Below are 144,179 nucleotides of genomic sequence, written 5' to 3' on the forward strand. Positions count from 1 at the left end.
ATAGAAAAATACCGCGAATCAGTGAAAAATACCGCGAATCTGCGAATTCCCCCTGAAAAATGCTCCAAAGAAAAAATCAGCGAAGCAGCGAATCTGCGATGAACGAACCGCGAAGTAGCGAGGGATTACTGTATAGAGGATGAGACCGACGGTATTAACGCAACCATCGAAGCTCACTTCAATGGTGTATAGCATTGGTTAACAAAATACAAGACCGTGGGCATGTTGCATCACATCACCGGCGATTTATTCTCCTGTTTTAATGAACACGCTCTAGCTCACTGTGTAAGCGTGGATTTCCGCATGGGAGCAGGCATAGCAGTGTTTTTCAAAAGCTTGTTCGGAGGTGTAGCGGAGCTTAAAAATCAGAAGAAACATTCTGGACAGTGTGTTGTGTTGAAACGAGAGGGCTACTTTGTTTACTATCTGATCACTAAAGACAAAGTTGGTCACAAACCAACCTACATAAACCTGAAACTCAGTCTGGAAGATAGGAAAGCTCACTGTGTGGCAAACAATGTTACACGAGTATCGATGCCTTGAATTAGCTGCGGATTAGATCGTCTCGAGTGGTCACTGGTTTCATCTATATTGGAACGCGTGTTTGGTGATACAAACAGAGCTGTTACAGTCTACAGCCTTTCTTGACTGCATATATTGTGTTGCCATTTTTAACAAGCACTTTTGTCGCTCATTTGTACATGTGAATGGAACATGATGATGGCTGAACAAAATAAAGAAAGATACAAGAGTGTACAACACAATGGTGTCTGGGTTTTTAATTATACAAACAATACAAATGATGGTCCAAAACATATACATCCCACACATAACAAGCACATCTGTTGATGGTTTGTACATGTGAATGAAACGTGATGATGATGATGATGATGATGGTTGAATGTCATGGGCTGTGCTGAGGTAACCTCTCTCTGGTCTGAGTCTTTCTGTTTGCAGGTGGGCGTGTACCGGAGAGCAGCTACTGTGAATCTTCTCATCAGAGGTCAGGGGATTTAAGGAGCGGTGTGACAACTCACCAGTGCCGGATGATTACTCAGTATTGGGTAGTATCTCGCCTGTACTCTGCCTGTCTCTGACTTGTTGTCTCCTGTGTTTCCTGTTTGCCTCATACTTACCTGCCCTGTTCCACCGACTCCCCCTCAGGTACCTCTCATTCATGACCAGTGGCGGCTGGCCAGTAGAGGGCGATAGGGCGCCGCCCTCCCAGTTTTTCCGTGTTTTTAATTTTTATTAAAAAAATAAATAAATAAAATTAACAATAATCACATATTCTAAGTTAATTGTGTGTTTTGTAACAAAAATAAATCATATATATATATATATATAGGTCTCTGCCGGTCTCTGCCGAGCGGTGGAGGCTGTGTGTGCTGTTTTTGAATCGCCCAAACAGGACGAGACCAGCTGTCCAATTGCTGACAAGAATATCAAAGGGTAGGAATGGGAATGTATCCAATCAGCGTCGACATTGTTTCAGAACGTTTCAGTAGCATGATGGGCGATGGAGCTACCGCCAAAGGATTCGTTGGTGTTCGGTAGAACTCGGCAGAGTCGTTTTTGGTCGTGACGCAGATGTAACATGGACGCCGCCGGTGACTACAACCAGCATGAATACCGGATCTCAGCAGCCACTGAATTCAGTTCGGTCTCTTCTCCACTATCCGTTCGAGAGGAGAACTATGGTGGAAAAACTTAATGTCAAAGAGCTTGGACCAGATCAGCCCGACGTATAAGCCAGCAGGAGAAGGAGAGAGGTAAACTGTACACACTAGGCTTCTCCCGAAATTGGTACACCAAGAAGGCTTAGCTAGCTGGATGCAATCACGCTAATGCGTTATTTTGCTTTCCGTGTTTGTTATTCAAAACGGCTGGGACAGATAAGGCATGGATGAGTCAGGAGTTACAGACATGAAACATTTTTCTGAGAAGGGGAAGAAACACGAGTGACAACACGGTGTTTTTGAGGTAAAAACATCTGATTGAGAATCAGAAATGTTTTATTGTCCCAAAAACTGGGAAATATGACATTTGTAAGAGGATACTGATGACATTATTTCCTATGAAAGTGTTTCCTTTGTACTTATCTGTTGTTTTTTATTTATCATATGACAGGTTTTTCACACCATCCTGAGCCATACAAAAGAAGATTCTTGTCACCACACCCATGACCACAGCCGAATCAGAAAGGTGCTTTTCTACTTTAAAGAGGATTAAGACTTTCCTTGAGGAACACCATGACACAGGATGGGCTGAATGCTCTTGCCATGCTCTCCATGGAAAAAAAAAAGCTTGTCACAAACATTCCTGACTTCAATAAAAAGCTCATCGAGAGCTTTGCCACTCAGAAGGACAGAAGGGCAAAATTTCTGTACAAATGAGGTATCACACACACACACATGCATCCACTTGATCTTTGTATAAAGTTGACCTTGGCACAACACTCCAGAAATATTTAACAGTGTAAATTTCAGGCATTTTGTCTAAGTGGTGTTTACTACCATTACTGTAACAGTGACCTGCTCGTAATTTTTGGTGTTCACTCAAATGTTGAAATTAAACAAAATGTTTTTGTTACTTGCCTCTTGCATTGCCTATTTACCATTTATGGTCGTGTTATTTTATGTGCAATTTAATGCAGTATTTTTCAACCTTGGTCTGCAAGGCAGCGTGCCAATAGTCAGACACACCTGGATTAATCAGTTTGTCCAATGATGTAAGACAGGAAATAAAAGAGCTGTGCTTAATTCAGGAAATAGTGAAGTTGTGCACAAAGCTCAGAAAGCACAAGTTTGTTTTAAAAAAAAATAGCACAGCCCCACCAAAAATAATTTTCACCAGCCGCCACTGTTCATGACTGCACTCCTCTTCAAGAAAGACACTCCCGGAATCACCCTGCCTGCCAGCCACGCTGCTCACCCTGACCGCCTGCTCTCCAACGCTCACCTGCCCCGCTCGGATACTTTGGATTCCTGCGCTCAGCTCCCAGCCATCATCTGTGCCCCTCACAACCATCTCGCTCAGCCAGACCTGACTCGCCCTCCTCTCAAGCTCCCCAAATGCTCTGGAAACCGTAAGCCCCCTCTCACCCCGATTATTTGTATTTTCCTGCAACTACTCATCATTGTCTCTTAGGGTTGTCACGGTATGAAAATTTAACCTCACGGTTATTGTGACCAAAATTATCACGGTTTTCGGTATTATTGCGGTATTTTTAAAACGGTGTTGCATATGTTCAGAAAGCATTGATAGTCCTGTTCTACACAAACTGAAATAGTTCTGAAAAGGTTTAACAGTGTTTATGAAACCTAAAATAACACAAAGCCTTAGCAAAAGTGCAACTTTTCACAAGTAAAGGAACAAATAGCTTCTTTTTCTGGAACATGTTACAGTAGTCAGTGCAGGTTTAAATTATACAAATCCAAACATTCAAAACATAAACAATATGTAAACAAATCAAAGAAACACCACTTGTTTTCTCATATACTTGTTTTCTTCATTATCAAAATGCAAATCTAAAACTCCAGTCCACACTTGACTTGAGCACTGTACAAGTCAACCTTAAAAAATATGTATTTAAAATAAATATCCACTTTAAACAAATTACTAAAATAACTACTACACTATGTAATCAAATCCAAATGTTCAAGTATAAATGGCATTGAATAAGTAAACAAATCAATGACAAGGAACTAATTGTATATTTCTCTTCATCATCAACAAATAAGATGCTTCATCCAGCAACAGGGTGTCCGTGACACGGTTTAAATGCTGGCAGAGGGCGCTGCGGCTGCAGTATATAGTGACTCGTTGCATTCTCCCTCAACCAAAAGTCCTCACGTCATGCATTTAAGCTAAAATGCTAATGTTAACTTACCTTGCACTGGCTGTAGAGACGTGGGTGATGGTCACGCAGATGTGCCATTAGATTCGAAGTGTTGCTGCCTTTTGCAGACACTTGTTTCCTGCACGTTCTGCAAACGGGATAGCCGTCTTCTATTAACTGTCCCTCAGCATTTTTCAGAAATCCAAAATATGCCCATACTTCCGATTTAGTCTTCTTTGAGGGCTGATGGATGTCCTGGGCGCTGCCGTCTCCTCCTTCGGCCATTATTTCAGCTTCAAAGTTTTGGTGCCGTTGCAAACTAAAAAGTGCGCGCCGCGGGAACTTCAGCTGAAGCGACGGTGGCTGGTAAGGGTCACCGCGCCGAAACCGCGGCCACGGTAAACCCACCGAGATAATTTAGTTTTTTTAAAAACTGGACGGTTATTTTTATTGTCAACTTTTTTACCGGGGTTTACCGCTATACCAGTTACCGTGACAACCCTATTGTCTCTGCTACAGAACGCTATTGGACACTCCCAAACCCCAGACCTTCAACTGCACTTCTACCAAACAAAATCAATACTTTTTTTACTTACCTTTGCCTCTGTGGTGATTCTACATGTCATGGGTCAAAAAACTACAGCCCAACATGACATTGAACAAATAAACAATATGACCTGTGGTACAACATATACACATTGTGTGAGTGTCAGAGCCAGACTATAACCTATTTGGTCTTCTTACCACTAAATCACCCCAAGATAACTCTCAACCGGTTTAACGCCGACATTGGTTTGGTTTACATGTCAATATTAGTGTTCACAGATCGACACTTGCATAGTACCATGAGACCTGTATTGAAGAGACAATGAACTTTGTTATCTGCAGCAAAGCTTTCTTTACATCAAAGAGTATGCCACTTGAGTTTCTCATCAAACCTCGCACCACAGCAGCCATTTCGCTAAGACATTTTGCCGTTGGTTCTATGGTGACCGTGGCATTGCAGAGATTGTCCATAGTACATGTAAACCATAACTCTTATTGTTCATTGGGCAGCGATTCATCTACAGGATTTGACATGGGGTCGACATTCTCTCCTGGTATAACTTCCAACACATTTCAAAATGTTGAGATTGCGTTGAATGTATCATACCACACAGCCATAGACTCAAGTCCATACTTATGAGAGCACCATTTGAGCACCTGTGTGTGTACACGCGCTTGTTTATGTAAGATTTCTCTATAGGAGCATCCAATAGAGAGTGTGAGGGGTCACAGATCTGCCCCCTACAGATGTGCAGAAGACGGGGGGAGCTCCAAGCCCCAGAGATCCAGGAGTTGCCCCAGAACACAGGAACCCCAGGGAGGCTGCAACCAGAAAAGCCCCCGCTCCCCTCGAGAGGCGCAGAGGATCGCCCCGGGGGGCCACAACCAGCAGCCGGCAGGATCCCGGGAGATATCGGCGGCAAGCCCACAGGCCCACCCGCAGCCTCCCACCCCTTAGCTAGGGATGCACCGATGGATCGGCATTTGATCGTAATCGGCCGATAGCGCCCCTATCGGTTTTGATCGGAATTTTCAAAATAGATCAAAGCAAACCGATCAGGTAGGGTTGTCACGGTAACCAGTGTAGCGGTAAACCCCGGTAAAAAAAAAAAAAAAGTTGACAATAATAATAACCGTCTTGTTTTAAAAAAAAACTATATTATCTTGGTGGGTTTACCGTGGCTGCGGTGTAGGCGCGGTGACCCTTACCAGCCACCGTATCATCGGCTGAAGTTGCCGGCGGCACGTGCACGCTTTGTTTACAACAAAACTTTCTTGAAGCTAAAGCTGAAATAATGGTCAAAGGAGGAGACGGCAGCGCTCAGGAGGACATTTATTATCCCTCAAAGAAGACAAAGTCGGAAGTACGGGCATATTTTAGATATTTGAAGAATGCCGAGGGAGTTTATAGAAGACGGACGGACGGCTATCCTGTTTGCAGCGCGAGCAGAAAAAGTGTCTGTGAAAGGCAGCAACGCTTCAAATCTCATGACACATCTGCGTGACCATCACCCACAACTCTACAGTCAACGCAAGGCAAGTTAACGTTAGCGTTTTAGCTAAAATGCGTGATCCGAGGATTTGGGTTGAGGGAGAACGCAACGAGTCGCTATATAAAGCAGCCGCAGCGCCGCTACCTGCATATAAACCGTGTCGCGGACACCGCCATGTTGAAATGACGCTATGCATTACGGGGCTCCCAGGGGCAGATAAGAGTTGGTCTCTCTCCGAGAATAATTATGAATTTAACAACGATTACTGCCTGATGACATTTTCCCACATCTGCAAAGCTCACTGGAAGGACACAAACCGAGGACAATATTCTCCTGATATAGGGTTTATTACTCAAGTAAGGGTAAAAAAGTATCTGATTAGAAGGCTACTTGAGTACTAAGTATCATCTGATCTAATATTTTTAAAATGATGACATCAAACAGACATAAAATAAGAAGTTATGGACAAATATTGGTATTTTAAAGGCTAAAGGGGAAAAATGTAAACAAATGAACAACATAATTACAAAATAACACATTTTAGGCAAAATTTAGACACAAACTGAGGACAATATTTCCTGACATACAGGGTTTATTTAATTGTGTGAAAATGTAGTACGTTTAAAAAAATACCGCGATAATACCGAAAACCGTGGTAATTTTGGTCACAATAACAGTGAGGTTAAATTTTCACACCGTGACAACCCTAATACAGACCATTTTAGATTAGGTTACATTTCCTTTATTCCCAGATTATGTGGTTTGTAGCACTCATTATAATGTTGTAGAAAATTTCTGGCCAATCCACGTGATCGGTATCGGTGATCGGCATTCTTTGATATCGGTATCGGTGATCGGCAGCAAAAAACCTGATCGGTGCACCCTTAGCTGGCCGAGCCCGGGACCCAATGATCCGGGGCCTAGGGGCGACCACCCACGCCGGGGACCCAGCAGAGCCCAGGTACCCAGACCCCACCAGGCAGCCACCGGGATTGGTCAGGCAGATGCCAAAAATCTTAAACTCCCTGACCCGGGAGCCATGACCCAGGCAGACCAAGGCACCGCACTCCACACCAGGTGTGGCAGGAAGAGGGGAGACGAAGATCTATATCTCCAAAAGAAGTCCCTTGATGAACTCCAACCAGTCGAGCTGCTGATACACCTTGGATCGGAGTGTTATCCACTCGTCGGCAACTTTGTCCACCTGCACACCCGCATCTTCCAGGACAGGCTTGCAGTGCCCTACCAGGATGTCAACGGCTGCATCTCCAAAGTCTGAAAAAAATAAAAATAAATAACAAAAATGTAATTATAAAAAACCTTCCTCTTTAAAAACCAAGGGTTGTCCTAGCATTACCTCTTCATTTAAAAAAAAGTGCTGTGATGAAATCACCATATCAAAGTAAAATGAGGCAGTTCATAAATTGAAACAAAAAAACCAACCTGTTATGTTTACTTTGTCAGGCCAGAACCCAAAATCTGCCATGTTTGTGGCATGAAGTACCCCTCCTTTCACATGCCCAAATCGGTTCTCCATGTTGGCCACCAGGTCATCAATGAGATTTGGGTGTGATGACTGGAATGATCGACTGTCGCCTGAGAGTTCCCTCCCGTTAAAGGTCATGTTGTTCCCGAACAAATGTAGCATGGGACCAGGCCTACAAAGTAAAAAGTATTGGTTAGTCTAACACAATATAGACTGCTATAAATTTTAACTATTAATATGTTTAGAATACTACTTTTTAACATTGTCTATTTCAGATACTGTTGATGGAGACTCCACCAGTGCTGTAGAAGATCAAAACACAGCCTGCTGAAATTTATATTTGTTACAAAATGATTATATAAATGTTCACAAAGTTAACTAGAAAAATTGCATTTATTGCACAAATGCTGTTTGAATGCTGGATAGCTGAAGCTGCTGAACAGCTGAGCTGAAGCTGAAATTAAGCTAAACTGTCAAAATGAGCTGAATGTCTTGAAAGATGTAGAAGCAAAAAGCATCAACAAGCAAATAAAGCACAAAAAGTATGTGAAGAATAGAGAAAATTAATGCTAAATAGCAAAAACACGTAAATCTGTGAAAATTGTATAAAAATCTGGACAGCTTAAATGTCTAAACACCTGTTATTTCAGTTTGCCAAGGTTAACAGTTTAATCTTTACATTTAGCTGAAATGTGAAATTAGCAGCTTATGCTAAATTTGGTAACTGATTGCTGAAGTTGTTGAACAGCTGAACTGAAGCTGAAACTAAGCTAAAGTGTCAAATGAGCTGAATGTAGTGAATGATGTGAAAGCAAAAAGCACCAAAATGTAAATAAAGCACAAAAAGTGAAGAACGGAGAAAACAATCCTAATCAGCAGAAAACTGAAATCTGAACATGATTTAAAAATCTGGACAGCAAAAATGTCTAAACACTTGTTGTTTGAGTAGGACTAGTTTAACAGTTTAATTTTTATATTTAGTTGAACTGTGAAATGAGTAGCATAAGCCGAATTCAGAAACGGATTGCTGAAGTTGTTGAATAGATGAAGTGAAGCTGAAACTAAGCTTAACTGTCAAAACGAGCTGAATGTATTTAAAGATTTAGAAGCAAAAATCACCAACAAGTGTAATAAAGCTCAGAATATACTGTAGGTGAAGAATGGATACAAAATGCTAAACAGCAGAAAACTTTAATCTTTGAACATTTATTAAAAACTTGAAATTTGAAACGTTAAACAGCTGGCATTTGAATGAGAATAGTTTAACGGGTACATTTTTACAATTGGCTGAACTGTGAATTTAGAAATATTAGCTGATATCTGAAACTGATAGATTAACAGATGTTCAGATTTGATATGGGATGGATGAATGGTTGAATGAATGAAATAACAGATGGATTGTTGGATGGATCGTTGTTAGATGGTTTATTGGATGGATGGATGGATGGATGAATAGAAGCATGTATGGATTTATATGTAGATGGATGGATTCCTTAGGCCAAGCCGATCAGTTTGATACCTCACATGCGTGGGTGTGTAATTCCATTTAGCCAGAAGATGGTTGTCGTCTCTCAACCAATCAGGGAGCTGGGAGGGAGCGGGGCACTTTCCCACCTTGTGACGGTCAATCAAATTGAACTTATTTCTCGTTTTAAGTACAAACAGTTCAAAAAGATCAAATCAGAAGTCTGTTAATGGCTCAATATTCTGCTTTTTATATTCATTCCTATGAGACTTGGTTAAAGTGATTTGTAGTTCCTTGTGTTGCCATGGTAACAGATAACGCATTTAAAATTGAATACAAGATTCCTGAGACCAAACTGGTCGATTTGATGCGTCATTTGTGTGGGTGCTGGATCCTGATTGGACAGAAAATGGTTGAACACTCTCAACCAATCAGAGAGCAGCACTGCCTTTTCCCCCAGCTATTTTTAGGCCTGCAGCTGTACTCCTGTTAATGAGAGAAGCCTTTAAATCTGTCCTTCAGAAGTGAAATTGGACCTGTCAAACTTCTCATCACCATTCGAAAAGTACTGCACTGATTTGTCAAATTCAAAAAGCGTGAGTGGCAGAAGAGGGTTTGGTACATGAAAGCAGAGATTCGAGAGTTTTGCGAGAGGAAAGGCAAAGACATTCCAGAGCTCTCAGATGAGGATTGGATGGCAGATTTTGCATTTGCTGTAGATGTGACTGCACTGATGAACGAACTGAACACCAAACTGCAAGGCAAGGGCCTTATTGTTCATGAAATGCACAGCCTCGTGAAGGCCTTCATGAGAAAGCTGCAGTTTCTTTCAAGTCAACTGGAGAGCAACACTCTCGCTCACATGCAAACCCTGAACGAAGTAGGGTCGTCATGGTGTGAAAATTTATCCTCACGGTTATTGTGACCAAAATTACCACGGTTTTCGGTATTATCGCATTTTTTTTTAAACATGCTACATTTTCCCACAATTAAATAAACCCTGTATGTCAGGAAATATTGTCCTCAGTTTGTGTCTAAATTCTGCCTAAAATGTGTTATTTTGTAATTATGTTGTTTATTTGTTTACATGTTTCCCCTTTAGTCTTTAAAATACCAATATTTGCCCATAACTTCTTATTTTATGTCTGTTTGATGTCATCATTTTAAAAATATTAGATCAGATGATACTCAGTACTCAAGTAGCCTTCTAATCAGATACTTTTTTACCCTTACTTGAGTAATAAACCCTATATCAGGAAAATATTGTCCTCGGTTTGTGTCCTTCCAGTGAGCTTTGCAGATGTGGGAAAATGTCATCAGGCAGTAATCGTTGTTAAATTCATAATTATTCTCGGAGAGAGACCAACTCTTATCTGCCCCTGGGAGCCCCGTAATGCATAGCGTCATTTCAACATAGGGGGTGTCCGCGACACGGTTTATATGCAGGTAGCGGCGCTGCGGCTGCTTTATATAGCCACTCGTTGCATTCTCCCTCAACCCAAATCCTCGGATCACGCATTTTAGCTAAAACGCTAACGTTAACTTGTCTTGCGTTGACTGTAGAGTTGTGGGTGATGGTCACGCAGATGTGTCATGAGATTTGAAGCATTGCTGCCTTTCACAGGCACTTTTTCTGCGCGTGCTACAAACAGGATAGCCGTCTTCTATAAACTGTCCCTTGGCATTCTTCACATATCCAAAAGATGCCCGTACTTCCCACTTTGTCTTCTTTGAGGGATAAAAAAAAGTCCTCCTGAGCACTGCTGTCTCCTCCTCTGACCATTATTTCAGCTTTAGCTTCAAGAAAGTTTTGGTTGTAAACATCAAAGCGCACATGTGCTGCCGGCAACTTCAACAGATGATACGGTGGCTGGTAAGGGTCACCGCGCCTACACCGCAGCCACGGTAAACCCACCAAGATAATATAGTTTCTTAAAAACAAGCCGGTTATTATTATTGTCAACTTTTTTTACCGGGGTTTACCGCTACACCGGTTACCGTGACAACTCTAGAATGATGTCACACCATCAGCTGATCACCTCAGCAGGTACTCATCCATGTTAGGAGCATTACATGGTGAGTTTTCAAGGCGTTTTGAAGATCTCAGAACAGTCGAGGATGAAATGCACGATTTCCTCTCCCTTTACCTGCAGTGTGGATAATGCACCCAGTGATATGCAGATGGAACTCATTGACCTGCAGTCTGATGCAGTACTGGCAGAGCACTTTAAGTCAGGATCTCTGCTGGATTTCTACTCTTAAGCAGGAGAACTTTCCAAACCTGAAGAGACATGCTCAAAAGACATTGGTTCTCTTCGGCTCTATCTACATTTGTGAACAAACATTTTCAATGATGAAGTTTACAAAATCCAGGTATAGATCCTCTCACCGATGATCATTTGTCAGCTGTGCTTCGCATCACCACCTCAGACATTCAACCTGACTTTGATGCACTCGTTAAAGCCCAGCAGAGACTTGATTTCTCTCACTGAATACGAAAAAAATTGCTTAAAAACACAAAATAAGGTGTTTGGACCAAAAATGTAGGCAACTAGCAGTGAATTGGGACACTTATTTTTTAAACCTCTTTCTCAAGATCACAGTTCAGTGATTTTATTTTACAGACAATACTGTGTGTCTGTAGAATGCTAAGAACCTCTTTCCAACAATATTTGAAACTCAAAATGTGTTTTGGAGTGAATGTGACTGAAACTGTTAACTAATATAAGTCACAAATGTTTAACAAAAACCAAATGTGCACACTTTGTTTACCATTGCCTTGGGAAATTTGAATAAATCACATTTTTGTAAGCCAACCTCACTTTTTCCTTTTTGCTCATTTATAACATATAGTCTACTCTTACCAGCTTGAAAAAACGATGGTATTTACTGCTTTTTATAAAGAAATACCATTAATATTATGCATAATTGACTTCAGCCTTTTGGCCTAGCCCTCCACAATATTTTCTGTTTCTCATGTGGCCCCATGGAAAAAATAATTGCCCAACCCTGATCTACTTTATCAAGTGCATTTTTTAAGTGCATTCAAACTGACATTTAGTTTTCAGTGCAAGCATTGTTGAGAAGTCATTTTTAAAATAATGCCATTTGAACAGTGCACATAAGGATATACCTGTTCCAGATGTTGAACAACGGCAGAGTACCCTCGCAAGAAATGGTCCAAGGCCGTCAACAAGTGTGATACCCAGTGGGTGCCTGTCGCTCTGGTGGGCATCAGGGGTTTCGTTCCCAGGGATTCGAACGAGGCCTTCAAGTTCGCCCGATTGAGAGGACTGCAGTGGTAGAATGTGTAGAGTCCAGTAAGGAGAGCATCCAGCTTCTTGTGGCATGGATTCTTCGAGGCAGCATCCTTAAAGCTAAGCTCAAGTCTATGGGGCATACAATGAACGGGCAGCACATGGGGCAGGTCTGCTGTCAATCTTGTCACCACGCCACTCTTTCCTCCAAGCATGACTGCAGCCCCGTCTGTTGACACAGCGACAAGTTTCTTCTTCCAGGTGCCTTCCTCCACACCAAGACCTTTACACACACCGGCTGTTATGGCAGACGTGATGTTTTCAGCATTAGCTTTTGTGACTGCCTCAATACCCAGGAACTGGACACAGATTTGTCCTTTAACTGCTTGTCGGCCATAGATGATCTCTTCTTCAATGACAGCACTGTCAGCACAGCCATCTGACATCAGAGAAAGAAACTTTCCAGCTGCAAATTCTTCTTGCACTCTCTCCTTCTCTGCCTGGGCTATATACCCAATGAATGTTTTGGGGTGCTTTCTGGTTCGGTACGTTTCGCCTATCTCCATGCCCTTCTGCTCATCTAAACTGAAAGAAAAAGCAAATTACATTTCATACATTCAATTTTGACAGACAGTCTTTAACTGTGCTAATGCACATATCTCTCACATTGGAAAGATGGCAGTAAAAAAAATGGAATAAGAAAAGGTGGGGAAAAATAAAAAAAATTGAATAATGAAGAAAAGGTGAAAATAATTAAAAGGAACATTTTTTGAAGAAAATCTTTAATAAAAATCTTTAAAAAAAGAAGAAACAGAAGATGGCAGTTAAACAGGATTTATTTTAAAAAAATCAAAGATGACTTACAGACAGTGCATCTTTTCTGGTTCTTTTTTTCTCCATCAAACAAACAATGAAATGGACAAAAACACATTGTTAAACAGAACAAACCCAGTATTTTGATAATTTGTTAAGCAAATAATACTTGCTCGCACATCCAACTGAAGTCTGTGTATGGCCTTCCTTTCTTTGCAATGGCGTGAGCCGTACGAAACAACTTTTCCAGTTTGTCTTGCTGTGCTTTCGTCATCCCCACGAGGGCCTTTGCAGCTGGCGACTCTCCTACCGTTGCTGCATTTGCAAGACAAGTCTTTTCTGCCTTCATGTGGCTCGCTGTTTTTTCGTGGTCTTTAACATATTCAAGTTTGAATTTGTTTGTTCCCTCAACAAAACTCGATTTTGTCGTCGCATACTTCCGGCATACAACGCAGTACATCACCTCCTCCGATTTGCTGTACTCGAGCCATCCTCTGCACCTCCCGTCTTCATTAAACCGCCAAGAATCATTCCGCCTACGCACACGCTTCTGTGCTTCATACCATTTCGAACTGTCTCGCTTCTCCTCATCAGTTTAAAGCGTTTTGCTGGAGGTTTTCATCAAGAAATCCCATCCTGCGTGCTTGTGTGTTTCTAGTGTGGTTCCACTCCGTCTTTTATAGTGACCTTATAGTTCGCGTGACTAGAGGCGTGCAGTACGTGCACGATTCATGCACGTACTGCACTTGTAGGTGCGTGACTAGAGGCGTGCAGTACGTGCACGATCCATGCACGTACTGCACTTGTAGGTGCGTGACTAGAGGCGTGCAGTACGTGCACGATTCATGCACGTACTGCACTTGTAGGTGCGTGACTAGAGGCGTGCAGTACGTGCACGATCCATGCACGTACTGCACTTGTAGGTGCGTGACTAGAGGCGTGCAGTACGTGCACGATTCATGCACGTACTGCACTTGTAGGTGCGTGACTAGAGGCGTGCAGTACGTGCACGATTCATGCACGTACTGCACTTGTAGGTGCGTGACTAGAGGCGTGCAGTACGTGCACGATTCATGCACGTACTGCACTTGTAGGTGCGTGACTAGAGGCGTGCAGTACGTGCACGATCCATGCACGTACTGCACTTGTAGGTGCGTGACTAGAGGCGTGCAGGTTCACGTGCGCGAAACGAAAATGGCGGCTTCCTACAGGGCGCGGCCATGATGTAGGTGAAAGCTGGTGTGTAAATGACAAACAAGGCTTGGGCGCCACCCGAGCGGTAAGTCGTCAAGTATTTACCGCCCGACAAGAAACTTTAGCACCATTGGCGCTCCGGTGCTTTAAAAAGTCCACCACTGATTTTCCTTTAAATCGTCCCACTTCCACTGCCAAAGGGAGGGTGCCCATTCTTATTTGAGCACAGAGAGATCTTTGTCTTCTTGTTAACTTACGTTTGAGATATAATTCTGTATTATAATCCCTTTTAAATTGTACTTGATTTCTAAGTTTTGGTTTATTCCAAATATCCTTCTTCCATTGTTCACTGTATTTTACATCCAACTCCTGTCTGACACAAGTAATGTCACATTTTAAGTTATTTTGAATAATTATGCCCATGTCTAAATTTACTAAAATAACTGAAATATCTCTGAACCATGGGTGAAAATTTGTTTTATCCCAGTTAAATATTTTCTTAGTTAACCTTTCCTCTGGAAGACTAACAAGACGGTTCCATAAACGAACCATTTCACAACTCTGTTTATCTATACACGGAACCCATCCTGCGTCCCCCTCCACAGCTAACTTTGCTGCAAATTTATGCACACCCAGAAAGCATCTTAATGCTCAGTGTTGAACAGAATTACACTCAAATGTTTCTTTGGAACCCCAAACTCCTGCAGCATAAAATAGAACTGGGTCAACCAACGATTCATAAAGTTGTGTAAAAATGGAAAAACCAAGATCTGGGCAAGATTTCATTTTGCTTAGCAAACCCCCTAGAGCTCTTCCCGCAGAATCTGCTAGTAATTTCTTTCCTTCCTGAAACATCATATTCTCATCCAAAACAAAACCTAAATATTTATAAGATGAGGTAAACTTTAAGGAATCATCACCAAAATAAAAGGTGCAACTACTCTGAGGAACCCTCTTCCTTCTAAAGTGAGTCACCCGCGTATTCTTATTATTAATAGCAAGGCGCCTTTTTTTTTTTTTACACCAGAGATACATAGTTTCTATCATAGTTAACCTACTCAATTTACACTACCAAGTCCAACTGAATCAGCAGTGGGGAAATTTTGCTTTTTACAAGGACGTGGTAACAGCAATAAACAAATACGCAGTCTGTTTCACCATATGTCACATCATACTGGAATCGCCATGTTCCGGATATCAACTGGAAGGCAATATGGATGATTCGCCACAAATATTTGTTAATAAAGTAAAAGAAGTGTCATTTAAAATCCTTCATAAAATTTACCCTGCAAAACACTACATGGTGAAGTTTAAAAGAGAAATTAATGTTAATTGCAGTTTTTGGGGAGGTCATCCAGAAACTGATAATCATTATGTTTTGGCGCCGCTCTTTCACACAAAGGTTTTGGAAGGAGTTCAGCAGGTTTATTATTCAGCATATTTTTAAGGATTTTTCTTTAAGATGTCAAAATGTGTTATTCTGTTTTTTTGTGCTCCCAAAAAGTATAAGTCTTTTTTGTAATAAACTTGTTACTTCTCTTGGCTAAATTCCATGTTTATAAATGTAAATTTGCTAATAAGATGCCAGCATGGACGTCACTAGGATTGATATATGGGGGGCTTAGCCCCAGGAGCTTGACCTTGAACATTTTTTGTCACACCCTGCAAAAACTTTGTCAATTAATTCATTATATGAAGAACACTTAACAAAACCTATTATTTTATCACTTTCTTTTCCTTTCCTATCTTTGTGCATTTCCTCTCTTCTTTTTATAAAAAATAACACTTAATCAGTTCATTAGTGGGGTCTATGTTGAAGAAAGATTTTATGTAAGTCCATTAAAAATTAGATATGTTATATTTCCAAATAAAGCTATTCATTTCAGTCTACTGCACTTAACAGGGGGAAATGTTGTAGTCATTTATTTAATTTGTTTAATTACAACTTGTTTGATTATAAATGTTACTGAAATGTGACAATAAAGAACAAATGAATAATTGTCAAACTTTTATTCTGCCAAATGAGTGTGCAGTTGACAGTTTTAATATATGAATAACACTGCTATGATATGGAATAAAGGAGTGTGTAATTAACTATTACAAGACAAAATAACAGTATATATGAAAATATCCAGCAAGTAGTAGAACTTATAATACAGAAAGTCAACTATACAGATACAACTTGACATAAGGTTGCAGGTCAGATGATAATTATAGTTTTTTTTTCTCAAGGTCTCTTACCTGTTCACTCCTAAATAGAAAACTGTTCAATTTTGCTTGGGAACTTTGTGCTCAGGTAAATGCTCATAACGGTGCACTCGCCCCTGTTTTCACTGTAGATCACTGACCTCGACCATGCAGATCTCCTCAGCATCAACCACCTGGTCTCTCTCCTGTTCCTCACTCACTCTCTTAAAAAATCTTCGTATATCCATCTAGCCAACACATTGAAAAACTTTTTCAATTTCTAATGCCAAGACAAATGCTACTATGCCATTTAGTTTTCACTCACAATAATTGAAACAGCCATTGGTGGATAAATGGGACAGAATATGGACAACTGTTAGCCTAATATAGCCTATGTTTGGTTGCTCATGGTGATGGCATTTTCCATAACGTCACATTAAGCTGCCAAAATTTATGTTAAAGTTAGACGAGTACAATATCTCCTTTCTTTCCCATAGGTAAACAGGAAATATTAAGCAACTGACAACCCACATGGAAAGAAGTCATAAACATATAGGTTTTAATATAAGTTTTGATGAAGCTTTTGAATATATGTGACATATATAAAACTGGCTGTTTATTATATTATAGATACATATATGCACCTATACTATATCATATATATATATATATATATATATATTATAGAAAAAATATATAATATAGAAAAATGGTCAATAATATACATATTCGGCCATATTCTGATTCAGATTTTTAGTGTGGAGTGAATTTTGTGCCACCAACTGGAGCGTGCAGTGATCAATCTGCAAGAGTAACACCTGCTCTGCAGTCATATGCAGCCCTCTCTCTGCATGCTCAACTCCATCTCTGCCTGGCCAAATCTCCCTGTTGTTGCTCAATTTGCAATTTACAAAGCAATGTAGCCTCTCCATCAGCCAATCAGACAGCTCTCCATTATGCAATCAAAGCGTGTCCAGGAAATACTGCCAGGAAAATTGCACTTTTTTCAGATAAAGACGATTTTATATAGTTATATTTAATTAGGTTGATTAACCCTCCTCTTTTCCTGGGACATTTCCACTGTTCACTTCCTTTTACACATCAAGGGATCATTTATGTCTTAACCAAACAGAGAAGAAACACTTTATATGTTGAAATTAAAAGTCCTTTTTAACTGAAAAGAGTGCAATTTAACAGTTTTAGGAATAGGCAATGTGTCTTTTCTGGAAGTCAAATATGGTCACCCTAATCATGACACATGAATTACAACAAAGTATTTTGCAGGCAGTGGATGGTGACTGGTAGCTAACCAGCAGCAGAAAGCAGTTCAATAAGCTGTTAAATGGGTGTTTTTCTGTAAAGCAGTGTTTCCTGGACATGCTTTGATTGGATAAAACAGAGCTGTCTGTGATTGACTGTTGGAGAGGCTACTTGTTGAAAGAAGGGAGAGATTTGCATGCGCAGAGAGAGTTGAGCCCACAGAGAGGGCTGCAGCTGCTGCACACAAGCGCAGAGCAGGTTCTGTTTGTGCAGACTCATTACTGTAGCTCAAGTTGGTGGCACTAAGTCACTCAATGAACTGGCTGACCCATTAATCATGTCACTTCAGGGGAGTTTTCCGACCATTTTAATTGACATCAAAGCTTTTCATTATGGTTTGCGGCATGTAAACATGCTAGCGGAGTTAGCATTAGCATGTCGGTGCGGTAGCATTTTCCTCTCTCTGAAGTCTGAACTATAACCTTGAAATATTAACGGTGTGCTGGCCCCGCCCCCTGACTTGTCAACAAAGCTGCGGGAAGTGGAGGAAGTTCTTTCTTGATACTTCCTGTGTGCGACGGTGTAGTTCTATATTCATTAATTATTATTTCTGTTTCAGACTAAAAAACTCATGTACCAACTACACATGTCGTGATTGTGTTGAGCATGTAGATGTGAACAAATAAAAAAAAGTTAACTGAAAAAAAAATCAAAATAAAATAAACCAAAATGATAGGGGGGCTTGTGATTATTTTAGGGGGTAAAACGGACCTAACGACGTCAGCGAGATGCCATATTTTCCGTATTTTCTTAAAGACGTAGAACTATATATAAATCTAATTTCTCAATATGTTAAAAAAAATGGCTCTCAAAAAATTGATATTTGTAGATTTTTACATATATTTGTATAATTAATCCCCCTGGCTGAATGTTCTGTTAAATATATTCTTCTGTATGTATATTGCTTGTTTTCTCTTGATGTATACTTGCACTTTGTTAAATAAAGTAAAAAAAATAAATAAAAAAAAGTTAAACCCGTTTTCTCTTACCGAAATAGCCAATCGTAGTAGAGCCCTTCCAGCCAATCAGAGGCGAGAAAGGCGGGACGTTCCTTGGACATCCTAGAATTCCAAATGACGCTGCCGGCGATCTGCATGCAGCAGCATAGATGTATATATAAACGTTGCAAACTTTGCAAAGCAAGAATTTGGTCTAGTTCACTAGGCTAGCTGTGTTTTCCAGAGATCAAGGGCTATGACCCAAATGAGGCTGTAATGCTTTGGCACAAAGACAGTGTCGGACGCAGGAGGCCAGACTTCATGGACAGAGAAAACAAGGAGTCTGACTAGATTTCAATGAAAGAGTTCATAAAAACATCTCTAAAAATAAATAAATAGTAAAAATGACAAGAGTTGTTTTTCTTATTAATTGATGTTTTAATTATTTTGTCACTCTGTTTGGAATCAACATAATACAGAATTACATGCTTTAGGTAGATCTAAATCATTTAGAATTTTGGCCGGTAAAAAATATGCTTGGCCGGTAGATTTTCATCATCTACCAGCCAACTTGGCCTGTGAGTAAAAAAAAATAATTTCGGACCCTGTCTCAACCTGAATAACATGCAGATAGCCGGGACACATGGTTCACAATTAAGCCATTTTCAAAAACAAAAGCGTTACTTTCAACATGTGCAAGTATGCTGTCTCAAGCCCAAGTCTTCTAAGGTTTGTAATAAAGCAAACCGCTTGTAAATCCGTTAATATTTCATCGAGTTAAGGGTGTTTTTGTTTAAGCTGATCACTCACCTTTCAGCTGCTACCATTGAGAGCGGAGGGGCCTGTTGTCTGAGGTAAGATGGCCGCCGTTTAACTACGCCCTCAAGTCCCGCTTTCGTGATCTGGTGTTAATATACATATCTATACGCAGCAGCACCTATGCGTTTGGTTCGATTACGTCACTTCCCCCGATGCGCAGTTGTAGTCCTGGACTTATTTTCTCACAAAATCTAAAATAACGTTTTCCTCCATTCAAAAATAAGCGGGTTCTTGGTATCAGCATGCGTATTTAAAATTCACGGACGTAATATGTGAAATCCGTGGCACAAAAGGAGCGGAATTAGAAAACAGCTATATATGTCTATGCTTGGGTAGCTCTGGAGTGGAATCTGGCTTTACTGCAGTACTCCAGTCCAATAGGGGGTGCTGAAACGTCATTAAACCGAAGAAGAAAAGGAGCCGGAAAAAGGAAAATCGGGGGCCTGAGCTTCTTACGTTACATTTACTTATTTCAAAGTGATAGCAAACATTGTGTAAAAAGCAACACCGAAAGCATGCCTTTACCAGTTCAAGTGTTTAACTTTCAGGTAAGTGAAATAATCACCATGTATTACAATTCGTTAAGGTAAATATTGTTGGCAACTACGTTAACGAAGCTGTGAACAACTGCAAGACAGCTAAAGGTAGTGTTCGCTGTCACATGCTGCTTAAGAAACACTCATGTGTGATTCACCTATGATTAATAACCGCTAACGCATGGGGCCTGTATCAGAGTAACTTATATAAAAAATGGCATCAATAACTCACCGAATTTTCAGTCATGGCTAAGCAAAGCCACGCAAACGAAACGGGGATTTTTTTAAAGATTAAAATATCCTAAAAGGAACAATGATTTATAAGTTGAAATTCAGATTTACTTGCCGTCGTTTTTTTTTTTATTTGGTCGGAATAATTTTGTAAAATTAAGCGGAACAACCGCAGGCCTCTACTAGCTAGCTAACAACACGCTGACGAAAACAGTCCTGACGATAGCTAAAGAAAACATAAGTGTGCTCAGGTGGTCCATGTCTAAAGTTGGTCTTCGATGGCTAGAGCTGACCAGAGCTAGAGCTCGCCAGTTATGCTAGCCGTGTAGGAACAAATCAGATTTAATCATGCTATTGTTTATGCTAAATCTTTCCCAGAGGTGGATATTTGAATTAACGTTGCAGTTGTTTTGCAGTAATTTTAAAGAGGTATTGGGCAATCCTTTTTGGTATTAGTTTAGTTATTAGTGTAACGTTGGTGTTTTTCTTAATTATGTTTAGTTTAGGGCTGCAACTAACGATTATTTTCATAATCGATTAATCTGTCGATTATTTTTTCGATTAATCGGTTTGTTATTGTTTAGCTATTTAACCTATACAAGTGATGGATGCATTTCAGTTAAGAAAAAAAAAACAAGAGAATTGTGCAGTTGACTGCAATCTATTTTATTGCACATGAACACAGTCAGCAGTATAAAATGAGCTAAACAGTGCAAAATATCAGTCCAGAATAATTTTTTAGCATTAGCTGGAAGCCTGCTCCTTCCACCATGGATAGTGGCCTCATGTCTTTTACCAGCATGTTTAGAATAGAGTTTGTAAGTGGTATGAATTGCTGGGGGTGAGTGTGTTGTTCCCCATGTAGTTGTCCATCGTTGCTTGTTTTTTTCTGCATAAGAAACACAAATAGTCTGAAATAAGTACACATATAAAATAAAGCAGCACACACACTACAACACTAAATCAATATATTATTTGAATTAATTAACATTATACAGTGATCATTTATTTTGAGGGTTACGTTCTACAAAATAGCCCGCAACAGGAGATATTCAGAAAAAATTCTAATTTTTTTACTATTAAAAAGCTCTAAGTAAGAAGCTCATGAGGTTTTTACTTTGAGTCGGGAGTGTTTAAATTAGCTAGAGAAATGTGAAAAATGTTTATTTTGTGTAATACTGTTTAAGAAACATGATAAAAATGTGTTGTGAGGCGTTTTACAGCGTTAGATAGTAAAACAGCCTTTTAATAGTAAAAAATGACTTTTTCTGAATTTCTCCTGTATTTAAAAATTGAAAGCGTACAACTATGCCGCGTTATATTCACCTGGACACAGCTCGTCTGTATATTTTTCACCGCGGAGTTGTCCTTTTTTGAATGAGGAACATAGTTATGGGTTTGTGCCGTTTTTCTCTTAACGAGAACATTCTTATAAACAGACGTGCTGAATTTGGCAAGCGCATGGTTCACAACACGTAGGAGATTCACGATTGCATCTAGTCAATCAGAAGTAGAACACCGTAGACTGATGCGGCAAAAAACATGTTTAACATCCACTATAACAAACTAAGCTAAAACACTAAGTCCAGCTTGTTTATTTTCTGTTACTTACCGGGCTGGCTCTTCCAAATGACGGCTCACTTGACCGCGGTGTTCTTCCTCTGCTGCATCAGCCCCCACATGTTTTCGTCTCAAATCTTCACTTAGGGACGTCGTGCTTCCGTGCCATGCTAGATGGTTTTTGTATATTTTGAAGGTCACCCGTCTTTTCAAGGCATCTAGAGTGAAGTGCTCCCATACTCGTGAGGTTTTTGTCCGGGGTTTCTCTTCAGTTTTGTTGCTTCTATTTTTCTTCCGCATTTCCTCTTGTTCCGCCATCTCTCACAGCAAGATGAGCGTCAGTAACGTGATACGTCATGAAAACCGAGGGCACTCATTGGCTCATTTCTTCTTCTACGGCTCCACTGGTAGATCAGTGGCTTATTACTGCCACACACTGGTGGCAAATTTAACAGCTTGTAACCGATGTCAGATTGTGGTAAAAATAGACTTCATGCGGTAAAATATGATTATTAAACAACTAATCGATGACTAAAAAAGTTGTTAACTATTTTAATAATCGATTATAATCGATTAAATCGATTAGTTGTTTCAGCTCTAGTTTAGTTCTGTATTCAATCATGTTGTTTGTTGAACAAGAGGGTAACATTTGTTCGGTCTTTTTTTTTCTCAGGGGGCCGTGGAGCCAATGCAGATTGATGCAGAGCCTCAATATGACCAACAGAATGCTCCAGATATCAACTACATTGTTGAGAATCCAACACTGGTACTGATCACTCACCCTAGTAGCATCTAGAAATGCACTGTCACTATCGAAGAACTAGATTTAATTAAAACATGCATTCATCAACACAAGAAAATAAACCGAAACAGAAGATTGCATGCAGGGCAGGGTGATATGGGCTCAATTCCAAATCATGTTAGCCCCGTTTCCATTACCGGAATGCCAGGGTAGTTCCTTGGATTGGGAAATTGACCAGGAGATATGATGTCCCAGTCCTCTCAGCTGTTGTCTCCATTCAAATTCAGCCCTTTCAGAACTTTGCACAGACAGCATATTGAGACTGCTTTGGCAGTGAATGATGTCACTGATCAGCATCAGTAACATTATTAATATTAAAGCATTTATTCTGTCGAAGTATATCATAATTTAATCCTTACAGAGGCTGTGAGCAGCTGTGTGATGTAAAATGTGGTGTTCAATGACCAGATGAGGTGCCATTTTTTATGGTACTCTATGAGACAACAAAGCCCTGTTAATTAAGTATGTGGGAAATTTTCCCAGTTTTATTCCAGTGTGGGAGTTTAGTAAAGACTGTGGGGGAATTTCGCCATGTTTTCTGGTGTCTGGAGATAGATTTTAATCATAATCTGTGCTTATTTTCCTTTGCCCTCAGTCTACTTCATCAGCATCTTTTCTAATTTTATTAATGCCGGTTGTTTTGGACATCTGCTGGTGTTGTTTCCTACTTAGTTACAACCATTCAGTGTGAGTTAACCAAAGGTTCTGCTCAGCTACTACCAGGCTTTTCGGAGAACCGACCCCCTAGCAGGTACTCAGAAGGTTCCTGAAAACGGCCGACCTGGTCAGGTGAAGACCAGGCCCCCATAATTCTGGGGTGAAAATGAAGCCAACATAGAAGTGGCAAAAATTGCTGTTCTACCCTCCTCCACTAGGAGCTGGCAGCAGAAATGAGCAAATCCTTGTTAACTCCCACTTTAAAAATGCCATTTTCACAGCAGAAATAAGCATGTTTACTGCCTGGTTTAACAAATTATTTTAGGTCTTAATCTGGTTTACATTCATAACAACTCTGAGGGAGATGAAATTTTTTGTAACTCTTCTGTTTAAGTGTAATTGATGCTTAAAATTCTGAATGATTAATGAGCATCAGAGCTAGCTCTGGGAAAAGGCCTCAGCCTCCCCTTCATTGATGTTTGGGCCATTTCGACTCTCTGAACTTTAGTTTTGTCTGTGTGTTTGTGTTCGTGTTTGGGTGTTAATCATTGAATTATTTGAACACAGAGAACAACGATATTGTATTTTATTTTATTTTTTTATTGTAGAGACTTCAACACGGGCAAAATTGTCCCTCATTCTCCTCCACTTCTTCATGCGCTCGCCACCTCTTAACCTACCTTTGCCGTCTTTTCCGTCCACGAATAAAACGCTTGCTGCACATTTTTTCACTCCTCTGGTCACGGGGGAATAAACGTTCATATTTTTAGAGTTTTTCTGCGAAATATTCTTCAAGCTTTTCCGTGCCTGCTCTATTTATTTTATGAGGGCGCAATGGTGGCGCTGTAGACGACAGCGGTGTCCTGACCAATCAGAAGTTTGCGTTCTCTGTCTTGACGGACAGATGTTCAGGAAAGAGAGCTAGATTCTGTCTGTCTTTGTGAAGGCTCTACAGCAGGCTTGCAAGGACGGATAATGGTGTTGCGTGCATCCGTCCCGACGCAGGAGAAGTATAAATTAGGCTTTAATTTAATAGTCAACACGTCATTTATTTTATAAAAACATTTTTAACCCCGCCTGCTACACATTCGGTGGTTGCTTCCTGCCTCTGCTCAACGCCGCTTTAGCTCAGAGGTTTATGCACAGTAGAGGCCACCCAGATCAACCTTTGTCATCGGAGAAAGAAAACACGACGAGTCGGCAACGTAGCTCAAAGGTTCAAGTTTATTTATATAGCGCCAAATCACGACAAGAGTCGTCTCAAGGAACTTCACATAAACATTCCAATACAGGTCAGTTCATTAAGCCAATCCGTAAAACGTTTCTTATATAAGAAACCCAGCAAATTGACTGTTGTCAGTGACTTTACAGCAATCCTCATACTAAGCAAGCATTTGGCGACAGTGGAGAGGAAAACTCCCTTTAGGTTTAGGAGCAAAGACAAAAGAAAAGCACATAGAGTGCAAACTGCAAAGTGAAACTCTCCTTTCACGGGAGCACACCGGCGAAGCACGAGCACCTCAAGAGGAAGCACGTCATGGTGGAGAGCAGAGTTGCCTCAATAAGTTTACCTCTTCTTGGCTGCTAACATAGGTGTAGCAACACCAGTAGCGGTGGCGATTTGATTACCTTCAGAACGCGTTTGCATGTCACGTATTTTTGCTCTAATTGCAAATGCTAATGATATATTTCATCCCACTACGTTACAGTGTTAATAAAAGTGCTCCTCATCAATGGACGAGTTTGATACCAGAATCTCCTCAAAATCACACGAAAGCCTTGTTCTGCGGTCTAGCCAAACTTGTCCCACACCCGAGTTTTTGCCTCCGTGACCACTGAACCGCATTTTGCTTGGACTGCCGACAGCAGTGTTCAGTAGTACACACCAAGAAATCAAGGATCTTTATTTGTCATCGTACTAGTGTCCCAGTACAACAATTTTCCGAATAGAGTTACCCTAGGTTTGCTATGCAACCCCCACCTCTAACATAAAAGCACAAAGACATCAGACCCTTTCACAGACATGAGACTCAGATGGGTAGGTGAATGGAAGTGGGAGGGTGTTGATGTGTAACAAATTTGTAAGTGGTTACCTTTGTCAATGGAATATAAAGGTATTCAATAAATTTTAATATTCCTTAAAAATATGGATTATCAATATTATTGAAGCGTTGATTGATTGATGATGAAACTAGGTCCTTTGGGTATTGTCAGGGAACCAAGACTTTATAATAATTTGACACAGAGACAAATATAGTTCATAAAAATCATTTTATAACTATATTAATGATGAGAGGCAAATTATTATGAATGGTGATTCACAGTGATATTAAATGAGACAATGAATGAACTCTGATGAAACATGACTAGGGCTGCCACAAACTACTATTTTAGTAGTCAACTAATTGCCAGTTTTTCTGAGAATTAGTCGACTAATCGTGTCATTCATAAAAGTTTAGCTTATTGCACCAGGATGCGCTAACAAACCCATCATTAGCTTCTAGTTTGAAGTGTGATCAGCTATGTGCCATCTAATAATAAAGACGAGACGATAGCTTATCAAACAAAGTTTAATTTACTTTGTAACTTTTTAATACAATGCTACAATCAAACGGAGGTAGGCACCTAAAAACAAAAATAAATTGTGCACAAAAATGACTTGTGTTCACAAAAGGCATGGTGGCAAGGTTGAAGCTCTTCATCTTCCTATCTTAACTCAGGAAATGGCAGAACACACCAAGGTACGCCTCTGTAGCACGGCTGGTCCACACGTCAGCAGTCATTTACAGCTCTGAGGGTCTGCTTTATTGTCAAGATAAGATGGTAAAGTTGGTTTATTGACCAGATTTTTAATTCTGTTATATCAAATAAAGTAGGTTAAGATTTAACACAAAAATATTTTATTCTTTAAATATATTAGTTTCTTGATTGGTCAGTCAGCAACCTTTTTATTTTATCATACAACTCATTATATTCTAATGTTTATTTTTTGTGTCCAGAGAGAAACAGACACACACGTACACACACACACACACACACACACACACACACACACACACACACACACACACCCCTTAAAGGTTGTTTCATTTTTCTTTTCCATCATGGTGGTGAAATGGGATCTGCCTGGTAAGTAGTTGTGGTGGTATCCTGGGTTGAACTGCTTGATCATCTCTTTGAAAACTTGATCACTCAGCATGGACAGGGGTCTCGTAACCATCATGCTCACAATGGCCTCGGTCAGGCCGTTAACTTGGTGAGGTGTGTACATGAGAAACTCGTCCATTGAAGAGAAGCACTATTAATAAGACTGTAACGTAGCGGGATGATCAAAAATAGCTTTTCTCGCTAGTTGGTAGATATCTATGGTTGGTGCTATTGACGTCCTGATTATCCCCCAGGCTCTTCCATATCAGAGCAGGCTGTACAGTGACGAAAAAAAACTGTCTATGTGTGTGTCTGTCTATTTTTGGTAAATGGTAAATGGCCTGTATTTGATATAGCGCCATCTAGAGTCCTGGAACCCCCCAAGGCGCTTTACAACACAATAAGTCATTCACCCATTCACACACACATTCACACACTGGTGGTGATGAGCTACGATGTAGCCACAGCTGCCCTGGGGCGCACTGACAGAGGCGAGGCTGCCGAGCGCTGGCGCCACCGGTCCCTCCGACCACCACCAGCAGGCAACATGGGTTAAGTGTCTTGCCCAAGGACACAACGACAGCGACAGACTGAGCGGGGCTCGAACCTGCAACCTTCCGATTGCGGGGCGAGCACTTAACTCCTGTGCCACCGTCGCCTGGTAAGTAGGCGACGGTTATATTTTTGAACGTAGCACTGGTGCAACATCTTTAAATTACTGTTTTCCCCAGAACTTTATTGAACAAAAGTAAGTTACATGTAAGAAAATGATTTTTACTGTCGCACAGTGTGGTAATCTGGATGCAGTGGAGGAAAATAAAGGAACCAGCAAAGGCACAAAGACCGAACCAGTCCAAAGTTTGCGATCAAAAGTGCAGCTACACGCAGATTGGCTAATGCTAAAGCTAACGGGTAGCAGTCTCGCGATCAAGTGGCGCCTGCTACACATTCGGTGGTTGCTTCCTGCCTCTGCTCAACGCCGCTTTAGCTCAGAGGTTTATGCACAGTAGAGGCCACCCAGATCAACCTTTGTCATCGGAGAAAGAAAACACGACGAGTCGGCAACGTAGCTCAAAGGTTCAAGTTTATTTATATAGCGCCAAATCACGACAAGAGTCGTCTCCAGGAACTTCACATAAACATTCCAATACAGGTCAGTTCATTAAGCCAATCCGTAAAACGTTTCTTATATAAGAAACCCAGCAAATTGACTGTTGTCAGTGACTTTACAGCAATCCTCATACTAAGCAAGCATTTGGCGACAGTGGAGAGGAAAACTCCCTTTAGGTTTAGGAGCAAAGACAAAAGAAAAGCACATAGAGTGCAAACTGCAAAGTGAAACTCTCCTTTCACTGGAGCACACCGGCGAAGCACGAGCACCTCAAGAGGAAGCACGTCATGGTGGAGAGCAGAGTTGCCTCAATAAGTTTACCTCTTCTTGGCTGCTAACATAGGTGTAGCAACACCAGTAGCGGTGGCGATTTGATTACCTTCAGAACGCGTTTGCATGTCACGTATTTTTGCTCTAATTGCAAATGCTAATGATATATTTCATCCCACTACGTTACAGTGTTAATAAAAGTGCTCCTCATCAATGGACGAGTTTGATACGTGCACACCTCAGCAAGCTAACGTCCTGACCAAGGCCGCTGTGAGCATGTTGGTCACGAGACTCCTGTCCATGGTCGGTATCAAGGTTTCACGGGGATGATCAAGCAGTTCAACCCAGGATACTATGACAGCTATCTACCAGACCAATACCATTTCACCACAGTAATGGAAAAGAAATATAACAACTTTAAGGTGTGTGTGTGTGTGTGTGTGTGTGTGTGTGTGTGTGTGTGTGTGTGTGTGTGTGTGTGTGTGTGTGTGTGTGTGTGTGTGTGTGTGTGTGTGTGTGTGTGTGTGTGTGTGTGTGTGTGTGTGTGTGTGTCCAACATATCTGTCTCTGTTTCTCTCTGCACACAAGCAAAATAAACATTAGAATATATTTTTATGGTAAGATTGAAGACAAGACTGAGCAATAAAGAAACTAATATTTTTTAAAGCATAATATATTTTCTTTGTGTTAAATTTTAACCTACTTTATTTGATATAACAGAATTATTAATTTGGTAAATAAACTAACTTGAATATATTAACTTAACTGTAAAGCAGACCCTCAGAGCTGTTAATGCTCCTCTGACCCTGACTGCTGATGTGTGGACCAGCTGTGCTACAGAGGTGTTCCTTGGTATGTAGGGTTGGGCAATGAGCATCGTTTGGAACCGGTTCCAACTGTTAGTTTTTCCCAGAATCGTTCAAAGTTTTTTATTTCAATTCCTAGTTTCGACTCCTAGTATGCCGACTGGAAGAGGAATCCGCGGCCGATCTCCGTGAAAAATAAACGTGATCTGCAAATTGTGATCAACTCTTTTCAGAGCTGATCACATCAGCTGTCTGTGTGCAGCACCTAGTCCCCCCTCCCCCCACCTAGATATAAACAAACGCGTCTGCCGAACTTTTACTCCGTGATGTAAACTTTAACTCCTGCAGCGTAGAGGAAACGTGTTAAATAGGTCAACATGGTGGATTTAATAGAAGCTTTAAAGAACAAACTCTGGACGGTGTGAGGTGAGTTTGTCTCACTGCAGAAATAACAACACACACGGAGCGTCAGCAGTCAGACGCAGCCAGCTACATTTAAGTTTCACTTCCTGTTCTGACTGAATGCTGCTGCAGCATGGAGGTGTAGTTCTCAATCATCCTGGACATGATCATCCTGAGAGTTTTAGCTGAAACCAGCTGGACGTTCCTGGATATGTTGGAGACATTTAGCCTCTCATCCCAGAGGCTTCTTCCAGACTTTGGTTGTGGTCAGAAACAAACACACTGGTTGTGCTGCAAGTCTGTTTCTTTTTTTCTCCAAAACATGTTTTTGTCTAAATGAAGGTGATGTTGTTGTTCATAGAGTTAAAATTCATGTTGAAGTTAAGATTATTTCATCAAGTAGGACCTGTGGTTGGCTAGCTCATGTAAAACATGTCATGTCTTCAAAGAATCGTAATCGAAACAAGGAATCGGAATTGGAATTGTTCAAAATCAAATGATTCCCAACCCTATTGGTATGTCTCCCTCTCTCCAGCCGAGCGACATAGTTCCTCCAGCATGTCCTGGGTCTTCCTTTGGTTTTCCTCCTGGTTGCACGTGCATAGAAAACCTAACCAGGGAGGCCTCCAGGAGGCATCCTAACTAGATACCCGGGTCACCGCAACTGGCTTTTCTTGATGTGGAGGAGCAGCGGATTTACTCCGAGCCCCTCCTGGGTGACCAAGCTTCTCACCCTATCTCTAAGAGAGAGCCCATTCATCCTTTGGAGAAAAAAAAACTCATTCTACCACTTGTATCTGCAATTTCCTTCTTTCAGTGACTATCCAAAGCTTGTGACCATAAGGTGAGGGTGGGATTGTAGATCAACCAGTAAATCAAGAGCTTTACCTTCCAGCTCAGCTCTCTCTTCACCATAACAGACCGGTCCAATGCCCACATTACTTCAGATGCAGCACCAGTCTGCCTATCAATCTCCCAATCCAACGTTTCCCTCACTCATGAACAAGACCCTGAGATACTTAAACTCCTCCACTTGGGGCAAAACCTCATCCCTGACCTGGAGTAGGCATTCTACCCTTTTCCAACCATGATCTTGGATTTAGAGGAACTGATTCTCATCTCAGCTGCGAACCTCTCCAGCTAAAGCTGGAGATTAAGTCTGATGAGGCCAACAGGCCCACATCATCTGCAAAAAGCAGAGACCTGATACTTACCCCTACTGCACACTGGAAGCATCAGCAGTGCGGAACAGCAGCAGAACGGTTTTCTCATGACAATCACAGCACTTCAGTGCACACCTAGAGATTGTCAGCAGCAAAGCGGCTTTTCTGCCATGCTCCTTGCTCGACTCGCAAGATCACAAAATCCCTTGAGACATCTGCCTTCGAGATGTCAACGGTTACGGTTTGTTTATGCCATCTGCTATCAAACCAAAAAGAAGGAAATCACGGTATTGCTGTTTGGCATATGCTGTTGTTCCTCTCCACTGTTACGATTAAAGCCATAATTGTTGTTCCACATCACTGATGCTTCCAGTGTGCAGTAGGGGTGGGGTCAGGCCACCAAAACATATCCCCTCACCACTTTGGCTGCATCTAATAATCCTTTCAATAAAAGTTATGAACAGAATAGGTAACAAGGGGCAGCCTTGGTGGAGTCCAACTCTCACCAGAAACGAGCCTAGCTTACTGCCGGCAATGAAAACCAATCTCTGACACCGGTTGTACAGGGACCTAACAGCCCTTATCAAAGGGTGTGGTACCCAATACTCCCAAAGTCACCTCCACAGGGCACCCCAAGGGATGCAGTCGAATGCCTTTTCCAAATCCACAAAACACATTTAGATGAGTGAACCCCCACTCACTCTCAAGGACACCCTTAAGGGTATAAAATCTGGTCCAGCTTTTCACGGCCAGGACAAATTCCACATTGCTCCTCCTGAATCTGAGGTTCAACAATCCAACGGACCCTCAACTCCAGATACCCTGAATAGACCTTACCAGGGAGGCTTAAAAGTCTGTACCCCCTGTATTAACATGCGGTCCACCCTTTTGAATAGGACCACTACCACCCCATTCTGCCAATCCAGTGAAACTGCTCCTGACGTCCACGCAATATTGCAGAGCTACATCAACCAACACCCCACAACATCCAGAGCCTTAAGGAAATCCAGGTGGATCTCATCCACCCTCTAGAGTCTTGCCACCTAGGAGGTTTTTGACCATCTTTATGACCTTGGCTCCATTGGTCTTGAGAGCCCACCCCAAAGACCCCAAACTTGAGAAGGTCTTCGAAGTACTCTGCGCACCTATCCACAAAATCTCGAATCGAGGTCAGCAGCACACTGTCCCTATTGTAAACCCTGGTGTTGATAGTGCAATGCTTTCCCCTCCTGAAATGATAAATAGTGGACCAGAATCTCCTCAAAATCACACGAAAGCCTTGTTCTGCGGTCTAGCCAAACTTGTCCCACACCCGAGTTTTTGCCTCCGTGACCACTGAACCGCATTTTGCTTGGACTGCCGACAGCAGTGTTCAGTAGTACACACCAAGAAATCAAGGATCTTTATTTGTCATCGTACTAGTGTCCCAGTACAACAATTTTCCGAATAGAGTTACCCTAGGTTTGCTATGCAACCCCCACCTCTAACATAAAAGCACAAAGACATCAGACCCTTTCACAGACATGAGACTCAGATGGGTAGGTGAATGGAAGTGGGAGGGTGTTGATGTGTAACAAATTTGTAAGTGGTTACCTTTGTCAATGGAATATAAAGGTATTCAATAAATTTTAATATTCCTTAAAAATATGGATTATCAATATTATTGAAGCGTTGATTGATTGATGATGAAACTAGGTCCTTTGGGTATTGTCAGGGAACCAAGACTTTATAATAATTTGACACAGAGACAAATATAGTTCATAAAAATCATTTTATAACTATATTAATGATGAGAGGCAAATTATTATGAATGGTGATTCACAGTGATATTAAATGAGACAATGAATGAACTCTGATGAAACATGACTAGGGCTGCCACAAACTACTATTTTAGTAGTCAACTAATTGCCAGTTTTTCTGAGAATTAGTCGACTAATCGTGTCATTCATAAAAGTTTAGCTTATTGCACCAGGATGCGCTAACAAACCCATCATTAGCTTCTAGTTTGAAGTGTGATCAGCTATGTGCCATCTAATAATAAAGACGAGACGATAGCTTATCAAACAAAGTTTAATTTACTTTGTAACTTTTTAATACAATGCTACAATCAAACGGAGGTAGGCACCTAAAAACAAAAATAAATTGTGCACAAAAATGACTTGTGTTCACAAAAGGCATGGTGGCAAGGTTGAAGCTCTTCATCTTCCTATCTTAACTCAGGAAATGGCAGAACACACCAAGGTACGCCTCTGTAGCACGGCTGGTCCACACGTCAGCAGTCATTTACAGCTCTGAGGGTCTGCTTTATTGTCAAGATAAGATAGTAAAGTTGGTTTATTGACCAGATTTTTAATTCTGTTATATCAAATAAAGTAGGTTAAGATTTAACACAAAAATATTTTATTCTTTAAATATATTAGTTTCTTGATTGGTCAGTCAGCAACCTTTTTATTTTATCATACAACTCATTATATTCTAATGTTTATTTTTTGTGTCCAGAGAGAAACAGACTCACACGTACACACACACACACACACACACACACACACACACACACACACACACACACACACACACACACACACACACACACACACACACACACACACACACCCCTTAAAGGTTGTTTCATTTTTCTTTTCCATCATGGTGGTGAAATGGGATCTGCCTGGTAAGTAGTTGTCGTGGTATCCTGGGTTGAACTGCTTGATCATCTCTTTGAAAACTTGATCACTCAGCATGGACAGGGGTCTCGTAACCATCATGCTCACAATGGCCTCGGTCAGGCCGTTAACTTGGTGAGGTGTGTACATGAGAAACTCGTCCATTGAAGAGAAGCACTATTAATAAGACTGTAACGTAGCGGGATGATCAAAAATAGCTTTTCTCGCTAGTTGGTAGATATCTATGGTTGGTGCTATTGACGTCCTGATTATCCCCCAGGCTCTTCCATATCAGAGCAGGCTGTACAGTGACGAAAAAAAACTGTCTGTGTGTGTGTCTGTCTATTTTTGGTAAATGGTAAATGGCCTGTATTTGATATAGCGCCATCTAGAGTCCTGGAACCCCCCAAGGCGCTTTACAACACAATAAGTCATTCACCCATTCACACACTGGTGGTGATGAGCTACGATGTAGCCACAGCTGCCCTGGGGCGCACTGACAGAGGCGAGGCTGCCGAGCGCTGGCGCCACCGGTCCCTCCGACCACCACCAGCAGGCAACATGGGATAAGTGTCTTGCCCAAGGACACAACGACAGCGACAGACTGAGCGGGGCTCGAACCTGCAACCTTCCGATTGCGGGGCGAGCACTTAACTCCTGTGCCACCGTCGCCTGGTAAGTAGGCGACGGTTATATTTTTGAACGTAGCACTGGTGCAACATCTTTAAATTACTGTTTTCCCCAGAACTTTATTGAACAAAAGTAAGTTACATGTAAGAAAATGATTTTTACTGTCGCACAGTGTGGTAATCTGGATGCAGTGGAGGAAAATAAAGGAACCAGCAAAGGCACAAAGACCGAACCAGTCCAAAGTTTGCGATCAAAAGTGCAGCTACACGCAGATTGGCTAATGCTAAAGCTAACGGGTAGCAGTCTCGCGATCAAGTGGCGCACAGAAAAATATATGATGATCGTAAAACTAAGAAAGACTAATTCCATTTTTGTATAGGCGATTGAAAAGTCCCCACCATCCTGTTTGTTCTGCATCCTGCAGCGCTATGGATCAGAATCGCTGCAGATACGAGTCACATTACTACTACAAGTCTGCTCCACACACAGGAGCAGGAAATACGGCAAGCCGTTGTAGTATATAATTCACAAACGCTTCTATCTTTGAACATAATTTAAACTGGATCATTGCCAACCCGTACATTGTAGACATGCCACCATTACATTGTTAGCAGCAGAAATTAAATGTTATTACCATTTCCAATACAAATGCATGTTAATGAAAGGCATATTTTACTGGATATATTTTTGTGTTTTTTTAACTAAGATTAGTGTTATTAATACAAACCTAAAATGTTACTGAAATGTAGGTCAAATATTTAAAAATATTTTAAGTATAAATATCAGATGGGAAAAAAGGAACTAACCACCATTCTAATCCATATTATTGGCCCTTGTATAATATTTTGCCTTTAAAAAAAGTGAGGCAGTTGAATGCGCAGAGTATGCATGTGCTGGCGGCGCATGGTCAGGATGGTACCACCTCTGCCTCAATTTCAGCCAGGAAAAACCCTGTTTATTATGTTGATATTAATGTGAATGTATCTGATAATAATTGATTTTTAAATCATCAAGTAGACTGATTTAGTAAGATCTGAAATAAGTTTAATGACACTTATGTTGATAATTAATTATTAAAATCACTTTAGATAATACATTCATTGTAGATTCAATTCAATTCAAAAATACTTTATTAATCCCAGAGGGAAATTGATTGCTGTAGTAGCTCAGAATAATAATAATTATCAAGTCATCAAAGAGTTATTGTATATTACAATGGCTGTTGGCAGGAAGGATCTCCAGTAGCGGTCAGTGTAGCAGCGAAACTGAAGATGCCTCTGACTGAAGACACTCTTCCGTTGTCGGACAGTCTTGTGAAGAGAAAGCTCAGGGTTGTCCATAATTTTCTTGATTCTCTGGAGAATCCTTCGTTGCATTATCTCCTCCAGCGGTTCCAGAATGGCCGAAACTTTGGCTGAGTCCTTGAAAGGGCTTGGAGTTCCTCCATCTTGTTGGCCAGTGATCTCACAATGCCCATTATGATCGATGGAAGAGATGGTTTGAATTTCCTCTTTCTCTGTCTCTGTCTTGCTCCCGCTCTGCATCCACGCTTCTTGCGTTTTAGCTCATTTGGGATTTGTGGCTTCAGTTGAGGTATTATTTCAGCCTTTCCAATGTGACACAGAATATGATTGTAAGCAGTCTTTGGATTGAAAAATCATTTAATGAGACCAAAGTAAGAATCATTTTACTCAAGAGTAAAGGTCTCGTCTTCTGCATGGACCTTGGAGGTGCTGCTCAGATAAGGGAGTCAGGAGAAGGGATTTATTATGGCTACCTTCTGGATGGTACTGCTAGGGATGGTTAAGTATGGAACTGTTTTGGTAAAGGGAAGAACACAGTATTCCTAGCAGAGGAAGGCTCCTTCCGTTGGTGATCTCGCCAGGCTAAGACCACCAATCCGAAGACAGTTGTTAGGGTGGGTTTAGCAGCATCTGTCTGCATTCCTTCGTGGAGGAATTTTATTCTCGCAGCTCAAGGCTGCCAGGACGCCAGACTCAGATAAGAATTTTTTTGGGGCAGGCAGAGATAATTTCCTCTCTGCCTTTCTGGTCTTAACAGGTCTTCAGTCACTCAGTAAATCAAATTATCGGGTATTAAACTTGCCCATCCAGTGACTTTCTCCAAGATCACATTCATTTTGCGCGCTAACACCAGGATTGCAGCTAGGCCCTCTAGCTTGTGATTCAACTCAAGCAGCATCCCAGTGTGAGCAGTCTAGGGTTGTCACGGTATGAAAATTTAACCTCACGGTTATTGTGATCAAAATTATCACGGTTTTCGGTATTATCGCAGTATTTTTTAAACGGTGTTGCATATGTTCAGAAAGCATTGATAGTCCTGTTCTACACAAACTGAAATAGTTTTGAAAAGGTTTAACAGTGTTTATTAAACCTAAAATAACACAAGCCTTAGCAAAAGTGCAACTTTTCACAAGTAAAGGAACAAATAGCTTCTTTTTCTGGAACGTGTTACAGTAGTCAGTGCAGGTTTAAATGATACAAATCCAAACATCTCTCGTCTCGTCTCGTCTTCCTCCGCTTATCCGGGTCCGGGTCGCGGGGGCAGCATCCCAACTAGGGAGCTCCAGGCCGTCCTCTCCCCGGCCTTGTCCACCAGCTCCTCCGGCAGGACCCCAAGGCGTTCCCGGACCAGATTGGAGATGTAACTTCTCCAACGTGTCCTGGGTCGACCCGGGGGCCTTCTGCCGGCAGGACATGCCCGAAACACCTCCCCAGGGAGGCGTCCAGGAGGCATCCTGACCAGATGCCCAAACCACCTCAACTGGCTCCTTTCGATCCGGAGGAGCAGCGGTTCTACTCCGAGTCCCTCCCGAATGTCCGAGCTCCTCACCCTATCTCTAAGGCTGAGCCCGGCCACCCTACGGAGGAAACTCATTTCGGCCGCTTGTATCCGCGATCTCGTTCTTTCGGTCATTACCCAAAGCTCATGACCATAGGTGAGGATTGGGACGTAGATCGACCGGTAAATCGAGAGCCTGGCTTTCTGGCTCAGCTCCCTCTTCCCCACGACAGATCGGCTCAGCGTCCGCATCACTGCAGATGCCGAACCAATCCGCCTGTCGATCTCCCGATCCCTCCTACCCTCACTCGTGAACAAGACCCCGAGATACTTAAACTCCTCCACTTGAGGTAGGACCTCTCCCCCGACCCGGAGGTGGCAAGCCACCCTTTTCCGGTCGAGAACCATGGTCTCAGATTTGGAGGTGCTGATCCTCATCCCAGCCGCTTCACATTCGGCCGCGAACCTACCCAGCAAGAGCTGAAGGTCAGAGCTGGATGAAGCTAGGAGGACCACATCATCCGCAAAAAGCAGAGACGAGATTCTCCTGCCACCAAACTCGACACACTCCACACCACGGCTGCGTCTAGAAATTCTGTCCATAAAAGTGATGAACAGAACCGGTGACAAAGGGCAGCCCTGGCGGAGTCCAACCCTCACTGGGAACAGGTCCGACTTACTACCGGCTATGCGGACCAAACTCACGCTCCTCTGGTAAAGGGACTGAATGGCCCTTAACAGAAAGCCACCCACCCCATACTCCTGGAGCGTCCCCCACAGGGTGCCCCTGGGGACACGGTCATAAGCCTTCTCCAAATCCACAAAGCACATGTGGATTGGTTGGGCAAACTCCCATGCCCCCTCCATCACCCTTGCAAGGGTATAGAGCTGGTCCACAGTTCCACGGCCAGGACGAAAACCACATTGCTCCTCCTCTATCTGAGATTCAACTATCGATCGGACCCTCCTCTCCAGTACCTTGGAGTAGACCTTTCCAGGGAGGCTGAGGAGTGTGATCCCCCTATAGTTGGAACACACCCTCAGGTCACCCTTCTTAAAGATGGGGACCACCACCCCGGTCTGCCACTCCCTAGGAACTGCCCCCGATGACCACGCACTGTTGTAGAGACGTGTCAACCATGACAGCCCTACAACATCCATAGCCTTGAGATACCCAGGACGAACCTCATCCGCCCCCGGGGCTCCGCCGCTGTGTAGTTGTTTGACTACCTCAGCAACTTCTGCCCCCGAGATCGGACAGTCCATCCCCAGGCCTCCCAGCTCTGGTTCCTCCTCGGAATGCGCATTGGTGGGATTGAGGAGCTCCTCAAAGTATTCCTTCCACCGTCCAACTATAGCCTCAGTTGACGTCAGCAGCTCCCCATCCCCACTGTAAACAGTGTGAGCGAGTTGCTGCCTTCCTCTCCTGAGGCGCCGGACAGTTTGCCAGAACCTCTTTGGAGCCGATCGATAGTCTTTCTCCATGGCCTCACCAAACTCCTCCCACGCCCGAGATTTTGCCTCGGCAACTGCCACTGCTGCACCCCGCTTGGCTATCCGGTACCTGTCTGCTGCCTCCGGAGACCCACAGACCAGCCACGCCCTGTAGGCCTCCTTCTTCAGCCTGATGGCTCCCCGAACCTCTGGTGTCCACCAGCGGGTACGGGGGTTGCCACCACGACTGGCACCGGCCACCTTACGGCCACAGCTAGCAACAGCCGCCTCGACAATCGCAGAGTGGAACAAGGCCCACTCGGACTCAATGTCCCCCACTGCTCTCGGGACGTGGTCAAAGCTCTGCCGGAGGTGGGAGTTGAAGACCGTTTTGACAGGTTCTTCTGCCAGGCGTTCCCAGCAGACCCTCACTATGCGTTTGGGTCTGCCAGGTCTACGCGGCATGTTCCCTTGCCATCTGATCCAACTCACCACCAGGTGGTGATCAGTTGACAGCTCCGCCCCTCTCTTCACTCGGGTGTCCAAAACATACGGTCGCAGGTCAGATGATACGACTACAAAATCTATCATCGACCTGTGACCTAGGCTGCCCTGGTACCAAGTGTACCGGTGGGCATCCTTATGTTCGAACATGGTGTTCGTTATGGCCAAACTGTGGCTTGCACAGAAGTCCAATAACAAAACACCGCTCGAGTTCTGATCAGGTGGGCCGTTCCTCCCAATCACACCCCTCCAGGTCAAGCTGTCATTGCCCACGTGAGCATTGAAGTCCCCCAGCAGGACAATGGAGTCCCCTGATGGAGTACTATCTAGCACTCGTCCCAGGGACTCCAAAAAGGGTGGGTACTCTGAACTGATATTTGGCCCATAAGCACAAACAACAGTCAGGACCCGTTCCCCGACCCGAAGGCGCAAGGAAGCTACCCTCTTGTCCCCCGGGGTAAACCCCAACACACAGGCAGAGAGTCTCGGGGCTAACAAAAAGCCAACCCCAGCCCTCCGCCTCTCACCCGGAGCAACTCCAGCAAAGTAGAGTGTCCAACCCCTCTCCAGGTCTCGGGTTCCAGAGCCAATGCAATGTGTCGAGGTGAGTCCGACTATATCAAGCCGGTACCGCTCAACCTCTGCCACAAGCTCCGGCTCCTTCCCCGCCAGCGAGGTGACGTTCCATGTCCCAAAAACTAGTTTCCTTGTCCGGGGATTGGACCGCCAAGGCTCCCGCCTTGGTCTGCCACCCGATCCACACTGCACCGGACCCTTCATGTTCCTCCTGCGGGTGGTGGGTCCACAGTTGGACGAGCCCATGTATCCGGTTCGGGCTGGGCCCGGCCGGGCCCCATGGGCGAAAGCCCGGCCACCAGGCGCTCGCTCACGGGCCCCAACCCCAGGCCTGGCTCCAGGGTGGGACCCCGGTAACCCTCCGGGCCGGGTACTCCGACTCTTCGTTTTCACCGCCATGAAAGATCCTTCGAACCGTTCTTTGTCTCACCCTTCACCTAAGACCAATTTGTCATGGGAGACCCTACCAGGGGCACTAAGTGCCCCAGACAACATAGCTCCTAGGATCATTAGGGCACTCAAACTCCTCCACCACGATAAACATAAACAATATGTAAACAAATCAAAGAAACACCACTTGTTTTCTCATATACTTGTTTTCTTCATTATCAAAATGAAAATCTAAAACTCCAGTCCACACTTGACTTGAGCACTGTACAAGTCAACCTTAAAAAATATGTATTTAAAATAAATAGCCACTTTAAACAAATGACTAAAATAACTACTACACTATGTAATCAAATCCAAATGTTCAAGTATAAATGGCATTGAATAAGTAAACAAATCAATGACAAGGAACTAATTGTATATTTCTCTTCATCATCAACAAATAAGATGCTTCATCCAGCAACAGGGTGTCCGTGACACGGTTTAAATGCTGGCAGAGGGCGCTGCGGCTGCAGTATATAGTGACTCGTTGCATTCTCCCTCAACCAAAAGTCCTCGCGTCATGCATTTAAGCTAAAATGCTAATGTCAACTTACCTTGCACTGGCTGTAGAGACGTGGGTGATGGTCACGCAGATGTGCCATTAGATTCGAAGTGTTGCTGCCTTTTGCAGACACTTGTTTCCTGCACGTTCTGCAAACGGGATAGCCGTCTTCTATTAACTGTCCCTCAGCATTTTTCAGAAATCCAAAATATGCCCATACTTCCGAGTTAGTCTTCTTTGAGGGCTGATGGATGTCCTGGGCGCTGCCGTCTCCTCCTTCGGCCATTATTTCAGCTTCAAAGTTTTGGTAACGTTGCAAACTAAAAAGTGCGTGTGCGCGCCGCGGGAACTTCAGCTGAAGCGACGGTGGCTGGTAAGGGTCACCGCGCTGAAACCGCGGCCACGGTAAACCCACCGAGATAATTTAGTTTTTTAAAAACTGGACGGTTATTTTTATTGTCACCTTTTTTACCGGGGTTTACCGCTATACCGGTTATCGTGACAACCCTAGAGCAGTCTCCACACGGCTGAGAGTTTCCCTGGGTACGGGTGGCACTCAAATTTCCCCATGACTTCACAATTTTCCAAAATACCAGAAACCTTCATACTCCAATTAGAAACAGTAAATATCAGGCCAATATTCCACATGTCTTTGATGTCCTTCCCGGACAGCTGGGAAGGCATGTAATTTTTCACTCTTTCCATGAATCCAAAATTTACCCCACCAGATGTGTTCCATCCGGTCAAGCTGGAGAACCCCCACTCCGTTCTCATTGTTGATAAAATCTCATCAATGGCATTGAAGGACCAGTTTACCAAATCCACGAAGTAATAAAAATTGAGTTTTCAAGAGGAATGCAGAGAAGCGCTCTGTAGACGGAGAAGACAAGATCCTTGGGAAAAAGATAAGGGAGGAGAAAAGAGAAGCGTCTATGCTCTCCGGGTGCCAGAAGAATAAGGCGAAGGGAGGCTACCCCCTCTTAAAGCACATGCTGTAACGATGTATGTCACAATAAATTATTGTCTTCTGTTTATACCTGTAAAAATACCATATGAATTGTGAGCAAATAATTTAAGTTGTGTAGAATATAATTCAGTATAAATTCTTACCGTATTTTCCGGACTATACAGTCAGGTCCATAAATATTGGGACATCGACACAATGCCAATATTTTTGGCTCTATACACCACCATTATGGATATCAAATGAAACGAACAAGATGTGCTTTAACTGCAGACTGTCAGCTTTCATTTGAGGTATTTACATCCAAATCAGGTGAACGGTGTAGGAATTGCTACAGTTAGCATATGTGCCTCCCACTTGTTAAGGGACCAAAAGTAATGGGACAGAATAAGAACCATAAATCAAACTTATACATTTCAATACTTGGTTGCAAATCCTTTGCAGTCAATTACAGCCTGAAGTCTGGAACACATAGACATCACCAGATATTGGGTTTCATCCCTGGTGATGCTCTGCCAGGCCTCTACTGCAACAGTCTTCAGTTGCTGCTTATTCTTGGGGCATTTTCCCTTCAGTTTTGTCTTCGGCAAGTGAAATGCACGCTCCATCTGATTCAGGTCACGTGATTGACTTGGCCATTGCAAAACAGTCCACTTCTTTCCCTTCAAAAACTCTTTGGTTGCTTTTGCAGTATGCTTTGGGTCATTGTCCATCTGCACTGTGAAGCGCCGTCCAATGAGTTTTGAGGCATTTGGCTGAATATGAGCAGATAATATTGCCCGAAACTCTTCAGAATTCATCGTGCTGCTTTAGTCAGCAGTCACATCATCAATAAATACAAGAGAACCAGTTCCACTGGCAGCCATACATGCCCACACCATGACACTTCCAGCACCATGCTTCACTGATGAGGTGGTATGCTTAGGATCATGAGCAGTTCCTTTCCGTCTCCATACTCTTCTCTTCCCATCACTCTGGTACAAGTTGATCTTGGTCTCATCTGTCCGTAGGATGATGTTCCAGAACTGTGAAGGCTTTTTTAGATGTTGTTTGGCAAACTCTAATCTGGCCTTCCTGTTTTGGGGGCTCACCAATGGTTTACATCTTGTAGTGAACCTTCTGTATTCACACCGGTGGAGTCTTCTCTTTATTGTTGACTTTGGCACAGATACACCTACCTCCTGGAGAGTGTTCTTGATCTGGCCAACTGTTGTGAAGGGTGTTTTCTTCACCAGGGAAAGGATTCTTCGGTCATCCACCAGAGTTGTTTTCCGTGGTCTTCCAGGTCTTTAAAGCCCCCTTCAGACAGGCCATGAAAAACGGAAATGTTCAGTACTCTGTCCGTAAGACCTTTGTGTCTGAATTAAGGCTGAAACGATTCCTCGAGTACCTCGAATAATTCGAGTACAAAAAATCCTCGAGTCAAATTCTCTGCCTCGAGGATTCGTTTAATTCATGTTTAATTAATTCATGGCTTTGCAATCGCCCGGGGTCATGTTTCACCCGGACTGAAATAAGTGACGCATATGCCCACTGGGCTGAATGCACACGCGAGTAGCGAACGTAACTTAACTTTCTCTTAAGCCATGGCGGACAACGTGGACCCCGGTGGAGTGCGAAAAAGACAGAAAAAGTCAAAGGTGTGGGACCATTTTTCACGTCGTAAGGTGGAAAACGTAGTCCAGTGTAAATACTGTAAAATGGATTTAGCCTACCACAACACCACATCCTCCGTGCTGCAGCACCTGTAAATGTCACTTCTGCAAGCGGACTCGGAGCCTCTACAAGATAATGCATTTTAGCCTGTATTTCTATATATTCTGCGGACACTGTGCGACTTTTTCATTTGTAGCACTCAGTTTCAGCTCACACCGTACGTCTGGTAGCAACACGTCTGACTTAAAATGTGCTAAAAAATAGCATTTTTACACAATATGTCGGACTTTTTATTGTGTTGTTATTGATGTCCGTTGTCCCCCGGGATTGCTGCAGGAGGACACGGGTATTTATGAGTGGCGGAGGAAAACGAAAGAAAGTAAATAAATGTTGTGTGATCTGTATAATTTGACAAAACCACGGCAAACATGCTTTCTCGACAATCCTTGTTATTGTGTGAGACAAAAAGTGTAGAAATTAAAACAAACGTGTGTTAATAGGGAAACAGCCGGCGAGCTGTTTGCGCATGCGCCGTGAGCGGTTCTGGTTCTGTTTGGGCTGCAGCCGCTCACAGCACTACTTCAACAGTTATCCAACTAGTTTTTGTCTGGCTTGCAGGCTAGCAGATTCTCGCACGAGGGGAAAATCGGCTCAGGTTGTATACTTATTTTTTGCACAGGCATTTGTTTACTGTGAAGTAAAGTTGAAGTGCTGAAGTTTTGAAAACTAATTTTGAATAAAACTTGAAGAATAACTGGCAATTGCTTGCTCATTTTAAGAGGTCTTTCATAATTATAACATGCTATTTGATATAATGGTTTACAAACACAAAAGGGTCATTTATTAGAGTACTCGATTAATCGAAAAAAAGATTCGATAGAGTACTCGATTACAAAAATATTCGATAGCTGCAGCCCTAGTCTGAATACAAACATCCGGATAACGTTTTCCGTAATTAAACCGGACGACGTCCCTAGTAACAGGTCCGGACTTGTCACGGACAAGGTGGCTGCTTCAGACTGGTGAGGTCGAGTTCCAGACAGGGAGGAGGGGGAGGAGGAGGGGACCGGGGGACGCTGTGCGCACCTAGATAACTCGCTCCTGTAGCATGCGGTGAACCATGGCAGCTCGCCTCCTACGGTACCGTCTCCTAGACGCGCGACGGAGCGCTTCACACCACTTCTGTGATTCCTTTAACCATTGAGCTTCATCATCCAGGTCTCTTATGCGTCTTCGTGTGCGCATGCCTTCCCGCCTCCTCCCCCTCCCCCTCCCCCTCAGACATCTGGAACCTTTCCCTGCTGTGTGAAGGCAGCCGAAAGGACAAGTTCCGGTACAAACGTGGTGTGTCTGAAAACACAATTCTGGTTAAAAACCGGACTGAATTGTCCACACATATTCCAGAATGTCAATCTGAAAAGGGCTTTGGTGTTGCTGAGCTCACCGGTGCGTTCCTTCTTTTTGAGATTGTTCCAAACTTGTTTTGGCCACGCCTAATGTTTTTGCTGTCACTCTGATAGGTTTCTTTTGTTTTGTTATTTTTTTCAGCCTAATGATGGCTTGCTTCACTGATAGTGACAGCTCTTTGGATCTCATCTTGACAGTTGACAGCAACAGATTCCAAATGCAAATAGCACCAGTGTTTCCCCTAGGAATTTTTCCAGCTGTGGTGGTGGTGGTGGTGGTGGTGGGGGGGGGGGGGGTAATGACACGTCTCACCTTTATGTTAATACTGGCTGTGTCTCAATTCAGGGTCTGCATCCTACCTCGGCCGGATTCGTCGGCCGGTTACGTCACAGCGCCGCGACTCGGCCTGTCCCAATTCGAAGACTCCTTCAAATGCGGTCGACGAATGCGGCCTTCTTTTCGCCTGAATGAAGGATGGGTCGGGTGTATCCTTCAATAGGTAGCATTTCCCAAGATGCCTTGCGGGCCGGCCGGCAGAAAAACTTAAAAACAATGGCGGACAGTGAAGCGGGAGCTGTCGGAGAGGATTGCGCTTATAAATGTAAGTATAAACTTGAAAACTGTCAGTTTAAGGACTTTTTGTGATACATGAACGTTATTTTAGTTAGAAATGTTATAGTAAAAGTGCTTGTATTGCGGTCTCGGCTCGTATGTTCGGCCGCGCTCGGTGTCGCACTTCTCCCACTACGTTTCCCCCTGATTTTAATAGAAGTTTGTATTTTAGGACCAAAAGAGAAAACCAGGGAATTTATTAAGCTTAGGGCGGAGATGGACCACATGATCACCGGAGCAAAGTATTCGGCGGCTGTGGCATGGAGGTACAATAACATCTCATATTTTAAAAACTCGTTTGAGTATATTTTTTTCTGCGAAAACATGAAAGGAATAACCCGTTGTCCTCTTTTCTCTTCCTGTTTCTTTTCTTACATGTTTGTTAAGACTATTCTGGAGAAAATGGGCATCCAGGGGAAGGTGCCAGCGATGAGCTTCTGGGGCTGATCTGGGAGGACATGAGGCTGCAGAGCAGCAGAGAGCACAGGAGAGAAGGAAGAACTTTGACAGCTTTTTACTTTGCTAGAAAAAAATGGTTAATGAAGATTAAACATGTACATGTAAAAGAAATATCTAAATAAAATCAGTTCTGCATTAAACTCTTGAATTTTATTTTTGTTTACAAATGAGAATTGTTTACTAGAGGGTATCCGCTGGGTCTTGAAAAGTCTTAAAAGGTGATAAATCGGTTTTGGTCAAAGTAAGACCCTTAGAAAGTATTAAAAACTATTATCACATCTTTGCTCAGGCTCAGCTAGTCTAAAGTATTTTCTCTGAATTAGCTCTCCCAACAGTCAAGGAAATGATTAACCCCCAGAGATCCACGGTTGTAGTATTACAACATCAGATTTAAGTCTACAAAAATAAACCTTCCCCATTTTTTTTTCTTTTTAAAACCACATTTACATTGCTAATAGGTCCTATTCAGTTCTGCAACACTATTGGCTGTTAAAATGTGTAAATAGGCCCGTTTATCTGGCCTCCTAGAACAACATGTGAAAGGTTAAAAAATATTTTGCAGTTGTTTTCTGAATTTGGGTTTCTGGGGGTTAAAAAGCTAAATAAAACGTCGAGCTCCATCGTTTAAGGTTCCTTCTGCCTTCTGCCCAGCGGTTCCACGGTTGCTAGGCGACGGAACGTTCGCCGAGGGAGTTCATGAAGGCTAGGCCTGTCCAAATTCACAGCCGTTAACATCCGGTCTACCCGGCCGACGGAGGACGCAGCCCACGTCGGCCGGGTGGGCTGGGTCCTTCGAAGGATGCAGACCCTGAATTGAGACACAGCCATTGTTTTATTTGATGCACTCCACTTTGAACTGCACCAATCCAGCGACTGCTGCATTGTAATAACTAGTATTAAAGGTGAGTACACCAATATTTGCACAATAATAATTTCTGTTTTAAACTCTCAGTGACACACTTTGCAGGGTGGATTTGGCATTTAATTTTTCTTGGCGTCTGGAAAAACATCTTCTTTTGCCCCCTTTATTTGACTTTCTGCCCCCTTTATTTTGGTCCAAGATCATTACTGGGCTGGCCCTAATAAAAACGTTCTACACCCCTGCTTAGTAGACTTAATGAAGTATGTTTAAGCCAGTATAAAAATGACTGAAACACAAATTTACATATTTGGCATTATTGACCAATATCTTTGATTTAATTTATTTGTTAAGAACATCAAGATGCATTACAGTGAACATTATAATAAGCTGGGCGGACTCTGCGACTTTTTCACTCGTAACACAGCTTCAGCTCAAACTGTACGACTTCAGCGCAGGGTAGATCTCACGAGTCATGTGCTCACACTGTACGTCTGGTAGCAACACGTCGGACCTAAAAATATGCTAAAAATAGCAGTTTTTACACAACACGTCAGACTTTTTTGTCTTGTTTTGCCTGTTGTCCTTTGGGAGTGCTGCAGGAGGACACAGGGATTTATGGGGGTTGGATGAGGAAACGAAATAAAGAAAGTAAATCTGTGTTTTGTGATCAGTTTAATTTGACATGAACACGACAAACACGCTTTCTTGACAATCTTTGTGAGTAAAAAAAACGTGTAGAAATAAAAACGAACAGCGTGTGTTATTAGGGAAATAGCGGGTGAGCGTAGTTGATGCATGATTGCGAATGCGCCGTGAGCGGTTCTGATACTTTTTGGGTCGCAGCTGCTCGCTGCGCCGCTTCAACCCTCATGAGGAACGAGATAAATATGAAACACTCCAGAAGTCCGTGCGAGCTCACGATTGCTGATCGGTAGCTGGTCACGTGGTGTTAATCGCCTCTCGTAACCCCCTGTACACTACACGACGCTCAGCGCAAAACTCGCCCCGATCTTGTGGATTCTCGCACGAGTGGAAAATCAGCTCAAAAAAGTGAAAAAGTCGCACAGTGTCCGCCCGGCTTTACTGTGTGTGTGTGCGTTGATGCCTGGACCGAGCTGACTGAGCTCGCGGCTGCAGTTTTGCTTGTAGGGAGGGGCGGGCGCTCTGTCTGACTGGCCAATCACAGAGCTTGAAGACAGTCAGTTACCCAATGAGAATTTCATTCAGCATGATTACAGATATTTCCGAGTTTTACACTCGTTTCATGCTCGTATTCGTCAAAAATGCTTTATCCGTACGGTCATAGCTATAACCACCCTGCCGTGCCTCCTCCTCCTTGCTACCTGCCGGCTGTGATCACAAGCAACAACACAGTAGTTCCTGCTGCTTCTTCGGGAAACGGCGCAAAAAAAAAATAAACCATCAATAAAACTTGGGATGTTGTAGGCGTGGCGGTGGGATTTCAGCCGTGGCGGGCCGCCACGGCTACGCCTATGTAAGGGAAACCCTGAGCACACTTGAAAATGAACTCTGGACCTTTTATCTGCTCAGTGTAATTGGGATAATGAGGGAATAACACACACCTGGCCATGGAACAGCTGAGAAGCTTACTTTTGGTCCCTTAACAAGTTGGAGGCACATATGCAAACTGTTGTAATTCCTACACCGTTCACCTGATTTGGATGTAAATACCCTCAAATAAAAGCTGACAGTCTGCAGTTAAAGCACATCTTGTTTGTTTCATTTGATATCCATTGTGGTGGTGTATAGAGCCAAAAATGTTAGCATTGTGTCGCTGTCCCAATATTTATGAACCTGACTGTAAGTTGCACTTTTTTGCATAATCTGGCTGGTCCTGCGACTTATATACCAAAGTGACTTATATACCAAATTATGTATACCGCGCTGCTGCAGACTGGCTCCGGACCAGGAATAAGCTCCTCTGCCCCACCATCACCTGCTGGAGACTGTGGTGAGCTGCTGCAGGCTGGACAGCTCCGACCCAGGATTGAGCTCCCCTGTCCCGCTGGGAGGGTTTCAAACACCACCATCATTTGCTGCAGCCTGTGGTGGGGTGCTGCGGGCTGGCTCCGGCCCAGGAATGATCTCTCCCCACCCGCTGGAAGGGTTTGAAACACAGCCATCCTCTGCTGGAGACTGTGGTGCGCTGCTGCGCCCTGGTTGTTTATTCTGTTATTGTTACCGGTACTTGTCTTGCAATGTGATAGACTTCTTCTCAGATTTTGTAAGAAAAATAATAAAATTTCCCCCCAAAATGCGACATAGTCCATTGCGACTTGTATATGTTTTTTTCTTCTTCATTATATATTTTATGGTTGGTGTGACATACTCTGGAGCGACTTATACTGCGGAAAATACGGTAATTCAAATTACATTGAATTTTCATAACGTATTTAAATAAATATTACATTGAGATTCTTTTTAAAAAAATGCAACAAAAATTACAGTAAATGATTAAAGATTAAGTTATTTAAAAAAAATACTAGCTAAATGTGTAACACTAAAATCTAAATTATCTGAACTAAAGTAAAAACACAAATTTCTTCCTGCTTTCCTAATTCTTTTATTTATTTTTCATGTTTTTTTTTTATTTTTTATTTTTTGCTCATAAAAGTTGTTTTACTCAGTGTGATTACCTGCAGGCAAAATGAAGCTGTTCTGCATTTTACAATTTTACAATACTTTTACAATAAGATTGGATGTTTATCCAATTTCTTTTTATTTTGTGGAATTGTGATCAGATCAGCTGATCCGCAGCGCTCTGAACCACTGTGGTGCGTGGGGTTGGGTACCTTTGACATTTGAATCGATATGGTACCAATTCCCAGTACCTACGAATCGATACCGGTACTTATAGGTAGCAGTTTTTGATACTTTTGAGTGTTAAGAAATTTTCAGCCATTTGTTCCGTTTATTAAAAAGATCTAGTCTGAAACAAGGCCCTCTCTTCAAACTTCCATTCAGCTAATGGTGCGTTCAGCTAATGGTGCGTTCACTTTCTCTTTGGAAATTCTAACCTTCAAGTAGGAAAAATAAACCATTTGAAAATGAACAGCAAAAGGAATTTACATTTAGTTCACAACAAAGATGTTTGCTTCAGTGTAACTTGCAGTGCTGTAGTGCATTGCGTGTTGGGATAGATAGGTGTATTAACAACAGACGCATTAGTCGCTTTGGGCTGTTCTGAGCTCATAAACCTACAGAAAATGGTACAATCATGCTGTGTGAAGGGCTGCCACGAAATAAATATATTATTTAGTCTGGCTTGCCAGGCTACTTTGTGGTAAAATGTAATAAAGTATTAAATATTTGGGGTACTGAAATAATGCACAGACAATTTTGTTGTATTTCATTCTGGTTACTAATGTTGATGTTCTCCCCGATTCCATACATGTACTGAATGCGATTCATAGCACAGCATCTTAAAGGGACATGAACATTGGCCAACCTACACACATTTTTATTTCAACTGAATATACCAACAAGGGCAAAATTTCTGTAATAGGGTGAAATTTTGGTACAATTTTTGGTTTATCACCCATTTCTAATTGCAAGTTTTATTAGCTGGACATTTCAGAAAGTTTTGACTTTTTTTTGTTGTCTTTTTGTGTAGGACCTGGAGCAATATGTGACTAGCTACAGTGGATTAATGCGCATTGAGAGGCTTCAGTTCATTGCAGAGCATTGCCCTCAGCTGCGAGTAGAGGCTCTAAAGATGGCCTTCACCTTCGTCCAGAGGACCTTTAATGTTGATACTTACGAAGAAGTCCACCGTAAACTCACAGAAGCCACAAGGTAGTAAAAACGTTAAATTAACTTTACCTTCCCTTTTATTATTCCTAGCTAACACAATATTGTTTATTAAGCCATGGCCACGAAAATGTCTAAGCAATAATGCTTAAGTTTTCTGGAATGATGCAAGAGCTCTTATTGGTTCCCTTTCAGTCAATTCACTCGGTACAACGAAGGTACTTTGGGACATCACACCCTCGTGGCCTGGCTGAAGACACATTTAATCACGCCTGTAAGGCAAATGAAAGTGATGCTGCAAGGAGGCCACGCCCTCCACTTATAAGCGACCGCATTACTGGCATTCCTCGGTTCTTATGCTCTTCACCTCGCTGAGTACACACCTGAAAACTAGCTGCGCTATTGAAAGATGGCTTAACCGCTTGCTGACTGGACTCTACTGCCTTTTGGCTAGCATTCCCGCCCACCGAGCGTTATCTTTTGTGGCTATTCAGCTTCTCTGCTTTCACTCCACTGTGTGTCTCGTAGTGAGCATCATGTTGAATGTCGCTTCACGGACAGCCGCTTCGCGCCCGTCCTCAGGACTGTGGATTCTTTCTTCACGGGAAGGACCTTGTCAGGGACTTGCATAAACTAGCCAGAGAGCACAGATGATTTTCTTTACGTCTTAATTTATTACTTTTTTGTTTTTTCTCCAAAGAGGGTTCCGACCAGCACTTGACATTACATAACAATGGACGTAGTAACAAAGGAACCCATGATCCATGATGAAACCTATGATCTCAGTCACATCAGCTGTGAAGCGCGATGAAGTCTCACGCCGTGCAACGATTTTTTCGGCATGTCCTCTATTTTTTCGTGAGCCACGTAAATTCTGGCAGGAAGTCGAACCAAAGCAGAATAGGCAGGCTGGTAAATTTAACAAAATAAAGAAAATTTTCTAAGTAAAACATCGTGATTGATAAATGTGACAACTTTTGTGTATTCAAACAGACTAGAGAGATGAAAATGAACAAACCAAAAAAAAAAAAACCACACACAACCTCCTGTGTAGAAACATGGCATTTCCATAATTTTAATGTAGTTTTTACAGCAACAGATGGATTTAATAATTGTGAATACAAATAAATATGTTTAATTCAATACAACAGCATTGTACACTACCACAAACACTAGGTTATTTACTTAACCATTTAGAAAGGAACTGGTCTACAAAACAGCAGCGGGATCAGCACAGTTTCAGATGACAAGCAGGGCAAACTGGTTACACACACACACAACAAGGTCATGGGGTTGGATTGGTGAGTTTGAAAACAGTAGGTGTGAGCAGACGTGCCCGTCAAAAATTCTTGCCTGATGTGAACAGAGGAGCAGCGGGCAGTCCGCAAATTTTGTGGGCGATCCACTTTGCAGCTGATGTGATCCTGGCATAACTCTTTGGCAGGAAGTGGTTCTTGCTGACTCCCTTGCAGGCTCATCAGGGTTTTTCCTGGCGCCATGCGCCACCACATGCATACTCCGTGCATTCAACTGCCTCACTTTTTGAAGGCAAAATATTTTTTAGTTATTCTAATTAGGAATGCACCAATACTGGCATCGGCCCGATACCGTCTAATGTACATGTATCGGTTAAAAGTAACAGATACCATGAACCGATACTTAAAATATGATAAGTCTACAATAAAAATACAAAAAATGGTTAAATTTTCACTTCAAGTTTTAGTTTTATGGTCATTTCATGTTTTACATCTGTTAATTTGTCTTAGGTAAGTCTGGTGCCTTTAGTCTCTTCAAAAATGGTTTAAGGTGGAAGTTGATTAACTCACCAATAGTATCAGATTGGTATTGGGTATCGACAGATACACAAAGTCCAGGCAGGAAAAAGTAGGTTCGCGGCACCCCTCGTTCTAGTAATAGCATGACAATTATCATGTTAAAGCATTATTTTATTAAAACAATGTACATAAAAAAATTAAGGTGCCAACTTTAAACTGAAAGTGCACTAAGTTGTGGGGGATTTATCTACACATCTCACAACCAGAGAGAGAACATTTCAGCCTTCTGTTTTTAATCCTATAGAACCTCCTCATGTACTCCTGGTAGTCCAAGGCCTCATGGTCTGGTCCATCGATGGCCACCTTAGAAAAGACATCCAGGTGCCTCTCGTTCAGTCTGTAGCGCAAAGGTGGCTTTACCTTAAACAAAACAATTCATGCATAAAGTATTGTTGTATTTATTCTGGCAGACATGAAGAGTGATAGTGTTTTCAATTGTATTTTACAATTTTGAGTGCAGAGAACAGCCTCTCCACATCTGCAGTCTGGATAGGGGCTGTGAGAGCGATAGCAGCTGCAAGGCTCAGGGTGGGGTACAGCTCAGTAGATTCTGCAGACACAAGCCACAGAGGCACCTCTTCCAGAGACTTGGTCTGACTAAAAGCAGAGTGAAAACAAAGATGAGATTATTCAGTAAACCAGACTGTTGTGGTGGTGCTGATACAGTCATTGTAACTTATTAGTATGCAGTACCTTCGGATCAGGACTCTCCACTCTCAGTCTGTAGGAGCTCCACTCAGACGAGAGGTCAGGCTCCCTCAGTCCTGGAAACTGCTCAGCCAGTGTCCTCATCTCAGCATCCCCATACTCTGCACTAGAGTTTGCCAAGATTTGTCTGGGAGAGAACACCAAAGACAGACAAACTGCCAGTGTTTGGGAATCTGTTGTCAATGTTCTCGGTCAGTGCATTCAGAAGTGGCATCATCACCTGTAGACGATTAAAAGAAAAAGTAAAAAAAGTCCTTCTGTCTGCATGACTCAAATACATTCATGATACATACAGTGTTCTTGAAGCTCTCCCACACATCATCTTGGAAATATGCAGGGACCTCTTCCTGCAGAGGTTTCAGACCCACATCAGACTGCAGTCATGCCTGTCAGCAGTCTTTGACCATGTTCCTCTATCAGCTGTGCCAGTAGTAATTTCAGCACTGTGACCAGAGATGAAACAACAGCTCAGCTAGTAACATTTCAATTAACAGGAAGCCCAAAGACTATGATATTGATCTCATACCTCCTGCTCCACCTGAGATAAAAAAATAAATGCCAAAAAAAGTATAACAGGATCTGAAAAATCCAGCACTGAATATTGCTAACTTGCTGTTTGATTTGGGGGATTTCAAAAAGCCTCTCCATGTCCTTGAGAGTCATAGTAATGGTCTTGAAAATCTGTTGTAAGTCCTTCACTTCTGATCACATTGCCTGTTTTTGGATATCATTGAACCATATTTTTCCAGTATGAAAGATGTTCCAGTGTGTTCACTGTTTATCCTTTTGAGGTGGATCAGCCTCACTCATTCTCATCATACAGCTTTATATTATCCAGCTAGCTAGAGGAGGAGGGTAGTGGCTGCCCCACTCTAGAACCCATATCTGTAGACACTCCTGAGAGGGTTCAGGCCTGAGCAGAACTGTAGTGGAGACAGCATTGTGTTTGGGTTCAGAAAAAAAAAGGTCAAGTTAAGCATGTTGGTGCCTCATTCTATTTTGTTTTTCTCTTTTCTCCTCACTTTAGAGAAGTGCAGGGAGCACCAGATACATTACCGGAAGGAGGAATGGTTTCCCCTCCACTGGACTCAGCTTGGGCCGAATCAACTCGGAAGAAGGCTCTTCTCAAGCTAGAGAAGCTAGATACCGATCTGAAAAACTACAAAGGCAACTCGATTAAAGAGAGCATCAGGTATGACTGCAAATGGCTGTATGTGTGTGTATGTATGTATGTATGTAATGTATGTATGTATGTATATATGTATGTATGTATGTATATATCAAATACAGGCCATATATGTATGTGTTTATATAATTAGTCTGGCAACACGCCATTGACGCTCTCGGTCGTGGGGTGGGTTCTACTGTTGTCTTTCAAACGATCTCCGCATGCCACTGGACAATGAACAACATGACATACTCACCGCAATGGAATGTCTGTAAACGAAGCAGTCCCCTGTTAAAGAAGACGAGAACACATCCTTTTTTCTAAATACAGGAGTTAAATACATCTATCTGCTCCTGATTCTAATAAAGCCCAAGTCCAAATAGTCCAAAATTGATGTAAAAGCTGTTTACAACGAGCTGTCGCAATCTTGTTCCACTCTGCTGCATCATCCCACCCACCAGATGGACGAATAGAGGGCCCGATTGGTCCACAAAGCGGTTAAAGCGCTGTGATCTGTCCATAAAGCAGATGGAGTGTTGTGATTGGCCCACCATTGTGGACCAATCACAGCACTCTATAGGATTGAAACCCCCTATAGAGAGCTATGATTGGCCTGCGAGAATGCTGCTAGGGACTGCAGAAGTTTTTATTTTTTTAATGTTTTTGGTTGTAACATAACAAAATTTTATATCCAAGCAACACAATTGACAACATAAATTACAACCAAAAAAGAAAAGGCAGAAACAATGCTTATTGTAGCCTACCCTATTTTCCATCTAAATCAAATAACCTATATACATCCGCCCAGCAAACGAACAAAACCTATGAAACATTTTCATTATTTACACATACTTTCATAATCATTATATATTTGACACCTAACATATGCTTTAAACTTTGATAAAGAAGTACATCTCTTCAAGTCATAATTTAACTCATTACATAATTTCACACCAAAAACAAAAATACACCTTGATTTCATATTAGTTCTTGCTTTAGCACATTCAAAAATCAATACACCTCTAATATTATAATGGCTATCGCTTAATTTGAAAAAACTTTTCAACAACTTGGGATATTGTTTTTAGCTACTCTATGGATAATCTCTAAAGTTCTAACGTGTACAATATCTCTTAATTTTAGAGTTTTACTTTGTTTAAATAAATTGTTAGTTGGTGTGAGGTATTCTACCTTATTAACAATTGTAATATTCTTTTTTTGCAATTTAAATAGAGACTCAATACAAGTTTCCCCCACAGTTCACAACATGCCCTACAGCAGTGGTTCCTAACCTGGGGGTCCCGACCCCCCACAAGGGGGCGCCAAAGCCTCTCATAGGGTTGCCAGGACCTCTCCACTTTAAGGGGTTAAAACTTCATTTATTACTTGTTTATAGCCTACATTGTGCTCACATTTTTCATGAGTGAAAAGTTTACTGATATTAAGACAGGAAATAATTAGTACAGAAAGAGTAACACACTTTTAAGAACATTTTGCTCAGCTCACTGTTTTATTTTCAAGTGTCAAAAGTTCATTAAAGATAGGACCGGTTGATTAATCACAGCCTTTACAGTAAATAATCTAGTATAAACAGTAATATACACATTTAAGTACATTTTGCTCAGTGTATTTTTTATGTGTCAAACATTTATTGAAATGAATGATGAATATCAGTGTTTACAAGAAACAATGTTTTCAGAAAAGTAATACAAACTGTCAAGCACATTATGCTCTGGTTTTGTTAATGACTTTGTTCTGTACTGGAGCCTACTATTACTGTTATCTATTAAATCAAAGCATATTAAAATGTGCTTGAATAATTTTATCATTTCTTAATACTGTTTGTACTGGAAGAGAGAATGGGAGGGGGTCGTCTAAAATTTTACTGGTAACAAAGGGGTCCCTTGGGAAAAAGGTTGGGAACCACTGCCCTACAGGTTAGACATTGTAAGTCGCTTTGGATAAAAGCGTCTGCTAAGTGAATAAACATAACATAACATCCAGGTAAGGTTGGGTCCTCCCCTTGCTGGACATCCCCCTCCCCTGTGATGGGAGTTATAATTCCAGAGGAGCCAAGGGCCACCTGAGGTCCTTGAGCGTGGGCCACGCACTGCCGCTTGTTTCTGCCTTATCCCAGCAGCTTACGAGTCAGGACCTCATCCCCAAGTCCCCGCCCAGGTCCCCACACGGGGCTCACCGCCCCCACACCTCAAGCCCCCACCCAGACCTACTCAGGGGTGATGCAGCCGCCAGGCAGCAAGCCATGGCCGCCGCCAAGACCTCCCAAGGGGCCCCACTCGTAACTGCCAGTAATCCACCCCCTGAGGCAACCCAAGCACCTCCAGAGGGGGGCAGCAGCCCCCCAGTCACAGACACCCCCAGAGAACTCACCTCTAGGGAATGTCCAGATACTCCAAACTCAGACCCTCCACCATATCATCCCGCAGGACAATATCAATGATCCCCCGTCATCGCTATGTGATTGAACCGATCAAAGGACCCCAGAGAGGTTGACTTGGAGTGGAAGCAGAGGCTATATCAAGTGTGATCTGATCTAAAAAAAGATTTCTATACTGATTAATGCAAAGAGTATCTCTAGTTTTCCGATTCATGAGGATAGTTTTCTTAGCGATGCATATGGCAGTCAGAACCACGTGAACCAAAGGTGTTTCATTTGGGACATCGTCCAGGTTTCCCAGCAAACTAAGAGAGGGGTAAGTTGGGATATGACATTTTAGACACTTTGACAGGTCTTCACATACTCTACCCCAAAATTCCTGGACAGGTGGACAGGACCACAGTGCGTGAATGTAATTGTCAGGAATGATGTTTGTGCAGTGTGTACAGGTGTCAGATGATACAAACCCCATCCTGAACACCCCATGACCTGTATAGTGTGACATGTGACGTATGCAGACAAAGTTCGGCTTTAGAGCTGGGATGTTTGTTCTCACGGTGCAGGGGCTCGTTCCAACACCCACACAGTGCAGAATTTTGTACTGAATTAGTTGTAAATTGGAGTGTCTGATCATTTAAAAAGTTTTTAAACAAGTTTGGGACCAGAAGTTCTGGTCGTGGCTGACTGATAGATCCACCTCCCATTTTTCATTAGGGATTGCTATTCTATCGTCTATTTTGGACAGTGTCTTTAATACTTTAGACAGTAGTTTGGGGTGTTTGAGATTACAGAAGTCTAATACCCTTGGTGTTATTAGTCCCCCCCCCCCCCCCCCCCCCCCCCCCAATTACGTTCATGAGGTGAGCCTGGCACCTGGTTTCTCACCATGTTGCCACTGTCTTGCGCCAGACTGCGGGATCCTTTCAAAATTTCTTCAGGAAATGTCTAGTTTTTCAGTGTTTTTACTGTTTTTTTAAGAGTCACAGAACGTTGCGCGGTAGGATGATGTCAACACCAAAACTAACAAAACAAAGAGTAGACTCACCTCTTACACTAGGAAGAATCCTCGCATTTCCAGTGTTATTCGTTCTTTCATAATCTGTTGTTGAATTGTGATCGGCAGAAGCTTTTCTGGTTCGCTTCTCACTTTTTTTTACAGCAGTAGCTCAAAACGATCTCTTAACACACAGATTTTCTGCTTCCTGATCACGTGACATGTGACGTATGTAGACGAAGATCGGCTTTAGAGCTGGGATGTTTGTTCTCACGGTGCAGGGGCTCGTTCCAACACCCATACAGTAAAAAAAAATGCAAATGACGACTTAAGTGTCAGTGAAGCAGTTATTTGGAAGCCTGTGGACTCGATGTCCAGACAGGCTGCAGTTGGTACAGCCTTCTCTAATTTGCTGTTGTTTATCTAAATGAACACTACAAAACTAGTAAACACACACTGACTGGATAACATTGCCTCTCTACCCTAAAATGACTCACTCTCCACATTCAGCTGAGGCAGCGCCTAGCTTGTAACTCCCTTTGGTTACGTCAGAGGTTCAGATTTAGAAGAGTCTTTTTAGAAGCTTTGGTGAGAAAGACCACTTTTTACTAAAAAACTCTGCTGTCATGTATTTTACAACAAAATATCCACAACAAGCATTTCAAATAGTATTTTTTGGACAGCATTTTATATGAATTAGAAAATAAATTTTACCTGCAGTTTGCTCTTTAAATATAATAAGGGGCAACAGTGGCACAGGAGTTACGTGCTCGCCCCGTAATCGGAAGGCTGCAGGTTCGAGCCCCGCTCAGTCTGTTGCTGTCGTTGTTTCCTTGGGCAAGACACTTAACCTACCTTGCCTGCTGATGGTGGCCAGAGGGACCAGTGGTGCCTGTGTACGGCAGACTCACTTCCGTCAGCGCCCAGGGCGGCTGTGGCTGTTATGTAGCTCATCACCACCAGGGTGTGAATGTGTGTGTGAATAGGTGAATGACTGATTGTGTTGTATAGCACCATGGGGAGTTCCAGGACTCTAAAAGGCACTATATTAAATACCATTTACCATTTATAATTAATCTGTTGAAAAGCACTAGAATGTGAGAAGTGACATCTTATCTTTGACCCTATTTTTATGTCTAATTTTCTTTGCTTCTGGGAGGGCTATTGCTTGTTTACAATGACAGACTAAACAAAATGATTGAACCTTAACTTCCCAAATTACCCCTACAGGTTAACATTCATTCTCATCTTTCCTATCTTCATTGTAGGAGGGGCCATGATGATTTGGGGGACCACTACCTGGACTGTGGGGACCTCAGTAATGCTCTAAAATGCTATTCCCGTGCCAGAGATTACTGCACCAGTGCTAAGCATGTTATTAACATGTGTCTGAATGTCATTAAGGTACAGTAGGTAAAAAATATTTAAAACACGACATTTAAGATTAACTTTTACTTGTATTAAAATCTCCAAACAAAATATTCTTAAAGCTGCTATTGTGAAAGTACAGAACAAGGTAGGTTTTGAACGCAAACACAGTCATGGGTATCTTCCTTAAGACTCTTCTGCTGGATCGGGACTTCCGCATTATCAGAGGAAACGAGGGAGCGCTAAACACCAGTCGCCGTTTCCTAGGACCAAACATCTATTGTTGTCCGTGATCTTTTTGGGACTCTGGTAGTTTGTCTTAAAGTTGAAGTGTGTAACAATTTGTAAGTGGGTACTTTTAATAATTGTAAGTAGAATATAAAGGTATTCAATAAAATGTAATATTCCATAAAAATATGGATTATCAATATTATTGAACATTTAATATTCAATTGATGATGAAACTAGGTACTTTGGGTATGCCAGGGAAATACTTTGGGTACGCCAGGGAAACAACACTTTATAATAATTTGACACAGAGAGAAAAAATACAGTTTACTATGTTAATGATGATGAAAGGCAAATGATTATAAATGGTGATTCAAAGTGATATCAAATGAACTCTGATGAAACATGACCTTGTATGTTTTAGGTGCTTCATTAAGTGGCTCAGAAAGATGTAATGTACAGCCCATATTCCCCTGAATCTGCATCAGCTGGTCAGAAATCCTCTCTCGGGCTGTATGTGGGCCATTTTACGGCTGATGAGTCGTTTGTAGATTGAGCAAATAATAAGTCAAAGAGGATGATTCATGTGCTGCTAAAAGTATTCCACTGAAAAATCTGGTTAGACTCCCCATAAGATGGTTATTTAGCATGAGCTGTGAGCTTTTGCTGAACTCGGAGTTCTGGCGGAACTGGGGAAAATAGGAAGTGAGATCACTTTTAATGAAATGGTAGTTTATAAACTTTGACCAACCAGATCTGAGATATTTGTACAGGCATTTATCAAGAATCCTAAAACACTCCCCTTTCTGTGATGCTTGGAAAGCTCATTTCATTTAGTATGTGGAGTAAATCTATTAAGCATTCATTTGTTAATACACTGATATTAATGTGTGAATTCAACTGATAATCGATCGATTATTAAATCACTTTAGATAGAACATTCATTGTAGATAACACAGAACATGACTGTAAATCTATGGATTGAAAGAAATCATTTTATAAGAAGAAAGGCCTCATCTTCTGAAGACAATTGTGAGTTGCAGGCCAGATAAGGGAGTCAGGAGAAGGGATTTTTTTATGGCTTCCCTTCTTGGTAGCAAGGTCATAGAGCAGTGGAAAGCACACAGTTAACCCTTGGAGCACTGACATTTCCAACGCTGCAAGTAGTAGCAGCTACCTGTTTCTCTATCTCTGAAGTTATTGAGCGTAGAACCTCGCACACCAATGGTGTTGTGGAGGACCCAGGGAAGTGAGGCGGTTCAGTGAGACCAACAACCGGATGGCCCAGTAGTTGCTTTCAGTTTTTAGACTTTCTTTTTTTATTTGCACAATGTTTGTAACTATATTATGATAAAACCTTTTTAAGAGATGTGAAAAAAATGTTTTAGGCAAATTTGTTTTCCAATTTTGCTATAACGAGTTGAAAATGCGTGGTTGTGTGTGTGTGTGCGTACATACACACACACATCTTCATGAGAACAAACTAAATGTTCTAAGGAAGGTTTCTTTTCCTGTCTGCTAGGTGAGTGTGTACCTTCAGAACTGGTCACATGTGCTGAGCTATGTGAACAAAGCAGAATCCACCCCAGAAATTGCAGAGGTAATTTGCCTTCATTTTGTTCCCAGATGTCTCCGTTGCAATAGAAGACAATCAAACTATGGACAGCTAGAAAATAAAATAAAATAAAAAGATCTTTTGTTTAATCAGAATTTGATTTAAAAAATACAGTATGTTATTGCTTTATTGGTCCATAAGAATAAGGTCCAGTGTGTGCACCAAATCCAACAGAGTTTTAAGAGCTGTACAATCTAATGGCTGTAGAGGATCGTGTTGTGTGTATCACTTAAGTAGAATCCAGTATTTAATTGATTTTTATGCATCTGGTTTGTTATAACTTAATGCCTGAGATAATAAGCTTGTTTATCTTTTTGACTTGTGATGATGTGATATTAGTGTAATTTAGTTTACAGTTTAATAAATAATAAAATATTTTCAAAGCCAATATTACATTATTCCAATTAAAATCTCGTGTTTTCTTTGTTGTAGCAACGAGGAGAGCGAGACAGCCAGAACCAAGCTGTCCTCACCAAGTTAAAATGTGCTGCAGGTATGATGTTCATCTATACAAATAGTCCTTAAACAACTAAAGCTTACTGCTTTTTGTTTCAGTAACAGGGTGTAATTTAAACTAAGATTAGCACTAATCAGTGATTAGTAAACTTGGTTTAAATGATTTAAACCAGGTTCAAAATAAAGCTGAGCTGCGTTGCACCACTTAAAGGTGTGGTTGACTAAAAAAACATTTTATAAAATGTTTTTTCGTGTTCTAATCAGTCACTCTGAGATTTTTCATGCTGGCTGAACATGTAAGCAGTCTCCTACGCCTATCTCCTGGATCCGCTTCTAATAGAAAATAGACGGAGAAACTCTAGGGTTAGAAAAGCCTGGTACATCTATGTCACGGTCAGTGCGGTTACCTGTGGTTGACATATACACCTCCGGGACATTTAGGTGTGCAGGTTGGATCACAGCAGGCTCAGCTCACCCTGGACACAGTCTCTTTGACTCGCTCCCATTTAGCAGGAGGCTCAGATCCATTCGAACCAGAACCTCTCCCCACAAAAGCAGTTTGTTCCCCTCTGCTGTCGGACTCATGAATGACATTTGTAGACCTGCCCACCTCATCATCTTTGTTTCTGTCACCTGACCCTGTGTTGTGTTTGCACCTGAACTGACCCGCTCTGACCAGTACCTATACGGACTTGTATAAAGTAGCTGCTTCTCTAATTATTGATTCCCTATATATTATCATTTCATTGTGTTTTTTTCTCAATTCTAATTTAGCTCATCATTAATGTTTTTTCTTGCACCAAGCACCACAGCAATTTACTAATGTTGTGATTCTCGCACATAAAACCCTTCTTATCCTGTTACATGCGCACTGACTGACATCTAAGTCGATCCAGGTCGATCTTATTGTAATAGGCTGTGAGTCTTTATCCTAATTTACATGCACATTAGAAAACCGCCTTCTCAAATAAAGTATTTTCCACTCTGGTACAGTAGGTGGCAACATGCGCTTTTTCATGTTGCCGTTCTTCCAGATAGCTTATAGCAACACAAGCAGTAAAGAGAAACTGGCGGGGGCAAAGGAGACAGAATTGAAACAGGATATGCACAATGTCTGAAGGAATGCACAACAAAACCCCTGTTTACATGCAGGATGTAATCTGATTGCTACAGATTTATCTGGGTGCTTCACGTTGATTAGAATCAAACTTAAAAATCGCTGGGAGAAACCCTGCCCTTTATGCGCATATTTTTCTCGCAAAACCGGCAGAAATTACCCAAAGACCTGGTAATTTTATAAAATTTTAAAGCTATTAATATTTTCTCCTATTTTTAATTCCATTACTCCAGATCTTAATAATATAGAAATGCTCTTTTATCTAACGCATCTCAAGCAAAATCACAAGGCATTTTGCAATGAAAAAAATTTTATATACTAAAATAGAATTAAAAATAATATTAATTAATTAAAAAGATTAAAAACATAATCAAATTGGAACAGAACAATTTGTGATTACAAAAAAGATGACAACCATTCGACAATGTCAGATTCCCGTCGGATATTGTAGCACCAATTATGTGACACAGCTGTTTTTCCACTGAAATTGTGGATGAGGAACATGTGTGGTTGACTGAGACCTTCTGTGTTGCAGTTACCCTGTTCTATCACTAGATGCTGTTCCTACGCATGGTCATAAGTTTTCTTATATTTAGGAATATTTCCATGCACAGGTACAAAATGATGAATACCACACAATGCGTAAATTAGTTCCTATTGACAATATACGCACAGATCTGTTCATAAGTACGGCTGATAAATGAGGCCCCAGGTCTTTAATAAAATGTTTGTTAATTCCAAGGGAGCCATCAGTTCTATCTGCTTTTAGAACAATAAATCAAAAATAGGGTTTTAGGTTACCTTAATAGCTAGGACAGAATTGTCTAATTTTTGTCTTTACATGAACCTCCCACCCCCCACCCCACACTTTTCAGGACTGGCTGAGTTGGCCTCCCGAAAATACAAACCAGCTGCCAAATGCTTCCTGCAGGCTTCCTTTGACCACTGTGATTGTCCAGAAGTGAGTGGATATGCATCATTCTCTAAAATTCTGCCTTTCTAGCTAGAAATTGTGGTTGATTTTCATGCTGAGTTGGTCCTGTATCTCAGAGTGACAATGATGACCGATTAAATTAAAAAAGTAAACAGGTTTCTTACAATCCAGTTCATGTTAAAATACAAGCATCGATGCACCGTAGGAGAACTTTTGCAGCCCAAAAGTGGTTCTCTCTTTCTGTCAGCTGTCCACTGCTTATAACTTTTATACCTGAGTCGCCTTATAACTTTGACAACAATTTCAGCTGTCTCCACAGCCTTCAAGGTAGGATTCCTTCTTTGGGGCTCAAAATTAATTAGGTTGACGTTTTTTTTTAAACTGCAGTTATTACGACATTGTATGATATTCTTTTATGTACATATATTATTTTTAGATACCACAAAATATTTTAATTCAAGTGCAGCTGTTAATTGCTATGAAGCAGGTTTGGTTTTCATAGAATAGTCTTATTAAAGATACAATAAAAAGCCACTAGAGCCTAGATGTGAGCATCTTCATCATGTCTCTGTACCGTTACCTTTCAGTCAATTCACTCGGTAAAATTAAGGTACTATGGGTCATCGGCGCCCTCATGTGGACTGGCTGAAGACACATTTAATCATGCCTGTAAAGGCAAATGAGCATGACGCTGGGTGGTGGCCCCGCCCTCCACCTACAAGCGCCCAGCGCCATTGGCATTTCTCAGTTTTTAATGCTCCTCACCTCGCTGATAGCATGTAAGTACAAATAAACTATTGTTAGCTATGCTATTGAAAATTTAGCTTAACTGCTCGCTGGTGTTTATTCTGCTGCCTTCTGGCCAGTATTTGCCCACTGAGCGCTACCCTTCTGTGGCTCTTTTAGCTTTCTGCCTCTTTGCTCTTTCACCTCTGCCGTTCCGCTCTGTGTCTCGACATGAGCTGGACTCTGCTAGGTGAAAGTCAGCTTCGCGTCCCTGTCCTTAGGGTTGTGGGTTTTTTCTCCACGAGAAGCACCTGCACGAAGCCTGTCCTGAATGCCTGTGGATTATTCATGCCAACAGAGCTCTCTTGGACCCAGACGTGTGCAAATTCTGTTGCCAGCTCCATTGTTCTACACTTGATCAGCACATGAAATTCCTCCAACATGTCCTGGGGGACTGCGTGTTCGCAGCAGGACCCCATGCTCTCCGAGTCGGTTCCTGCCGCTTTGCACAGTTCCGACGCGGGTGGTCTTGTGATAGAGTTCCCCGCTGCTAGCTGGGCAGATCACTTGGAGGTGACAGATAGGCTGACCAAATTCTACCTGGAGACTTGCCAGTTCTCTCCTCCAGAGAAGGACTTGCGGTACATTTATGTCAACAGTCATGACCTGCTGAGGACTAGGAAACTCTTTATTGTGGATTGTGCTACTGTTACTGGTGCCTCAACTCAATGTCGGGAGGACACTTTTTTTCCACTTTGCTGACAAGCGGCGGAGAAACTTGAGCTAGACTGGCCTGCTCCTCCGCTAGCCCAAATGGGTTCCATTTGGTTTTTGTTTTGTTTTTTTACCTCTCCACCATAATGGCTGAAGTCAAAAACTTACTACCACCTTTCCAGACTGTACTTGCATTGTCTTGGGGGAAGCCACTGTCGGCCCACATTGCAGTATCTAGCTATGGGCAGTTCGTGGACCTCGACAGTGCAGAGAAGTTGGGGTTTGTGAACCTTCTCCCTATGGAGCCCCTACTGGCAGCTTTTTTGGCCTCAACTGGTAACATTGGTGAGTGGACCTGCTGTTTACCCTCTACACAGTGCAGGTTTTCAACCACACAGCTTGAGCCCAAGCCACCTCCGCCCTCACACTCAGCTCTGCCACCATATTGCAGATCTGCTTAGCAATGTCTTTGGCGGACCTTGGAGCTCTGGTCCCACCCGGTAGCACACTCACACACTTAATCAATGAGATTTTAGACCCAGATACTCGGAGCGGTTTAACAAGCCATCATCTTGCCTCCCCTGTCTCGGACGGCGGTGTCGCCAGCAACGATGGAAAGCCCCATGGCCGGTCGATGACCCCAGCCCTTACATTGCAGCTAGTCTGTCTGGAGTAAGGGCCCTCCTGGGGCCCACAGAAACACTCTGTGAACTGTAAAAATAAGACTCAGTCATCCTGAGACGGTTTTCTCTCATTTGGCTGGAAAACAGTAGTTCCCCACTGTTTGCAGACACGGAGCTCAGAACGTGTTGTCAAACACTGTGCCGAGCCCTTCCACTCTGCTACAGGGCAGCGGCGCCATCACGACAGTGTTGACTAGCCACCTTACTGCAAACCTTTCTCTGGCACACATTGTGCTGTGTCTCCTTGGGTCAAGCGCATGGTTGCTGTGGGTTACCGCTGATTACATTTCCAGGTCAGACCACCTGAGAAAGGAAATTTAGGCTGTTAACAAAAGGAGCTGTTCGAGCAAACAAAGGTTGGTACAACCATTACGTTGTCTCAAAATGAGAACGGCTTTGCCCGATTCTGGATCTGTGTATACCAAACAAGTATTTGCGCAGGTGCAGTTTTTCAAAATGCTAAAGCTCTAGCAGCTGCCTAGTGCCATCAATCCTGGAAATTGCTTTATTGCGATCAATCTCATGGATGCATATTTTTTTGAGGGCATTCACCCCGGTCATATAGTTCCTGTGCTTCGCGTTTGAAGGCAAAACCTATGAGTATTTGGTTCTCCCACTCGGACTAGCCCTAGCTCCCTGCACCTTTTCCAAATGTGTCCTTCAGAGAGAAGGCCATCTGCAGTCTTGCTTACTTGGGCGATTTGGCTCTGGTATTGAGTTCTCGGGTGCATGCGGAGGCTCACGTTTAGAAAGCTTTCTCATGTTTGAGTCTTGGTCTATCTCCGTAAATTACAAGAGTTCCCTTGATCCAAGCCAGAGGGTTTTCATCCTCGAACCAGAAGTATGCTCTCTGTCGGTTAGAGTGTGCCTCTCGTATAACTGGATAGCCACATTCTTCAGCAACATAAGCCACTTCCAAGCCAATCTAAAAAACTCCTCACAGATTTTGAGCTGTTGGGCATAATGGCTTCCACTATAGCCATGGTGCCTCTTGATTATAGGTGGAGTGCGACAATTCCAGTTCTGTATATACCATCTAGAACTGTCAGCTGTGTTTCTAGTCTATAGGCTTTTCTGTTGTTACCTGAGAGGTCAGAATGTGCTAGTATGCACAGAACAACTGTAGTGTCATATATAAATATATAAACCGACAGGGAGGATCACTCTCCCTTCTAGGATTGCAAGGATTAACCGGTTTGACCATCGACCACGCTGTGAAACGCTGCGGTTAACGCACCATAAAGACGTCTCCAATACCGCAAAAAATTAAATAAAATTAGTGGATCAAAGCAAAACTGAAACAAACACGCAGCAGCACCTGCATCAACAACCACCGGGATTGCTTCGTTTCCACCGAGGAAGTGCTTAAAGTATCCTGTGAGGGAATTTTTAGACTCCCAAAGCTGCTAAAAGAGAAATTCAAAACAATGTCTCGTCCATCTGCAGAGCTGGCAGAAAAAAAAGGTGCAAGAGGAAATAGCCGTCTAGTCCCATCAAGGCAGTTACCTACCTCATGCCATATTTTAATTGCATTTTTGAAAAATGGGTTTTTGGTTACTTTCAACAATTTCTTTATATTTGATGAATATATATATATATATATATATATATATATATATATATATATATATATATATATATATATATATATATATAAAGGTTTGGAGAAATTGCAATATTTTGAACCTCAATGTTGACCCAAGCTGGGGATTTATTTATTGGTTCAAAGTAAAGCATACCCATTCTAATTTGAGCTGCCCAGAAGTACCATAATAAGTTTGGAACCTTCAATCCTCCTCTATCATATGGTAAATATAATAATGAGAGTCTTAAGTCGTGGTCGTTTATTGTTCCAAATAAAATTGGTGAATGCTTTATTTAAAGATTAAAAATAACTAAGAGGTGGGGAGAGTGGAATAGACTGAGAAAGGTATAAGAACCTACTAAGAACTGACATTTTCAAAATATTTATACGCCCTATCATAGAAATAGGCAATGATGTCCATTTATTAATTTGTTCAGAAATTATATTTGCTAAAGGTGTCTAATTGGCTGAGATTATTTCCCTTATTGTAGGGGTAATTTTAACTCCTAAATAAGAAAACCCATATTTTGAGGTGGAAAAATAAGTTTTGATTGGGGGATTTAGTCTCTCTTCATCAGATAGGAACATTATTACTGATTTGTCATTATTTATTTTGTAACCTGAAAAAGTACCAAAAGTTGTTATCAAGGTAAGTAAGTTTGGGAGTGATCTTTCTAAATTAGTACAGAATAATATAATATCATCTGCATACAAGGAAATTTTGTGTTCCATATTATTAGTTTTTATTCCTGTTATGTTCCCCCGTTTGCGAATGGCCATAGCGAGAGGCTCAATGGCCAAAACAAATAGCAATGGGGAAAGGGGACAGCCCTGTCTTGTTCCTCGTTTTAAATTAAAAGGTGCGGAAACAAGTCCATTAGTCATTATTTTGGCCTGTGGGTTGTAATATAAAAGTCTAATCCATTTAATAAAGTTCAGACTTAAACCAAACCTCTGCAGAACTTCAAGTAAATATTCCCACTCTATCCTGTCAAACGCTTTCTCAGCGTCTAAAGATAGGGCTGAGTGGTCTAGAAAGCCTGTTTTCTCATATAAAATATTGAGAAGTCTTCTTATATTATGGAGACCATAGCGGCCTCTTACAAATCCACATTGGTCTGGATGAACTATGCAGGGAACAATCTCCTCTAGTCTGCTTGCCAAAGCTTTACACATAAATTTTAAATCATTATTGAGTAGTGATATTGGTCTGGACACATATGTCAGACTCAAGGCCCGCGGGCCAGGTGCGGCCCGCAGAGCATTTTTATGTGGCCCGCGAGATAAATATCAAAAATATATTAAAACTGGCCCGCTGGCCGATTTTACCGCAAAGACTTAAACTCCCATGATGTTTTAGGAGGAAATACAGATAAAACATCACAAGCATAACATTATTACATTACATCATTTTACCGTAAAGGTTGATCACAAATGTTGTGAAAATAGCCTGAAGTGCGATCTCCCGACACGGGGGCACAAAATATTTCAGGGGAACACAATTTCTCACAACACCTGACCTCCCAGCTGACGTCACCCCTCCTCCGTGTGTGAATGGTTATCGCTTCAATAGCAGAACTAGCTTGCTTCCTTCAGAACTGGTAGGTTGATAACCAGTCATAATTATAAATGTTTTTCTAAAGAGGTCAAGTAGCTTGTTTTAAGCTTTGTGTGGGTTAGGCTACACAGGTTGGAAATCCATTATACAGTCAAACTTATGAGTGAGCCACCGTAGCTGCAATACTTTCTCTGAACTGCACGGCGCTAAAGAGTCACATTTTTTCATCATGACTTCAACGGACTTCTCACACGGGGCTTTTTAAGAGAAGAGACTGACGCAATTCCTAAATAGGCTATTCCTTTCCGTTTTTATTCCATTTTAGTACCCGTTAGCAGAGCAATCACTTATGTGCGTCAGTGATATTTGGTCTACGAGGAAATTGTGCAATGGCAAAGGTTCCCCCTTGCTTAAAATTCAGGCTGTGATTAAATGTGTGAATTTTTTGTTTTACGAGTAATGTTTTTCTAATTAATTAATCATAATTAATGCATTAAAGTCCCACCCCTACTTTAAAGGTGTCATTAAATGTTTCTTCAGCCAGGCCACACGAGGGTGTGATGTCCCATTGTACCTTTATTGTACCTTGTTCCTCTCCCTCAGGGAACAGTGGTTATATACATAACCTAACGTTAGTGTTTCACTCCGAAGGATCAGAGACCGATCTGGTGTTTATGTAGCCTAAAGCCCTAACCCATTCTCAATGCCAGTGATTACTGTTATTAAAGAGGGACTGCACACAATCAAAAAATGTAACTCCACCCCTAGTCAAGATTTGAAAAATGCTATGAAAGTGGGCGTTGCCAGGAGGCACAGAGTGGCATGGCCAAGTGTGGGAATTTCCATCCTGGGAGGGAGGGCGAGTGGGAGGAGACTGCATCGATGACATGAAATTGTACCATCCCCAGTCACTCACAAGTTTAAAATGCAGTAGCTGCTGTTCTGCCACAGGGGGCAGCACTTTGACGTTTTTAGACCTAGATTCTAGATTTAATCAAGTTTACACAAACATGTCAAAAATGCACAGAAACAGAAAGATTGCATTTGTAAAGACCCTATTATACAGTTAATTGGCAAAAATAAGTTATTTTGGGGTTTAGTTACTCTTTAAATAACTATCTCTAAACTATAAAAGAGTGTGTCTCCTTCTATTCGTGTACAGTCAGAGGATATTTGTGCATCCTCTTTACCAAACATATTATTATCATGAAAAATACAATTATGCATTAGTTCTTCCCTCCAGTAACTTACTCCACACACACACAAATGTTACTAGTTGGTCTTCAAGTATAAGATGTTTTTTTTATCGTTATTTTTTTTTTCATGAAGATCTTTTCTCATTTAACTTTATTGGAAAGAAGACTAGCATCCTGCCGATTTCTGCTAAGCCAGTATGTGCTAAAATGACCCTTTACAGGGTCAATGAACGGCCGCCCAGCCCCTATCGCCCCGTGTGGCCAGAATATTCCACTTGCAACATCACAATTGCTTGTCCAGTCAGCTGGGACACACAAAAAAATTTAGCTGACCTACGTGGTGCTGCTGTCTGGCTTCAGCACATTTTCTGAATGTTTTTGATCTGGAACACTTGTGATTTGTTTAGTGATGAATCACTCCTCTACACACTTAAGAATGATGGAATTTCACCTGTTAGATTAAGGTGTTAAAATGACAAACGCACAGCGAGGAGATGGGTTTGGGTTTTGGTTCTACAAACTGATATTAGGGGGTGCTAAAAGCAAGCAAAATTGCCTAGTATCCCTTTAAGACTTGATGACACATCTGCACAAATTTTATTTTGAAAGGAAGTGTCTTTCATCTGTAATGCTATGCAGCCCTCAGCTTAGTGTTGCCTTTAAATGAGCTTTGCTCCAGAGAGGCTTTGGTGGTCTTGTTGCTGTATGCTCTTGGGTCAGCCTCATGACCTGTAACCAGGAAATCCTGTGTTTGAGGTTACACCCCAGTAGGGCTGGGCGAAATATAGATATTTTTAAAATATCTATATAAATTTTAAACAATATACAAGATGACTTTATATCTTTAAATCTATATAACTGGTCAAACCGCCATGCTAGCGGTTAGCCTCTATTCTAGTGACATGTTGCTCCGTCTCTAAGCGGTTATTACTTGTATTCTCACAAGTTTGCTCAATCTGAGAGCCTCTGGGTAAATGTGCTACTCTAAACTTCGCATTTGGCGTCCTGGTTTTTCATTATTTGGGGACGTTCAACGCCAACGGAGTTCTGTTTATCCATCCTACTTGTGCAGATAGCCAGAGTGGCCAAATCACCTCAAACATATTGTAAGGGTTTGAATAGTAAACTATAGGGTTAACGTTTTATTTTGAAAGCGTTCAACGGGTGAGAAATGTTGTTCAGGTTCCGTTTTTTTCCGCTCTGGTTTGCTATGCTAGTAAATAAAGCTTGGTTTATGCTTGACGCATTCACTTTCCGCGCGGTGATGCAGCTCGCGGCTGGAACGCGCTTCACAACTTGCAGCCTTTATGGTTCATGCAGCTCGTCTCTGCGGTGAGCCAATATTCTCCCAAACTGAACGGGGCAGCATGGAGCTCTACGGCATGCGTCCAACACTACACCATATTAGAAGTAAAAATGACTGTTTACAACATGGCAATTTAACAGCGTTCTCGTCTTTTCCGACAGTGCGAGCTATTTCTCTCCAAGAATTATTAACAACATGTTGATCACGGTGATCTCTGCGAGCTGAATCATACAAATGTCTGTATTTACGAACATCTGCCATACTAGTTCTTGCCGGTCCGCCGTGTTTTTCCGCGTCCGTCCATCCGCGTGGTTAGAAATTTTCCGAGGTGCGCGTTGTGGAAATTCTGGGCCGTGCGGAGGCGCGGTTGAGTGGTGTGGTTGTTAAAATGACGCAAAATGATGCAACTTTTCCGCGCGGAGCCGTGCGGACCTCACGGACGCGTCAAGCATAAACCAACCTTAATCCATTACAGGCGATTCTGTTGAACAAGTTAAGAGTTTGTAAGGTGTGGGTTACGGCGACAGTAGCCCAAAAATAAAACTCATAAAAGAGCAACCAGAGACTGAGTCATTACAGTATAATCGCTGATATGAGCCAATACTGTTAGACTTCAGCCATGTTTGCCCTGATAACTAGTAACTCCACGGCGCATGACCCATGTGACCTTCAGTAGATGCAATTACATCATCATACATTTAGTTTAACATGATAGATTTTTTTTTTCTCTGGACAAGAAATAAACGATATGGCCACCTCTAGATGAAATTTAAATAATTTTACATTAATTATAAATATATAAATAAAAAGTGCCGGTGGGACATTTGATACACCTCTAACTCTCAACCGTGTGTGTGTGTGTGTGTGTGTGTGTGTGTGTGTGTGTGTGTGTGTGTGTGTGTGTGTGTGTGTGTGTGTGTGTGTGTGTGTGTGTGTGTGTGTGTGTGTGTGTGTGTGTGTGTGTGTGTGTGTGTGTGTGTGTGTGTGTACCAGTGTTTCTTAAGCGCAGACTGGTAGAGAATAGGCACTAAGGTTAAAGTTTGACAGCAATCTACATTTTTATGCATTTAATCTGTTGATGTATGTATATAATTTCTCAAAACACCTTGAAGTGAGTGAACTTGTAAATATTTTACAGGAGGAAAAATATCAAGATATATGTTGTATATATATCTAGATACAAGTTTTTGTCCATATCGCCCAGCCCTACACCCCAGTGATGGAACAAATCGTTTTACCGGTTTTAAAATAAGAGTTTACTGGATGAGAACGTGTTTTTATCATGCTGAATTGACGTTAAAGCCATTATTGTGAAGCTTGAACATTTTAAACAAATTGTTGTTGCAGCTGTTGTCGCCCAGTAACGTGGCTGTGTACGGGGGCTTGTGTGCTTTGGCCACATTCGACCGACAGGAGCTCCAGCGTAACGTTATCTCTAGCAGGTAGTATGCGCTAGTTGGCACCACAGGATTAATATGTTTTCTCCCTCTGTTAAAGTAACTCTCCTGATGCCCTGTTTGGTTTTCAGCTCCTTCAAATTATTTCTGGAGTTAGAACCACAGATCCGTGACATCATCTTCAAGTTCTATGAGTCCAAGTATGCTTCCTGCCTCAAGCTGTTGGATGAAATGAAGGTTAGAACACAACAATGCACATATGGGCATTGTTATATAGGGCTGAACAATTTTAATAAAAGATTGAATTGCGATTTTTCTAGCAGAAATTGCAATTTCAGTTTAATTCACGGTTTTCTTCAAAGGTACAAGCTAGCCTGCCAAGCCATCCTGTATATGAAGTTAAAAGATGGTCTAGATTCTAATCTAGTACAACAAATCATTCACATTAATATTTACTATCTCATACAATAAAAATAGTTAAAGCTATTAATATTTTCTTGCATTATTACATTTGTGTCAATTTTTTTCATATGCTTATGAAGCAACTTGTGATTTTTGTCTTTATAATACATGTTAGTGTTCTACTCCAAAAATGCAAGGAGGAAATCCAAAGGTAGAAATAGCTTTCAAATGTATTAAATAACAAAAAATGCACACAGTTTTCCCTGCATTACCAAGGCAGGCTGGCTGGATGGTTTGTCGAAGCCATCTGATAGTATTTCCTCACTAAAACTCCGCTCTAAATCCTATTATATGCAGCACTCAGCTACATGACAGAGACGTGCATGCATTGAAAGACACTCTGACATGTTAATTTGTTTGATTTAACGTGTGCCATGAGAAAAATTCAAAGCTTATTCTAGTTCTGTGTTTTGAGCATATGGAGGAGAGAAATATGATAATTCTGTTTCCGCAGGATAATCTGCTGTTGGACATGTACCTTGCACCACACATCAAAACACTGTACAGTCAGATCAGAAACAGGGCTCTGATCCAGGTGAGACTATCGTTTGGTCCTGGTTAACAGTTAACTTCTGAATTCATGTTTTTCTACTTGCACCTTTGAGCCATTAGACTGTCTTATGGCTCCTAAACCAACTCATGGATTACCAGCAGATTTACACAATTTGTGTTATTAGGTTGAGCCTGTGCCATCTCCAACCTACTTTCCTCTGTAAATGAGTAATGCTGTAATGGCCATAGGAATAGACCCCACCCCTAAAATCAACATGTGTATACACACACACACACACACACACACACATATATATATATATATATATATATATATATATATATATATATATATATACACACACATATATATATGTGTGTATATATGTATATATGTATATGTATATATATGTGTGTATATGTGCATATATGTATATATATATATGTATATGTGTATATATGTATGTATATATGTATGTATATATATATATAAGTGTGTGTATATATATATGTGTATATGTGTATATATGTATATATGTATATATATATATATATGTATATATATGTATATATATATATGCATATGTATATATATGTATATATATATATGTATATGTGTATATATATGTATATATATATGAATATGTATATGCCACACATATATATAGATATATATACATTTATAGAGAGAGAGAGAGAGAGAGAGAGAGAGAGAGAGAGAGAGAGAGAGAGAGAGAGAGAGAGAGAGAGAGAGAGAGAGAGAGAGAGAGAGAGAGAGAGAGAGAGAGAGAGAGAGAGAGAGAGAGAGAGAGAGAGAGAGAGAGAGAGAGAGAGAGAGAGAGAGAGAGAGAGAGAGAGAGAGAGAGAGAGAGAGAGAGAGAGAGAGAGAGAGAGAGAGAGAGAGAGAGAGAGAGAGAGAGAGAGAGAGAGAGAGAATGAGAATGAGAATGGTGGTGCCTGTAATGATATTCTGACCCACCACTATAGAGATGAAAGTGTAAAATCCCAGCACTCACATGTAACTTTCCAGGCTGTGTTGGGAATATTCAGGCTTTGAATAACTGCTAGATAGATCCACTACTTGTGGTCTGACTCGACAAAATGCAGCCGCACACTTACTTGTCCGTGCCACACGCACACACACCAACCGCACCATGGTCATCCCTTACGGAGCACCTCACACATCCTCTTGTACAGAGAGTTAATAATTTTAGGCAGCGTAAAGTGATGAGCACGCCGGATCGCTACTGTTCCGCTACCACTACTTGTCATTATCAGCGGAGTGAAGGCCCACGGTTCATTTCGCTGCAGTGTTTCGTCCCGGTTAGCGGAGACGGTAGGGGGGGCACACACACGCTTAGCCAGGCGGGTGACCAAGCAAAGCGCTGGGGAAAACCCTGTGATGAATATCTGAGGAATATTTAACAAATGTGTTTGTGGGTTTTACATATTCAGTATTTCAGCCCCTACGTATCAGCTGACATGACTAAAATGGCTCAAGCATTCAACACCACAGTACTGGCTCTTGAAGACGAACTCACCCAGCTGATACTGGAGGGTCTGGTCAATGCACGGATCGACTCCCATAGCAAGGTAAAACCCACCGGAGTAATACCCAATTGGCTCTTTCTATTTCATTCATTGTAATTTGGCCCATCCATCTGCCGACAGATTTTATATGCGAGGGACGTGGACCAGAGGAGCACCACGTTTGAAAAATCTCTCCACATGGGAAAAGAGTTCCAGAGACGAGCAAAAGCCATGATTCTTCGTGCTGCTGTGCTGCGCAACCAGATCCATGTCAAGGTAAACTACCTAATGACTTTTACAGCCATGAGTAGGTTTATGAGTGAGAAGTGGCTTCATTACTGCCCTTCTGATCATTTGGTCATTTGCCCAAACCAAGAGTGGGTAATCCTGGTACTTGAGGGCTGCTATCCAGCAGTTTTTAGTTGTTTCTCTGCCCTAAACACACCTGGATTGAATCTGCTGGTGATTAACAGGAAGCTGCAGAGCCTGATGAGCTGCTTAAGACGTGCTTCACCCAGGAATCAGGTGTGTTGGAGCAGGTAAACAACCAAAACCTGCTTGATAGCGGCCCTCAAGGAGCAGGATTGCCCACCCCTAGCATAAACTCTCCACACTTCAATATGTCAGTATGCTGAGAATCATGACAACCTTCTTTACAAAAACACCCAAATCAGGGGTCCCCAGTCCTGGTCCCGGAGGGCCCGGTATCCAGCAGGCTTGGTGGTTTTTCTGCTCCAACAGACTTGATTCAGTGGTTGAAACACCTGTGCAGCAGCTCATCAGGCTCTGCAGAAGCCTGTTAATTAGCTGCTGATTGAAATCAGGTGTGTTGAAACAGAGTTCAAACTAAAACATGCAGGATACCGGCCCTCCAGGACCAGGATTGGGGACCCCGACCTAAATGTTTCTCTTTAGCTTCTTTCAGAAACAATGCTGCCAATTTGCTGAGCCTTAGGTCATTTCTAATTAGTCAGACTGTGGCGGTAATATGGCACAATCATGTCCTTTTTATAAAAGATTACGTGGTAGTGGTTTAAAGAGGTCATGGGGGCAGTCTCTACACTGCCACAGACTTCTGTTTAGCTTGAACATAACTTGCTTTTTATTGCGATCGAAGCTGTGCTCATGGAGATTTTTTAACATCCTTGCAGTAACTCCCCACATAATCATGACGCCTCCTTCTGGTTGCACCAAGGTGTAATATGCATTCACAAGTCCGGTGTTGCAGGAATTTTGTGGCATTTGTGCCGCCACGCTTGGTAGTAATAATACAGTAACGTCATGGCCTGTTCATAAGACACACCGTGGCGGCAGTACGCCGATTTGCCAGCATAGTGTGTCTTCTAAAAAGGGCTTCTCTCTTTAGTCTCCCCCTAGAGAAGGCAGCCAGGGGGAGCTGACACCAGCCAACAGCCAGACCAGGATGAGCACAAACATGTGAGCGGGATCTGCACTGGCTTTGATGACACAGGAAGCTTCACTCTTCAACAACCATTACACACATTTTATCTGTTCAAATTTTTACAGTGTTTCTGAAACTTACTTATTTGTTCCGCTTATTAGAGAAATAAAAACGTTGTCGTCTGATTTAAAGAAAAACATGTTTGCAGAGCAAAGTCCATGTCTGTAATTTACAACAAGCTCGTAAAGAAGCTGTTACCACCATTTTAAAATAAACACCTTCAACAAGACAATGTGATTGCTTTGGTTTTATTTTGGCTTTCTTGAATAAAGAAATGTATATGGTTTGAATGTTGTACATTTTCCTTCAAGGTCCAGACTGAATAAATACTAACATTTTTGTATTTTAATTTTTTTAACCTTTGTTAAGTTTTTAATGACATTCCAAGATAGCAGTTCGAGTTAATGCTGTGTCAAAATCCATGTCATGAGACATAAACTAAAGAAAGAAAAATACCCCCCCCCCCCCCCAGCCATGGTCACCCTTTACTCGTAAGAGCACAGCATACTTCATTGTACACAGAAAAATATAAAGTCTCCTAGCATGCAGAATCACACATTGTACTTTGTAAACTGTTGGGTTATTTTTTAATAAACCAGGTCACCTTAAGAGAAGTCAAACGCACAGAGGATTAGAGCAATATTATTGTTCCATTTTACTTTGCAAAGTGGAGAGATGAAATGAATACACACCTGAGCACAACAGACTCAGGTTCTCGCCGTTCTCTCAGGGTATTTATTAGAAAGCACACACATCACATCACATTCCTAAACTGCTCCGTAGAGATTCAGGTGGAAAGCTGTTTAATGTAGGGAGTAAAAACAATGCCACAACTCCCTCATACAAAACCAGGTGCATTCAGTCAACATGCTGTTTCCCATGAGAGTATAACTGATAACACAGACCAGCGTGGTCTGAAGAAAGTCGTTGTCCTCCCTGTTGAGACAGGAAAGCTGGCAAAGGATAACACTTGCATTTCAATGAAGCAATGAGTTTTACTTATAAGGCAGCTATGATTTTAAGTGGTAATGTCAGCGAAAACCTATTTTTCTCTATCATAGACAATTGGAGTAGCTACTCAGGAATGGCTATAAAATTCAAACCCTTAACATAAGCAAAAAATGGAGCCCAAGTTTTATTGAACTTGGGAACAGAGAAACCATGTATTGAGCACCCAGTTTTTTCCAATGCAACAAACTGAAGGATGTCCTTGATCCAAGACAAATAAGAAGATGGCGCAGGGGACCTCCACTGCAGTGAAGTTAACCATCTAGTCAATAAGGATACAAAGGCTACAAAGTCAGCTTTATATTTAGGAAACTGCAGAGTGGGAGGTAAGACCCCAAAGTGATACATGCTGTTGGAGCAAATTGAATACCCACACACAGAAATAGAGCTAAATAACTGTCCAAAAATTGAATAATGAAGGGCAGGACCACAACATATGTACATCTGTGTCTCCTGATGACTCTCGGCCAATGGCTACACTTTTTAATTGCATTTTAGACATGAAATCATGGATGGCAGCAAACTTTCTCCAGCTCAACCAGGACAAAACTGAAGTTAGGTTGTCAGACCTGAGGCCCAGAGAGAAACTTTTATCGAAATTTACAATCTGTCTTTTAATCCATCTGAACAAGTGAAGAACCTGGGTGTCATCTTTGACTCTGAGCTGACGTTTATCCCACACTTTAAAAACATCACAAAAATAGGTTTTTATCATCTAAAGAACATCGCCAGAGTCCGCCCCATTCTCCCTAAGGCCAATACGGAGATGCTGATGTATGCTTTTATCACCAGTAGACTAGACTACTGTAATGACCTGCTTTCTGGTCTTCCCAAAAAGATCATCTCAAGCTTACAACTTCTACAAAATTCAGAAGCATGTGTCCTGATGAAGACCAGGATGCGGGAGCACATTACACCAGTTTGAGAATCATTTCACTGGCTCCCTGTATGTTTCAGGATCAAATTTAAGGCTCTTCTAATGGTTTTTAAGTGTCTTAACAATTTGATGCATAATGGTGACTACAGTGGGTAGGTACTCAAAATTGTTATTTATTTTTGCTATTAGGCACAGCTGTTGAAGACTTAATTGCATTTGAGCCTCTCCATTTGGACTTCAGTAAGTCAAGCCAACATATTTCATGTTCAGAATGCACGCTGTCCACTGAGGTGGACATGTAATAAATTATTAGTAAATTAAATGTTACAAAAAATATGTAAATATGAAATTTGTTTAATTTACACCTAAAAATCAATGAATAAAATTGTTTTTTTGTTTTTTTTTTTACCGTGTCCTGTCTGGCTGTGAAGCAAACAGAATTGATGTCTGAATGCTGGTAACACGCCTTACAGATTTACTCTCAGGTGGAGCATCAAAGCGTCTGCTTTTAATGTCGCGCCTGATACTTAAAACTTTATTATTGTTTTTGAATGCTTTGTAATTCCGACCAGACACGGAGTCAGAGGTGAAAGAGAAAGGAAAAGACAAAAGGTGGGGAGAGAGGGGGGACAGGGGTGGAGGGTTCCACAAAAATAAACAATGAACAAGAGTCTGCTTCTAGACCTGCAGAAAGAGACAAGAAAAAATGCAATAAAAAAACAAAAAAATGGGACAACAACAATACAACAAGATCAAGCTATCACTGCGTCAACTTGATGAAGAAATATATAATCAACATTGTTTAACTGAACAGTCACACGATAATAAATCACAGTGAATTAAGTGCCCACCATAGTCTTAAGACCTGTGTTTAACGTGCCCAAGCCCATACTTTTGAGAGCACCATGTGAGCACCTGTGTGTGTACACGCGCTTGTTTATGCAAGGTTTATCTACAGGAGCGTCCAATAGAGCGTGCGAGGGACCACAGACCCGCCCGCCAAAGATGCGTAGGAGACGGGGGGAGCTCCAAGTCCCAGAGATCCAGGCACTGCCCCAGAACACAGGAACCCCAAGGAGACTGCAACCAGAAAGGCCCCCGCCCCCCTCGAGAGGCACAGAGGATCGCCCCGGGGGACCACAACCAGCAGCCGGCAGAGTCCCGGGAGACATCACCGGCAAGCCCTCAGGCCCGCCCGCAGCCTCCCACCCCCTAGCCGGCCGAGCCCGGAACCCAGCGACCCGGGACCCAGGAGCGACCACCCCCCGCCGGGGACCCAGCAGAGCCCAGGGACCCAGACCCCATCAGGCAGCCACCGGGATTGATCAGGCAGACACCAAAAATCTTAAACCCCATGACCCGGGAGCCACGAACACTCAGGCAGACCAAGGCACCGCACCCCACACCAGGTGTGGCAGGGGGAGGGGAGACGAAGATCTATATCAGGGTTTCTCAACCTTTTTCAGCTAAATGCCCCCCCAAGTCATGCTGAAATCCCTTACTGCCCACCAATGTCCCATGCAGAGAAACAGAAAGTTTTTTGATACAAAAATCATAATTAAAAAAAAAAATATATATATATATATATATATATATATATATATATACAATTCAACCTTCAGTTTGAAACAGTTTCATACAAATATGTCATTAAAAAAAGTATCATAAAAAAGTGGTTTTAGCTATTAGCAACGAGATATTGTAGGAAGCGATAATCCCCGGTCCAGTAAAATCATGCTTCGAGCAAATGCTACCTCTCTTAGAGTGTCTCTCTTTAATTACCTGAAAATAGTTCAGTTCCTTTGAAGCTTTGTCTGGATGCATTTTGGAAAAGTGCTCCTTAAGCCGGGAGGGTTGCATTGCTTCGTTTCAAAAAACTTGTTCACAAAGCAGGCACATGGGGAGTTGTGGATTCGTGGGTGAAGGACTAAATCCACCGAAGGTAGTCCACATTGTACTGTCAGCACTTCTTTTTATTCTGAGCCATTGTCTGTTATGAATGTCCTGTATCGCTAGCGTACACCATTAGCATCTCAGCGCCCCCTTCAGTGGCAAAAAACTTTCACCGCCCCCTTATATAGTCTGAACGCCCACTGGGGGGCGCTACAGCCCCCGTTGAGAAACCCTGATCTATATCATCAAAAGAAATCCCAGGAGAGGGGAGGAGTCAAAGGCCCCACCTGACATACAGTCATACACAAACACAGTCACACACTCTCTCCCTCATGCTCACACATGCACATACAACCAGAGACTTACAAAAATGCACGCCGGACATCCACTCACGCTCCCCATATACACCCTATTCACTCTGGTCCCGGTACTGCTGCACATGGGGTACAACCATCACCGGTTACCAGAGTTTGACCCTTTCTGCTGGGGTGCTGATGAGCTGGCTCCCCCGCCCAACGCTGAGCACAGCAACCCACCACCCCAGACCCCAACCAGATGGCCAGATCTCCCTCCTAGCCTCCAGCCCCAGGAAGCAAAGCAACAACAGAGGTGTGCTAAGACCCCTAGTCTCCCCCCCCCACCTGCTCCAATATAGTGTTGTATGTTAATGAGGTGTATTCCATGGCTGTGGTGAGCGGGCATTGTCCAGCCTATGCCAGCTGATGCCACTGCACCACCCCACTTGCACCCACAGCCCTCGGTGTCTAAGTGCAGTTTAAAATTGGAAGTGGGCACCGGCACTCGGGAGGAGGCTGAGAAATCCCCCTGCCAAGTGCCGTTGAATGTGCTCACTCCCAAGGTGTGTGTTTGCGTGGAATGTCGTTGATGGAAGTGTATAAGGTGAAAATAAAATTGGGGGCAGGTTGCCACAGGAATGCGGAAATGGGGTCCATACCCGCACTCCCTGACTTGTCCACCCCCCAAGGTCCTATGTGCATGTTTGTGTGAAGATGTGAGGGAGCAGGAGGAGAGAAATATGCAGGGATGGGGACGGAATGGGAACGGCTGGTTAGGCTTAGCCCTCCAGGGAGCCAGCTTCCCCCACTGGCCCCAATAGTCACCTCTGTTGTCAAATTGCCGCCAAGGGCATGGAGACCCCAGCCCATCCTGCCAGGGCCCAAAGCAGCAGCATTACAGAGCCTCATGGAGTCCAGGGGCATTAACCCAGCCCCTCCCCAGCAGAATATCTATGCCCATCCCTGCATTTGCACAACTTCCAGAATATATAAGACATAGGACATCCAGGTAAGGTTGGGTCCTCCCCCTCCTGGACCTCCCCCTCCCCTGTGATAGGAGAGCAGAGGAGCCAAGGTCTACCCTAGGTCCCTGAACCCGGGCCAGGCACTGCTGCATGTTCCTGCCCCCCCCCCCAAGACCCGCCCAGGGGCAATGCAGCTGCCAGGCAGTGACCCATGGCTGCCGCCAAGACCTCCAAGGGGCCCCACTCACGACCGCCAGTAGTCCACCCCCCGAGACAACCCAAGCACCTCCAGAGGGGGGCAACGGCCCCCCCAGTCCCAGACATCCCCAGTGAACCCACCCCCAGGGAACATCCGGATACTCCAAACTCAGACCCCCCCCACATCATCCCGCAGGCCAACATCAACGGTCCCCCATCATCGCTTTGTGATGGAACCGATCAAAGGAGCCCAGAGAGATTGATTTGAAGTGGAAGCAGAGGCTAAATCAAGTGTAATATGATCTAACAAAAGATTTCTATAGAGAGTTTCTCTACTTTTCCAATTCAAGAGGATAGTTTTCTTAGCGATGCATATGGCAGTCAGAACCACGTGAACCAAAGATGTTTCATTCGGGACATCCTCCAGGTTTCCCAGTATACAAAGAGAGGGGGTGGTTGGGATATGACATTTCAGAGACTTTGACAGGTCTTCACATACTCAACCCCAAAATTCCTGGACAGGTGGACAGGACCACAGTGCATGAATGTAATTGTCAGGAATGTTGTTTGTGCAATGTGTACAGGTGTCACAAACCCCATCTTGAACATCCGATGACCCTTATAGTGTACTCTGTGTAGAATTTTGTACTGAATTAATTGTAAATTGGAGTGTCTGATCATTTTAAAAGTTTTTAAACAAGTTTGGGACCAGAAGTTCTGGTCAAAGCTGACTGATAGATCCACCTCCCATTTTTCAATAGGGATTGCTATTCTATCGTCTATTTTGGACAGTGTCTTATATAGTTTAGATAGTAGTTGGGGGGTTTGAGATTATAGAAGTCTACTACCCTTGGTGGTGTTTGTAATTCTATTTTATTGAGCTTAAATTTTTGTTTGACTACAGATTTAATTTGGTGGTATTCTAAAAAGCTATTCTTATCTATTCCAAATTGGGAGACTATTTGATTAAATGGGATGAAGTCCAATCCTTCATATATGTGTTCCAGGTATAGGATTCCTTTATTTTTCCAGTCCGGGAGGTTCATCATTTTATTATTTTGCAAAATATCAGGATTATTCCAGATAGGTGTGTGTCTGCATGGTACTAGTGAAGACTCTGTCATTTTAAGATACTCCCACCATGCTGTCAGAGAGGTGCTGATACAAATACTTTTGAAGCCTTCATGTTTTCTCATGCTTGAGCTAATAAATGGTAAGTCTGAAAGATGTATCGTATTGCAAAGTGTCTGTTCTATGTCTAACCAGGACTCATCTAGTGGGTTATCTTGCAACCATCTTGGTATATATTGCGGCCTGTTGGCTAAGAAATAATAATAAAAGTTGGGTAGATCCAGTCCTCCTCTTTCTTTGGTCTTCTGAAGTGTTTTTAAGCTTATTCGTGAAGGTTTATCCTGCCAAAGGAATTTAGTAATTGATGAATAAATGAATAAAATTGTTTAAAAAAATCATGGTTGAAGATTTCATAATTCATACATCAAAGGGTTAATGGTCTTGGGCCTTCTTATCTCTCAGAACTGCTTTTACCATATGAACCCTCACGGCCTCTGCGCTCTGGCAGGCATCTCCTTGTCATACCTAAAGTCAGGACACACTCATGGCGAGGCGTCCTTCCAGTGTTACAGCCCTCACCTCTGGAACGAGCTGCCAGGGGACCTCAGGGCTGGAGAGTAGGTTCATGTTTTTAAGTCCAGGCTCAAGACCCACCTATTTAGGTTAGCTTTTATCTAATCATTTACTATAGTTTTATTTCTCATTTTACATGATTATATTTTAGTACTGGCTTTGCATGTCTTATATGATTATATTTCAGCATAGTTTCATTTTTAATAATATAATTTTACTTTCCATATGAATTTATTATTTATTTTCTTACTTTTGTCATTTATATTAGCTCTTTTATTTTCATATTTTTACTCATTTTAATTCTGCCCCCGGGGGTGGGGGGGGGGGGGGGGGGGGGGGGGGGGTTCGACTGTTGCTTCCTGGGTGCTCTACAGGTAGTGTTTAAGTGGGGTCTATGCTCGCCCTCCTCTGAGCACCCTTACAGTGTGGAAGACCTGATGCTCCCGGGTCAGACGGCTCCTCTGGTGGCGTTTCTTTGCCTTACCTTACTTGGCTCATCTGGACTCAGCAGAATATAAATTTTTACAGGTGTGTGTGTTGTGTATTTGGCATGATATTTTAAAGACGAATATAAATAAACAATAAAATTAATTGAAATATAACATTTCAACAGGTAGGCTAGAAAAGTAAGTAGTGACCTCTACTCAAGGCCATAGATTTGGCACAGATGGAGGAGACGTGCCAAATCTTCTTACCAACAATTTGACCGCCTCTGCTAAAAAAAAACATGCCATTCACTGTCTTGTTGCCCTAGAGCAGGGTTCGGCAACCTGTTCCCATCAAAGAGCCCTTATTACCAGTTTCCCACAGTAAAGAAAACACTGGGAGCCACAGCAGCTGCGGCGTTGTGGGCGGGGCCTACCCTCAGACAGCAGAGAGCTGCTTTAACCAATCACAACAGGTGACAGCAGCCAGTACCGGTCGCTCGTGTACGTCAAAGTTATCTTTCATAAGAAGATAATCAATAAAACGATTTATATAAAATGGATCCAGAAGTTGTAGCCCGTCTCTGCCGACAATATTTTGATATTTTTCCCTGTTGGTGGTTTTACTGAGCAGGTGCCACTTTTGTCATGTGTTTTTTTTTAACATGTTTAGACTGTTCAGAATACAAATCCAGGCTCTTTCACGTTTGATTGTTGTAATTAAACTTTGTAGGTGGGGAAGGTCAGAAAAGGATCCGATCAATTTGTTTTTCCCTCATTTACAGTGATGGAGATAACGGAGCAGTGCTCCTGGCTCTGGTGTTAATCAAGTTTAATTATATCTCTTTGCAACAATTTTCACAAGAAAACAGAACAGTTAAAAGCAGGGCTTGTGTTGTGTTGACCGCATAGTTCCCGTATTTGACCGTTTATTTTGACGGAGAAAGAATAGAAAGAATTACCCTGACGCATGCAGACGAATTGACATTTTATTCGTTATGCACATCGCAGATGTAGCTAAATCACTCATCTCATCTGAACATCTGAGCTGGACACTGCTCAGCGCAGCACACTGTCAGCGCGTACGTATGGTGCACAGCGAGCTGAAGATGTGGAGAGGGGCTTGGAACACGTCGCAGAACCAGAGCGCATGCGGGAGGTTTCCTCCGACTGAAGCGAGACTTGTCACTTAAAAAATGTTCCCTGATTATGAAACTTTGGCTGAATAATGCTTGTTCCTGTCTCCAATGTGGTGACACATCCAGGAGCCTGTCTGAGGAGAATCCCAGAATCTCACATCCTCTTCAGCTCAAAAAGCGCCTATGATTGCGCACAAGCGTGACCCGTCAACCCGGTCTCACAGTAAGACCGGGTTGGAACTGTTCAGGTTTACGCAGACAATCTTTACATTTAGAATTGGCATACAGATGTCAAATTAATGCAGTAAAATATAAAGCATTTTTTTTAAATATCCATTCATTCTTTTATAAGCACAGAGAGCCGCATCAGATGGATGGAAGAGCCGCATGCGGCTCCAGAGCCGCGGGTTGCCGACCCCCGCCCTACAGGTTACCCAATGTAAATTTTTACTGGTGTGTGTGTGTGCGTGTGCGCATATGTCATTTTAATTCTGTAAAGCACTTTTAGTAGCACTTTGCTTGAAAAGTGCTTTATAAATAAAATCTGATTGATTGATTGATTGACATGGGAGGCTAGTGCGTGATGACATCTAATACACTTGGGATTGATATCCTTATAGATTTTGGAAAACAACACGAGTGAGATGGGTACGATGCAGTATCTTACACTGGATCACACTGTCTAGCACACAAAGATGAGGAGTGAATCCTGTTTAAATTGGACTCCCATAACTCTTCCGAGATCTCCTCCCCCAAATCCCCCCATTGTGCTTTGATTTTGCGCAGTGGAGCCAGCCATAAAGTAAAAAATAAGATTGTAAAGATGTGAAATAGCACCTTTAATAGTGGATGATGGGGTCAAAAAGGAGTCTGTTGTAGGGGCCCCTAGAAGATCTGACAAATTGGGGCTAAAATTGCGAATGAAACTACGAACTTGGAGATATAAAAAAAAGTGCTGTCTAGGCCATTGTCATCATCCAACATGGTTCCAGCTTCAACAAACTCAAGATCCACATTTTCCCCTTCATCCTCGCTGTTCTGTTTTTCTGCTGTTTCATTTGGCATTGTCCCCTCAAAAGGTTCTCCATTCTTTTCATCCAGCTGTCCATAGACTCGAAAAGCTTTAATACAGTTAGAACCTGTAGTTGTGTGAACAATCTTATCATATTATATTCTGGATGTATGTCGTTTAGTGCAGAAAATGTGTGTGACCCTTTGAGCTGTTTGCATGCTAGTGCAGCAGAGCATCCTTCCATGGTTTCAGGCTCTATCCAGTGTGCTGTGACACCAATGGAACTTCGTTTGTGTGCGGTCCAGCAGTCTGTGGTGGTGGCAATGTACTCAACCTCACTCATAGCAGCCTTTAGATTTTTCTTCATTTCCAGTCTTGCTTTTTCCACTTTGTTTTTTGTGGTGCCTCGAGACATTACAGTTACATCTGGTTGTAAGTGATGCACAAGAGTTTAAAAACCCTCCTGTTCGATAACACTGAGAGGGTGCAGACCTTGTACAACTAAGCTATTGCTGGCATCATCCACGCTTGTTTGTGAAACTCTTGGTGATAGGGAAAAAGTGGTTTTTGTTGAATTTACTGCTTAAAAACCATAGCTGCCATTTTAAGTGAAACACATGCTGCTTCATTAAATGCAAGTGTTATCCTGTGCTAGTCCTCCCATCTCAACAGGGAGGACAACGGCCTTCCTCAGATCATGCTGTTCTGTGTTATTGGGTTACACTCCCATGAGAAATAGAATATTGACTGAATGCACCTGGTTCTGTATGAGGGAGATGTGGCTTGTTTTTACTCCCTACGTTAAACAGCTTTCCACCTGAATGTCTTAGGAATGTGATGTTTGTGCTTTGTTTGTGTCTGCTTGCTATCCTAGGAGATGAGCCTGTAACTCTGTAACTCGAGAAGGCCCCGCCTTCTTCGTCCTGTCTTTCAATAAAACTTACTGTGGGACAGAGAGGGGCAGAGAAGTATGGCGGAGACCCGGAGAGGTTTGTGCCATGTCTTCACTCCGCTGCTCTGGCCACACAGCGTAAAACGACCTCCCTCCTCTTTGTGTGTGTTCATTTCAGGTTTAAGGGTTAAGGGATTTATAAATAACCCAACACTTGGTTTCCTACAGTTTTAGTTGTTTGTTTGGACCTTCATCAGTGGTTAATTTCCACTTCAGACTGGGCGATATCAGTTTGTTATACCTTTCCAGACGATTTGCATGCTTCCTCTACACAAACAAAAAGAAGAGCAAACGAGTTTGGCCCACAAAAGTACAAGATGGAGAAAAGTTTGTTCAGCACCGTCCAAAAAAAAAACCCAACTGGTTTTCTAAAAGGGTAATTGACAAATGACTACTATTGCAGAACTCTCATGTGTTACATTTAGAGCATTAGACACACGCAACAATGCGCTCTAAGCCTCTAAAATTAGGCATTTTTCTTTTAGTACCAATTTGGAGAACAGAGTGGTGTAAACGGTTCCGCAGCATTATGGCCAGAACAGAGACTCAGAGCGAGTTTTTAACCTCAGGCCATGAGGCTTCTGAACTGCTTAAAACACTTGTTTCCATGGTGGCCCTAAAAAACCTAAAAGCTCAGCAGCAGCTAACAAAAAATCACGCTTACCTGTGTAGTGAAATAGAGTGATGTAACGATCTAGAGTTGTATTTTAATATACTGTAAGTAGATCTAGTTTTATAATCAGAAGATGGGCTGTTTTTATCATCAGGGAGTTTAATTAAACACTCTGTATTGACTTTGAGACAAGAAAAGAGAGAGAGTTGGGATCGTTTAAGAATCTTTAATTTCTTAATTATAAATTCTTAACAATCTACCAGGACTGACTCTGTGATGGATGAAAATGGATTTGTATGTTGTGTTGGTGCGTGTGTGTGTTGTTCAGGATCTTTAGGCTGACGGAGCGTATCTGGTTGTTATGACTACGGACCACGAGGCTTCGGAAGCTGATGACATGAGCAGCTATTTTGCCGTGTACGTACCCTGTGGAGTCTCCCAGGTATATCAGGAAATGCCAGGTCCTAGGACCTCGGATGTGTACTGGAGCTGGTTGAAGCAGCGGTCACAGCACGTCAAAGCCCGTCTGAAGGGTCGACCCCGGTACCATCGGCAGCGTCAGCTAGTGGTGCTCTTATTTTGAAGGGATGTCGTCTTGTTGGTAAACAACGGAACTCTCCAGTAGCTTCACAGTTCTCAGTTAAAGAAGAAAGCACATCTGGCCAGGCTGTACTTCTCTTTTGATGATGGTGGAACCCCGTAGGACTTCCAACTGAACAGAACTGAAGTCAAAATGGAACTGCTCATAAAATGGCGTTGCCTTGTTTTTATATCTCTGAGTTGTTTTAAGTTTTAGTAAACGGGATTGGACACTTTAATTCAACAAGCCAGATTCTCTTACGGCAGCCGAAAGCTCTGATTGGTTGGAACAATGTGTCATGCGTTTCTATGGAGATGAGGGTCAGTCTGTCTGTGCAGTAGTCCTGTTTTCATTAAACACATAAATCATGACATCTTTATTCCACAGATCATTCACTTGATTACTATTGATCAACATCTGTTTCGATTAGCTTTAATCAGAAATTAAGTACTTTGATTATTGAAAGCGTTCTTCTTCTCCTTCTGGCTCTTCTCCTGGAATGTAAACAGTCTGAGGAACACCCGACCTTGGCGTTTTCTACACGGGTGTTACTGTGTACAGGGGCAGCTGTGTGGAGCTGAAAATTATGAACTTCATAACGTTACACCTGTATGTGTTTTTTCATGTTTGATGGCAAATTCTTAAATGCCAGAAGCTTGTGGTTTTTAGGCTGGCACTAAACACAGCACATTCGCCACAAATCGCTCTTGGAGCCAACAACGTTAAAAAGCTCTTTTAAAGAAGGCCAATGATAAATCTGCAGCATTTCTCAGGCCACCGTCTTCATGTTTTTGTGTCATTCTGTACCTCAAACCATGCTCCCACTGGACGCCTTCTAGCTGATTTTCTTTCTGTTTTGTTCCGACTTTTCTTAACCATGACGTCGTCATTATATGTGTCATTTGCTTAGTATGTGAAGAACATGTTGTAAAGGATGGGTAGTTTACGTCTTACTTATGAACCATAGAAATATGAAATATCAATCTGATGGATCTTTGACTATTTTAACCAGAAGATCAGAAATTTTATTGCAGGGATTAAGCGACACTTCGTATTACCTCAGAGGAAAGAGAGAGAGTCAGGTTTAAAATAGTTCAGAAATTTATTTCTACACATTTTAAACAAGACTAACTTAAACACTCTGTGTACTGATGGACTAAGGTGGAGTGAGACGTGAGATGATGATGGTGTGTGTGGAATATTATTATCAGAACTAACAGATCTGGAGAAGCATTTAGTTCTGAGTGGGAGTGAATGTTTCACTCTAAACTTTAGTAGGAGATTTATAACACACATGAAACGCCATCTGTCGGTCTACGTACCCCAGGGGAAGCCTCCGTTAGATCCAGAATGTCGAGGTTCTCTTGGACCGTCCTTGGAACCGAAGCCGGTAGAAAAGCAGTGGTGCCGACCAAAGTAGTCTGGGAATGCTTCCAGGTCATGACAGGTTATCACTGACGTCTCCGAGATACTGAAGGGGTCGTGAGGTTCAGCTTTTATTCTGAAGGAACCGTTGCGGTCAGGTGTAACTTGCAACAGATTTTATCCAGCTTGTCGAAGTTCTTTTTGGCTGAAGATGAAGTCCGGATGGCCTGTCCGAGACTTCTCTAGAACGCTTTGAACTAAAGAAAAGGTGGCGTGGAATAGTTTTTATAATTGTCATATTTTGGTTTACTGGCGAATCAGAATTTGACATGCAAAAGATGGTTTATACACAGGTGTGCACATAAGTGGTCTGCAGGTGCGCATGCGCTGTCAAAATAAAGAATGCGCACCTGAAAAAAAGCTGCAGCATGCATTTGCGCACCTAAGATTTTGTGGAGGAAGAAAGACATTTCTGGAGCATTTTAAAGATGTCCAAGAAGCAAGCTCCATTAAGTAATTATTTTGGTGTTCCTCCGCCTCCAAAAAAAACGTCAGACTGAGTCGGAACCGCAAAAGAAAAGAGTATTCACGGAGAAGTGGCTGCAGGAGGTCGGCTGGCTTCAAACAAACAAATGCACAGAGATGTGGTGTGGATTATGCCATGAAAATCCCATCCTGGCAGACAAAAACAGCGCCTTTTACATAGGCACTAAAACTTCAATCATCCAGCATTTGATAAACATACTAACAGCAGAGAACATCAGAAAGTTGTCCTCCGCTGTGTGTGAAATGGAGGAAGCCAGTCAGGATAGTGAGGAGGAGGATGATGAGGGTCTGTAGAAATAAAAACTGCATTTATGCCATTTTAAAAACATCAGTGCTCTGAAATAGTAATTTTGTTTAGGGCTTTAAAATTCATTTTATTTGACTTTTGTTATCACAAAAGCAGCTGTTAACACATTGTGTTTTACATCCAGACAATTCAGTCATGTTGTTTGTAAATTAGAAGGTTTAAGTTAAGCTGGCAATATGTACTTGTACTTATGTTTTTCTGTCAAAATTAAAATATGTTGCATCATCAACACGTTACTCTGTTTTGTTCCTATAGTGAGTTGGGTTAAGAATTAGTGCATTAAAAAATGTGAGGACCAAGCAACAACCATAGGTTCTCCCCTGAGTGCCAACCCAAAAATATTATGTGCACCCCTGTTTATAAAAACACCACAGAAAACCATGTCTTGCGCCAGAAACGTTGGTTATGTATTGTAACCCCAGATTCTATGAGTCTAGTCTTAGCCCTTAAGCGAGCTGCTATTGGAAGGGTGATCTCATCATCAGCCAATCATGAAGAGCTTAAATGTACGCCCACCACGTGGGCACCCCTTGTGGGTTATATAAGTGGAGCGACTCCACTGCTCGCCTCCGATGGCTCTTAGTCCTAACAGAACCAGTGTGGCCAAGTGGCTTAAGGGCTGCGACTAGACTCATAGAATCTGGGGTTACAATACGTAACCAACGTTCTATTTCGTCTAGTCTTAGCCCTTAAGCGAGCTGCTATTGGAATAAAGCGCAGCTGGATGGGTTTACGCCACACTGGTTAGCTCAACCAATGGACACACCCAACATGTCTCCTTTTAGTGGGGGTCGCTCAGCCTCAGCCCAGGGCTTAAAAGGCTGAGGCAGCCAGAGAGAAGAGTGGGGCCACCACTAAAAAATATCATCCACAAGAGGATGAAATTCATTCAAGCAGGGCTGATGAGGTGCCATAATGCGTTCACTCAGCCTGCTGAGGTCCAAGCACTGAACGAGTGATGGATCCTGAAGACACATCTCGTAAATAATAACGAGTAAAGGAACAGGGTGAAGCCCATGAAGCAGCCTGACAAATGACTTCCATTGACACACCACTTTGGGGCGCCACAGAAGAGGAAATCCCTCTGGCTGAGTGAGCCCTGAGTGTCTCAGGAGGATGCAGCCCCGATGATGTGTAAGCGAGTGAAATGGCGTCACATAGCCAGAGTCAAAGGCGCTGGGCCAACAGCGCGTGCCCAAGGGAAGACTCCCTGTAGTGCACAAACAGGCTTTGTGAGCGGCGAATCCCTGAAGTGCGTGACACATATCGTGCGAGCGAGCGCACCGGGCAGAGAAGAGGGGAAGCCGCTCCTCCTCAGAATTATGGGGAGGAGGAAAAAGTCCAGCCAATGAAATTGACCTGGATTTGAAGGAAGCATTAATGTTTTTCGGGCACAAAGGCTGGGTTGGGGCAGAAAACAGCAGACCCGCCATCTGCCCGGATCCTGAGGCATGCGGGAGCCACGGAGAGGGCGGTTTGGTCGCTCACTCTCGTGACTGATGCCAATGCCAGCAGCAAGGCAGTTGTAAGTGACAGGAACTTGAGTGAGACCTGGTCCAAGGGCTCAAATGGGGCTTCAGATAAGCCACGCAGAACCACCATTAGGTCCCACTGGGGAATTAGCGGACGGGACACAGGTCTGTTCCTTCTGACACCTTTTAGAAAACGTTTTGTGAGGGGATGATCGAAAACAGATCTATCACCAAAACCCTGATGACAGCATGAGATAGCTGCAGCATATGTTTTAATAGTGCTGAATGCGAGGCCCCTGTCCGTCCGTAGCTGCAGAAACGATAGGACATCCGCCAGCTGGCAGGAGAGCGCTTGAACATTCCGCTCTGTGCACCATTTCTGGAAAGCTGCCCATTTAGCAGCATAAGATGTGACGTAGAAGGCGCCCGTGCACTCTGAATCATGGCGACCACATCATGCGGCAGCCCAGAAACCCCTAATCAAAACCGCTCAGCGGCCAGACCCACAGCCGATGGCTTATTTCCGGAGGATGTCTGATTATCCCATCCGCCTGGGGAGGGGCGTCCTCCCTTCGCGGGAGTCTCCACGGGGAGCCGGACAGTAGCGCTTGCTGGTCCGGAAGCCATGACGCGGACAGGCGTCTGGGAGCCAAATTACCGAGAGCTGTTCTGACCGAACTCGGTCCAGGAGACGGGGAATCAGAGGGACTGGTGGAAACGCATAAAGGAGCGTTCGAAGCCCGGGCTGGTGTGAGAAGGCGTCCGCTCCGAGTGAGGTTTGGTCCCGGAGACTCAGGGAAAACCACAGGCGACACTGAGCGTTTTCGCGAGCCGTGAACAGATCCACACGGTTCCCCGAACCTTATCCAGATCTGTGATATCAGCGCGGGATGCAGACGCCAGTCGGAGTCGCGGGGACCCCCTCTCGACAGGATGTCTGCCGCTACATTCAGGATCCCCGGAATGTAGGTGGCACAGCAGGTGGACATGTGCCCAACACAGTAAATCTGTGGCTATGCGCAATAGAGGGAGGGATCGAACTCCCCCTTGGCGATTTATGTAGGCTGCCGCCACCTGGCTGTCTGTGTGAACTTCGACATGACGGCCATCGAGAAGGGCAGCGAAGTGCATGAGCACATTCCTCACTGTCATAAGCTCCAACACATTTATGTGCTCGTGCGTGTGGGAGGGCCAGCGATCTGCCGCCGTATGGGACAAGCACGTGCCCTCCACCCCAGACAGTGACCCATACGTAAACACAGATACGTGTGACGCAGGACGTCCGATGGGAATCCCGTGTGAGGGGATGCAGGGATTCCCCCAGTGAGCGAGGTCCCCGCCCACTGAGGGGGGAAACCCTCAACATACGTCTCTTCTGACGTATCGGGTGTACCCGGAGGCAGATGAACCAACTTTGCAGGCGCCTCGAGTGCAACAACCCCAGCAGCACCACCGAGTGGGCTGCAGCCATCATGCCCAGAAGTCTCATGACTAACAGGGCTCTCACGATCTCACGGAGTTGCACGCGGGAGATCACCGTGGTGAGATCTGCCGCTCTCACCGGCGACGAACGTGCTCTCATTAGAGAGGCGTTCAGCTCCACCCCGAGAAACATAATCGACTGGGATGGAAGAACGAAGTTCTTCCCCCAGTTTATAGAAAACCTCAGGGTTGACAGATGCTCTGTTAACCTCCTGGTTTGCACTGACGCCCCGTCCTCGGACCGGGCGCATCGGAGCAGATCGTCCCGGTAAAATAAAACCCTCGTTCCCGCCGTGCGCAGTGGCTGCAGCGCGGTCTCCAGACATTTGGAGAAAGTGCGCTGGGCTAGCGAGTAGCCGAAAGGGAGGCATTCGTGCGCGCGTTCCGACAGCGGACGTGTGCTCGAGGTCACGTGAGCAACGTCTGAGGATTGGTTTCGCGCCCTTACCGCCGTCGCTCGTACCAGAGAACTGGGAGCGACCCATGGAGGGCTGTGCTCGAAAGGGGGAGTGTGAAACAGCTGGAAGAGGCTGATCCGCACCGCAGAGCGTGGAGTCCATGAAGGACGAGTGGGAACCGGGCCCGTGCACGGGGACGTCAAAGTGCCAGCGGATGGAGCCGCGCAATGTGCGCGTGGTCGCGACAGTGCCATGACATCCCGTCCCACCCAACGTTGTGGGGGGAAGCGGGATGAGTCGGGCCTGGCCGTAGGCTGGGGGCGGTGCGCAAATGGAGCGCACCCTTTCACAGCTAACCGTGTAACATGACCGAGTCCGACTGTGTGAACATGCAGATGTGCTGCAGTGCTTGGTGCGGGGAACATCATGTGTGAGGATTCGGCAGAAGGTTCTGCAGAGGTCTGTAGGATTCTGCTCTCGATGTGACGTTTTTTGAGTTTTATTTCAAAACCAAAATAATTCACAGAGTTAACATTGCAGCCATAAGCACACACATTCCCCCCTACGAGTCGTTTTCGTGGTTGTTTTCGGCGAGGTTCCTGTGACTGCCAAAGCTGTGTCTGCTGGCTCGTTCGGAACCGTTGGCCGCCAACTCCCTGGCCCCGCCTCAGCTGGAGGCCGGCTCCGCGGGGCGGGCCGTGCAGCTGGGCGCATGGAGTTTCCGCGCCGTTTGTCCCATCCTCTGGGGGAACGGCCGGAGTGCGAGGTTGACCGAGAGTGGACCAGGTCTCGCACCGTGGCTGAAAGTTCAGCCGCTGAGCCCTCTAGATGACGCTCGTAAGATGGGGACCAAACAGAACGTCAGAGGTGATGTGGCCTTCCAGCATCTCTCTGTGCAGGTGTTCAGGAATGGAGGGCAGGGCCGTGAGCCACAAGGCCGCTGGATAAGGGTCTGCCAGGCAGCAATGCGAGCAGAACCGGTGAGTACAGCAGCGCACATATTGAGGATGGCATCAGCAGTTTTAGTAATGATGGTTTTTGACTCGACAGGAGAGTCAAGCTCCTCCACCATTTTGGAAACGCCAAAGGCGAGAAGGCGATGGTATTTCCTGCAGCGCCGGTCTGGAAGGCGCACTGGTGTGCGCGATCGGCGAGCCGCCTCAGCAGCTGGTCATGCTTAGCGGGAACTGCTCGCGGTCCAGTGAGGTGGTTCTTGACGCCACACAGCGAGGTCAAGTCCGGCTCCAGTGGAGGAACAGATGGCCAGCCCTGGTCGGAGAAGCCCTCGACCTTGGTAATGGGCGCATATGTGAAAATTGGCGCCTCGAGCCTGGCAGGCTCGGAAGCGGCGGACCAGCAGCTCATGGCAGCTGGGAAGCGCGGCCAGACGGGGTCTGGACAGCGCGTCTGTGTTGCCCCGAAAATTCCCGCCAATTCATCTGCCTCAGGGGAGCCGGTTCTGGAACGGCTAGCCGCTTGCGGGTCGCAGTCGCGGAGATGATGGCGGGCAGCTCCTGGAGCAGCGCTCTAACTGCTGGCAGGGAGGAGCGAGAAACCACTGGAGCAGAAGGACCCGCTGAGCGAGGCTCGTCGACCTCCGTGTTGTACAGGAGGGAATAATGGCTGCGGCAGCCAGCCTCGTCGTGCTCCTCACGAGGCTCGTCAACCTCCGTGTTGTACAGGAGGGAATAATGGCTGCGGCAGCCAGCCTCGTCGTACTCCTCACGAGGCTCGTCGACCTCCGTGTTGTACAGGAGGGAAAAAGGGCTATGGCAGCCAGCCTCGTCGTGCTCCTCACGAGGCTCGTCAACCTCCGTGTTGTACAGGAGGGAATAATGGCTGCGGCAGCCAGCCTCGTCGTGCTCCTCACGAGGCTTCTCGACCTCCGTGTTGCACAGGAGGGAAAAAGGGCTATGGCAGCCAGCCTCGTCGTACTCCTCTCTGTCGATGACACCGTCCAATCGGTAGGAGCCAGCCGGCTTCTGGCCGACGTTGAAGAACCGTAACGCCTTGTCCAGCGAGTACGTGCCAGCCACCGGAATTTCCTCGTCGGTGGAGGGGGTGAAGTACTCGACCCGGTGGACCTTTTCAGCCACAGGCAGAGCGGTACAAAACAGGCACGAGGCCTGGGGGTCAAGGCCAGGCCAGTGTGGTGAGCCCCGAGACAGACCTCACACTTGGCGTGCAGGTCGCCGCTGGAGATGAAGCCCGTCTGGCAGGCCGGGCAGGTCCTGGCGTCGCTGGACATGGTCGGTGAGTAGATTTTTCTTGTATAATTGCTCTTAAAGGAAGCTCTTAAGCTTGGCGTGAAGAGAAAACGGAGGCCAGCAGTGGAGTCGCTCCACTTATATAACCCACAAGGGGTGCCCACGTGGTGGGCGTACATTTAAGCTCTTCATGATTGGCTGATGATGAGATCACCCTTCCAATAGCAGCTCGCTTAAGGGCTAAGACTAGACGAAATAGAACGAAGGTTCTGGTGTGACTTTGGCATTACGTGTCATTAGTGTCTAGTGCAAATGTCCAAGATTATAATTACTTGTAAAACACTACTGATCACAGGATTATAAAGCCCCCTTCAGACAGGCCATGAAAAACGGAAATGTTCCGGACTCTGTCCGTAAGACCTTTGTGTCTGAATACAAACATCCGGATAACGTGCTCCGGAATTTATCCGGACGAAGCCCCTAGTAACAGGTCCGGACTTGTTACGGACAGGGTGGCTGATTCAGACCGGTGAGGTAGAGTTCCGGACAAGGGGGAGGGGGAGGAGGAGGGGACCGGGGGACGCTGTGCGCACCCAGATAGCCCGCTGCTGTAGCATAGGGCGAACCACGGCAGCTCGCCTCCTACAGTACCGCCTAGATGCGCGACGGAGCGCTTCACACCACTTCAGTGATTCCTTTAACCATTGAGCTTCATCATCCAGGTCTCTAACCCCCAAATTCCACTACCTCCGCTCCGCTCCAACACGAACGCCGGAGCAAAATCGGTCCCGTTGTAGTCAATCAGAGCAATTCCACTACTGCGGCCGTGCTCCGGCAGTGCGGCGCCATGCGCCGCCCTCTGTTCCGGCGTCCGGCAAAAATAGAATCGATCCTATTTTCGCCGGACGCCGGAGCAAATGGACAGAAATCACAACCGTCCAACAGGAAAAGGAGCAAACACAATTTCCGTTTTCCACAGTAAATCGATAAACAAAAGGCGTTTTTTGTTTCATATGCACAGGTTTAACAACTTTTAACAACTATCAATGGTGGCTGAAGTTTAAATGCACAAAAGTAAGCCATAAACACAGTTTCTACTATCAAAGTAGTCACACTTTGTTGATCCAAACACTGCTGATCTCTCAACACAAATGATGGACAGATTAAACAGTTCATGCCGATGCTTCTCCCACACAACGGGTGTTTGGATCTAACTTCCGCGTTTATTGCTCGGACTGTATCGCAAGATCTCGAAAATCCCGCGCATGCTTGTTTGCCCACCTCAGGTCTCCGCACCGGAGCGGAGCCATTGTAGAGCGGGTACCAGTAAAAATTGAGTTAGGAAGCGAGCGGCTGCGGAAGGCGGGGGCGGACCGGAGCGGAGCGGAGGTAGTGGAATTTGGGGGTATGTGCGGAGACCTGAGGGGGGCAAACAAGCATGCGCGGGATTTTCGAGATCTTGCGATACAGTCCGAGCAATAAACGCGGAAGTTAGATCCAAACACCCGTTGTGTGGGAGAAGCATCGAAATGAACTGTTTAATCTGCCCATCATGTGTGTTGAGAGATCAGCAGTGTTTGGATCAACAAAGTGTGACTACTTTGATAGTGGAAACTGTATTTATGGCTTAATTTTGTGCATTTAAACTTCAGCCGCCATTGATAGTGGTTAAAAGTTGTTAAATCTGTGCATATGAAACAAAAAACGCCTTTTGGTTATCGATTTATTGTGAAATACGGAATTTGTGCTTGCTCCTTTTCCTGTTGGGCCGTTGTGATTTCTGTCCATTTACTGCGGTGCGGAGGTGCTCCGGCGTCCGGCGAAAATAGGATTGATTCTATTTTTGCCGGACGCCGGTACAGAGGGCGGCGCACGGCGCCGCACTGCCGGAGCACGGCCGCAGTAGTGGAATAGCTCTGATTGACTACAACGGGACCGATTTTGTTCCGGCGTTCGTGTCGGAGCGGAGCGGAGGTAGTGGAATTTGGGGGTATATGTGTCTTCGTGTGCGCAGAAATATGCTTAAGCGCCTCGTGATTTTTATCTTGAGAGGCGCTATAGAAATGATATTTTCTTCTTCTTAACATGAGTTTTTTAACCGTGTCCTGTCTGGCTGTGAAGCAAGCAGAATTGATGTCTGAATGCTGGTGACAAGCCTTACATATTTATTCTCAGGTGGAGCATCAAAGCATTTGCTTTTAATGTCACGCCTGATACTTAAAACTTTATTGTTATTGTTGTTGAATGCTTGTAATTCCGACCAGACACAGAGACAGAGGTGAAAGAGAAAGGAAAAGAAAAGGTGGTGGTGGTGGGGGGGGGGGGGGGTTTCACAAAAATAAACAATAATGAACAAGAGTCTGCTTCTAGACCTGCAGAAAAAGACAAAAAAAAAAACTAAAAGGACACAAAAAAAGGACACAACAACAATACAACAAGATCTACCTATCACTGCGTCAACTTGATGAGAAAAAAAAATATATATATATATATAATCAACATTGCTTAACTGAAGAATCACGATAATAAATCACAATGCATTAAGTGCCCACCGTAGTCTTAAGACCTGTGTTTAACGTGCCCAAGCCCATACTTTTGAGAGCACCATGTGAGCACCTGTGTGTGTACACGCGCTTGTTTATTTAAGGTTTCTCTATAGGAGCGTCTAACAGAGAGTGTGAGGGACCACAGATCCACCCCCCAAAGATGCGCAAGAGACGGGGGGAGCTCCAAGTCCCAGAGATCCAGGCGCTGCCCCAGAACGCAGGAACCCCAAGGAGACTGCGCCCCCCTCGAGAGGCACAGAGGATCGCCACGGGGGGCCACAACCAGCAGCCGGCAGAGTCCCTGGAGATATCAGCGGCAAGCCCACAGGCCCGCCCGCAGCCTCCCACCCCCTAGCCGGCCGAGCCCGGGACCCAGCGACCCGGGACCCAGGGGCGACCACCCCCGCCGGGGACCCAGCAGAGCCCAGGGACCCAGACCCCACCAGGCAGCCACCGGGATCTATCAGGCAGATGCCAAAATCTTAAACCCCCGGACCCGGTTGCCACGAACACTCAGGCAGACCAAGGCACAAGCCCCCACACCAGGTGTGGCAAGGGGGGGGGGGGGGGGACAAAGATCTATATCATCAAGAGAAGTTCCAGGAGAGGGGAGGACCCAAAGGCCCCACCTGACATATACAGTCATACACAAACACAGTCACACGCTCCCTCCTTCATGCTCACAATTGCACATACAACCCAAGACTAACAAAAATGCACGCCGGACACCCACTCATGCTCCCCATACACACCCTATTCACTCTGGTCCCAGTACTGCTGCACATTGCGTACAACCATCACCGGTAACCAGAGTTTGACCCTTTCTGCTGGGGTGCTGATGAGCAGGCTCCCCCGCCCAACGCTGAGCACAGCAACCCACCACCCCAGACCCCAACCAGATGGCCAGATCTCCCTCCTAGCCTCCAGCCCCAGGAAGCCTAGCAACTACAGAGGTGGCTAAGACCCCTTGTCTCCCTCCGCCTGCTCCAATATAGTGTTGTGTGATCATGAGGTGTATTCCATGGCTGTGGTAAGTGGGCAGTGCGGGCATCATCCGGCATATGCCAGCTGATGCCACCGCACCACCCCACTTACACCCTCAGCCATCAGTGTCTAAGTGCGGTTTAAAATTGGAAGTGGGCAACCGGCACCCGGGAGGAGGCTGAAATATCCCCCTGCCAAATGCCGTTGAATGTGCTCACTCCCAAGGCCCTAAGTGTATGTTTGTGTGGAATGTCGTCAGTGGAAGTGTATAAGGTGCAAATAAAATTGGGGGGCAGGTTGCCACAGGAATGCGGAAATGGGGTCCATACCCGCACTCCCTGACTTGCCCACCCCCCAAGGTCCTATGTGTATGTTTGTGTGATGATGTGAGGGAGCAGGAGGAGAGAAATATGCGGGGATGGGGAGGAATGGCTGGTTGGGTTTAGCCCTCCAGGGAGCCAGCTCCCCTACTGGCCCAAATAGGCACCTCTGTTGTCAAACTGCCACCCAGGGCATGGAGACCCCAGCCCATCCTGCCAGGGCCCAAAGCAGCAGCATTACAGAGCCTCACGGAGTCCGAGGGCACCAACCCAGCCCCATCCCAGCAGAATATCTATGCCCACCCCTGCATTTGCACAACTTCCAGAATATATAAGACATGGGACATCCAGGTAAGGTTGGGTCCTCCCCCTCTTGGACCTCTCCCTCCCCTGTGATGGAACGGCAGAGGAGCCAAGGTCTACCTGAGGCCCCCGAACCCGGGCCAGGCACTGCTGCGTGTCCCTGCCTTCTTCCCGGCAGCATACATGTCAGGACCCGACCCCCAAGGCCCCGCCCAGATCCCCACACGGGGCCGGCCACCCCAAACCCCGAGCCCCCAGGCCCCCACCCAGACCCGCCCAGGGGCATTGCAGCCCCCAGGCAGTGACCCATGGCCGCCCCCAAGATCCCCAAGGGGCCCCACTCACAACCGCCAGTAGTCCACCCCTCGAGGCAACCCAAGCACCTCCAGAGGGGGGCAACGGCCCCCCAGTCCCAGACACCCCCAGTGAACCCACCTCCAGGGAACATCCGGATACTCCAAACTCAGACCCCACACCTCCCCACCCACACCATCCCGCAGGACAACATCAACGGCCCCCCACCCTCGCTATGTGATGGAACCGATCAAAGGAGCCCAGAGAGATTCATCTGAAGTGGAAGCAGAGGCTATATCAAGTGCAATATGATCTAACAAAATATTTCTATACTGGTTAATGCAGAGACTTTCTCTATTTTTCCAATTCAAGAGGATAGTTTTCTTAGCGATGCATATGGCAGTCAGAACCACATGAACCAAAGATGTTGCAATCGGGACATCGTCCAGCTTCCCCAGTAAACAAAGAGAGGGGGAAGTTGGGATATGACATTTCAGACATTTTGACAGATCCTCACATACTCTACCCCAAAATTCCTGGGCAGGACCACAGTGCATGTATGTACTTGTCAGGAATGTTGTTTGTGCAGTGTGTACAGGTGTCAGACGACACAAACCCCATCTTGAACATCCGATGACCTGTATAGTGTACTCTGTGTAGAATTTTGTACTGAATTAATTGTAAATTGGGGTGTCCGATCATTTTAAAAGTTTTTAAACAAGTTTGGGACCAGAAGCCCTGGTCAAAGCTAACTGATAGATCCACCTCCCATTTTTTCAATAGGGATTGCAATTTTATCATCTATTTTGGACAGTGTCTTATATACTTTAGACAGTAGTTTGGGGGGTTTGAGATTATAAAAGTCTAATACCCTTGGTGGTGTTTGTAATTCTATTTTATTGAGCTTAAATTTTTGTTTGACTACAGATTTAATTTGGTGATATTCTAAAAAGCTATTCTTATCCATTCCAAATTGGGAGACTATTTGATTAAATGGGATGAAGTCCAATCCTTCATATATGTGTTCCAGGTATAGATTCCTTTATTTTTCCCGTCCGGAAGGTTCATCATTTTGTTGTTTTGCAAAATGTCAGGATTGTTCCAGATAGGTGTGCGTCTGCATGGTACTAGTGAAGACTCTGTCATTTTAAGATACTCCCACCATGCTGTCAGAGAAGTGCTGATACTAATACTTTTGAAGCTTTCATGTTTTCTTATGCTTGAGCTAATAAATGGTAAGTCTGACAGCTCTATCATATTGCAAAGTGTCTGTTCTATATCTAACCAGGACTCATCTAATGGGTTATCTTGCAACCATCTTGGTATATATTGCAGCCTGTTGGCTAAGAAATAATAATAAAAGTTGGGTAAATCCAGTCCTCCTCTGTCTTTGGTCTTCTGAAGCGTTTTTAAGCTAATTCGTGGAGGTTTATCCTGCCAAAGGAATTTAGTAATTGAGGAGTCCAGAGATTTAAACCAGTCAGCTGGAGGTTTGTTTGAGATCATCGAGAATAAGTAATTTATTCTGGGTAAGACCATCATTTTAACTGTAGCAACTCTCCCCATGAGTGATATTGGTAAGGATTTCCATTTTGCAAGATCATCTTCCACTTTCCTTAAAAGTGGGATGTAGTTTAGTTTGGTTAGATCTGCTAACTTGGGAGAGATATTAATTCCCAGGTATGTGATATTCCCTGACTCCAATTGTGTATTAAGCAAATTGACAAATGAGAAATTAATTGGTAGAACTGTGGATTTTAACCAGTTTATAGAGTAATCTGAAACTCTTGAAAAAGAGTTTATCAGTTCTATTGCTTGGGAGAGAGAGGATTGAGAATTCTGGAGAAAGAGTAAAATATCATCTGCATAAAGACTGATCTTATGTTCTATTTTCGTACACTTTATCCCTTTAATATCTGTTGTTTGCCTAATTGCTGCTGCTAGTGGTTCAATAAAGATAGCAAATAGTGAGGGGGAGAGTGGGCATCCCTGCCTGGTCCCCCTCTGAAGAGACTTTATGTCTCTGCAGGAGCAGACGCAGCAGATCATGACCTTTAGGTCAAAAACAGGACATTCATGACGCCACAGTGTCAAAGTGATGAGGCCATTTTGAAAATTTAAGGAGTAGAAAGTACAGATATTTGTGCTCAAATGTAGGAAGTAAAAGTAAAAAGTCGTCAGAAAAAATAAAAACTCAAGTAAAGTACAGCTACTTAAAAAAAACTACTTAAGTACAGTAACAAAGTATTTGTAATTTGTTACTTCCCACCTCTGGAAAGTGGTAATAATGACCACCGTTGTTCTTCATCTGATCTAACAAATGAGCATAATTATAATGAAACAAATCTTCAAATCTGTCTCTAATCTGAATACCCAGGTACCTAAAACCAGATGGAACCATTTTGAATGGGAAAACTAAAGCAGCCCTTTGGGCCCCTTGATTTATGGGAAACAGCTCACTTTTGTCCAAATTTAGTTTGTAGCCTGAAATCTGACCAGACAAGCTAAGAATGTCAAGGAAAACTGGAACTGAGACAGAAAGATTGAACACATAAAGCAATGGGTCATCAGCATAGAGGGAGACTCTCTGTTCATGCCTATATCTGATGATTTCAGTTATACATGGCTCTGAATGAAGCGCAATGGCTAAGGGTTCAATGGCAATGACAAATAAAAGAGGATAGCCCCGAGTGGAGCGGTGCAAGGGGAAAAATCTGCCTGAGTGTCATTAGTTCTGACCAAACCCATGGGAGGTAAATAAAGCAGCTCAACCCAAGAAATGAACTTCTGGCCAAAACCAAATTTCTCCAAAGCATAAAAAAGTTAGTTCCTCTCCACTCTATCAAAGGCCTTCTCCGCATCTAGTGAGATTACAGCCTCGAACCCAGTGCATGTTGAGGGATTGAAAACAACGTTGAGAAGACGTCTCCTATTTAAGAACCCATGTCTGTTCTGGACAAAGGCTGTCCGATCAAGGGAAATTATTGTGGGCAAAACTGATTCCAATCGCAGAGTTAATAATTTGGACAAAAGTTTTACATCTACAGATAGAGGACTAATTGGACAATAACTTGAACAAGACAGAGGATCCTTATTCGTTTTTTAAAGTAATGAAATGGAGGCCTGATTTAAAGTCTGAGGTAATTTAGAAGAGGTAAGAGATTCAGTAAGCATTTCTATCAATATGGGAGCAAATTTTTCAAAGAAGGTCTTGTAAAACTCTGTTGGGAAACCGTCCAGGCCTGGGGCTTCATTTATAAAGCTTGCTTACACACAAAACGGGGTCGGAAAACTGCGTGAGCAACTTTCCACGCAACCTTTGGGATTTATAAAAGAAAGCATGTGCGCAACTTTAAATTGACTAAGGACCTGACTTATGCACATTTTGGACATGGAGAGCACCTGCAGTGCTGCTGCGGAGAAGAATACAGTTATGAAATCCAGCAGCATTATCACTTGTACCACTTTGTGCACACACAGAACACTTCCTTTCATCTTTCCGCCTCACCCACAAGTACCTCAATTTTTGCTTTGGTGAAATAGCGCTTCCTTGATCTGCGGTTACCATCATTAATGGGGGAATGCTGCAATGAGCTGGCTTATGTGTATGCATGAGATCGACAAAGCACTTTGCATTGACCATTTATGGTAGAAAGTGGGCGTGTTGAGGGCGGAATGTGATCCAGAAACACCTGAGAACATTTCTAGGTAGTTTGTGATTTATAAAGCAGAGACTGTGTGAAGCTGTGCAACTCTATGTTTTATAGGTCACAAACCTACTTGGCGTAAGTACTTTTTTTTGCTGGGCTTAAGTACGGTTTTTATAAGTATTCTATGCAATGTTTTATAAATGAGACCCCTGGACATTTCCCCAATTACATATAAAATAATGCCCGTTTAAGTTCGTCCAGTGATTGGGCCCGCTAACTGTCCAGCAGTATCAGAATCTACCTTAACCAGCTCCAAGGAGTAAAAAAAAAAAAAACTATGCAAAGCTGAGAGATTAGAGTCAATCACAGAAGTATATACCAGAATAGAAATGTTTAAACTGATCATTAATTATTTTAGGATCTGCTGTAACACCAAAAGGAGTATAAATTTGCGGAATCTTTAGAGGAGGATGCCTGTCGAAGCCGATGGGCCAAAAGTTTAGTCGCCTTGGTCTCAAGATTCATATTAACAGTACTTAGCTTTAAACAGGAGCTCCTCAACCTCTCTAGTCGAAAATGTATCAAACTCAACTTGAAGAGAAAGCCGATCCTTATATATATGGGGGATGGGGAGGAGGCATAAAAACTATCAAGCTGGGAAATTCGCACACTCAACTCTTGTAATATTTTTTCCTGTGTTTGTGGGGCGACAGTGGCACAGGAGTTAAGTGCTTGCCCCGTAATCGAAAGGTTGCAGGTTCAAGCCCCGCTCAGTCTGTCACTGTCGCTGTGTCCTTGGGCAAGACACTTAACCCACATTGCCTGCTGGTGGTGGTCAGAGGGACCGGTGGCGCCAGTGCTCGGCAGCCTCGCGTCTGTCAGTGTGCCCCAGGGACACCAAGGGAGGAAAGTACGTTCACACTCATGTATACATAACTACAGTGTGGTCGGAGCATGATCTGATATTAGAATAGTGTCATAGGAACAAGACCTAATAGCGTTTGTCCAGGAGAAAATAATCAGTGTGGGAACAGGAGTGATGAATGTGAGGGAATAAAAGAATACATTTTACAGACAAAATAAGAAAACGCCATGGATCAGTGACTGAGAACTCATCCATGAAGGATAAGATAGATTTAGAGGACTTTGAAAACACACCTGGTCTAGTGGAAGAGCGGTGTCACACTGAACTAAGCCACCAGTTGATGTCACCTCCCATTATAAGTCGATGTGTGGACTTGTCAGGCAATTTGGTAAACAACTGACGGAAAAATATGTCATCCCAATTTGGACCGTAAACATTAGCCAACAGAGTTACTGTATAGTTGTTCCATTACAAACACAAACCTTACATTAGGATCAGATATTACATTAGAACTCACAAAGGGAACTGATTTGTGAATCAAAATTGCAACCTCCCTATAGTTACCTTTAAAACCAGAATAAGAACTTAACTGACCCACCTCCACTTTAATCTGGTGTGGCCAGGAGATTTTAAGTGGCTTTCCTGGAGGAAAACAATATGGGCTCCTAAAGTTTGAAGATGGTGAAGACCTTTACTGCGTTTAATAGGTTGATTTAGACCATTACAGTAGGAAGAGTGATCCTCACAATTGCGGGAAACATCAAACCGAACTTATCTCCAGGACACGAGTTTAGCAGACGTTTAACATCAGAGAATTCCACGCGTTTCTTTGCCACAGAGGAAGTGTAGTCAGGAAAAAGAAACAGTCTTTTACATAGGTGGAGGAGTGGAGCCTCGCTGGCCCGTCGTAGAATGTCATTCCTCACATGGAAAAAGTGTACTCTAATCACAAAGGTTCTGGATGATTTTCCATCCACGGGCTTGGATCGAAGTGTGCACGATCGAGCAGGGGCAATTTAGCCAGGCCGAGGGAGTCCTTCAGCAGCCAGGCAATAAATTTGGTCGGGTGCACATCCACAGCTCCCTACGGGACTCCCACCAGCCATATGTTATTCCTCCTTGCTCTGTCCTCCAGGTCCTCGCATTTATCGGTCAGCAGTTTAACCTCGGCTTTCAGCGTAGACACAGTTGAGTCCAGTGAAGTGAGCAGGCCACTGTGGTCAGTGTACGCGCACTGCAGCTCCTCAATAGAGCTCTGGGAGTTGACGTCACATCTCCTGGCAAGCAACAGTTCAAATCGGAACGGCGCCACATTGGCAGGCAGAAGCCTGCAGCTGGACTATTTGTTATTGTCAGAAAACTCAATCAAACGGGAAATATGGTAGATTCCTGTTGTGCCCCAGGATGCAGAACAGACGCGGACGGCATAAGGAATGAGCCATCTACAGGATTCCCCAAGATCCGGAGCGCCGCAAACGTTGGATCATTGTAATCAAACGCGCTAGTGACCGGGCTGAAATGAAGCTGTGGGATCCCGAGAGTAAAGGTTTTCTCTTATGCAGCGACCACTTCATATCAGGTACTTAAACCAACGTTTCCTCAACTGTGTATGGTATTTATTTTAAATGCTTTTATTACGATTCTTAGTGGGCTTCCTAAACTTATTTTGGCGTGGCTTTGTCTGTCTTATTACTCATAGCAACAAGTAAACGTCACGTAAAACGTTGCCTCGTGAGTTCTGCGTGCTCCCGTTTACATGTTTTATGATCACAGCTATTAACCGGCTAAGCTGTATTTAATTTTTAAGCAATGGTTGATCAATTGTCAGATCACACATAAAAAGCACTTTGGATTGCTATTATCTGTCTCACCAAGACAGATCTCAGACAGATCCTGAGACGCTCCTGCCCGACATATTTATTTTATTCACGGAAAAAAAATCAAACTAGTGATTTCTCCTGGCGTTCAGTTAATACATTTAAACAGCACAGCACTCTATTTAAACTACTTACGTGTAAATCTGTTATTTGTCCATCCATTTTCATCCGCGTATCCGGAGTCGGGTTGCGGGGGCATGTAGCGTTGAGAAGCCCAGACTTCCCTCTCCCCAGCCACCTGAGCCAACTCCTCCGGGTAAATCCCAAGGGGTTCCCCGGCCAGGTCCGGTAAGAAGTCCGCTCGGACAACTTCTGGCGTTTTAAAAAAGTATCCCAGGGTCACGGTAAGGGTCGGAGATGTTTAGTCTATTTAATTTCTGACTATATAAAACAATTTCTTCGGTTTTAAACAGTGAAGTAAACTCCGACGAAGTAAAATCCAAGCCGATCCCGTTCACGTTCATGTTTACATCCGTGTTTGTTTAGATTATTTTACCTGCCAATATGGCGTCTACTAACTGAGAGTCACGTGGGGTCCGGAGCTCTATTACATCTGCGTCATGACCAAAAACGTGCTGTAGTCGAGACTCTGCCGACTTCTACCGAACACCAACGAAAGCCTTTGGCGGTAGCTCTATCGCCCATCATGCTTCTGAATCGACGTCGACGCTGATTGGATACATTCCCATTCCTACCGTTTGATTTTCTTGTCAGCAATTGGCCGGCTGCTTCCGTGCTGTTTGGGCGATTGAAACACAGCCTACAGCCTTTCTGTCGCCTCCACCGCTCGGCAGAGAGCTTCTCACCAATATAGATATTTATAGATATGATTTGTTTTTGTTACAAAACACACAATTAACTTAGAATATGTGATTATTGTTCATTTTATTTATTTATTTATTTTAAATAAAAATTAAAAACACTGGGGAAAACTGGGAGGGCGGCGCCCTATCGCCCTCTACTGGCCAGCCGCCACTGTCAGGTTGAATGTCTGAGGTGGAGATGCGAAGCACCGCTGACAAATGATCATCAGTGAGAGAGGATCTATACCTGGATTTTGTAAACTTCATCATTGAAAATGCTTGTTCACAAATGTAGGTGGAGCCGAAGAGAACCAACATCTTCTGAGCATGTCTCCTCAGGTTTCGAAAGTTCTCCTCCTTAAGAGAAGAGTAGAAATCCAGCAGAGATCCTGACTTAAAGTGCTCTGCCAGTACTGCATCAGACTGCAGGTCAATGAGTTCCAGCTGCGCATCACTTGGTGCATTATCCACACTGCAGGTAAAGGGAGAGGAAATCATGTGCATTTCATCCTCGATTGTTCTGAGATCTTCAAAACGCCTTGAAAACTCACCATGTAATGCTCCTAACATGGATGAGTACCTGCTGAGGTGATCAGCTGATGGTGTGACTTCGTTCAGGGTTTGCATGTGAGTGAGAGTGTTACTCTCTAGTTGACTTGAAAGAAACTGCAGCTTTCTCATGAAGGCCTTCACAAGGCTGTGCATTTCATGAACAAAAAGGCCCTTGCCTTGCAGTTTGGTGTTCAGTTCGTTCATCAGTGCAGTCACATCAACAGCAAATGCAAAATCTGCCATCCAATCCTCATCTGAGAGCTCTGGAATGTCTTTGCCTTTCCTCTCGCAAAACTCTCGAATCTCTGCTTTCAAGTCCCAAACCCTCTTCAGCACTTTCCCCAGGCTGATCCATCTGACAGCTGTGTGGAGTCCTCCAAAAGAGAGACAAACTGTCTGTGATTCATTGCCCGCGCCCTGATGAAGTTAATTATTTTAGTAACAACATCAGCAACATGGTTGATTTTTAGCACTGACTTGCACAACACATGTTGGTGTATAATACAATGCAAAAACTCTCATTTTTGATCTGTATCGATTTCTGTCACTTGATCTTGCATGCGTTTCTAAAGTCCGACATTTTTCCCTGTAAGATTTGGACAACCGTCTGTTGTGACACCTGACAGTCTCTCCCATTTCAATCCCAGAGTGTCCATGCACGCATTTACCTCTGTAAAAAGATCACTCCCTGTCAATGTCCCTCTCATCGACCGCATTGCTGCCAGCTCCTCTGTGAGCTTGAAGTCCGCTATCCCCTGGACAAATACGAGCAGCTGGGCTGTGTCGCGGACATCACAGCTCTTGTCTAAGGCCAATGAGAAAAAGTCAAAACTTGCCACTTCACGTTGCAGCTGAAGCTCCAGGTTCCCCGCGATGTCCTCGATCCTCCTGGTCACGGTTCGCCTGGACAGCGGGATTTGCTCAAATGCACCTTTTTTCAGGGCATATTAGTGCGGCAGAGTCCACCATGCACTCTATGACAAACTCTCCCTCCGAAAACGGCTTGCTGTTTTTAGCTATTTTGTGGCATATCACAAAGCTGGTCCTCGTTGCTGCATCCCTGGATGTGTGAAGCTTAGTAAAAAAGCCTTGCTGCTTTTGCAACTTTGCTAGCAAAGCTTCGGATGTCTGTGCCCTCTCAGCATCAGACAACTTCCGAGTGTTTCTTGTCGTAATGCCGACTCAAATTGTAGTCCTTAAACACGGCAATCTCCTCCCCGCAAACCAAACACACGGCTTTACCTCCGACTTCAGTAAAAAAAATACTTAGCAGTCCAATTTTTGTTGAAAATCCTGCATTCGGCGTCTTTCTTTTTTTTTTTTTTTGCATGAGCAGACATTTCTGGGGGCTAAAATCACCATGTCAACCGCGGGCACGTATTGCGTCATTGTGCACGTAAAAAACAACTTCAAAATAAAAGCAATGCAGCCTTAGTCCATGCATGAGGTAAAATGAGAAAATACATTTATTTTGTAATTTCCAATTAACCTTACGCGGGCCGGTCAAAGTCAACCAAAGGGCCGTATGTGGCCCGCGGGCCGTAAAATGCCCAGGTTTGATATATACCATATAATAGTCAAGTATAACTTAGTTCCTGTAGAAATACAATAATATAAAATTTACCTCCTTAGAGTTATGTACTAAGCATACTAGTCAAGTCAATATTTATTTATATTGCACGTTTAAAAGGCAACACCGTTACCCCAAAGTACTGCACAGCTATTATAGTAGAGACATAAAGTAGAAACTTAAAAGCCAACGAGGCATGATAACAAATTTAAACCACAGGAAACTGAAACAGAATATGTAGCACAACATCATAAACACATCAACGATAAATCGTAGGTTAAAATGTATAAAATAAGAGCTGTAAGAGAAACCTGCAGCCACGTAAGCAAGCTGTCCCACAGGGTAGAAGCCACATCAGAGAAAGCTCTAGCACCCTTGGCTTTGAGTCTAGATCTGCGTGTAGCTAGCAGATCTTAGCGCCCTGGCTGGGACATACAGCTGAATAAGGTTGCTCAAGTCTGCATCATGCAGCCTATATATCATACAAAAATGTCTCTTCTAGTAAATCTCCTAAGTGTTTCGATTTACTACGGTGACGTAGCTGCCAAAAAACATTGCTTCTTTCTTTCTTTCTTTCTTTCTTGCTTTCTTTCTTTCTTTCTTTATCCTGATCTTGGGTTAGACCTCCACCCACCGCTGTGACGGACATCGGAGGAATGTAAGTAAGTAAGTAAAAGTTTATTTATATAGATGCTAGAATGCTACCCACCCCTCCGCCCGCCCTCACAGACACAGGAGAAACATGTTACTTTATATACAGATTGAGAGTTTTCGGATCTCTTACGCTTCCTGGTTGGAGAGCTCGATGCTGTGGCAGAACTTTGATCAAATTGTGGTTTGCTGTTGTTCTAGACGTCTAATAGAGCTAATATTCTAGCTTTACTTTAGCTGATTTCACTAAAATCTTCCTGAATATGTAAAAGATAAGGCTGGTGTTTCTGCTCTGTTTTCTATTTATTATCCTGATCTTGGGGTCATCACTAGTGATGTGTCGTTCGCGAACGAATCTAATATTTTTAACGGGTTTTAAGTGAATGATGAAAGACGAGTCCCTGTAGAGAGCCGTTCATCTTGTCTTCCAGTAACCACCCCCCCACCCCAGAAGTCTGCAAAGCGTAGACCTCCACCCACCGCTGTGATGGACGTCGGAGGAATGCTACCCACCCCTCCGCCCGCCCTCACAGACACCGGAGAAGCACGTAACTTTATTCGAAGGTTATAGGATGCAGAAACCATTTTGTTGTTTCTGTTTCCTCTGAGTCTGTTTTTGAATGTTTAGCTGGAGGTTCCTCAAAGTCCTTTGTAATATTTAAGGAATTTTCTCCATGGATCTGAGAGGCAGAAGAATCAGATACAGATTGACAGTCTGATCTCTTACGCTTCCTGGTTGGAGAGTTTGATGTTGTGGCAGAACTTGCATCAATTTGTGGTTTGCTGTTATTGAAGTCGTCTAATGGAGCTAATGTATCAGCTAAACCTTCGCTGATTTCACTAAAATCTTTCTGAAAATGTAGAAGATAAGGCTGGTGTGTCAGCTCTGATTCAAGGAGCTGGGATTCCAGCCTGACCTCCCCTGAGGTAGGACCCTGTGCTTCCTGTGGGTCAAACTTCAGGCTCCTTTCGTTAGTCAGGACAATGCTGTTCGCTTTCTGATTTTCCATTACCATCTGCCGTTTGACAGCCTTTCTGTTGGGCTGTTTAGACCCTGTGTTTGTAGAGTCCTGCACATCGTTCCTCTGCTTATTGTGGTCCTGTGCGTCTTGCAGCGTGGAACACGTTTCAGCCTCTCCTTTATGGAAATCCTCTGCTTCCAGTAGCAACTTGTTGAGGTGTCTCATAGCTGCGTTTAGCTCATTCTGCAGCCTGGACTCACTTTCAGTTTTAATGTGAAGATTTTCCTCTAAGCTCTTACAAGAAGCCAGTAAATTCTCTTTTTCTTGGTTCAAATTTTGAGTCTCGTCTTGTCTTTCCCACTTTTCTTGAACTAGTTTGCAGTGTAACCTCAAAGTCCGATCTTCAGACTTACGATATTTGTCCTCCATAATTTTGGTAGCCTCCACTTGTGCAGAAAGTGCTTCTTTAAGGGACTGAATTTCTGCACTCTGCCGCTAATTCAGAAGTGACAGTTCAGTGTTTTTGGACCGAAGGATTTTGTTATCAGATTGCTCCTTTTCCAAAGATTGTCCAATTTTCTGGCATTTAACCTCCAATTTGACGCCTCCAATCCAAGGGTCACATCATTTATTTATTTTCACATATTTCCTATTTCCATCATCACTGATTCCTGCTGTTGGGCGTTTTTATTTAACATAAACATTTGAGCTTATTATCAGCAGATCACTTTCATGGCTAAAACATTCCCAATCAACTTCTACTGATCCCAAGTACAGGGAAAAAACTTTCTTTTGCAAAAAAAAAAAAGAGATAATATTTTAATAAAGTGCGAGTGGTCATTAATGTCTCGAGGAAGCGCTGAGAAGAGACCCGAGTAATGTCCACATCTGGTGTCACGCTTGTGGAAAAGCATGGGTCTGTTTTCTTAATCATTCATGTCATTTATAAATAAAACCCATGTTACCCACCATGAGGGATTTTTACATTTTCTCTAAACTTAATATGAAATCAAACTACTCTATTATAGCAAATAGATATTTTGTTTTGTCGTCGTCTTAATCAGTAAAATAACCTCAAAGTGTGCTGGTTTTGTTTTGCTAACAATGAATAGCTGAAGAGAAGAATAATTTCTATGTACATTATCTCCTAATTCTTTTGCATTTTTAGCAAACTCGATATAAAAAAAAATTCAATAAACCAAACATGCAAATAAAATCTTTAAAAGATAATTTAAAAGGTCTTTCCTTGGATAAACATTCATTTGATTGGAATGGTTCATAGTAATTAATTCACTTGCAAAAAATATCCAAGTTTGCTTTTCCTATGATACTGACTGGCGCCACCTATGCTCCAAAAAGTGCTTTACAACACACCTAGGTCATCTGAGTACATAATTTTTAACAGAAAGTGTTGTTAAAGTCCTTAGAAAAATATTATTAATAATTCAGAGCATAGTTAATGCTGGAGAGAAAGAGAAGCACTTATTAAAGCCGCCACTAAGATATTGTCGAGGCAATTTGGGTGAAATCTTAGCATTTCAGAGCCAGAAAAGAAACAAAACAAATAAATTCAATTAGCAGCAACATAATTATTATTATGAATGTGATGGATGGTGTTACACCCCTCTGTGGGCTCAGCTAGGAAGGTGAGGGGAATAAACATAAGATGGACCAGTATAACGAAAAGTGACCCTCGTTGGGGAGAAAAAGGCTTGACCAAGCAAAACCAAACTCAAAGTGTCCTTGTATTTTCAAAGGTTTTATTACAAAAAAAAAGGAACCAAAAGAAGGGCCAAAAAAACCCTTACCTAGGACTTGACTAAGTTAACCTTAATTAACTGAAAATGACGGGAGGACCAACCACTCCTAAAATTAATCTCCTTTATTTAAAAAGGGAATGAAACTCAAAAGGGGAAAAATCCCACCCTTCAATTAAATAAGGTTTGTCTGAAAGACAAAACCAAATACTAAATTAACTAAAGTTGCCAAAACAACTTAAATAGCTCAGGAAACTGAGACTTCAAAAGGGGAAAACCCCACCTGGTAATTTACCCACAAGGTGGTCTAGCAGACACACCAAAACCCAAAATTTACCAGTTAACTCAAAATAATGTCCCAAACACTCAAAATGCTCTAAAGTCACAAAGACAAGCTGGTTTACACCACAAAACCCAGGAAACCACCAACGGGGAGAGAACACACGTTGCCTCTGCAACCACAAACATTTCTCTCCCCTGATGAGCTCCAGCTGGCCGCTTTTAAAGAGCCAGTTGATGAGATGAAAAGTCCCAGCTGGCCGTGACTGCCGCTCCGGCGCTGTCCATGGTCCTGAATGAAGGACAGCATCCCAAGGCGTAGCTGTCCGTGGTGCTGCGCTGCTGCACAGGGAACGGCGCGCAGCACACCACTGGTCTTCAAAACGGCGGCGGCCGTAACATCCCCACCCTTAAAAGAAAAAAGGGGGGGGTGAGACAAAGAATCAAAACCATACCTAAAGTAAGACACCACCATCTTTTTTCTTAAAAACCAAGATACATTAAAACTTAACAGTATCCTCCATTTACACAACCAGGGCATCCCACTGACTGCCTATGGGGGAGCTTCTCTAACTCAACCCTCACTCTTCATGCGGCCGTAACAGATGGAATAACAGAAACTTTCAGTTAAATTTGTGAATTAGTCCAAAAACAATATAGTTAAATCTTACCTGCATTCTAAATAAATACCGTTAGGTGAAAACATCAGTAGGCATTGAGTTATTGATAAAATCCCTAACAGCCAGAATGGAAGAAGAGCATGCTGGGTCATCCTGGACCTGAGCCTGTTCTGTGTATTTACCTACAGGATGCAATAAATGTCTACAAGGCTGAGTTTGGACCATTACATCTAAAAGAAAACATACAATCAGTGATTTTTTTAAATTGTTTACATTAATATACAAATTTTCTACGTATTAACCTCACAGCAAATAAGTAGAACAATATAATAAACAGGCTTTAGTAGTTAAACAGGCGTTGTGCACACAGGTGCTTTGTGTCTCGGTGCTGGTGGTATCTAGGTCTCAGAGTTCCTGTCCTCCTGCCGTCTTCTGTTGTCCTCAGGATACGGATTGATGTTTCCTGATGATGAGGGAGGGGCAGTATGTGGGCTTCAAACTGGTCCTGGATAACAGTGGGAGACCTCCGTTTTCTCTGAGACCAGAGGGTTGGTGAGATGCAGATCTTCTCTACCTCATCTAGAAACGGAGTTGGTTCAGGGAAAACTTTTCCAAAGACCAGTTCCATGATGTCATCGCCATATTCTGCAATGATAGACGATAACTTTAATGACATATTTTGTTTACAAGCAGCTTTAGGAAAGTTGTTTCTTTAGCTTTCATGTTTATAGTCCCGTTTGTGTTTGTTCACAAGTTCACTTTGCTGCAGTGACTTCATATTCTTACAAATGTAATAAAATAGTGACACTAAAATTATACAAATGATTCCTTATGAAAGGAAGCTCATTAGAGAGCAGCGCAGACAGACTTACTACATGCTGCAGCTGTTTTTGTAGGCCAGCTGCTGCTGAATTTGGGGAAAGTTATTCTGCACACATCCAGATCAGATGGTCGATTACAGAAAAAAATGTAATTCAATAATTTCTAAACAGACTAAACAAGTAAAACATCAAATAAATCACTCTGCTGTCATCAGACGGAGTGATTCAGGGGGTGAGGTGTTCTTAATGATGAGGGTGGCTGAGGTGTGTCATCACTCACTTTGGTCTGGTCCAGACCGTCTCTTTACTGGTGAGTCTCCTTCCTCAGTAGGTCACGTGAAGCGCCAACATCTGAACGTTCTGTGTTCCTTAGAGGAGAAGAAAAGTAACATTAGCAAGCTGGCTAAATTATTTTTTACTAGCATCTCAAGGACTTGGAGAAGCAGATCTTCACGTACCTAAACATCAGACCAGTTTGTCCCAGCTGAGCTCATCAGGGCTTTAGTCTGACAGCCTGTCAGTGAAACACGGCTCCAGCCTTCTGGATGTGGACTCTAAAAAGCAAAGGAGCATTTTTACTTTTGTTTTAATTATTTTACAGCCGATTTTATCAGCTTTCCGACGCTCACGCTCATACAGACGGTGAGCTTTGCTGCGTCTGACTGATGCAGAGTTAGTTTTTATATCTGCAGTGAGACAAAAAACTAACCTCACTTCACTCAGAGATCGTTCTTTAAAACTCTATTAAATCCACTGTGTTGACGCACTTTAATGACTTTGTCACGCTGCATTTTAGCTGATATGGGACTTTATTTACTGGATGCTAAGATTACATCACACTCATGTAGAATAACACACAGGCTCTCTGCTGTTACAATCAGTGGGAGGTTATCATCTGGTGTAAAAGAAGGCGTTGATCAGAAATCACGTTTTATTCCACGAAAATCAGCCAAATCCACATTAATCTGGGTGCTAACTTTACTAGCATACTGTGCTAGCGATAGCAAGCCGGATGCTAACGCTTTAGTGCTGCTAATGCCCGTAAATCTAAATGAAAGTTTGTCGACATTTTAGAGTGATATGAAGCTTACCGCTCTGCTGCTGTGTCCCGGTGCTGTCACATTCAGATAAAAATGACTCCTTTTAGATAGATGAAGCCCTCAGTACTTAGCCACTAGCCTGGAGACAGAACGAACGAACCACACGCACGCGCGCGCGCACACACACACACACACACACACACACACACACACACACACACAAACACACTACTTTTTCTTCTGTGTTTTTTTAGCAGTAGTGTCATCAGCTCCTGGGTTTAAATACTGCCACACCACCCTTTCCTTAAAACGAGCAACAGTTTTGAGCTGTGTGTGGCTAAAATAACCAGACATTCTGCATTTTTCCAATAGGACTACAAAAAATCTTAGCGAGAAGAAAAAATGGCGGATTGGCTCTGTGTTTAGCCGAGGGCCATTACCATATTTGGTAGTTATCCTGATGAAATAAATTACTGATGTAATAGATAATGTGAAAAACTGAACGGGTGGACAAATATGCCCAAAACTTAATTATTAAATATCTAAATAGCAACTCCAGTGAATAATATAAGCCTTTTTGCTCACTTAGACACTTAAAATGTGAAACACACTGTGTTAATGGATAAAAAAGTGGGTTTTTCATGTTATGTCTCCTTTAAACCAACAAATTGACACAAAACTACAAAGAAAGATGAGATTCAAGCAAAACAAACTCGCATGTCTTGTGAAGAACTCATCCACCTCCTCTTGGACTTTGCGCTGACATTCAGGATGGAGGGCCAGCAGGTAGCAGGTGAAGGCTAACGTGTTGCTGCTGGTTTCATAACCTGCCAAGAGGAAGACGAAGGCCTGACCCACAATCTCCTCCTCAGTTATCATCTTTTTCTGTGGCCGCTTTGTGGGTGACTCCTCTGGGCGAGGATGGCTGTTTTCCAGCTCCGAGGCTGATGGTTGTGTCTGCTGACTCCTGTGATCGTTCTCATCAGTCTGTTTTTCTGTGTTGAAGTGCTCCAAGGAGGCAATATCCTGGCCTGTTCGAGCGTCTAACATCAGCTGAAGGAAATCTCGACGCCTCTGTAAAATATTCAAGTAGAATTACCAGCATATAAATGGAAGATATTTTATTAAGATCATTTAATGACACTTACCTGATGAGGAGGCTGCTCCTCTCTTTGCTTTATGATCCTCTGAATGATGTTGATAAAGAAACCGTTCATTTGGTCTCGCCTTTTATTTGGGAGGAATCTTGCAAGAGGGGAGAAGATGGCAGGAAAAGCAACTGCACAGACGCAAACAAAGATGTTGTACTTCCGAAAAGGTCAGATACAAATTTACACACACATACACACACAAATAAATGACATACTTAAAAATAACATGAGAGGTCTGAAGAAGGAGAAGGAAAAAAACTGCTGGGCGTGGCGGACAAACGGGTCGTCTGGGTTGTTCTGTGAATCCACCTAGTTGCCAAAAGCAACACTGGCAATAACGTCCATAGTGAAGCAGCCAAAACACCTGAAAAAACGTCAAATCCCAATAAAAGATACTGAAAAGTTAATTTATTTATTACCTATGTCGACTCTGACGTTACCTATGGATGTCGAAGGCCTCTCCTGACTCGGCGTGGACATTCAGGTTGTTCATCAGTGCATCAGCAGCTGTGTTGATGAGGGGAGCCATCTGCGGGAGAAACACTAAATTTATCCCGAGCTATCGGAGGATACAACAATAAACTAATCCTTTTTAAATGAGCCACTGATCAAATGTACGCATCTGAAGTACGTACACAAAAATGATCACAAAAAGCAACTGTAATGATTTAAATTACATGTTATTTAATAAGCCATAAGATGTAGGATTCCAGAGCAAATATGAAATCCACCTTATGGATCTGTGAGGTTATTTTAAACCGGATGATTAGATGACAGCTTCGTATTCACTCAGACAACAGAAGAGAGAGAGTCGAGTTTAAAAGTTAGGAATTTTATTACTAACAAATTAAAACTAGACTAACTTTAAACACTAAATGTATGGTGTAACTAAGGTGGATGAGACGGTGAATGGGGTGAGGTGTAATGTTGCTCAGAACCAGCAAATTCGAAGAAGCGATTAGTTCTGATGGGAACTGAAGGTGATGTCTTCGCGTTAAGCTTTGGAGATTCATAAACACATTCAACGCCATTTTGTCGGCCTACATACCCAGAGCAGAAGTCCCCGTTAGATCAGGAATGTCGAGGTCCAGCTCGACCTTTTCTGGAACTGAAGCCGGTAGGAAAAGCAGCGGTTGCCGACCAGTCCAGTCTGTGAGATACTTCTGGGTCACGACAATTTTGTTGGGGTCTGGTGAGACCCAAACCTGGGTCGTGATGGTTCAGCTTTTATTCTGAAAGGAACCGTTGCGTGGTTGGTAAAATGCAACAGATTTATCCAGCTTGTCATTGGTTCTTTCGGTTGAAGAGGAAAGTTACGGATTGGCCACTGCGACAACTTCTCTAGAACGCTTTGAACTGGCGTTTGAGATGACGTGGGCAGTTTTACACTTCGGATGTTTTGGTTTATGGTCGAAAGAAAAACACAGATTTACCAAGCACCACCAAAACCACGCCTCCGTCAGATCTGTCAGATTCTGATTGGATCAGTAAAACAATGCATCATGTCTTTTAACGCTACGTGAGATCAGTCCTAGTGGAAACATTTAAAGTCATATTACTTTTATATTCTATAGGATTATAATAAAGTAATTAATATTTTGATTTAACAGATCGGTCACATCTTATTTATTGACTAACACTTTACTTGATTAGCTTTATTAAAATAGAGTTCTTTGATTAATTAAAAGAAAAGAGTTCATTCTTCTGTTGAGCTGAAAAGAAGCAGGTTAGAAGCAAATGCATGAGACCTTGAGGCCATATCTCATGCAGACTAGTCCTGTGCAGAGGAGAGGGGGAAACAGTCATTTCATTCTGTTACACAACTTTAGAACCAGATCATGCACAACAAAAGGATCGGTAAAACCTTTACAGCTAAAATGTAGTGCATATTTTAGGATATAAATATAAAAAGTAATAGTTGTGATTCTTGAGTTCAGTAAAAATTATGAACTAAATGAAATGTAATCAACTGAACTAGGATCTTTGTCCTTTCTTAACCTGAGCGGAGTCTCACTTCTTTCATCTTTGCAGCACTAAAGGATGGAGTCAGGATGCTCCGAACTCTTTTCCACTGTTCATTCCTCAACATGTGCAGAGAATCTGTCGTGGGCTTGGTGGCAAAGCGAAATTTCTGCACAGAACACCAGGAGAAATTAAACTGAAGCTTGTTTTAGATGCATGAACAGCAGCAGTAATCGGCTGATGCGCTCACAATTCTGTTGGTGAAGTTGCTGAAGTCTTTAACCATCACTTGTCTGAGCATATCGGGATCTGCTATCACCACCACGGGTCTCCGGCCCAAATAATACCTGAGAAGTTCATCTGTGTCAGAAGTGACTCTTCTATTAGAAACTGGTGTAAAACGTATTTTTCTCTTACCCACAAACTCTGCCGTGTGTGTTTATGATATCAGTGAGAGGTTTGAAAAAACCCTGAAAAGGACGGACAAAATGCATTTTAGAGACACAAATCTAAAAATGATCAGAACAGACAAAATAAGGTTACAGTAAAAAGATCATGACAGTATCAAATCTGCATCTGGCAATAAGAAAAAATAGATAACATAATGATAGCTATACATTTTCTTTCCTTCCTTTGAGGGGATATTACCTCACGAAACATGAAAATGTTGCCAAAAAACGGCACTGGCTTTGGATGTTTGATTCCATGACGAGAGAGGACCGAGAAGGGATAGACTGAATACCTGCAGACAAAAAAGCAAAAGAATATTGGAGGATTATACCTAAAAAGTGGAAGAGAACAAATATTAAAGTGTATTTCTCCTTTTTGTTTGGAGCTGCTGTCTGTCTTTGCCAGGACGCTTGTGTTTAGCTATTATAAATCACAGAGTTTTAACACAAAAGTCTTGGCAATAGCTTACCAGTAAAAAAGGCAAAGGAAAACAAGAAGCAAGGTGAGTGTCACAGAAGTTCTACTGAATTCCACGTTGAACAGGCTCAGAAAGCCACCTGCAGTTTCCTCCATGGTGGAAAACATGCCTCAGTTCTTTAGGATCAAAGTTAGGAGATCCCTGTGGACAACAAACAGTAATGCTTATTAATGTGTAAGCAAATATTTGTGTTTAACAAGCTAATTTATTGAGGTGCTGAAAAAAATCGACAAGTCTGAATCGGGATTCTTATTTATAAAGATTCAGAATCAATTCCAGGAACTCAAATGCTTGGCATGTTACAGGTTTCAGATGCACTTCTGTATGTTTATTTGGTCTTTAGGAGAGTTAGTATTCCATTTACTTTTGCGGTCCCATAAATTGGGATGATTTATTTTTGAATCTGCTCATAAGTGGGGACTAGAATGTATTTTTTTTCCATACTCAGAAATTTTATTTTCTAAGTTGATAAGTGAGTACTCAGGATTACTCGTGTTTATTTGAAGTTATTGATAAATGAGAGAAAACATTTTCCTTTGTAAGAAATCTAAGGCACTTTTTTTAAACAGGTTGAGAACTCAAATGTTAAACTTGTTTCCACACATACTTAAAAAGTATTTGACTGTATTACTTTCAAAGCTACTGTTAGGTAACTAAAGATTTGTTATATTTTACAAGGTAAGCAAAAATAAATGTTGCCTTTTGGTCAAAAGATTGTTTCTGTTTACAGTTTTAGAATCACTTTAGTTTACCTTGTAAATTAGCTTTTTTTTACATGACCAGTTTAAAGTAAAATAAAATAAAAATTCCCATAGCATTAACTAACTTGCACAACAAAGTAGTTAATCCTGGAACTGACACTCTTTGTTAATATTGATTGTGAATCGATTTAATCGAGAATCGATTCTGAATCGAATCGGTACCCCAAGAATCGGAATCTAATCAAATCGTGAGTTGCTCGGAGATTCTCATCCCTACTAATTTAGCCCATAAAAATAGAATAAGCACTTAAAAGATTACATTTGTAACAAAAACACATTTCAGTAATGTCCCATCTTGACCTGTTTGTGTCATTTTAACCAGAAAAATACGTTTAGTTGTTTCTCTGAGCAGTTTTTTTAATCCTTTTGTGTTTGTTCCTAACGGCCTCAGGGTGATTTTACTGGAACTCTCCAGCGTCATTGTTCACTTAGCCCAAATACCACATATTATGGGAAGAAAACGCGTTTTATTCAATATAAAACAAGCAGGATTTAAATTTTATGAAAGATTTATCTATCATAGTTTGTGTAAAAACTATTTGTAGCTAGCAGCTGCTACCATTTACTTATGCATACCTGGAATGCAGCCTCTCCGCCCCTGATACGGCTGTTTTTTCTATATCAACTGTGCTCCATTTATATTTCAAAGGTCAAGTTTAACGAACCAAATGAAGCAAGTCCATAATAAAAAAAGTGCAGCCCCTAACGAAACTGCGTCCAAAGTAAATATTATGAAACTGGTTTCTTCTTCTTCTGCTCCTTTGGTCATAATCTATTTGTGTTCAATGCTGCCACCATGTGGCCAGAAGCGTAATGACATGGCAGACGTGATTTAAACCTCTCTTAACTAGTAGGCAGTTAATCTATGTATTATGAATTATTTATAAAAAAAAATCTATATATTTTTTTCTATTGTACGTGCCTGTGTGCTTTACAGTTCAGATAGATGGCCTCTGACATAAAAACAAAATGCCACTGTTATTACATTTTTCAAAACATTTATCCTTTTACAGCACGTGGGTTTTTGGCACACATCATTATATGAAATACTTTTTATAGCTCAGAAAGTTTTTTATACACAGAAAAAACAATATGTTATTTTAAGGTGCTTTACTTAATAATAATAATAATAATAATAATAAATCATAACAAATAATAATAATACATTTTATTTAACAGCGCCTTTCAGGACACCCAAGGACAATTTACAACAATGGTGAAAAATAATAAAACAAGATAAACAGTACAGAAATGTGTAAAAACACTAGGATGCTACAAATTAAAACAATGAATTAAAACTATGTGGTAAACGCCTGTGTGAAGAGGTGGGTTTTGAGTTTTGATTTAAAAAGTGCGAGAGAGTGAGTGGTGCAAAGTACAATAGATCTTACTTGATCTATTGTGGGTTTTACTCAATGCCTGAGGCTGTTCCACACTCCTAAACTGTAGGTGAAACTCTAAACTCTTACCATAAAACACAGGAGTCTAAACTAAAACATGCATCAGGCTAAACTAAAACAAAAAACATTTTATTTTTAAAAACACTTCATTTAGATTTTACCATGTTATCAAAATCTCAACAATGACTTGGTAATGTGATTAGGACTGGGGCAGCAGTCGCTCAGGTGGTAGAGCGGGTTGCCTCATGATCGGAGGGCCATGGGTTCGATTCCAGCTCCCACCAGAGGCATTCCGCTGTTGTGTCCTTGGGCAAGACACTTCACCCAACTTGCCTGCATTGGTGGTGGTCAGAGGGGCCTACGGCGCCAAATGGCAGCCTGGCCTCTGTCAGACCGTTCCAGGACGGCCGTGGCTACAAAGTAGCTCACCATCACTAGCAGTGTGTGAATGTGAGAGTTCACGCAAGCGTCTTTGAGAGTCCTAATAAAGCGAAATATAAGTTTGATTATTATTATTATTAGGAAAACACGCGCTTTTCTCATTTTGTTTAATTGGTCTTTGGCATCCTCTAGTGATTGCAAGCTAGAACTACACTTTTACAGTGGGTACAGTAAGTATTCAGACCGTCATTAATGTTTCCTAATTCCTACTTTATTTTGCAGACATTTCCTAAAGTCATTTATGTTCATTATTTCCCTGATTAACATACACACAGCACCCCATATTGACAGAAAAACAGATGTTGAGACATTTCTGCAGATTTATTTAAAAAGAAAAAATGAAATGTCACATGGTTGTAAGTATTCAGACCCTTTGCTCAGAATTTAGTAGAAGCACACTTTTGAGGTCCTGAGCGCTCTAAAGAAGTTTCTGTGGACTGACTAATCAAACGTTAGTTAGTGCAATATTTCTCCTACAAAAACGTCCAATACGTATTATTAATTAGGCTGATTATTTGGCACATACACATCTGCTGTTTTTAAAACCACATGTTATGAAATGTAATAATTTAGTTTACTGTAAAATAATGCAAATTATGTATAAATCTAAATTAAAGTTACTTCTGCAAAGTATACAAGTTTTTTTTTCTTGTTTAGAAACTATGATTTTAGAGATATTAATTTGTTGTTCCTTTGGCAAAAAAAGAAGTTAAAAGGAAATGTATATCTGCGGTGGGGGTTAAACTGTGGAATAATGTCAGTGTAAATGGAAGAACTTGTGGTTTTGAAGATAATTTTTGACTGTTACAAGAGTTTATAAGTTGTCTTGTAAATGTAAGAGTATTGTGAACTTTTTTGACTAAATGGTGTATATTTCTCTTCTTTTCTGTTTTTGCTTAAATTGTACAGACTTGTGTTAAAGGGGTAGATTAGTTTGTTTAATTGGTTAAAAAGGACAAGCATAAACTGTGAAATTCACAGTAATTAACCGGCAGCAAATGACAAGTTATTGTAAAAATAATTAGTGTTGTAGCAGTAAAACAGAACACAGTAACTAACATTTACTGTATGTACTATTACAGTATTATTTATTTACTGTAAACTTGGCATGAGTTAACTGGCGGATCCGTAAAAAACACCCAACACAGAATGACACGTTTAAGAATGTTTATTAAAAGGGGAGAGGCAAAGGCTAGGTCAGGAGACAGGAGGTCGTTACCAGGAGGGTAAGGGATAGGGAAATCCAAAAGGCGAAGTCGGGGACGGAGCAGGATCGGAGCCAGAAGGTCAGAGATGCAGCGGTGCAAACAGGGTAATCCAAAAAGGCGAGGTCGGGGACGGAGCAGGGTTCTGGATCTTCGATGGCAAATAACCACTTAACTGTGTGCATCCCTTTTATTTGCCTCCAATATGTGGTATTGTTTTGCCATTTGGTTAAATGCCAAATAAACGTGTGCAAACCAAGAATAAATTCAAACTAATTTTTTATCAACTTAGTAAACATTGCAAGCTTCAGGTTCCTTATAAACAAGACAAAAAACATTTGTATACATTACCTGTTCATCAAACTTCGGTAACAGGATGTCCATGTCACGTGTTAACATAATATCTGGAATCCAAACAAACAGTATTAGAAAACTGTTGTTCGAAGCTAATGATTCAGCTGTGGACTTACAGAAGGAATATAAGGAACTGAAAGACTCCAATGTGAAGTTAGTTAAGGAGAAGCGTGAGACAACGTTAGAGCTGGAGAAGGTGAAAGGTCAGCTGCTCCTCGTTTCTGAAGATGAAAAGCAAAACACAGAACAGTTGAAAAAGGTAGCAGCTGAGAAGGTAAAGATCGCCAGCGAGCTGGAGGACTGTAAAACCCAGATGGCAAGACTAAAGGAAGTACAACTCATAAACATTAGAGAGTTAGAAAACAAAATAACACAACTTGAGGCGGAAAACAACAGGCTCATTGAGGAGAATAAGGCAAGTCAGAAATTATCTGAAAAGAGGCCTAGCGACCGTAGTTCAAAGAGTAGGGAATTTATCATTTACAGACATGTAGAACCTGAGAAAATTCAAGTTAGAAAGACTAATTTTCTGCCCCCAATGTTACCACAACACAAAATCAGCACCTTAAACCAAAAGCAGGACAAAAATAAGACCCAGTTATGCCACAAAAAATGAATAAAATTAAACCGGTAAAGAGCCTTGGCAAGCCAAACTGGAGACAATGACCTAATGAAAGTTAAGACTTTTGAATCCTAGCGTCCTTAAAGCTTAAAACTGACCTCCATAAACAGCCAGAGACAGGTGAGATCGTGGGAGAACCCACCAGATATACCAGGGGTGGGCAATTATTTTTTCCATGGGGCCACATGAGAAACAGAAAATTTTGTGGAGGGCCAGGCCAAAGGGCTGAAGTCAATTATGCATAATATTAATGGTATTTCTTTATAAAAAGCAGTAAATGCAATTGTTTTTCAAGCTGGTAAGAGTAGACTATATGTTATAAATGAGCAAAAAGGAAAAAGTGAGGTTGGCTTACAAAAATGTGATTTATTCAAATTTCCCAAGGCAATGGTAAACAAAGTGTGCACATTTGGTTTTTCTTAAACATTTGTGACTTATATTAGTTAACAGTTTCAGTCACATTCACTCCAAAACACAATTTGAGTTTCAAATATTGTTGGAAAGAGGTTCTTAGCATTCTACAGATACACAGTATTGTCTGTAAAATAAAATCACTGTACTGTGATCTTGAGAAAGAGGTTAAAAAAAAGTGTCCCAGTTCACTGCTAGTTGCCTACATTTGTGGTCCAAACACCTTATTTTGTGTTTTTAAGCAATTTTTTTCTTATTCAGTGAGAGAAATCTAGTCTCTGCTGGGCTTTAACGAGTGCATCATAGTCAGGTTGCAGTGGTAGCTGGTGAAAAATATTTTTGGTGGGGCTGTGCTATTATTTTTTTTAACAAACTTGTGCTTTCTGAGCTTTGTGCACAACTTCATTATTTCCTGAATTAAGCACAGCTCTTTTGTTTCCTGTCTTACATTATTGGACAAAGGGATTAATCCACGTGTGTCTGACTATTGGCACGCTGCCTTGCGGACCAAGGTTGAAAAATACTGCATTAAATTGCACATAAAATAACATGACCATAAATGGTCCGCATCCACATTACTGTTTGTGAAACTAACATACTGGAGAATTTCATCACAATAATATTAAATAAACAAGTATGTACCTGATCTTTTGCATGCTGTTGGTGAAGCTCTGGATGACCCCTGTCAGATGTAGACAGAGTCAATGTTCCTCTTCTGCAGCTGGTTGAACAGCATGTCCACATGTGGCATGATCTTGTGACACAATGCCAGCAGAAAGCCGAAATCTTCTTCCTCCAGCATTCTCACAAAGCCTCCTGCCTCTCTCTCAGGGATTGGATCAAAGTCATCCGAGTCTCTGATCATCTGGAAAAATCTGAGGAGGTCATCCTTGTGCTCATACACTGTGTTGACATCTCTCTCTTGGACAAAATGTGCCGGTTCTGATCCACTTCTTCCTTGTGTTTCTTCACTGCAAGCCTGTGCCCCTCGTCTCAAGCTGCATGACAATGTTAGCTCTTCCTAGCATAGCTAGCTTCACCGTGTTGTCCATGTGTGCCCGGGATAACTCGTGTTTCTTCACCTTCTCAGAAAAATGTTTCATGTCCGTAACTCCTGACTCAATCCATGCCTCATCTGTCCCAGTCGTTTTGAATAACAAACACGGAAAGCAAAATAACGCATTAGCGTGATTGCATCCAGCTAGCCAAGCCTTCCTGGTGTACGTGCTGGAGTAGTCGAGACTCTGCCGAGTTCTACCGAACAGCAACGAAAGCCTTGGGCGGTACTTTTATCGCACATCATGCTTCTGAATCAACGTTGACGCTGATTGGATACATTCCCATTCCTACCATTTGATTTTCTTGTCAGCAATTGGCCGGCTGCTTCCGTGCTGTTTGGGCAATTGAAACATAGCCTACAGCCTTTCTGTCGCCTCCACCGCTCAGCAGAGAGCTTCTCACCAATATAGATAGATAGATAGATATGATTTGTTTTTGTTACAAATCACACAATTAACTTAGAATATGTGATTATTGTTAATTTTATTTATTTATTTTTTTAAATAAAAATTAAAAACACTGGGGAAAACTGGGAGGGAGGCGCCCTATCGCCCTCTACTGGCCAGCCGCCACTGCATATTACACTTGATTTAGTCTCTGCTTCCACTTCAAATCAATCTCTCTGGGCTCCTTTGATCGGTTCCATCACATAGCGATGATGGGGAACCGTTGATGTTGTCCAGCGGCATGGTGTGGGTGGGGGGTTGGAGGGTCTGAGTTTGGAGTATCCGGATGTTCCCTGGAGGTGGGTTCACTCGAGGAGTCTGGGACTGGGGGGCCGTTGCCCCCCTCTGGAGGTGCTCGGGTTACCTCGGGGGGGGTGGACTACTGGCGGTTGTGAGTGGGGCCCCTTGGAGGTCTTGGAGGCGGCTATGGGTCACTGCCTGGCAGCTGCATTGCCCCTGGGCGGGTCTGGGTGGGGGCCTGGGGGCTCAGGTTGTGGGGGTGGCCGGCCCCGTGTGGGGATCTGGGCGGGGCCCTGGGGGTCGGATCCTGACACTTATGTTGCCGGGAAGAAGTCAGGAACATGCAGCAGTGCCTGGCCCGGGTTCAGGGGCCTCGGGTAGACCCTGGCTCCTCTGCTGTTCCATCACAGGGGAAGGGGAGGTCCAGGAGGGGGAGGACCCAACCTTACCTGGATGTCCAATGTCTTATATATTCTGGAAGTTGTGCAAATGATAATTTTCTGTCCACCAATGTAGCTAGCAAAGTGTTTCACCGCCCACATGGTGGAAAGCAAAGCTTTTTCACAGCCACAGTACTTCAACTCAGGACCGGACAAGAGCTTACTAGCATAGGCTACGACACGCCTGTCGCAGTCATATACTTGGTAGAGACCAGCACTCAAACAGTGAGCCGAGAAACCGACCTCAAGGTGGAACTCCTTATCGCAATCGGGGAGCGCCAAGCATGGAGCTGAGCATAACGCGGCCTTCAGGTCATCCATGGCCTGTTGCTGCTGCTCAGTCCACTTGAAAGGCACATCCTTCTTCAGTAGATTAGTCAGAGGTCTCGCTATCTCAGCGTAATGTTCTACGAACTGGTGCGAGTAGTTGCACACCCATAGGAAGCTCCGAAGTTCGGAGACGTTCGTAGGAGGTGTGATGGTGGTCACACCTTGAATTCTGCCTAGTTGAGGCTGCACTCCCTGTGGTCCCACAAGGAGGCCAACAAGCTGATCCTGCGACCTGCACCACTGACCTTTGGCGAGAGAAATCTTTGCACCTGCAGCTGCGAGCTGACCCATGACATGGTCCAGCTCGGACAGGTGGTCATCCAAGGTACGCTTACGAACAAGAATGTCGTCGACATAGATGAGGCTCGCTTTCGAGCATCAGGGCAGGCTTTGTCCAATAAGATGTTAAACTCAGCTGGCGAGTTGGAATAACCAAAAGGACATCAAGTGAAGGAGTACTGGCAGTTAGAAAAGGAGAAGGCTAGTTTGTATTGGTCCAATTTATGGACAGGAATTGTCCAGAATCCAGACGCAATGTCAAGGGTGGAGAAGTATTTAGCATCTTTCACTTTTGGAAGTTCTTGTTCCAGGCGTGCCATCGGCCACCTAGACAAGGGAACCTGTTTGTTGAGTTGCCTGTAGTCAATGGTTAGCCGCCACTTACCATTAGGCTTCTTTGCTGGCCACAATGGAGCCAAGTAGGTGCTGTTGCAGGGTCGGATGATCCCTTTAGCCAAGAGGCTTTCAATGATTTCCTGGACTGGTCCGTGGGACGCCAGGGGAAACTTGTATTGACGCACAGAAGTCGGCGCAGCTTGTGGCAGTGTAGGAATCCTGACTTCATGGATAGTGGTTAGACCACAGTCCAAGGAGTCAAGTGAAAGAAAATCTTTGTATTTTAACAAAAGTTGTCGTATTTTGTCTCGCTCGACATCGTTGGTAAGAGCATCTGCTTGGACCACGACCTGTTCAGTCTGAGACAGAACATCAGATGGAGTCTCTGGTGACTTTGAGCCCGGCAGTGAGCATGCGGTTCCCCCACGCTCAGGACCACTTACTGCAAGGCACTGTAAGTACGGGAAAGACAGTGGAATGAACGGTCGAGGTTTTCTAACACTTGCCATCAGTTCACCACTTGCAATGTCAATAAAACCGTCCAAACGCTTCAAAAGCTCGATACCTATGAGCAAGGGCATGGTCATTCTCTCACAGACGTAGGCGGGATGTGTCAAGCTCATGGGCCCTATCGTGAACTGGAGCAGAGTCTTAGAAGACAAGAGCACCAGAGAATCAGAGAGAACACGGATAGTTAATGCACATGGGATCAGTTCTGGAGGGTGCACGCCCCCCCTTACATCCAAGCAGATGATGTCATAGAGAGACTTGCTCATGAATGTAAAATCTGAACCTGTGTCTAACAGTGCACTGCTGGAAAGCACCTGTTGCACAATGACCTTTACTGTGGGCTTACCACCCTTCCCCTGTGGCAGGAGAGGTACCAGCAGTATTTCGTCAGGCTCGGCACCAGGGAGCGCCGGGCTACTGTCCGTGGGGCTGTCACTTATCATCAATGTGGATGGAGCGAATTGCGAGTGGTTGAGGGTTTCCTGTAAGTCAGAGCCAATTAAAACATCAGACTGCAGCATTCTCATTTTATCTGGCGGCAGGTCCGCCAAACATGGGGTTGCTGGACCTCCCACCTGAAAATCGTCGTCGTCTTCCTCCGCTTATCCGGATCGCGGGGGCAGCATCCCAACTAGGGAGCTCCAGAACGTCCTCTCCCTGGCCTTCTCCACCAGCTCCTCCGGCAGGATCCCAAGGTGTTCCCGGACCAGATTGGAGATGTACCCTCGCCAACGTGTCCTGGGTCGACCCGGGGACCTCCTGCTGGTAGGACATGCCCGAAACACCTCCCCGGGGAGGCGTCCAGGAGGCATCCTGACCAGATGCCCAAACCACCTCAACTGGCTCCTTTCGATCCGGAGGAGCAGCAGTTCTACTCCGAGTCCCTACCGAATGTCCGAGCTCCTCACCAAGGCTGAGCCCGGCCACCCTACAGAGTAAACTCATTTCGGCCGCTTGTATCCACGATCTCGTTCTTTCGGTCATTACCCAAAGCTCATGACCATAGGTGAGGATTGGGACGTAGATCGACCGGTAAATCGAGAGCCTGGCTTTCTGGCTCAGCTCCTTCTTCACCACGACAGATCGGCTCAACGTCCGCATCACTGCAGATGCTGAACCAATCCGCCTGTCGATCTCCCGATCCCTCCTACCCTCACTCGTGAACAAGACCCCGAGATACTTAAACTCCTCCACTTGAGGTAGGACCTCTCCCCCGACCCGGAGTTGGCAAGTCACCCTTTTCCGGTCGAGAACCATGGTCTCAGATTTGGAGGTGCTGATCCTCATCCCAGCCGCTTCACACTCGGCTGCGAACCTACCCAGCAAGAGCTGAAGGTCAAAGCTGGATGAAGCTAGGAGGACCACATCATCCACAAAATGCAGAGACGAGATTCTCCTGCCACCAAACTCGACACACTCTACACCACAGCTGGGCCTAGAAATTCTGTCCATAAAGGTAATGAACAGAACCGGTGACAAAGGGCAGCCCCGGCAGAGTCCAACCCTCACTGGGAACAGGTCCGACTTACTGCCGGGCTATGCGGACCAAACTCACGCTCCTCTGGTAAAGGGACTGAATGGCCCTTAACAGAAAGCCACCCACCCCATACTCCTGGAGCGTACCCCACAGGGTGCCCCTGGGGACACGGTCATAAGCCTTCTCCAAATCCACAAAACACATGTGGATTGGTTGGGCAAACTCCCGTGCCCCCTCCATCACCCTTGCAAGGGTATAGAGCTGGTCCACAGTTCCACGGCCAGGACGAAAACCACATTGCTCCTCCTCAATCTGAGATTCAACTATCGATCGGACCATCCTCTCCAGTACCCTGGAGTAGACCTTTCCAGGGAGACTGAGGAGTGTGATCCCCCTATAGTTGGAACACACCCTCAGGTCACCCTTCTTAAAGATGGGGACCACCACCCCGGTCTGCCACTCCACAGGAACTGCCCCCGATGACCACGCAATGTTGCAGATACATGTAAACCATGACAGCCCTACAACATCCATAGCCTTGAGATACCCAGGACGAACCTCATCTGCCCCCGGGTCTCGGCCGCTGTGTAGTTGTTTGACTACCTCAGCAACTTCTGCCCCCGAGATTGGACAGTCCATCCCCAGGTCTCCTGGCTCTGGTTCCTCCTCGGAATGCGCGTAAGAGGGATTGTGGAGCTCCTCAAAGTATTCCTTCCACCGTCCGACTATAGCCCCAGTTGACATCAGCATCTCCCCCATCCCCACTGTAAACAGTGTGAGCAAGTTGCTGCCTTCCTCTCCTGAGGCACCGGACAGTTTGCCAGAACCTCTTTGGAGCCAATCGATAGTCTTTCTCCATGGTCTCACCAAACTCCTCCCACGCCCAAGATTTTGCCTCGACAACTGCCACTGCTGCACCCCGCTTGGCTATCCGGTACCTGTCTGCTGCCTCCGGAGACCCACAGACCAGTCACGCCCTGTAGGCCTCCTTCTTCATCCTGATGGCTCTCTGAACCTCTGGTGTCCACCAGCGGGTACGGGGGTTGCCACCACGACTGGCACCGGCCACCTTGTGACCACAGCTAGCAACAGCCACCTCAACAATCGCAGAGTGGAACAAGGCCCACTCGGAGTCAATGTCCCCCACTGCTCTTGGGACGCGGTCAAAGCTCTGTCGGAGGTGGGAGTTAAAGACCGTCTTAACAGGTTCTTCTGACAGGCATTCCCAGCAGACCCTCACTATGCATTTGGGTCTGCCAGGTCTACGCTGCATCTTCCCCTGCCATCTGATCCAACTCGCCACCAGGTGGTGATCAGTTGACAGCTCCGCTCCTCTCTTCACTCGGGTGTCCAAAACATACGGCCGCAGGTCAGATGATACGACTACAAAGTCTATCATCGACCTGCGACCTAGGCTGCCCTGGTACCAAGTGTACCGATGGGCATCCTTATGTTCGAACATGGTGTTCGTTATGGCCAAACTGCGGCTTGCACAGAAGTCCAATAACGAAACACCACTCGAGTTAAGATCAGGCGGGCCGTTCCTCCCAATCACACCCCTCCAGGTCAAGCTGTCACTGCCCACGTGATCATTGAAGTCCCCCAGCAGGACAATGGAGTACCCTGATGGAGCACTATCTAGCACTCATCCCAGGGACTCCAAAAAGGGTGGGTACTCTGAACTGATATTTGGCCCATAAGCACAAACAACAGTCAGGACCCGCTCCCCGACCCGAAGGCGAAGGGAAGCTACCCTCTCGTCCCCCGGGGTAAACCGCAACACACAGGCAGAGAGTCTTGGGGCCAACAAAAAGCCAACCCCAGCCCTCAGCCTCACATCCGGAGCAACTCCAGCAAAGGAGAGTGTCCAACCCCTCTCAAGGACTTAGGTTCCAGAGCCAATGCTATGTGTCGAGGTGAGTCCGATTATATCTAGCCGGTACTGCTCAACCTCTGCCACAAGCTCCTGCTCCTTCCCCGCCAGCGAGGTGATGTTCCATGCCCCAAAACCCAGTTTTCTTGTCCGGGGATCGGACCGCCAAGGCTCCCGCCTTGGCCTGCCACCTGATCCACATTGTACCGGACCCTTCATGTTCCTCCTGTGGGTGGTGGGTCCACAGTTGGAAGAGCCCATGTATCCAGTTCGGGCTGGGCCCGGCCGGGCCCCATGGGTGAAAACCCGGCCACCAGGCGCTCGCTCACGGGCCCCATCCCCAGGCCTTGCTCCAGGGTGGGACCCCAGTAACCCTCCGGGCCGGGTACTCTGACTCTTTGAATTTACATCCATGAAAGATCCTGTGAACCGTTCTTTGTCTCACCCTTCACCTAAGACCAATTTGTCATGGGAGACCCTACCAGGGGCACAAAGTGCCCAGACAACGTAGCTCCTAGGATCGTCACGATAAGGTGACGGTTCAAGGAGAAGCCCACCTGAAAATCATTCACAAAATCTTGGATTCTTGTGACATCCTGTTGCAGATTGCAAAGCTGCAATTTCATTCTTCTCATCTCAGCAAGCTGCATTTGGGATCTGTTTGTCTCTTCAGCAAGTTCGTTTGTCATCTGTAGTATGAGGGATGTTAACTGTTTAATTTCCTCTGATCCCATTTTTAATCAATGTAACGATCCTTTTATTTGTTGTAAAATTAATGGAAGCTGAACAAGAAACAGTTCTTACCGGTTAATTATAAATTAACTTGTTACAGGAGAAATTTTGAGTTTTGAATGAACGTTCAGGCCAAACCATTAAGTAACGACAAGAAATATCACTCTGCCGACCTCACTAAAGATGGCTGCGAAGCTGTGGTCTGACCACTCTCAAGGTGGCGGTTTGATGCGCATGCACTGTCCGTCACCTGGCAGTTAGCACAGATGCAACCGAGTCTGTTTCTCACACCCAAGTGTTAAAAAACGCCGCTAAATCAACTCGAACGAATTGAATTTATATCCCTTTGTGGGTAGCGGATTTAGAAGACACAGGGGCGCTGTGTTGATCGATTTTCCAGCTACAGTTTGCAAGTCTGTTTTTGCCGAAACCGAAAGGTAAGCTTAGCAGCTAAGCACTAAGCTAGCGGACCTGTCAGCTGATACAGGCAAAATAGAACCAATTGTGCGGTAGAATTGGCCGGTGCGAATAATCGAGCGTTCGTGAGCGTCCGTATTATTATTCGGCCTAATTTAGCTTGGACAATACGTTTCGTCCGTGGCTATTCCGTGTAAGAAGCTTATGTAACACTCCTGTGTAGGCGATTACAGGGGAAATAGTTATTTGAACTAAGGGTTGGACCAGTATGGATCAGGTAGGTTCGACTACTGGAGCAAATTTAGGATTTGAGTAAAATTAAAAGAAGAAAGAGACCACAGACCAGAATTAAACTGCTGGCTTATTATTTGTAATAGTAAATAGACAATACACAAACAATAAACACACAACACAAATTTACAATTGGTAACCCCTGGTTAAGATTTTTTGGAATTAAATGGGTTAAGTGTTTTTTTTCTTTTAAAACCCGTATTTTGGGATTTAACACTTAATTCTAATTTGGGATAGGTTGCAACCTTTCAATAGACCCTAGTTTACGTTATCTGGTTTTTTCTATTTGTCTCCTTCTTAAGTTTACTCAATTAGAATAAACCATCAAATTCAGCTCTATGGTTCCAGCAAAACCTTAGTTCTCTTTGACCCACGTTAATAAATTTTTCCGCAGGTATAACCCTTTCATGGAAATAACCTTGCATAGAAAAAGATTTACCCTTTTACCCGTATTCAAGTTCCCACAATCAAGTAAAACCAACAAAAAAAAACTTTACACAACCAAAATAATCCAGCAAAAGGCTGAACACATGTGCAGTTCACAGTCTCCAGTCTCCTTGTCGGTGGTTCTGAAGAACAGTTCGGCTCTTATTGAGTTCAGTGCCCTCCTGAAACAAGAAACAAAGCAACTCCCACCAGTGTTTGGAAGACCCCTCCAACGTTGGTGAAGTCCAGGGCTGATTCAGCAGAGGGAGGTCTGCTGGCGACTACGGCTCAGCTCACGAATCCATGGGTGGCTCGCCATCTTAGCTCTTCACGTGGTTCCCGCGGTCGGGTTTAGGAGGTTGTCTTCCGACCCACACTAAAAGGCCTAGCATAACAAAATATGCATACATGAATAAAATGAGGCACCAGGTAGTGCTGAAATAAAACCCAGATTCTGTCTCATTTGTGCCGACAAACATGCAGCTCCTTCAAAACGGACAGAAAACGGCAACCGCCGGCCGTTACATTAACAGCCCTTCTCCCTCCAGCACTCACCATAACATGCTTCCCCATTTCACCCAGTCACTACTTTAGCGCCACATTTACATGAAATAATAGTTACATTACACATCTTTGCTTAACTAAAATTATACATTTCTTTTAACTCACCAAGTCCTTTTCACAACTTTACAAAACGTCTCCAACTGGAACAGATTGGAACATCAAAAACGTTTCTTGCTGTATTTTTGGTCACAAAAGGAAAATTCGCCTTAGGCAATTTCTTTTAACTCTTCAGCTCTCCTTCTCTCTTTCGCTGCGGTAGCTCTGCGTGCTGCAGTAGTTCTATTTCATCTAGTCTTAGCCCTTAAGCGAGCTGCTATTGGAAGGATGATCTCTGCATCAGCCAATCATGAAGAGCTTAAATGTACGCCCACCAATAGTGGGCCCCCTCGTGGTATATAACCGCAGTGACCCCACTGCTCGCCTCCTTTTTCTCTTCATGCCAAGCTGAGAGCTTCTTAAAGAGCAAATTTATCCAGAAAGAGCAAGATTATCCGAGAAGACTTACCAGCCATGTCCAGCGACGCCAGACCCTGCCCGACCTGCCAGTCGGGCTCCATTTCCAGCGGAGACCTGCACGCTAAGTGTGAGGTCTGTCTCGGGGCTCACCACGCTGGCCTGGCCTTGACCCCGCAGGCCTCGTGCCCGTTCTGTGCCGCTCTGCCCGTGGCAGAGAAGATTCGCCGGGTCGAGTACTTCACTCCCGCCGCCGACGAAGAATTTCCGGTGGCTGACTCGTACCCGCTGGACAAGGCGTTGGATTTCTTCGACGCCGGTCAGGAGCCGGCTGGCTTCAACCGGCTGGATGACGTCACCGACAGCGAGAACTACGACGAGGCGGCATCCCTCCTAGACATAACGGAGGTCGATGAGCTCCGCCCAGCGGGTCCTTCTGCCCCAGTGGCTTCTCGCTCCTCCCTGCCAGCAGTAAGAGCACTGCTCCAGGAGCTGCCCGCCATCATTTCTGCGGCAGCAGCCCACAAGGGGCTAGCTGTGCCAGAACCAGCCCCGCCTGAAGCGGATGATTTGGCGGGAATCTTCGGGGCAACTCAGACACGCTGTCTAGACCCTATTTGGCCGCGCTTCCCTGCTGCTATGAGCTGCTGGTCTGCCGCCTTCTCCGAGCCTGCCAAGCTCAAGGCACCAGTCTCCACCTTTGCGCCCATCACCAAGGTCGAGGGGTTTTCCGACCAAGGCTGGCCGTCCGTTCCTCCGCTAGAGCCGGACTTGGCCTCGCTGTTTGGCGCCAAGAACCACCTCGCTGGCCCACGAGCTGTTCCCGCTTCAAAACATGACCAGCTGCTGACGCGGCTCACCGACCGCGCACATCAGTGTGCCTTTCAGACCGGCGCTGCAGGGAATAACATCGCCCTCCTTGCCTTCGGCGTCTCGAGGATGATGGAGGAGCTGGAAGCCCCCGAGGAGTCGAAGGCCGTCATTACTAAGACTGCTGATGCTATCCTCAATTTGTGTGCTGCTGTGCTCACCGGTTCTGCTCGCATCGCTGCCTGGCAGACCCTCATCCAGCGAGCGATCTGGCTCAAGGCCCTGCCCTCCATTCCGGAGCATCTGCAAAGGGAGATGCTGGACGGCCCCATCACCACCGATGTTCTGTTTGGTCCCCATCTTAGGGGCGTCATTGAGAGGGCTCAGAAGACGGCCGAACTATCGGCTACGGTACGAGACCTGGTTCACCCTCGGTCAGCCTCGCACTCCGGCCGTTCTGCCAGAGGATGGGACGAACGGCGCGGAAGCTTCAAACGCCCAGCTGCACCGTCCGCTCCACGGAGCCGGCCTCCCGCTTCGGCTCCACATCAGCGGGACCAGCGAGATGGCGGGCAACGGTTCCGGCGGGGCCAGCAGACGCCGTCTTGGCAGTCCCAGGTGCACGAGCCTCGCCGAAAGCAGCCACGGAAGTGACTCTTTGGGGGGAATGTGTGTGTACATGATTGTAATGTTGATGTTGGTTTTGAAATAAAACCCAAAACATGTCACTCAAAGAGCACAATCCTACAGTCCTCCGCAGAATCTCCTGCCGAGTTCTCACACATGTTCCCCACACCAAGCACTGCTGCACGCACACATGTTCCTGCAGGCAGTCATAATATACGGCCAACCGTAAGGGTGCGCTCCATTGGCGCTCCGGCCCCAGCATCCGGCCGGGCCCAACTCTCACCACATCGTCGGGTGGGGCGAGATGTCAGGTCGCTGTCTCGACCACGCGCGGCGGCACAGTGCGCGGCTTCGTCCGCTGGCACTTTGTCGCCCCCGTGCACAGGCTCGGCTCCCACTCGTCCTTCACTTTCGGACTCCACGCTCCGCAGTGCGGACCAGCCTGTTCCAGCTGTTTCGCACCCGCCCTTTCGAGCGCAGCCCTCCATGGGTCGCCCCCAGTTCTCTGGTACTGGCGACGGCGGTAAGGGCGCATGCACAACCCTCAGTCGTTGCTCACGTGACCGCGCACACGCGTCCTCTGTCGGAACGCGCGCACGAGTGGCGCCGCCTTTGTATCATGAGCAAATGGATTTCGGACACCATTCATTGCGGTCACACACTTCATTTTCAGGTCACTCCACCTCCCTTCAACGGGATCGTGGAGACGACGTTCACATCGCAAGTACAGTCTCAGGCTCTAGAGCTGGAGTTGCGGGAACTTCTGTCCAAGGACGCTATTTCACGAGTCCCTCGCGGACAAGAGCTCTCGGGCTTCTACTCCCGCTACTTCATAGTACCGAAGAAGTCGGGAGGAATGAGACCGATTCTCGACCTGTCCCTGTTCAACTGCTCCATAGCAGTAATGCATTTCCGCATGTTAACGATGAGACAAGTCCTGGAATATGTGCGCCCCGGGGATTGGTTCACGTCAATCGACCTGAAAGATGCATACTTCCACATACCAGTAATTCCGAATCACCGGAAGTTTCTGCGTTTTTCGTTCAAGGGAGTTCAATATCAGTTCAATCGCCTCCCTTTCGGCTACTCGCTAGCCCCGCGCACCTTCTCCAAATGTCTGGAGACCGCGCTGCAGCCACTGCGCACGGAGGGAATGAGGGTTTTATTTTACTTGGACGATCTTCTCCTGTGCGCTCGGTCCAAGGACGAGGCGTCACAACAAACCAGGAGGTTGACAGAGCATCTGTCGACCCTGGGGTTTTCTATAAACTGGGAAAAGAGCTCCGTTCTTCCATCCCAGTCGATTGTGTATCTCGGGGTGGAGTTGGACGCCTCCCTGATGAGAGCACGTTTGTCGCCTGCAAGAGCGGAAGATCTCTCCACGGTGATCTCCCGTGTACAACCCCGCAAGATTGTGAGAGCCCTGTTAGTCATGAAACTCCTGGGCATGATGTCCGCAGCCCACGCTGTGGTACCGCTAGGCTTGCTGCACACGAGGCGCTTGCAACGTTGGTTCACCCGCCTCCGGGTGCACCCGATACGTCAGAAGAGACGTATGTTGAGGATTCCCCCTTCAGTGGGCGGGGACCTCGCTCACTGGGGGAACCCCTGCATCCTCTCACGCGGGGTTCCCATCGGACGTCCTGCGTCACACGTATCTGTGTTTACGGATGCGTCACTGTCGGGGTGGGGGGGCACGTGCTTGTCCCATACGGTGGCGGATCGTTGGCCCTCCCACACGCACGAGCACATAAATGTGTTGGAGCTTATGACAGTGAGGAATGTGATCAGACACTTTGCTGCCCTTCTCGAGGGCCGTCATGTCGAAGTTCACACAGACAACCAGGTGGCGGCAGCCTACATAAATCGCCAAGGGGGAGTTCGATCCCTCCCTCTGTTGCGTGTCGCCACAGATTTACTGTGTTGGACACATGTCCACCTGCTGTCCATCAGGGCCATCTACATTCCGGGGGTCCTGAATGTAGCGGCAGACATCCTGTCGAGAGGGGGACCCCGCGACTCCGACTGGCGTCTGCATCCCGCACTGATATCACAGATCTGGATCAGGTTCGGGGAACCGTCTGTGGATCTGTTTGCGGCTCGCAAAAACGCTCAGTGTCGCCTGTGGTTTTCCCTGAGTCCCCGGGACGGACCTCCGCTCGGGGCGGACGCCTTCTCACACCAGCCCTGGCCTCGAGCGCTCCTTTATGCGTTTCCACCAGTCCCTCTGATTCCCCGTCTCTTAGACCGAATTCGGTCGAAACGGCTCTCGGTGATTCTGGTGGCTCCCAGGCGCTTGTCCGCGTCATGGTTTCCGGACCTGCAAGCGCTAGTGTCCGGCTCCCCGTGGAGGCTCCCGTGGAGGGCGGACGCCCTTCTCCAGGCGGATGGGATAATCAAACATCCTCCGGAAATAGGCCAACGGCTGTGGGTCTGGCCGCTGAGCGGTCACGCTTAGAGGCTTCTGGGCTGCCGCATGATGTGGTCGCCACGATTCAGAGTGCGCGGGCGCCCTCTACCATTGCGTCTTACGCTGCTAAATGGGCAGCTTTCCAGAAATGGTGCACAGAGCGGAATGTTCAAGCGCTCTCCTGCCAGCTGGCGGATGTCCTGTCGTTTCTGCAGATACTGATGGACAGGGGCCTCGCCTTCAGCACTATTAAAACATATGCTGCAGCCATCTCATCCTGTCATCAAGGGTTTGGAGATAGATCTGTTTTCAATCATCCCCTCACAAAACGTTTTCTAAAAGGTGTCAGGAGGAACAGACCTGTGTCCCGCCCGCTTTTTCCCCAGTGGGATCTAACGGTGGTTCTGCACGGCTTATCCAAAGCCCCATTTGAACCCTTGGACCAGGTCTCACTCAAGTTCCTGTCACTTAAAACTGCATTGCTGCTAGCGCTAGCATCAGTTAAGAGAGTGAGTGACCTGACCGCCCTTTCAGTGGCTCCCGCATGCCTCAGGATCCGGGAAGATGGCGGGTCTGCTGTTTTATGCCCCAATCCAGCCTTTGTGCCCAAAAGCATTAATGCTTCCTTCAAGTCCAGGTCAATTTCATTGGCTGGACTTTTTCCTCCTCCCCATAATTCTGAGGAGGAGGCGGCTTCTCACCTTCTCTGCCCGGTGCGCGCGCTTGTACGGTATGTGTCACGCACTTCAGGGATTCGTCGTTCACAAAACCTGTTTGTGCACTACAGGGAGTCTTCCCTTGGTCAGGCGCTGACGGCCCAGCGTCTTTCACACTGGCTGTGTGACGCCATTTCCCTCGCTTACACGTCATCGGGGCAGGTTTCCCCTGAGGCACTCAGGGCTCACTCAGCCAGGGGGATTTCCTCTTCGATGGCGCTCCACAGTGGTGTGTCGATGGAAGACATTTGTCAGGCTGCTTCATGGGCTTCACCCTGTTCCTTTACTCATTATTATTTACGGGATGTGTCTTCAGGTTCCATCACTCGTTCAGTGCTTGGACCCCAGCAGGCTGAATGAATGCTTATGACGCCTCATTGGCCTTGCTGAGATGGATTTCATCCTCTCGTGGATGATGTTTTTTTAGTGGGGGCCCTTCTTTTATCGTGGCTGCCTCAGTCTTTAAGCCTGGTCTGAGGCTGAACCTCCCTCACTAAAGGAGATTGATTGGGTGTGTCCATTGGTTGTGTTAACCAGTGTGGCGTAAACCCATCCAGCTGCGCTTTATTCCAATAGCAGCTCGCTTAAGGGCTAAGACTAGACGAAATAGAACGTTGGTTACGTATTGTAACCCCAGATTCTATGAGTCTAGTCGCAGCCCTTAAGCCACTTGGCCCCACTGGTTATGATGGAATAAGAGCCATTGGAGGCGAGCAGTGGGGTCACTGTGGTTATATACCACGAGGGGGCCCACTATTGGTGGGCGTACATTTAAGCTCTTCATGATTGGCTGATGCGGAGATCATCCTTCCAATAGCAGCTCGCTTAAGGGCTGCGACTAGACTCATAGAATCTGGGGTTACAATACGTAACCAACGTTCTGGGTGTTGCTGCTCATCTCCCTCGCTTAGCTGCGACTAAGCAACCGAGCGATCCGGTTGGCTGTTGCTAATCACATGGCTCGCACAACATCCGTTTACAAAAATAAAAGTCTGATGTCTTAAAAGTCTGATCAATAAAAGTAACATTTCTGTAATATAAGTTTTTTTATTTGTTTAATTTATTTTTAAACAACTACAAACTATATTAATATAATTAAAACTATCCTGAAACCTGGGTTACACCCTCCCCTCTTAACTCGATGCAAGTCCCTTTGTATAGTGTATAGGTTAAACAACTTTTACTTCATGCAGTTCAATAGAATCTATGACAGCTTCACTTAGGCTTTGAAAAAGAGATTGAACTATGCTAATGAGGGGGTTACCCAACTGGGGATATGTCAGCTGTTTGGGCATCTTTCTTTCTCTGTGAGACCTTCTGACACTTTGCTCTGTGCCAGGGTCATTTTTGTCATCTTAATTATGGTCAGTTGCCTCTTCCACTTCTGTACTGCTATGTGTGATCTCTCCTTCTGTTTCAGACGCAGGGGAGTTTTCAGTTTTTGGCAGGTTTTTCTTTGTTAGGTCATTCCCAATTTCATTTTCTGAGTTTGGTAATATTTCAAAATCTGGTCTTTTGTCATTTTCTGCTGTTCGGTTATAATCATGCTGGATGTCATAGTCAGGTAAGATTACCATTTCAGGTAGGTTCAAGCCCTCCGGGACAGAATTTCCTGAACACTTTGGCTCAACCGAATGACAAGGGTTTGAATGATTAACTACCCTGTATTCTTCAAAAGTCCTTGAGATTTCTTTCAGAGGACCGGCTGAGTAATGTATTGAGTAGCTATCATCTTCCTCCATAGTATGCGCAAAGGCAGGATCAGAATCAGCTCCTGAGTGCTGACGTGTGTTAGGTCTGTGTGGTTTGTCTTGGACCGCGGGTGAAGTTTCAGGCAAGGTTGGCAGGAACCCGCATGGCAACAGCAGGTCTCTATGGAGAGTTCGAGCGGGACCGCTTTGGTTCTCAGGCTTAACGGTGTACACAGGTAAATTAGCCTTTTGACTCACAACGACATGAACTTTGGAATCCCACCTGTCGGCTAACTTATTCTTACCTCTGAGCCTGACATTTTTCACAAGCACACGATCACCAACATCAAGGAGAGACTCAGTGAGGTGCTTGTCATATCGAACCTTGTTTCTCTCAGCCATTTTAGCAGCATTTTCTGTAGCTAACTTATAACTCTCTCTGAGTTGAGTTTTAAGTGCTGTAACATACTGCGAATGGGATTGTTGCTGGCGTTGATTTAATGGTACATTAAAAGCAAGGTCAACTGGTAACCTGGGCTGCCTACCAAACATTAATTCATATGGTGTGTAGCCTGTGCTTTCATGTTTAGTGCAGTTATATGCGTGCACGAGGGGTTTGACATAGTCATGCCAGTGTCTCTTGTCTTCGTCCCTAAGGGTACCAAGCATGTTTAGAAGTGTCCTATTAAATCTTTCTACAGGGTTTCCCCTGGGATGATAGGGTGTTGTTCTGACTTCCTGAATTCCTGCAAAGTTGCAGAGTTCTTTGATTGTTCCAGACTCAAAATCTGCACCTTGATCACTGTGAATCTTTTCTGGGAAACCATAGTGAATAATGAAATTTTCCCAAAGTGCTTTTGCTACAGTTCTAGCCTTCTGGTTTGATGTGGGAACTGCAACCGCGTACTTTGTAAAAAAAATCTGTCATTACCAGAACATCTTTGATGTTACTACAGTCTGGTTCGATGGTTAGAAAATCAATACAGAGTAACTCAAGGGGTCTGGTAACTTGGATGCTCACAAGAGGTGCAGCTTTTTCGGGTAGCGTCTTCCTGCAGACACATCTTTGACACATTTTAATTTTTTGTTCTACATCAAGGGACATCTTTGGCCAGAAAAATCTGGTTCTTACAAGATCGAGTGTTCGGTCTATTCCGAGATGACCCATGTCATCGTGAAGACTTTTTAGGACCATTTGCCTAAATTTTTCGGGAAGAACAAGTTGATATTGGGTCTCTTCACTCACCTGTCGTTTTCTGTAAAGAATACCATTTTGCAACTCCAGTTTGGTTAACTCACGCAAAAAAATGGGGTATTGCGGAATTTCTTTACGAATGGTAGGAGGAGCCGATTCACCTGTTTCAAGTCTGGTTATGATTTCCCTAATGGCAGGGTCATTCCTTTGACTTTGTCTTAGTTCTTCCTCGGAAATGCTTGGAACTGTGGGAAAACTGCCACACTGTTCAAAGCTATCTGGAATGGCTTGGGTAGACATGCTCAGGGATGTTACGAAAGGACAAGTTGAAGCACTGTCATCTGAACCCAAGGGCTGGGAGACTATGTGTTTTTCACATATTGCGCTGACAACATCATAAGATACCGAAACACCCGGATCTGTACCAGGTAAGTGGTGCTTGACAAACTGGCAGATTCGTTCTTGTTCTTTAAGTGACACATGGTCGTTTACTGGCTCCGGATGAGGACGACGCGACAAGCTGTCTGCATCGATGTTTTGTTTTCCTGCCCTATATTGAAGTTGGAACTCAAAAGAAGACAGAGAGATAACCAGCGATAACTTGTCACATCTAATTTAGCCGTTGTTTAGTTTAGTTTATTTCAAACAAAGAAAACATACATAATTTTTTAAAAAGTACCACAAACAGAAAAAATACATATCATCCCATCTGTGTTTGAAAAGGAGTAGGCTGAAGTGGAAACTTATATATCCCTACCCCTTTATACAAGTCATTTTTACTTGTTTACTTAAATCTAACACAAAACCTACATTAAAACAAACAAAATGGTACAAGTCACCAAAAAACCACCAAATTATATGGAAAAAAACAAAAAAAGAAAAAAAACCATCTTTTTACAATTGATACAATTTACTTTTCCTTGGAATAAAGGACACCCACATAAATCATCTATTTTCCACTATATACTTGTTTAGAATATGTTTTTTTATAATTCATTTTAAACACATTTATATTTGTACTTACTTTGATTTCTTCTTCTAAATTGTTCCATAATTTAACCCCTATTATTGTGATACACATCTGTTTTAATGTTGTTCTAAACTTATGTATCTTTAAGTTTAGTGTCCCTCTCAGGTTATATCCTCCTTCTCTCTCTGTGAACAGTTTCTGTATTTTATCAGGCATTAATTTATTTCTTACTTTATACATTATTTGTGCTGTTTTGTATTTAACCAAGTCCTGGAACTTCATTGTCCATGTTTTAATAAAAATTTCATTTGTGTGATCCAAATATCCTGCATTTGTTATTAATCTGATAGCCCTTTTCTGCATTGTCATTATTGTTTGTAAATTACTTTTGTACGTGTTTCCCCAGACCTCTACACAGTAGCTCAAATATGGCAGTAGCATCGTATTGTATAATATATAAAGTGCTTTCTGATTAAAAATATACTTAGCTTTCCCCAATATAGCAATGCCCCGTGCAAGCTTCCCCCTAACATATTTGATGTGTGGCTTCCAACAGATCCTGCTGTCTATGACCACCCCAAGAAATTTTATTTCATATACTCTCTCAATTTTTACATTATTAATTACTATATCTAATTCATTGTATCTACTTTCATTACCAAACAACATAAATTTTGTTTTCTCTAAATTTAGTGACAGTTTATTTACATCAAACCATTTTTTTAATTTATTTATTTCCTGTGTGACCACATCCAGGACCTGTTGCAATTCCACACCCGAGCAACAAACATTTGTGTCATCTGCAAACAATACAAACTTCAATACTTGTGAAACCCTACAAATGTCATTTATGTACATTATGAATAGTTTAGGTCCTAAGACTGATCCTTGAGGTACCCCACATTGTATCTCTCTTAGTCCTGATTTATGTTGATTTATTTGCACATATTGTTGTCTATTTGATAAATAACTTTTTATCCAGTCCAATACTATACCCCTGAAACCATATTTTTCCATTTTTCTCATCAATACATCATGGTTTACTGTATCGAAAGCTTTCTTCAGATCTAAATACAACCCTATTGCATGCTTCTTTTTGTCAATGCATTCTGTTATTTCCTCATTAAGATCAATCAGTGCCTGGACTGTCGACCTATCATTCCTGAAGCCATACTGGCATTCCGTCAGCAACTCACATTGATCAACAAAATTATCGAATCTTTTAACAAACAGCTTTTCTAATATTTTGGAAAATTGTGATAGTATTGACACAGGTCTATAATTTGTAAATTAATGCTTATCTCCTGTCTTGTAAATAGGAATTACCCTTGCTACTTTCATGTTATTCGGAAAAAACCCCTTTTGAAAAGAAAGATTACAAATGTGTGTTAATGGTTTTACAATGCCCTCAATCATACATTTCAGTGTTTTCATATCAATATCGTTCCAGTCTGTACTGGTTTTATTCTTCATATTTCTAACTATCTCATAAATCTCCTTCTCATCAACTGCTCTTAAAAAAACAGAATTTTTATTTCTTTCAACATACTCTGTGGCATCCGTTTGTATCTCATCAACTATTATTTTTTCCTCCAATTTACATCCTATGCTTACAAAATATTTGTTGAATTCATCCACTGCTTCATTCATGTTTGTAATATTATTTTTTCTCTCTATAAAATGTTGTGGATAGTTATTATTCCCTGTCTCTTTCCTAATTACACCATTTAATACTTTCCAGATGCCTTTTATGTTGTTTCTATTGTGCTCTAACTTTTTAATAAAATATTCACGTTTACACCTTCTCATTATATTTATAAGTTTGTTTTTATATCTTTTGTACTTTTGTTCTGCTTCTGTCGTTCTGTTTTTTATAAATTCTCGGTAAAGTGTGTTTTTTTATTGCATGCATTTTGTAGTCCTTTTGTCATCCACGGTTTTTCTTTATACTTATTCCTCTGAATATTTTTGATAACTGGACAGTTTCTGTCAAATTGACTTTTAAATATATTTAAAAAGGTATCATATGCTTGGTCTACTTCATTTTTTTCATAAACAATATTCCAATCTTGTTCTAATAAATCATTTTTAAGACTATTTAACCTCTGGTCAGTTTTCATTCTTTTATACAT

General features: G+C 43.6%; 4 protein-coding genes, 2 long non-coding RNA genes and 1 pseudogene across 8 annotated transcripts; 4 read left to right on the plus strand and 3 right to left on the minus strand.

Annotated features, from left to right (window-relative positions):
- The first annotated feature begins 222 nt into the window (after positions 1-222).
- LOC139063916 (ADP-ribose glycohydrolase OARD1 pseudogene) lies at positions 223-648 on the plus strand (annotated as a pseudogene).
- Positions 649-865: 217 nt separating this feature from the next.
- On the minus strand, positions 866-19,583 carry LOC129163688 (E3 SUMO-protein ligase KIAA1586-like). 3 transcript variants are annotated; one of them, XM_070547004.1, is made up of 5 exons: positions 19,351-19,583; positions 18,592-18,692; positions 11,965-12,673; positions 7,324-7,538; positions 866-7,155 (listed from the first exon to the last, which is right to left on the minus strand). In XM_070547004.1, the coding sequence occupies exons 2-4, from the start codon at positions 18,660-18,662 to the stop codon at positions 7,494-7,496; spliced, it is 825 nt and encodes a 274-aa protein (XP_070403105.1). In that variant the 5' UTR covers positions 18,663-18,692; positions 19,351-19,583; the 3' UTR covers positions 866-7,155; positions 7,324-7,493. The 3 variants fall into 3 exon arrangements, with proteins under 3 accessions (XP_070403105.1, XP_070403104.1, XP_070403106.1); XM_070547003.1 differs by lacking the exon at positions 19,351-19,583 and having other exon boundaries at positions 18,592-19,337; XM_070547005.1 differs by lacking the exons at positions 18,592-18,692; positions 19,351-19,583 and adding an exon at positions 12,953-15,247.
- A 151-nt stretch (positions 19,584-19,734) lies between these two features.
- On the plus strand, positions 19,735-75,479 carry gps1 (G protein pathway suppressor 1). Its single transcript, XM_070547002.1, has 14 exons — positions 19,735-19,907; positions 22,360-22,452; positions 49,179-49,360; positions 52,886-53,050; positions 57,687-57,822; positions 59,537-59,614; positions 60,062-60,122; positions 62,078-62,163; positions 71,252-71,346; positions 71,433-71,538; positions 72,218-72,298; positions 73,711-73,848; positions 73,927-74,061; positions 75,152-75,479. Exons 1-14 carry the CDS (start codon positions 19,875-19,877, stop codon positions 75,224-75,226), a joined length of 1,464 nt encoding a protein of 487 aa, XP_070403103.1. The 5' UTR covers positions 19,735-19,874; the 3' UTR covers positions 75,227-75,479.
- Positions 20,769-22,366, minus strand: LOC139063917 (uncharacterized). Its single transcript, XR_011517229.1, has 2 exons — positions 21,739-22,366; positions 20,769-21,015 (listed from the first exon to the last, which is right to left on the minus strand). It is a non-coding gene; the product is annotated as an uncharacterized lncRNA (long non-coding RNA).
- LOC129163690 (uncharacterized) lies at positions 43,935-44,822 on the plus strand. Its single transcript, XR_008563492.2, has 3 exons — positions 43,935-44,212; positions 44,396-44,489; positions 44,611-44,822. It is a non-coding gene; the product is annotated as an uncharacterized lncRNA (long non-coding RNA).
- A 13,377-nt stretch (positions 75,480-88,856) lies between the features above and the next one.
- LOC129157461 (uncharacterized) lies at positions 88,857-94,157 on the plus strand. The gene is made up of 4 exons (XM_054736690.2): positions 88,857-89,046; positions 89,192-89,211; positions 93,034-93,399; positions 93,470-94,157. Exons 1-4 carry the CDS (start codon positions 88,857-88,859, stop codon positions 94,037-94,039), a joined length of 1,146 nt encoding a protein of 381 aa, XP_054592665.2. The 3' UTR covers positions 94,040-94,157.
- A 17,373-nt stretch (positions 94,158-111,530) lies between these two features.
- On the minus strand, positions 111,531-120,078 carry LOC107372820 (thromboxane-A synthase). The gene is given in 14 exon segments (XM_070547234.1): positions 111,531-113,304; positions 113,761-113,848; positions 113,939-114,034; positions 114,572-114,659; positions 115,234-115,594; positions 115,669-115,799; positions 115,887-116,035; positions 116,112-116,200; positions 117,686-117,802; positions 117,884-117,980; positions 118,051-118,103; positions 118,282-118,375; positions 118,553-118,702; positions 119,899-120,078. Coding segments are annotated over 10 exon segments (1,212 nt in total). The 5' UTR covers positions 118,669-118,702; positions 119,899-120,078; the 3' UTR covers positions 111,531-113,304; positions 113,761-113,848; positions 113,939-114,034; positions 114,572-114,654.
- Between the last annotated feature and the right edge of the window lie 24,101 nt (positions 120,079-144,179).

Source organism: Nothobranchius furzeri, chromosome 18, assembly GCF_043380555.1.
Source record: "Nothobranchius furzeri strain GRZ-AD chromosome 18, NfurGRZ-RIMD1, whole genome shotgun sequence".
NCBI lineage: Eukaryota > Metazoa > Chordata > Actinopteri > Cyprinodontiformes > Nothobranchiidae > Nothobranchius > Nothobranchius furzeri.

Coding starts and splice junctions, on each gene's coding strand:
- LOC129157461 (XM_054736690.2), top strand. CDS start 88,857: ATGTGGTGTGGATTATGCCATGAAAATCCCATCCTGGCAGACAAAAAC. Junction 89,047..89,191: donor TGAGGAGGAGGATGATGAGG/GTCTGTAGAAAT, acceptor TTTTACATCCAG/ACAATTCAGTCATGTTGTTT. Junction 89,212..93,033: donor ACAATTCAGTCATGTTGTTT/GTAAATTAGAAG, acceptor TGACTGCCAAAG/CTGTGTCTGCTGGCTCGTTC.
- LOC129163688 (XM_070547003.1), bottom strand. CDS start 18,698: ATGCAGATCGCCGGCAGCGTCATTTGGAATTCTAGGATGTCCAAGGAA. Junction 12,674..18,591: donor TACTACGATTGGCTATTTCG/GTAAGAGAAAAC, acceptor TTTTTCTTTCAG/TTTAGATGAGCAGAAGGGCA. Junction 7,539..11,964: donor TTGTTCAACATCTGGAACAG/GTATATCCTTAT, acceptor TTTACTTTGTAG/GCCTGGTCCCATGCTACATT.
- gps1 (XM_070547002.1), top strand. CDS start 19,875: ATGCCTTTACCAGTTCAAGTGTTTAACTTTCAG. Junction 71,347..71,432: donor CGTAACGTTATCTCTAGCAG/GTAGTATGCGCT, acceptor TTTGGTTTTCAG/CTCCTTCAAATTATTTCTGG. Junction 72,299..73,710: donor GAAACAGGGCTCTGATCCAG/GTGAGACTATCG, acceptor TTACATATTCAG/TATTTCAGCCCCTACGTATC.